Source organism: Leptosomus discolor, chromosome Z (assembly GCF_034619465.1).
Source record: "Leptosomus discolor isolate bLepDis1 chromosome Z, bLepDis1.hap2, whole genome shotgun sequence".
In the NCBI taxonomy this organism is placed as follows: Eukaryota; Metazoa; Chordata; class Aves; order Leptosomiformes; family Leptosomidae; genus Leptosomus; species Leptosomus discolor.
Window position 1 is genome coordinate 82,528,685 of NC_141419.1, and position 135,507 is coordinate 82,664,191.

Here is a 135,507-nt window from a genome sequence, read left to right on the forward strand (position 1 = left end):
ATACACAGCTTCTCTAACCTCTGCTGTAAGTCCTGGCAGAGACTGTGTGGCCTTCCTGACCCTGCATTGACAGGAAACTGCTGGCTATGCCTCTCCTGTCTCCACCTCTGCCCCATACAGCTCCAAAGAAGAAAGGTTAAAAACTCCTCAATGGTTCCCTTCCCTTCAGCTACTGGGAACATCACTCTACCGAGCATCTTCACACCTCTGTCTTAGGAACTAAAGGCAGATGATTATCATGGAGTGGGGGAGTGCAATGCCCTGGAAGGGAGACAATCCTCCAAGCTGCACAGACCCTAAGTGCTAATGCCATGTCCTCCCTTACACAATACAAGATGTTTGCAAAAAACCTCAAGAGGCTTTAGAAATACAAGGACAAGTCACTTGCACTGATCTGGGTCTGAAATAAGCACAGAAGGCCTTTGTCCCAAGGAGTGGTAGACCAGGAAACAAACTACACAGGCACTGGTCTCCTATTGCCATACAGGTTCCTTTGCTGCTCCCCTCATGTCCCAAAGAGCAGCCTTTCTTTTTCTCCATTCTGCCTAGTTTGGCTCCTTACCGTCTGCTCGGGCTCTAACATCTCTTTGTCCGTGGCCACTGGCAGAGCCACCTGAGAAGCTGGCATCTGCCTCCGTCAGCAGGAAGAGAGAGGCTTGCTCACCTGCCCCATGCCCACTGGGGACCTTCTCGCTGGAGACCGAGTCTTTGGCAGAACACAAAGCCTGGCTGTCCCCAAAAGTATGATTCAAACAGAAGCCCTCACAGCTCCGGTTCAGGCCGTGGACAAAGGGCATGGGTGGAAGACTCTGGCTGCGGCGAGCTCTTTCTTCAAGGAAGGCTGGGCAATCCCGCTGTGTCTCAGGGATAGGGGAGAACTCCAAGGAGGAATCGCCACTGGACCGGAGTGGTGGGGAGGTGCCATTCTTTTTACGGCCTTTAGCCAGTTCAGCAAAAGATGTCACTCGCTTTGGGGGAGAACTCTGGATGGGTATTGCTGGACTTTCGCTCAGCTTGACTGGACAGCTCACCATGCGCTCCAAGGAGCCCAGCCTGCTACTGGGGCTCCTGTCCAGGTTCTGATCATAGCTTCTGGAGCGCTGCCGGCTTGTGTTGAGGTTAGGTGGTGACACATTCACATAGACCTGACCCTCAATCATGTTCTGGGTGGATTCCCCCTTTGCCTCCTCTTCACTGCACTCCGCATTGCTTTCTTCTTGTCTCAGGTCAGGCCTTCTAAACAGATAGTATTCAGTGGGCTGGGCTGGGCTACCTTTGGTATGGTCTTCCGAGCAGCTAGTTATGGAAGATCCTGCCGGGCTGGGGGATGACTGGGAAGACAAGTCACACGTGACTAACTTATAATAATTCTGAGTAGCCACAACAAGCCGTGCTTGGCTCTGGAAGCAGGCAGTGAGGTCTGAGCTCTCTGAAGTGCAAGGCTCACAGTGGAGGTGGTAAGAGTTGCAGTTGGCATCAAGGACAGGTGAGGAGGAGTGCTGACACCCACAAACCTTCCCTGAACTCTCTGGGTGATGCGACTCACAAGACATCTTGGATTCTGTGGGTGATGAATGCAAATCCAGGTAAAAAGCTCCTGTGTCTGAGTGGCTGCAGAAGGAAGAGTCACAGGACAGGTTGGCTGAATTCAGGTTAGATCGAGAATGACTATTCATTTTGTTGTAGAGAGCACTGAAGTTCACCAGCACCCCATCAGAGCTGTTGCAGGAGGAGTCACTGATGTAGCCCATCTGTTGGTCAATTACTTCAGACTGACTTGATGAACTGTAGCAGCGACAGTGCTGGAGCTCCGAGCTGGAACAGCTGCATGTTCGGCTGTGCAGGGCATCTTGATTCCTCAATGATTCACCTGTGTTCTGGTTCCACTCCTGGTCACCACCATCGAAGGAGAAGCTGGAGGAGCTCCCATGATGGCAACTGCATTCATCCAGCTCCATGCGTTCTGAGGCCTGGTGGCACCTATTCGCATTGTTCCTCTTCTGAACATCATCACTGCTGATTTTGTCCTCTTGTCCATCTACCACACCAGATCGGCTGGCCATGTTCCAGGATTTCACAATGTGGTTGGAGTCGTGGAGGTGGAAAGGGGGCAAGGCCAGCTCATGCAGATGAAAGGGGGGTTTGCCAGCCACGAGTGAGTTGTGAAGGTGGAAAGATTTTTGACCCAAGTCATCCCCAAAGATGCTGAGGTCTTCACCCTCACTCAGCAAGAAAGGGTTGTGTCGCTTACTGACACTAGGGACAATCAATTCCCTTGCTTTGCCTTCTTTGCTGTCTGAAGCCTCTGCTGAGGTTTCGGAGGTCTGGAGAAAGCTGCTGTACACCAAGGAGTCAGTCTGTGAAAGGTCTCTGTCTGGAAGGGCAGATGTCCGTGTAATGCTGAGCTCTGGCTGGCAGAAGGGGTTGGTCCTTTTGCTCACGGAGCAGCACTGCCTATCAGGGACCTGGCAATGCACCAGGGGAATGTGATGGACAATCAGCGTCTCACCAGTCAGTTTAGGTGGACTATCCATGGTGAGGAATGGTCTTCAGGACATCAGTTAAGCTGGTGCTACCCATGGACAGGTAGGGCTGCACATGAGAGGCAGGGAGGACACTTCTCATGAGGGAAATCAAATACCTAGAGAGAGATAAAACACAAAGGAAGTCACCTCTCAGGAAAGGCAGTGACTATTTAAAGGATCCTTGGTTTGACTGAAGACTTCATGTGCTGACAAGGATCAAACAGACTGGTCCTTGTCAGCACAAGTACCTGAGCACAAGATCACAAGTTGTCCTTCTTCAGGGAAAGCATCAAAATGTGAGACAAACATGTTCCCCTCCCTGCAGACTCCTGGAACAACACTTGTGCTTCCACACAAGTGCTGAGCCCTCTCAAACTTATCTGAAGTAACTGATATCACTCAAGTGGCCAAAGGATTGCACAGGCTTTGGGCCAAATGAAGATCTCACTGCACATGGCACTGTACGCTGTACACTGGATTAAATGTCTTTGCCTCCCTTTAGGCACTTTGAACTTTCCTTTAAGAAGTAAGCACTGATCTGCACTGCTAGGCCTTGCAACGTTAGAAATACCCAAGTCTAGGCAGAGACTGGAAAGCAGGAACAGACTGGAACGGGAAAGCAGCAACAACCATGCCTCTCCAAAATCTGGGAGGCCCCATGAGGTCCTGAGCCCTTTTAATGGTGCCAGGGAAGCACGCCAAAATATGCAACTACTTGAGCACACAAGGGCCTCTCATGTGAAAAGGAGTGGATAACTTCAGTGGAGCCACGGGGAGCCACTGGCGGTGGTTAAATAGCTGACATACAGCACATTGCCTTCTACTGACCTTGTGCTGATAGTTAAGCCTCAGCTCAAACTCGTTCCTCTTGTGGTCCTGGGTGCCTGGTTCACAGTTCTCTGATGCTCCACCACATTATCTGTGGCGCTTATCTGCTTCTCTCATTACCTGCTGCACTTCACAACAGTACAACTGCCACAGCCCACAGTCCCAGGAGCCGTACAGGCAGGGCACAAAGATCCCCACTCCCTCAGTGTTCAATAAATAGCAGGTTCTTGCATAGCTAGAGGAAGTTGTTCACCAGCATTTTATGTGGGTGAGCAGAGAATATATTCATTCCTCCTTCCCCATCTAACACAGAGGTCCAGCCTGCAAGCACCTCCAGGACAGTCTGGATGGGGTTTCCCGTCTTGCCTTCCTTTCTAACGTCCAAGAAGCCAATGCAGAAAAATGCATGGGAAGGCAGCTAAGGCAGAAAGGAGAGGGAGAAACCTAACTACAATGATCCAGGATGATTTTGAGGGATTAAAAAATTACCTAGTGCTCTCACAGATCCACCAATTGTTCTGAAACCAAACACCCTTGGTCAGTGACCCACATCCCATGTATCATCCAGGCATCCTCAGTGCTCACAGCACTCTGACACCACACACTGTGATCCTGCTTTGGACTTCAGGACACCCAGTCTGCTGCCACCACTGACCTTCAGACTCCAGAAAGTGACAGTCACAGTATCTGTCTTTGCCTACCTTACACCAGCACTTGTGAGCATGGGATGATAATGGATTTGGAGCAGAGTGGCAAAGGCACATGGGAGCTCAGAGGGGAAACTGAGAAATGAAGTTAGATAAGCAAAGTTAGAACAACAATGTAAGCAATGAGACAGATGTACAAAAAGATCAGGAACTTCAGTTCTTTCAGTTTCATGGCATAAGAATAGCAATTAAAATATTCTAAAAAAAAGATCAAAAGAAGTACTTTCCTCCCACGCATAGTAATGCTTCTCACAGACACAGGATGATGCTGGCAGGAAAAAATATACAAAGATGGAAGTGGACCTGATGTGTACAGTGAACACCCAATGATGTAAAAGTTAATGCTAACACCACTGTTGGCGACCAGAAAAGCCTTCTGGCAGACTCTAGCAGAGATCATCATGAGACCTACATGAGGGGCATGCTCACCCTTAGGTCTGCTTCTGCTGGGATGTTTCACCCGGGATTAGGCTCTGAAGTAGGACCTTTTGGACCATACCCAGCCGGACCATTGTGCGACCCTAAACTCTCCCCCACCTATGACTATAGGGGGTGTTCCTAATGTCCGTATCACTCTTCACTCCTCTTTCAGTTAACTCCTCTGTCTTACAAGCCTCTGGCTCCTTTCCCACAGCCGCTGCTGCAGAAGCTGAAAGGAATGAGTCTGTCGTCAGCCCAGTTCCTGGGGGGAGATTTTTACATCAGGGATTCCCAAGAGCATGTTGTCCAAGAACCACTGTGGGCAACAGCAGCTCCTGACTCTGTGCCTAAGCACACGCACACACATGCTGAAAGTGCTGTTCATCAGCTGGGGCAGTGTTCATGCCCCGTTTTGGACCTTATGCACCACTGATGGTAGAAGTAGCAGCAGGAGCCCCTGTTTATCCTGTTTGTGTCCCCCCGATCCCCAGCATTATGGGAAAAAAGCTGGTCCCCATAATGCTTATCTGCTCATGCAGGCCTCCACCGCCCTTGTTACTGCCTTTGTAGCTGATTGTAATGCTTAGGTCATGTCCATCCATAAGGCTTTGCTGTATTTTTAGTGTTGACACAATGCAACAACTTGAAAAGCATAATTTTGAGGATACAGGCTGTGATGATGGCACGCTTTGCTGCTGAAGCACCGAGTCTCCGCTGCCTCTAGGAAATGGCTGCTTGAAGCTGGTTGTCAGCAGCAGCTCCAATCTGCTGACATGCTGAGCAACACACACTTCATGTCGGTCCAGAAGCTGCTGTGGGAGGACAAGGCTTGCACGGCACACTTTGATATTTGACAGTAAAATGTCAAGAGAGCTGACATGCAGCCATTTCCCAGCTGTCTTTCTGGAGCTCTGGCTGCATCATGCAACTCTGCCCAGATATTTGGGTTCAGTGGCAGCACAGGCTCCCTGGGTGGACTGTGATTCACTGGCTGTCACAGATGCTGCAGCAGACGGATGCTCATTCTGCGTGTACCCACAGCCTGATCCCAGCACAAGGCTGGCCCAATGTCACAGGTGGCATGCAGCCAGCTCCTGCTGGGAGCCATTCTGACAGCCTCCCTAGGGATATAAACGACTTTTTTTGTGCCCCAGATACCCCTCCTTTCTCACTTGGGACACCTCTCCTGGCTTCCTCCTGGCTTAGGAATGCAGGGAGGTTGACAATGGCACTGCCAGCACAGGGATTATTCAATTCCCAGCACCAGAGCATCCTCTCTGACTGTACCATTACTTGATTTTCCCTCCCTGATTCTGGAAGACTGTAGAAGGATCATTTCTCTTCCTATTCAGGGTCTGGTAGGCTGGGATTGACACTGGGGCACAAAATCCAGCACACAGATTCTGCTGGCTTTGATCAGCTCTTTGTAAAGCCCTCACACCCCTTTGCAAGGGGAAGTTTCCAAATGTGGATAGGCAGTCTGTACCTGGACACTTTTTGACAAATCAGTTCATTCTTCTTATCTATCATTTGCAATAGCACAAGCCCATAGTGTGCTGAATCCTGCTCAATCCTACACATAAAACAGCAAACACAGCATCCAGCAATGATCCCTGCCCAGAAAAGCGTGTCATGACCATGCAAGGCCGGGAGGAACACAGATAGCACTGTGACTCTAGACACGTCAGTACAACAGCTATTTTATTTGCATATGTCAAAATTCTTTGCGTTCTCCATACTGACACCATCTACTGCTACACGGGACATATGTGCTGTTTATTCAATCAGCTCTTTCTTGAGATGCTAAGGGTTACCCGGAGAAGGTGAGAGTCAGACCTTTCATTACCTGTGGATGCTTCATTCTCATCAAGATAATACAGAAGGATGGCTTTCTGTGAGACACCTATGGTAGAGTGTGGAATATACCCCCATGTATATATATGCATGACAAAAACTCCTTAGCTGCAGCAAAGCTCCAGGTATGTAGAAAGAGGTGAGCAGCAAAGGACAACCTGAGAGCTGCCTGCCAAGCCACATCTGTGCTTTAGAAAGCAGGCGGTACGCTGCAGATAGCAGGGGCATGCAGCACCTTGTAGAGCTGAGCCCTGCAGGCTCTGCACATCATGCCTTGTAAGTCCTTGCTGAGCACTACAGAGAGGCCCCCAAATCCCTCCTCTGTTGTACCCTCAAAGACGGAGGTCATTGTGCTAGTTTAAGGAAGGTCTGTGCAGCTCCATGGTTTTTGGACTACAACCTCCTGCCTCTGCAACACTGCTGGGAAGATGCAGAAGCCATTACAGCTGGCTCCAAACTGGCCTGCAAGGCTCTGCTTCAATTAGAGGGGGCTGGTGCAAACATCAGCCTTGCCTCCGAGTGCTGATGTGTTAGGTGTGGTGGTCACATCACTCCACGCATACCTTGCTACCTGTTACTGCCCTGGCTACACTTTTGGAGTACTGTCACTGGTTGCTTAATACCCTGCTCTGCTTGGCAGTCAGCTGCACACGAGCACATGGGGCAATGGGGTTCAGCACACAGCAACACAAGTTTCCTCATAAAATGTAAGGCAATACTGGGGAGGCATGCAGAGATTTAAGAAATAAGTGTGATTTGAATCCAGAAAGATTGCACACAGAACATGGAGCATGAAAAGGCAGGGGCAAGACCATCAGAGCTGTCAGCTGGGGGCGATGCTGGCTTTTTGGATACTGGCTTTTCTGAACAATTACTGTTTCTACAATTGTCAGTCACTTCGTCTGTGGAATTGAATGACCAATGGAAACCTTTAACTGTAAGGGTTATTGCTGCGTCTTTCTGAGTGGCTATGGTTTCACTGTCATCATCGTCATCATCTTCCTCAGATGGCCCAAGATCCATCACGTCGCTCAAGGGTGAAATATGGAAAAACAGTGTTAAAAGCTGGGCATTTAGTTTCATAGATGAACCAGCAAAAACCCCTTTTGTATTGGATCTGCTTGTTCTTTGAGGGCTGCTCCACGTGAACCCCTGACTTGCACAGAGCATTTGCATTAACACGCCTGAAGTAACCACACAGCTCTACAAAACAAGAATGAGCAGAAATGCTGCAAAAAGCAATGGTTTCTGTGAGCTTGCAGACAGGGTCACAATACAGACATCTCCTTTTTGCTCCACTGGAAGAGATATATTCAGTTTACTCACTGTAAATCTACCTCCAGGCAAAAGGGCTGGGAGATTAATTCAAACTGAAAGCCACTCTTCAGACAGTGCGGGGGATCTCAGGGCTCACTGGTTCCAGCACCATTTTCCAGGATCAAATTAATGTAGTTCATCCTGCCCCAGTTTTATCACTCCAAAAGCTGCCAGAAAATTCCAAATGCTTTGAAAAAAAAACTTATCAGGAAAATTCCAGGAAGCTGGAGGACATTCAGGGAGCAGCATCAGTGAAAAGGATGGGGCGAGGGGCACAGGGTGAGCGGCCTGGGGCTGAGTCTGAACCATCAGGGTGACTAAGAAGAGGCTGGAGATGAGGAAGCCTGTAAGTTGTTGTAGGGTGGGACTAGTTAGTGGCATTTGTTTGGACATCTCGCCAGCTAATACATCTCTGCCAAATTCATGCCTTCATTAAATGCTTTAGTAAATCATTCAGCACATTTAACAAAAGAAAAGGTGTAAAAGGAAATACTAGTTCTTTGACTCATCCTAAACCTCCAGCTCTCCTCCCCTGCCTCTGGGAAGAGGAAGCATAGCAAGGGTGGTCTGCCTGGTCCCAGGGTGAGTATTCAAGCACTCAGTGTTTAAAGGGGGCTGAAACAAGATACAAAGACTAAATACTTCCTAAATATTTGTGTCAGCTCTGGATGGTTCCTCTTGTGGTGCTGAGCAAACAGCGATCCCTCAAAAGACCACTCTCTTTTTCTTTCCACAGTGAGGTGCTGCCTGGGCCAGGGCTTTTTTCAGTGATCTCCAGGACAGCCTGACTAAGCCCATGATTAATGTATCATTATATCCCAGAACTATACAGGATTATGATGTGTTCAAAATGGAAACTGCAGCACGTGATGATCAATCACAGCCCTTGCACTCATGGCAGCAAGGAGCTGCACAGGTCAGGGATGAGGGGCTTGCCAGCAGAGATGAGAGGGTGCGTGAGACGAAAATAAGCAATAGGTAGTATGTGTATTCCTGCCGATGACACAACTGGCATGAAGCAGGTACTGCCTCCCAGTCAGAAGAAAAGAAGCTCCAGCTGCTTTGGGCATTTTGAGTTACACAAGACATCAGAAATAACTCTAGCAGCAGAGCTATAGCAGCTAACACAGGGGCCGGACAGTGACTGAACCAATTTCTTCCATTTCTATGCTCTCTTGCTCCGTGACTCATCATTTGGCATGTGGCACTTGGCAGCAGCCACTTATAGGCCATGACTCATGAGCATCCAGTGAGGTGATCTGGGCTGGAACCTGTTCCTCCTTCTCCCCACCGTCTGTCCTCTGCCCCAGCCCCCACCATGTATGCTGCTAATTACTATATGCAAATCTGAGAGGAGAAAAAGACTATGATGTTTCTAGCTGCTAATATCACACCAAAATTGCTGCTGAATTAAACTGCAAACACAGTAAATCCTTCCTTATCACAGACACTCTAATAGCAGCAGCAGCAGAAGGAGGGATTATGCTCTATAGCACCTTTCTGCCTGAGCACTCTGAAAACATACTGAAGATCTTACAAGAGCAGAAATTACTCAATTCCTTTCTGAAACATGGATCTGCCTGGGTGATGGAGCCCGGCTGTTACAGGGTTCCCAGAGCACTCAAGAACTCATGTTGAAAGAAAAAAAACCCTATAAGCAAATGAAATTACTGGGCAGAACCAGCAGATGAAGATGGAGAGCTTAACTCCTCCTTAACTGCACAACTTTGTCCAGGGCCTAGCTGCAAAGCAGGGCTGTCATCTGGCTGCCTCGTGAACATGCTCCTTTCATGGACCTGCCCAACTGAGGACCCTAGGAACTAGAGGCTGCAGTTGAGTAGTGACAAAAACACAGCCAGCAGTTGTGGGTGAACCAGAGTCAAAGCCAGCAGAAGCGCAAACTGAAGGTTTTCCCACCATCTTCTATGTCTGGGAGCTGTGAGCTCAAAACTCTCCACCATAACAGCCACAGGAGAGCAGGGAATAAAGTGTCCTGCTGAGCGAGTCAGGCATCAAACTCAGCACAGCTTGCTGAATCAAAGCTGGCTCCCTGACCTGTGCCTGCAGGCATACAAGATGGCAAAGCTGCTCACAAAGTCTGTGACATGCCTACAGGTAACAGTGAATGAGCAGATGTTCTTGCTCAGGTGTGCGTGGCAGGGGTGAAGGCTCCCAAGGTGACAGGAAGAGGTGGAGAGGGCACAGATGCTTCATATGGGTGGAGACATTCTCAACAGTACTGGAGATTTCATGGGTTGCTGGGCATCTGTAGCACCCCTAGCATTACTACACTTTGGAAAGATCTTTCAATGAGAGGTCACAAATCACTTCTACTAGGCCCCGAGGACTTTCCTCCCTAACATTTATTGTAATTTGGTTTCAGACAACTTGGTGTTGCCCAGGCCATGGCAAAGGAGAGGCTCTGCTTATCTAAGGCTTTTGGGGGGATAATTTCAGAAGCAAGTTTCATCCGCACAAAGAAAAAGAACATGAGGACAGCTCCACCTCAAGTAGGCCTAGATCCCCTGTCACCGTCATGACTTGGGGAAAAGAGAAGAGCTAGGCCCTGAAAGGGACAAAGAAGGTCTGTCTTTACAGTAAATAAGATCTCACTGTGCAGTACAGGTCAGCACATTCATACAGACTCCAGCCATCACATGGCTGCATATCTTCACTTGTGCTTCCCCTCTGTCCAGATTGAAACAGGCCTTGTATTTCTGTCCAAACTATGTGTTGCAGGAATCACAGCTGCAAAACAATCCTGAACTCTCCCTGCAAGACAAACACATCAGTGATCACTTGAGAAAGCCCAACAAGTAAGGAGGTTGTAGTGAGGTGGGTGTTGGTCTCTTCTCCCAATTAACTAGTGACAGGACAAGAGGAGATGGCCTCCAGTTGCACCAGGGGAGGTTCAGGCTGGATATTAGGAAACATTTCTTTACTGAAAGGGTGGTCAAACATTGGAACAGGGAAGTGGTGGAGTCACCATCCCTGCAGATGTGCATATGTAGCACTTTGGGACACGGTTTAGTGGGCATGGTGGTGTTAGGTCAACAGTTGGACCTGATGATCTTAGAGGTCTGTTCCAACCCAATGATTCTATGATTCTATGCAATAAGGAACTCAGTCTTAAGATAACTCAGTTAAAGAGGCTGTAAAATCATGTATACTGTCTGTTCAGCCCAGAGCTCCACATATGTAGGAATCACTCACCAGGAAGTGAAAACCAAATATTTCTTGGATGGCAGATTACAGATATACAACCTCATGTAGCAATACAGCAAAAGCACAACAGGCACCAAAGGTAGCTATGGGAGAGTTAAGCATAGCCACAGCAGGCCCAAGTTCTTGAAATAACTGAAGTATCGCCCCACAAGCCACCATAAATAAAGCAGCTAGAGATGTCCAAAAACCCCAGCAGGATTATTTTCAGACTTGAACACAGCGGTGGTGAAATGATTTGCTGCCAGGACTAGGTAGCCATTTCCAGTGAGCAGGAGAAGAAATGCAGATATGGCATTACCTAACAGTGATGGGCATCAGTTCTGTCAGACAGCCAGAATGCCTGCATCTGCAGAGCTGTATTATTTTTAAATTATGCAATCCTACATGGAATTTAACACACACTGTGTGCAACCAAATCAGGAGCTCCAAAATCAAGCACAAACAGAAAACATCCCAGCAGCAGCCTGGTTTTATTAGATGTTCCTCTTCACACTGCACATCTAAATGGTTTTTCAAACAGCAGCTATATCCAACAGCTGACTCCCGCTAAGACCACAGGAAGCTTTAATCCTTCCTAGCTCTAGGTAGGTCTGCCAAGACCAGAAGCAATAACTGGATACACAGAAAGAAATTTTCTGTCTCTCCAAAGCAGGGATATGCAATAAACAATTCAATGGTCTGGAGGCCGGCAGCACCCTGATTTGGGAATGATAGCATGCCAAAAAGGCTGAGTAACAGCCCAACAAAGGCAGCATCTGATGAGACTAGTGCATCAAATTTATCCTGCCCTCTGAAGGACATCAGGACCACACATACTTTTGCTGCTGATACCCAACTGTTTTTAGACCCAGGCTGGATTTTGTAGTGTCTTGAAGGCACCTAGTGGAAAAGACCCAGTGGACACAGGTTTGAAATGGGAATTAGTCTGATGACTGTTAAGACTCTGCAATTCTTGACACTTTTTTGTCCAGGTCTCTGAACAAACAAGTGCTCTGTAATCAAGTGCAAATGCTGTCTAAATCATATTTCAGCCAAATTCAGGGTGGGCAAAAAACCAGACAGAATGATTCCCAAGATGACGGACAAGAAGGTTCTGAACTGGGAACAAATCCTTGGACCATAGAAATACTGTGCAAGACTAGAAAACAATCTTTGCGCTCCACAGCAGGTCTTGATGTGACCTCCCTGGCCAAAACAAGTCAAGAATGTCAAAAAGCAAGAATGCTTTTCTCAAGAAAGACAATGATCAAGGGCAACTGTTCCCACTAGCTCAGAAACAGAGGAAGGAGAAAGATGTGATGGACAGATGGACATATTTAATCTTCATAGATCAACCGCTACAGGGAAGTTTTGATTTCAGCACAGGTACATAGACCTCTGTGGACTGAATCATAGTGGTGAAGCCCTGTCCTCCACCTTTGCCATCAGAGTACAGATGTTCTGAATGAGGTGTAAAAACCCCAAAGTGGGCAAATGAGTGACTGGCTGCTCCATTCTCCCGCTGCAGTCACAGGCAGCTTCCTCCCTATAGGAACAGTTTACATCTAGAAACAGGTTTTATAGCCCACCTGTATAAAGTTAGGAATGTATACAATCATAGTGCTATATATCGTTGACATCCCTCACAGTGTCCTGTCTTTTTTCTGAATTCTTGCACTTTTAGGGCTTGTAACTTCCTGAACCAGTGACTTCCACAGTAAATTACAGGCCACAGTAGCAGTTATCTGTCAGTCCTTTTGAACATATGGGCATTTAACTTCATTGCTTGTCCTTGGGCTAGGGCAGGAAGAGTGTTGTATTTTGTACTACATTTGCCACCTCTCTGACTAGTCCAAAGCTTTTAATTCTGCTCACATACAACAGTATTCCCAGATCCTTGGTCCAGTCACCAAGCTCTCTTTAAGTGTCCTCCTGATGTGTGGGTGTGTTTCTATGTTTACACGGCCAGCAGCAAGGCAGAACTCAAGAGGAACTCAATGAAACCACAGCATCAATTTATGTAACAGAATATTTTCCATGCGACAGAACTAACAAAAGGCAAGCCAGAACCTTAATAAAATACTTATGAAGCAGACCAGGCGCTCCTAATGATTACACATACTTTTCTTCTGAGAGGAGAAACTTATCCCTTGCAGGGGCTGGAAACCCAAACCAAACTCAGCTTGTAAAGCCCTATTCGGGACAGTCTATTTTAGGATATCGCTCCACAAGGCAGCTCATGTGCTAATTACGCTTGGAATGACTGGGCTCAACAGAGCATTAAGGGTCTAGCTAAATCTGATAACCCTGGATTAACCAAGGTCTTCTGCTGAGGGAAGTCTTGCTGGGCTGCAGAGGATACATAGACTTATTCACTAGGAGAAAAAAGGAGGGCAAACAGGGATGATCCATGGCTCTGTACTGGAAGAGCAGGTCAGAGTCTTGGGGGACACACCAAGTGTGCTGCAGGGATGACCACTCTGCTTTTAATCACTTCAGTGGTGTTCAAGAGGGATGAGGAGACACTTTAAGACTGTAGGCTCCCAGACCTTCCCAGCTAGGGCATGCTTACATTCGGACACCTCCTTTCTTGAAGCTGTTGCATCCTTTCTGTACCAGGTGTCTCAGAGAAGAGAACAAGGACCTGCAACAGGTGGTGAGGAAGAATTTGCTTCTCCTAAGCCCTTCCACTGAGATGGACCTCAACTCAATCAGGAGTTTTCAAAACGCTGCAACTTCTGAACACATACTATAATTATACTGGGTAGTCTTATTCACAAAAATACCATGCCTTTTGGGAATATTTCTGGGCTTTGAAGTTTGACAGCAAGATTCATGGACTAATTAATCACAGTATGTAAAAACTATTCCTATTATCAGTTTCAAATAATCCTCCTTAATTTCCTGGAATACTTCCATGTTACAAGCAGGGTAACTCATAAATCATTATTATCTTTCTCTAGGCCGTTCATTATTTCACTTCACAAACCCTACAGTTTCCCATTTAACACAAATAATTCCCATTTCTTCAGCTTCTCCACTTCGGAGAGTTTTCCAGAACTTTGTGCATTTTCCTAAGCAGTTTCTCAATTCCCTCCAACTCTGCAGTCACGCTTCTGAGATGGGGTGACTAATTGCAGAGTTTCCCAGTCAACAGTGGTATGTCCTCTGCTATCTGTATCAACATTAGAAGACTCTCTACCATAATTTTCCATTCCAATTCCTATGCACCTTAACATTCACATGTAGCTGATCACCAAGGAAAGTCCCTTATAACCAGGGTGACATCCAGTTACTTTTTGCAGTTCAATGACATCAGTTTAATGAGTTGGAATCAATTTAACAAATTTAATCAGTTTAATGATTTGAAACCTGACAGAGTGTACTTTTGTGACTTCTGTTACACACATTTACATAACTTGGCACCAAGCTCAAAAAATCAAGGTTTACAAGACAACTAGCCTAGAAGAAACCAGGGGATTTTTCTTACATATGCTATCCTCTCTCTGAGGAAAGGAGTTTCTTTTCTCTGTTTGTGGAGTATGGTTTTTTGAGGCTTTCCTCCCTCAAGTTGTACAAGTTCTTCGTGTAGGCCTGTGGGGAGAGGTATCCCATGTCCCCATGCAAATTTTCTTTGTGGCCCCCCAAGAAATAAGAGGGTTCTCAATGTCTGACTAATGTCTGGGCTGAAGGGTATTTTCCCTGGAGAATTTGATTCATTAAATCTGTCTGGTGTCTTGCCTCCAAGAAAGAAGATTCCCCTTTTGTTTTGATGGGCAGGCCAAGAGGTTGTTGTGGTTTTACTTTTCAACCTCAACTCATGCCAAGGGGAAAGCAGACAACCAGGCAGTAGACCAAAATACTGGCTGTCGAACATGCTCTGGTATAGAGGGCAATCACCCCTCAGTGCATCCCGAACAAATATAAACCATTGCTTCAGTGTGGGGTGTTTCTCCACCCTGCAGTACCAAATCATGTCAGCAGCACAAAGCCTGGGAGAGGTCAGGGTTACAGAGATGAAGCCATTCTTTGGGGTCTCTGAAGCTTGTACAAAGTCACCAACGGAAGCACAGATAATAGAAACGCCAATGGATCAACAGCTTCTATCAGTGTCTCAACAAGATGTGGCCAAACATAAATGAATGACACGTGACTAGCGCCCTGCCAGCTTTGTGCATTAACCACCCTCATGCCACCTCCTATCAGTGCTGGGACACATCTGTTTCCGTCCCTTCCTCCTCTCCTGCTCTGTTATTGTGCCATGAACTGGCCAGCCCTACTGCAGTAAGGTCTAGAAGACCTCTAGGGATGTCTGAGGTCCCCCTGTGCTCCATGCAGCCTCACCTTTTCCCTGACACAGTCCTCCTACAAAAACAGCCAGTCTAAGAGGAAATAGGGAAGGGAAGCACATGGGAACAAAAAGGCTGTCAGGCTTACTGTAATAAGAAGCAGTCACCACCTTCAGAGTGCTTTATAAATACAATAATTATAAATAGCAAGTGCCTGTAGAAATGAAAATGAGGCATATGACAAAGATCTGAAGGCCAGAGGAGACATCTGGGTAAGGAAGATGGTCTCCTCAACAGCCATTTCAAGCACTATGACCTGCAGCTGGAGGATAAATTTCAGCAGTAGGTTGTTAGATGACACAAACTGTGGACGAGAGAGAACAGCTTGCCGCCAGTAGAAAATGGCTAAATGCAGATGCATGCTGAAATCCTCTTGGTGTTCTTCTGCAGGGTCAAGCTACAATCACTGTTCACAGTAAGTCACATTCAGGCAAGAAATCCCTTAAAAATCACTACAACAATTCACGTCATACAAAGTGGTGAAGGAGAGGTCAACCAGAGTAAGCCAAACCTCAGGATAGATGTGTCACTCCTGGTATTGATCATTAGAATGAATTAGGCAAAACCAAGGAAGATATGCTGCAGAGGCCAACAATATCTTGGGACCAGACACATGAATTTTTTATACCTCCCACTGGATCTTCTCATATGTGGGCTTATGACTCTGCCACCTGAGTTATGGGAAAAGGTCTGAGGGTGGGACTACAGGCAAAAAAAGCAGTGTAAGCAGACGTGGAACCAGCCTCACTACCAAGAACAGAAAACTGCACTAGCACCCAGACGGGTCATTCTCCCTGCTACATGAGCTTACACAGAAGACACACAACAATGCAGCATGAGGCACACATCCCTCCTCTTTGCCATGGGAATCCAAGAGAGGAACCAAAAGAAGGTGGCCTACTGAACAATTCAGGTGAATTGGACCTATTAGGCAAAAGGAGGCTAAGTAAGCATGCACTTGGTCCTGCACCAATGCAGGCAGAGCAGAACGGAGAAGAGACTGCCCGCTGAAAGCATTTAGATCACACTTTTCCAAAAGCAATGGCAGCTGGTGCCAGTTTACAAAGAATGAGGTGCAGATCTGTAGTTAAACTGATGAGATTTATCTAGCTATGTAGGGACCAAGGACTCCCTGCTTTCTTGGAGTAACACCTGAAAAGCCCATTTCCTGAGGGTCAGAAGGAGCTAAGAGAGATTATCTAACTGTTGCTGAACTGAGTCTGTGTTAGCCAGCACTCAGGGGCACAGATTTTCCCCAGGGCTGACTGCATCACAGTTAAGCACCTCATCAGCTCAAACCTCACGTCAGAACTTGAGTTCTCCTGAAAACTCATTTTCCTGTGAGTGTATGTAGGGTTTTTTTCTGGCACTGGTATGCAGTAAGGCTCCCAAGCATTTGCCAGAGCCATAGATGCTCAGGCGAGTCTCTTGCACATCTGGGAACCAACGGGAAGGCAGACTCTCCCAGTCCTGTACCCATCCCTTGCCCATGTGTCTCACCCTTCTCCAAGAACAGATCACAGTTTAGTTTGAGGTAACAGCGGGTCTGAGGGAAGTATCAGGTGCAAATCTGCTGTGTATTTGCCAAGGTCTTCCCTACAGGTTCTAATTTTTTTTTTCCTGTAGTTCCCAGAGCAGAAAATCCCCTCTTGCCAGAAGGAACTGCTAGCTGTCATCACTCTTAAGAGATCTCTGCCACTGGCCCAAAAAGCACAACAGGGCAGTGACACTTGTTCTCTACTTCCAAAGAGCATTTTGTGCTGGTGCAGAGAGAGGTAGTTTGGTGGTAGTGCCAGCTTCCCATTACCTGCCAAATGTCGGTACAAAGCATTGCTGCCATCACTCAAATACTTACTATACAATTATTGATCACTCAAAGGCACTGCCAGCTGCACAAAGACCAACACACAGTTGCTCCCCCAAGAGTTCAAACTCAGACTGTAAGCCAGAGACAAAGTTGCCATCATCTACATCATGGCCACTTGCCTACATTACAGCTCTGTCTTCTATCTCCCTCCCATTTACAAGTTAACAACTGCAGTGGTTTGTTGGGTTTTTTTTTTTCCCTATCTGCTCATGTAAGCACCAGCAGCCTTGCCTGGTAAGAAATGTTTGCATCCATCTGATGGATAGAAAAAAACATTGTCTACATGACCCTGAGTCTGCAACACAACTGCAGCAGGGAGAGGAATAGTTTGTGGACAAGCTTGCTCTTGCGCTCATCTTACCAGGTATGTCCCTGCTTTGACCCACTTCTTTCAAAAAATGAACATTAAAATAATTTTCATCAAGAGAGGAAACTGGAGCAGAATCGGGGACTAGAGCCATTTTGACAGCCCGTTTCTTTGTCTTTGGAGACTAAACAACTTTCAGATGAGTGCCAGGGCACGCAGGGAACCTGCTCAGTAGATAACACTACAAATCCCTGCTAAGACTAGTTACTAACACTGCTGTCATTGATCACTGCTATGGATTTCACCCCCTGCCAGCCAAGCTCCCTCAGCTCCTTCAAGCCTTATCCTGCAGCCTTTCTCATAGCTCTGGAAGTGGGTGAACTTCTGGATCTCTTTGGACTTACAGACTGGACTGCCAGAAGCACTTTATTCACATCAGAACTCTTCCTATGAAGCAGCACAGGTAGAAGACAAGTAAGCTTTGCCATTACCAGTTGGATTTCGGTGGCTTCCACAATCTTCTCATCCAGTACTGTCCTGTGATTCCGCAGCTGACAAGGCCACACCTCCACCTCTGATCCTCCACCACTCCACCCGCTCCCCCAGATATCCGCATCTCTCACTTTTGGTTTGTTTTTCTTGGGTTTAACCATTAGAACAGTGTCTACTGAGACAAGTTATGGCTCAGCATCTATGATATTAAAGTGGCTTTGGACTGACTATCTCAGGCTGACCCAGTTTATATTAAACAGAACAGTAAAAAGCAAACAGCTCTGTAATGAAACCTTTTTAATTTTTAAAGAGCAGATCTCTGGCATATCAGGGAAAAGAGTTACAAAGCCAACAAGAACAAAGAGCTTGGAGAAGCACTGCAGAAGACTTCAAATGTACATCATAATAAAAAAAAAAAATCTGGAAGGCAAGAAAACTAAAAGAGCAGTGCTCCTGAGCAACCTGAATGAATAACCACACCAAGAAGGATATTAGAGGTAAATAAAAAGCATCTTTGGTGCTGTTTTAGCAAGAACATTGAAGCTGAGGCAACTGCAGGTTAGAGAATACAGAGGAAAGAAGGTGCATAAAAGGAAATGAGCTTTTGAAGTGGCAACGAATTCAACAAGATGGTTGCACTCAAGTCAGAGGGACAAAGTGTTCTTGATCCCAGAACAATGAAAGAATAGTTGCATGATCGCAGCTGGCAACAGGGCTTTTGATAAATATACCTGTGAGGAAAGAGGGGAAGGAGGGGAAGCTGTGTGGCTGGCGAATTATATAGGTAAAGTCTGTACCTGTTTCAAAAGAGGAAGGAAAGTCATCCACATTAGATCTATCAACCTGCCCTTAATACTACGTAATGCTTTCAGAAAACATTGGAAAAGATTATTTGGACTGGGAAATAAATGAAAGATGGGGTAAAACACAACATGGAGTTATTAAAGGTGGATTACTGTCTGGCTATCAGGTATAATATCAGAGTGAGATCTTGGCTCACCAGAAGCATCAGACTGGAAGAGAGTGAAGATCTCGGGGACAGAGAATTTGTTTTTTGCCATCACAGCCTCATCCACACAAGAGGAGGTAATGGAGCTGTGGGCAGGCCATTCCTGACTCCATGGCATCTTCTTCTGGGCCACCTGCACCTTCTGCAATGCAGGTCCAGGTCCCTTGGATCTAGAGATCCAGCTGCACTGGATCTCCAGCATTCTGCATCAATACAGTGAGGAAGGCACATGGCAGAGCAATTTTATCTTCTTCCTATGAATCATTTTGATCAGCTACAGTCACCAGAGGCTTCTGCCCATCTTTTAAGCATCTCAAGACAGAGATTATCTGTGCACTCTCACTGCTTAACAGATGCTCTTCTAAGAGTGGCACCTACTACTTAGGCACAGCCTGTATATCCTCGAGAGTGTTCCCATTCCACACAGTGAAGGAGGCTGCATCACCCTCTTTTTATTCCTTTAGGCAAGCACTGTACACACAAACTATACACAATTTTTCTTCCATACCCCGATACAAGTATGTGTATTCTGCATAGACGTCCTGTTGCCCGTCCTGTCCTCCAGCCCACTATGCACCTACATACACACACATGCTATTGTTACCCTTCACCAAGCTCCTGCAGGAGCCTGTTTTCCATCAGCACCACAAATGCAGTCTGGTACACACATACAGAAGCATGTCCTGCTCCCTAGTCCCATGAGGCTGAATGGAGAGACCTGGACACACAGAGAGGGTTCCCAGGTCCCAGGGCAAGATAGGGATGAGAAAGAGCTGCAGTTCAGGAAGCCCTGTGGTGCTTTCAGAACCTTGTCACAGAGCTGCAAGCAGAATGCACTCTGCTCCATGGTTTTCCTGGAAGTCCTCTCCTTCCCACCTGGCACCCTGCACTGAAACCTTGGGTTTATCTTCTTCACCAGGTGTAAAAGCCGGAGAGCCTTGCCACTCCACAGGGATGGAGAGGGAGCAACCAACTGAGAAATTGCATCAGCAAAATGGTTCCTTCAGAAAACTGCTGCAGAAAAGGCTGTGCTGAGGGTGGCTCCCACCTCCACAAACCCCTTGGGGCTGCACACAGCACTGACCATCTTGGGGAACACAGTGAGAGGCTGGAGGATGATAGTACAAACAATACATTTATATTCCCTGACAATGATAACCCTGAATTTCCTACTCTGTACCTTCTACCTCTGGTCTCTGACCCACAAGCCACTGTTCCTCCAGCTCTGCGATGCTCCTTGCATGTTCCTTTTCTATTCCATGGTTCCTCTATAACTCTGCCAAACATTTTCCATTTTATCTACATTTTTGCTAACATCCTGCTGCTCCTGATGGGCCTAAAGATGCATTATCTGAATTATTCTTGGGTCAATAGCAAACTGCAGAAAGTCTTTTGTGAATACGTTACGTCTGCAAAGCTCGCTCTTTAGCAGCACTGGTATACAAGGCTGTAGGTGTCTGAAGGTAAAAAAGCAGATCTCTACCTCCCCCATATTCCATACACCTTTACAACACCCATCAATCCAGACCCTGTATGATCTGTTCCTCAACAGCCAATACTAACGTAACTCCCATTAACACTACATTCCCCCCAAATTGCAGTGCTCAAATTGCAATGCTCCCCCCCATGCTCAGCATCTTCCATAGCCCCAAAAGATTGCGCCTGCTATTTGATTATCCCCTTTTGTTACTACATTTCCATGTGTACATTCCCCTACAGCCATGTCACGTTATCACATATATCAAAATCTCATTCTTTTATACCTTTGCCTTATTGTTCTCACTGACTGTCATCCTGAACGTCACCTCTCCAGCATCTATACCTCTATCCCACACACACGCTTCTCTTTGTTCAAGCCCTTTCCCCTTTGCGATTGCAGAGGCAATTTTATGGAAGGATTTGTGCAGAGGGTGGGGGAGGGAAGAAGAAGGAAGGCGGGCAGGGAAAAGAGGGATTTGGCTATAACAAGACCATGTAATTAAGCTCTAGTAACTGGTACCCAGCCTGGACCCCTCTTTTCAGTAATTAAAAGTAGTAATTCCTCCATTCCTAGATAACCTTTCTTATCCGATCAGTGCAAAGAGGCAGGGAGAAACCATCCATATACACAGCCAGCACAGACACGCCCTGGGCAACACAAAGGACTCCAGCCTGCACTGAGCCCATGCATCTCTCAGCAGAAGAGAAGGATTTTACCTGCCATGATATTTTATCGTAATGCCTTCTGTGCAATTGATTTACCAGTAGTTGGGGGGGGGGGGGGGGGGGGGGTAGTGGAGAAAAAAAAGAAAAAAGAAGAAAAAAGGGGGAGAAAAAAGAAAAAAAAAATTTAAAAGGCACAAAAAAGCCAAAAGCCACACTGACAGCAGCCTTTCCTCTGTCTGTGTCCTTTGTTTCTGGCTTTTCATGGAAGCGCTATCTGTCAACACAGCTTTTGAGCTGCACAGCAGCATCACCACCAGGGATGCACAGAGAGCATGGTAGCTGGCGGGACCAAAACAATCCGTGTGGGCTCGGCTGTCATGGCAGGCACAATGGAGAGCTGTGCAACGGCATTGTCGGGGCGAAGCACGGCTCGCCTCTGCACAGCCAGCCCCGGACATGACAACCTCTATTTCATAGCTACAATGGACAAACACACATTCTGCGCAGCAACACCAGCCTCCTCGCTCTCTTACATCCATTACAGTCACAGCAGCTCCAAAGCAACACAGCCTCTGAAAAGACAAAGCAATCCTAAAATCCATCAGCTTCATCGGGTAGCTGGCAATCTCTACAAAAACAAACCAGCCACTCTGCAGCACCACGAACGGCCTGAAAACCATCAGTATGACTAACGCCCACCCCGATCATTTCTCCATCTCACCTTTCCACAGATCGTCCGTTCCCTGTCTCCTCTCACTGAACACGCTCTGCTCTGCTGAGCAATCAGATTCCAGCAGGCTCTGGGCTCTCTCACCAGGATGCTGTGGGAAACACAGAGTAAAATTTTTTTTAAAATTTTTTTTTTTCACAGCTGCATCCCTGGCAATGCAGAGGGTCTGCGCAATCACATCTCCAATGCTCCTGCTGCTGCTGCTGCTGCTGCTGTGACGTTGCTGCGTGTGAAGGACCAAGCATGCCCACAGCACCACCGCCCTGGCTTGCAATCAGTCCCTGTGGGACCTCAGACAAGGCAGGGGATGGGAGGGAGCAGAGAAGGAAAGGAGGGGAGATAAGTCTAGCTGGAAGATGGAGGATTGATTCTTAGAGGAACTGAGAAATCGGGAAGGTAGCATAAGGAGAAATGAAAAGACTAAATCTTATGCCATAAAATAGAGCTGCAGCAACTTACACTGTGATGAGCTTGGGTTTCAGACGCTGTGTGATGCAAGCTGCCTGATCTCTTCTCCTGGCTTCACAAAGGAAAGTAAAAGAACTGGAGTGCTATGTTCCTACTGCTCATAATGGCAGCCAGAGCCCTTGGAGGTAAAATGCTAGTCTGCAAAGCAACACACAGGAGGAGGAGGAGGAGGATGGGAGGACTTACTACTGAGAGACCAGGAAGACTACAAGAAGCTTCTTGAAGCTTCTTTTACATTTCTGTAGTGCATTGTCCTGAAGAGCTTCACCAACAGTATCTACACAGCATCCTTGAAATGCAGCCACCTCCAGAGGGAGATGCAATGACCAGCACTTCCCCTGGTGCTGAAGACACCTGGCAGGGGCAGGTTGTCTGCAGTCCCTGCTGTCACAGGAAATCTCAAATCAAGATCCCAGCAACTATGAACTACAGCTTGTGACTGAAGTGCTGCCCATAACCTGGGCTAAATCCCAGCATCTCTGCAACGCAATCCACAGCAGATCTTCCTTCCTGAAACAAGGGATCACCACCTGCAAAAGCCCAGGTTCTCTCGCTATCCTGGGGTCATGTGAAAGGATTTTTCTAAAGACCCCATTTCACCATAGGCAGCTGCAACCTGTTCCATAAGCGAGTCAGTGCAGTTCCTCAAGCAAGTCAGTGCAGTTCCTCACAGGGCACAGGTAGTTTCGCCAAGGGAATTGTGGGGCTTGCTTTTGTTTTTCTGCCATGGTCGAGGCATGACCACATACCCCAGAAACTCAGCTGTGCTCCAGGCTGTGCCAGAAGAGATGTTTCTAGCACTGGGGCAGCTGCCCTGACACAACCGTCCTGGACGGAGGACTCACATTGCACTTTGCCATCCAGCCCAGCTCCGGCAGCCACCACCCTGCGCTGAGCTAAGCAGAGATCACAAAATGGAGCATCCACATTGGATAAAGCAACCCCTATGAACCTAAACCAAACCCCATCTCTTAAAGCACATCCCCACTCCATGGGGAGTGGGTTAGACAGAGAAGAGGTAAAAACGTCACACAGACACACTGTTCAAAGAAGTGAAGAACCATCACATGCCTGAGTGCTTTTTGCTCCATGCCATGATGCACTCAAAGCAGCAACCAAATAAAATAAATACAACAGCCTGGACTATACAATATTTTGCAGAAGCTTCTGCATCTGGAGAAGCTAACATAAAAAGCTACACCAGAAAAATATTAGACTCACTACTGGAAGCGGCTGCCAATTATCTTGGATCTCAGACCACTAGAAATCTTTTAAATACCTCTTCAGGTAACATTCAAATCAGATTTCTGACTGAAAACCCTGTGACTAGTGGGTGGCTCCCACCAAGGGCTCCAGAGGCAGAAGTCCAGGACTGCCCCAGTGCAGAGAGATCCTTACAGTGAGATAAGAAAAGGGGCTTTGGCCTGGCTGTGGGCTGAGCAGCCCATTTGCAATACACTGGAGCCAGCACCACAGACATGGCTCTGCTACTCACCTCCGAAACCCTGGGAATGATCCCTCAGCCCGTCCCAAACCTCAGGCTCTGCAGGTTCTTCCCAAGGGGACGATGCATCTGCCCCGTCTGTGGTACTTCACGGACCCCAGCCCATTGCTTTCCTTTCCTTGGGTGCACAGGACCCATACCACTACCCGGTCCCGTTCAAGCAGCAGGGACAAGCCACAGGGAGGACCCAGGAGCGAGGAATGCACTTCCACGCCCGGCCATTACAGCAAGCAGAAAGCTAGTCCTGCCAGGCTCTGCTCCACCCAAGCTGCAGTAAATGAGACTATTTACTGAACTCCCATTAGCGTGCAGCCCCTGGACCCCCGTACGGCCAGTCCCATTGTATTGTCAGCGTTAATTAAGGCAGGCTCAAGCAGACGTCTTTGGCCCGTTCAGCTGGGACAGTCAGGGAGCAGCAGCGAGGAAGGAGACAGAGAGCCTCAGCTGTGGAGCTCTGCACAGAACAAGGAGCGTTTGTTACCCAGGAGACGTGTTCCCACAGCAGAGCAGAGAATGGAAACTATTTCTGTGCCCTCCCCAGTCCTCCATGAGCATTGCCAATGCTGACGCCAGGAGGTATAAATGCTGGCAGGCTGAGCCCTCGCCTACATCCCTGTCCCTGCCACAGGACACTGGCATTAACCAATTCACTGACAGCAACGCCTGCCTTGTGCAGCAGACACGCACACTGGAGCAGATGGAGTCAGGGCTGTTTTGTTAAAAATCAGAGCGAGCAGTTCAGCAGACAAGGGTCTCCCTGAGAAACGCTCCAGTTTACATATCTGTTCCCAACATAAACATACGTATCCTCCTCCCCAGAACATGTTCAGCACGTTCCCCCCACCCTAAGCTCATATGGCCTTGCACCTCTGCGGCAAGCACTCTTTTGCTGCATCTCCCTCCCAGGACCTGCCCTGCTCAGCCACAGCAGTAAAAACTGATGGGCTGTCCCAAAGCTTCATAGGTAGTAAGAGTTTACAGGCGCTAATGAGGAAGAAGAAAGCTCTTTCTTTGAGACTGTCTTCTAGGAGATGACTTCTCTTTGATCACAGAGATGAGTTGGTGCAAGAAGGGGAGCATGACTGACTCTGCAGTCTCATGCAAGGAGGGGAGCAGAGTACTGCAGGATGGTGACTATGCTCCTTAGAGCAGCAAGGTAAGGGAGACGGAGGGGCTAGAACATGCCTGCTTCTACAGTAACAGGGGTCTCCATCCTGCCTGGCCTGGAGCTGTAGGGATAGGTGCTTCCCACACACCCCAGCACTGCAGGGTGCAGTCTGGCCGGAGAAAATTGCTTATCAAGCAACGTCAGCCTCATTACTCACAGGCAGCCCAGGTGTCAGGCAGGGTTTTTGCCATCTCACCTCCTTCCTATTTGCTCCAAGGGTGTGAGAACTTAATGCACAACACGTTCTCCCACCCGTGAATTCCAATAAGGAGGCGCACCCCATACCCAGTGCCAGGCTGCAGTGCAGCTCACCACATTGGCGGAGCCCCCTGTGCTGCACTCACACTGGACACGGGCCATGTGCGTACCTGAAATGCTTGCTGACAACAACCAGGAGACAAGCAGATCATCTAGGTGGAAAAAAGCCCAGCACATTTCTGTCTTGGCCTTAGGCTCTTTCCTTCACATACCATGAATTGGCTGCTAAGGTCAGCACACCCCCACATACAAGAGGGGAGAAACCTTTCCACTTTTGCTGCAATTGTACAGCAAAATTGCCCACCAGCAGCCCAAGCCTCCCATCTATTTGCTGCAAATTTGCTCCAGTGATCCGTGAACTGGAAACAGCTCAGTCCCAGATTCCAGCCAGCTGCCTGGGCTGTAGCTCTGACACCAGGCACGGAACAGGAACAGGTCTCTAAACACTCCTCACCATCATGTGTGATGCACAGCCTGCCCACCCTCGCGACAGCCAGACAGCCCAGGGCTTCCGCTTCTCCACTGCAGCTGATGGCTATAACCCAGCATGGGGAGCTGCCTGCTGCATCCTCCTAAGGGACGGATATTTTGACCTAGCCCTCGTTACCTTCAGCGCGTCCATGCCTCTCGAGCAAATAGAAAGCTTTATGAGCACCAGCAAGCTCATCACCACAGTGGACAATCTGTGCCTTGCTATATGTGGGCGAAACAGCACAAACAAGCCTAGGCTACAGCTTCTGGCTCATTGTGATCCCAGCTGCAGTACAGCCACTGGAGGGATGGACACCGTTGCTCTTTCCCATGTGGCGGACCACTCAGGAGCAAGCTGGGAGCAGCTCAGTGCCTTACCACCTCACTCATTCATTGCTTGTGGCAGAAATCTGAATCCCCAAGACTTGGCAAACCCATCCATCACCACTGAGGCCATTTCAGCACTACCAGAGACAGGGATGTTGGTGAGAGCTGAAGAGCATGGTCCTGCTCAACTGGAGCAAAGGGGACTGGAACACAGAGTCCAACAGGAAAACAGGAGATGCCGAAAACTTTACAAAAATCCTCAGAAAGGAAAACCAAAATAATTCCCCATCTCTGCAAGCCCTGCCCTTGTAGGTCAAACAACATCTCTCTCAAACACACAGAGATCAATACTGGCTTGATCATTACCAACATGTGCTTGACAACTTTTCTATTTGGTGGGAACAAATATAGGAGCTCTTGAATGAGGGGTCAAATATCCAAGCAGATTGGTAAAAGCACAGGTTGGTACAGTGGCATTGCCTGCCCTCAGTCCTCACATGTCCCGAGGGGGTTACTAACAAATCCCCCTCCACTGAGCCTGCCTTCTGAGAGGATCTGAGGACAGAGGCACAGGAGTCTGTGGGGTCATGCCAGCCACAGACGTTCTCAACAGCAGGATTCACCAGCCCCCCATGATGATCCTGCCCTAGCCCAGAGCAGAAGTACTGATTTCTTCAGGACTAGCAACCCAAAGCAGGGGTCATGCCTCTAAATAAGCAAATGGCTTGAGAAGAGAAAGTTGTTGCTGTTTTTTCCAAAGATTTGGACATTTCTTGTTGTTTGCTAACCATTTTCTAACAGAATTAATTCCCCAAATTAATTCTGCTGATGTTTAAGAACATTGTCTAAATTTCCAGCTTATCTTTATCCAGGCACAGCTCACCCCTATTTGCTCATGTTCCAAAAATGAGCTTTAACGTCAGTGTTTATCCAGACTGTGTTTAAAGTTATATCTTCTGAGTTCTTTAATCACTTCACATTAGGTAGGCTCTTCATTTCTTTGATCATACCAGTACCCCTTCTCTGGACCTGACCCAGTTTGCATACAGCCTTCAGAACGTGACTTGAAATGTACTGTCTTCCAAGCAGGGTCTCACCATGCTTTAACACACTAAAATGTCCCCATCTCTGCTACAAATATTTTGTCCATCATGTAATGTTGGATGACATTTATCTTTTTCATAGCTTCATCATGCTATCTGCTCGCAGTTACCCTGCATGTCACTGATAGACCCTGGGTTTTCCCCTGTCTCTCTCACTTTCCCCAATGAGCTCCCAGCTGGAACTGAACTTTTTGCTTATTTCTCATGCACATAGCCCTGCAATTTTGAACTATCCAATTCCCATTCGTATTGTTCCTTAAGGACATCCAAGCTCTTCCTGTTGCATAACCCTGAATTGCCTCTGATGACACTTCCTAGCTTTGTGTCTTTAGAAAACATCACTAGTAAAATCTTACTTTTAATGCTTAGAGCATTATTTGACATATTGAATAGCTTCCATTTTGAGGCTACTCTCTACTAACAACTTCCCTTCAGACCAGCAGTTCCTCTTTCAACATTCCTGTTATCTTCCTCTAGTCTTTTTGCTGCTTCTAAGTTATCAAAGGGTATTATGGATGGAAGAAGTCCACATTGGTTCAAGGGAAAGCAGGGCAAGCACTTGAGAGATCCATTTCAGCTTACTAAACAGAAAGAATATAACAGACTTAGCAAATCCCCTCGGAAAAAAATATTAGGATGTGACACATGCTTGTCCTGCACCCCCTTCTCTCTAGGTGACCACCTGCCACCACTTTTGGAAAAATTATCATACCAGGCAAGGTGATTCCTTCATCCCAATCACTACCTTGATTTCCACCTTTCTGCATTAAGGTCAAGTCCTTTCAGTTGCTAGCAGCTGATGCCTCACTGCCCAGGAACAGAGGCTTTCACAAGCTCCATAAAAAGTCACAACTACCAGATAGGGCTAGTGCTGGCAAGGCTCCCCACGGGTTTGGGCTGGGTTCCACATACCTCTACAATGCTGAGACATCTATGGGAAAAACAAACCCGGCCCACAACCAGCTGTCTATCTCCAGTCCCTTCCAGCCCAGGATTTCAGTATGTTCATACTTTTTTCCTAGGAAAATGCTGCTATTGTTTCACATGCAGGAGACTGGGGCAACAAGGAGAAGGAGAAGTGAATCACTTGGAAGGCTGTGGGAAAGGGAGAACTGATCCTACAGCCATAGTGCCCATCTTTTAGCCCTAGTACTAGTACTTAGGACTTAGCAAGAGCACAAAGAAATAGCTGAACACTTTAGGCAGAGGGAAATCAGGACAGAAACAACAGAGAGCTCCTGAATCATGCTTGAAGTCTCAGCTTTAATCTGATAAACCAAGCTCATAAAGCTGCACAGAAAACCTTGAATCAAAGCAACGCCTGGACATAAATGATCCAGCCTGAGATTTCAGAGTGTTTGCAGCAGCAGCTCAGCTCTAAGGGCAACCTTGTTTCTTCAAGCACTCACTCAAATATTGATGATACACTGAGTGGGAACATAAACTCTTTCACCTGTCAAAGCCTTGGCAAAAGGAGCAGAAAGGGTATTGTTACAAAAAAGATATGCCTTCTAATCTGGCAATCAATTGCTCTGAGCCGCCCATGGTAACAGCGGGTATTAAGGTGTTAAAGGCTTCACTCCTATTAAAATTAGTTTTCAAAGCAGAATCAATGATGCCTCTACAGCACAATTTACCTAAACTAATAGTTTCACCATAACTTAATAGTTCCCCACTGCCATGAGGAAAGCTTTATGTTGCCACATTACCTACTATATGTTGACAGCCGCAGTTCTGCTATATTCACCCATTTGTATTCTGACCTCAAATAAAAATTATGTATTTCCAACTAAGCAGCTGAAAAGCTGCAGGGCTGAGCTGAATCTGCAGCCCTGAAACGGCTGTCTACATACTAAGCACAACAACAGATAGCCGTGTACACAGCATGCACTGCTCAAGGAGGGTGACTGCTTATGGTTCCCATGATGTACACCAAAGTGACATTCCCTTTCCACTCCAGGGACATCGCCTGTCTGACTCAAAGTAAGGGTGACTGCACTGCAAACAAGCCTCAGCTCCCAGAGACTGCAATGGAAGGGATGTCGCAAGAAGGAGGCAAGCAGAGGAGAAGAAAAACATCACTGCTGGACACACAAGAGGCCACATCCAAGAATGGAAAATGCCTCTTGCCCTTTTGCTTCAGTACTGAGTCATAAATATTCCAGTTTTCCAAGGCAACAGCAAGCATGAAAACTGCTCTGGATTTCAAGCAGAAAACCCACACTCACTTCTCTCTGCGCATGCCAAAGCACTTCCCTGCCATCAGAGCAACAGCAAAAGTCAAGCAGTGAGATCTGTCAACTCACCACAAAATGAGTTCCCAGCAGACCTCCCAGTTCTCAAACACCCCCACCTTTGCAACAAAGCCCAGGGAGCACATAATCACCTTCTGGTTTATTAGAGACACATAATATTAATTATACTAGTTTATATTGGGGGTTTGTTTCCCAAGTTTCTCCATTTACCACCTGAACTGGACACACAGTGCTGCTCTGCAGCGTTACCTGACCCAGCTGGCTATGTTTTATAAAGCAATGTCTAGACAGCTTGTGCTTCTGCAAAGCACTCTAATTAAAAGAGATTATTGAAGGTACACTCAAAACCCACCCACTAACAGCAATGCTACAGCACAACATTGGCAGGCAGAGGACTCCAGCTCCACCCAAGAGGCTGCCTGTGCTCCTGAGCACCCACATCCCAGCAGGCACCTAGAAAAGCTGCAAAGGGGAAAGGGAACAGGCCCACTGAAAACCTCTGCTAAAAAGGCCTCTGTAAAGCAGGCTTGTAACTGAATCCTGGAGAGCCCACCCACCACTTCTACATCTAACTTGCTGGCTCTCAGATGAAGCAGTTGTGTTTTTCACTCTTCATCTGTATTGTCTGCAGTACCGATACTGTTAGCTGAAGGGATACGGTCTATATATAAACAGCAAATTGACGTAAATTATAATTATTACCATGACACCTCACACAGCACAGACTGCACATCCCCACCCATAATCATCATGCATGACCTGCTCATTCAGAAGAGTTCTGTGGTTATCATAGGTCACAGGCTGACCTTGAGTAATAGTGGCATTTTGCTTTGAAGCAGACAAATAGTATGTAAGGCTGTATGAATAGACATGTCACAGGCAAGATGTGGAGCAATCCTTCCTCTCTGCCCAACACTGGCACATGTCTCTTGGACGTGTCCTATATGGACAAACTGGTGGGAGTTCAAAGAAAGCAAGGAAAAACAGAAAAGAGTAAATTACAAAGCAAGCAGGTTAGTTCTATGTAGAGAACGAGGGGGTACATTAAAGCAGATCTGAAATGCATAAAAGGCTGCTGCCAAAAGCAAGTGAATAAGCTGTTCTCCACATCCCTGACAACAGGAATAGACTCCCTGAGAGGCAGCCAGGGAAGTTTAGGTTAACCATCAGGTATAACAAATAAAACTAGCCTTTCATTATTCCACCACAGCAGTCAGGAGATAAGACTGTTTGTCTTAATATTTTGCACGGTCCTGTCTGTCTCAGCAAATTTTTGCCTTACTTATCTAGAGGCATGCATTCCTGCTAGTTTTCACAGGCGCTTATTGGAAATTATTTAATCTTCTGGGTTTGCCTCTGAAGAAATGCACATCTTAGGGTCTTGACCAAGCCAGTGTGCCATGGCATCAGGACATATTGACAGAGGGAAGGGACTGGACTGCTAAGATGCAGAATGCAGCAGATAATGCCCCAGTCACTGGGAGCTTCTAGAGAGATATGAAATAAACACCAGGAATAGCATAGCCCGAGTCCAGTATGCCTGGGTCAGCGAGATATAATTATATGGCTTCTGGAGGTATTATTCTCTCATGATTTCTGTTTGACTCAGAGGAGCAGGAACCCTCCAATGCAGGATTAAAAGCCTACAACAGTTTATTTTGTTTATTCAGGGCTGCAGATTCAGCTCCTGGAAAGACACAGAAAACCTATAGGTACAGCGTAAGAGTGGAAAAACTTCCATGCCAGCAGATCTGGTAGCTAATCCACCTGGCTGTGGAAAACATACTCCATTTTTGTTTCCTAAATGGAATATGGTTAGCACCAGCTTTCAGCCAGTGGATTCATCCTCCTTTCATCCACCAGAGTGACTTTTTGTCATGAATTCAGTCTTGTGATCCTTGACCATAGATGAGAACCCTTCTAAGTTTCTCTCTGGTTGTTATTAACCTCTTCCCATCTAACAGAGCAGGCTGTCCTGGATCATCAGTCAGCTGTACTCAAGGTCTCCATGTCAGGTCAGCCCATGATTAAACAACCTTTTGGCTGTACGTGCTTACTGGTGTTTATGCTGAATTGGCACAAAGAGTCTAATCTGCAGCACCTAGCTGGGGTGCAATGTCTACCTCCTCCAAAAGACATGTTCAACCAACAAGAAGCTATCCTGTATGCAGGCAAGCACACAGAGCCAGAACTTGGGAGTATGTGACTGTCCACTGAGTGCTACAATTTTGCTCACGTTGGAGAGAGACCCACAGGGAAGGAAATTCTATAGGGATGAAGGGGATCTCTGTGTGTGAGGAAATCCTGCCATGTTCATTAAAACAGAAAATAAAAAGTAGCAGAGGCAAAGCCTGGGCACCAGCAACAAGGCAGGCCTTAAAGGTAAAGCGTGTCATAGGAAATGCCTGACAAACACACCAAGCGTAGATGGTGTTGGACAGAGTGAAACAGGGCTCATCCCCATGTGAATCAGGTGAACGAGCTAGGGCACACTGCTCCCTGGGGTTCCCTGCAGAGACATCTCAGAAGTTCAGGAACTGCTGGAAACCGTGTTGTGGGGTTCTGGCACCTCACAGAAGACTATAGAGAAACGTCCAGCAGAGAGGTGCTTAAAGACAAAAAAAAAACAAACATGTGTCCCCATGCATCCCAGACACATTCCAGTCAGGGGAACAAGAGCATGCCAGCGTGGAAAGAGCCCGGAAAGAGCCCTCAGGAGCTCTGTAATGTGCGATGATACACAGAGCCTTGGCTCGGGCCTAATAATAAGCAGCAACAATGATGACTCAGAGAGATCCTTTGTTGGTTGGACATGGGAGAGGATCTCGAAGGAGCAGAGGAATGGAGGAGCAGGAAGCCTCTGATGCAGGATTGATTGTTCAGAGCATGTCCCTGGAAAAAGAGAAACATGCTTTTCATCTCCATGATGTTTTTCCCTCTCTGGACAACTCTGAAGTCTGCTTTCAATACACGTTTAAGAAAGCACTCCATCCTATGCAGAAACCCAGTGTGTACCTCTCAACACACAGCAAGGAAAAGAGAAGACCAGCTAAATGGGGAGACGGGGAGGGGGACTAGCAAGGGCTGAGCATGCAAGGTACAACAGTCCAAGCCAGAAGACGAGTGGCTGCTCTGCTGTCACTTGTTCTCGGTGCAACCGCCAGAGAAAACTCTCGGTCATGATGTTCTAACAGGACCTGCCCTCCATCCCTGGGAACATCTTCCAGAATTAGTAATCCCATATCAGAGGAGGTGAAGCATGGAGCGCCAAACAGCACTTGTGACCTTTTTAGCAATTTTTGCATGCCTACTGCTTTAACAGCAACTTTATGTATCAGCTTAAAATAAATCCAGCCCTCCTGAAAGTAAAGTACTCAGAGATTGCAGAAGCATCTGGCCCTTCCTCTATGAAGCCAGAAACTAGCACAGATGTATCTGGGGATGCAAACATTGAAGCCAAGGAGCTATAAAGGGGGATTAATGCTGTAGCCCTGAACCACAGAATCTGAAAGAGGTGTGTGGTCTTCCCTGACCATGACACTACTGCTTTCAACTCAGAGCACATCAGTAAGCCCAAGCACTGCCCTCAAGTTTGCAGCACGGAGATGTCTGAGATCTTTTCCTCTTCTTCTGTGTGCAAGGCTCCATGTACTAAGTTGTGTAACAGCAGTGGGTGCTGTGCTCCCACAGGGGCTAAATTCTCCTACATCCCGTATTAGACCAGGCAAGAGCGGAGTCACATCATCTATCTGCAGGAGGGAGCATGTCTGTCTTCAGATGGGGCTTCTTTGAGCATGAGCCCTCCAAGAAACATTTCTGTGAGCTTTAGGCTCCATACACTGAGCACAATGACTCAGTGGGGTCTGCAGCTTTCCAGTAGGGTCTCCTGTTCTCCAGCACACAGCAGGAGCTGATGCTGCAGCAACATGAGAGCATCTGAATTGCATACCTAGCATAGGACTTGACCAAGAACAGGCAAAACCCAGCCTGAGTCAACCAAACTGCAGCTTCCAGCTCCTCAGTGGGACGGTGCACCCTGCACTGTCTACATAGCCCAAGGAGCACAGCTCCCCAGCAATCTCTGCAGTCTCCAGTTATAGGCATGGACCACACCATGAAAACAGAGGTATTTTGGAATAACTTTCATGTTTATATGGATATCAATAATGTCCAGAGCTATAGTTGTTAATGCAAGATACAAATTTAATATGGTTTCCACAATTAAACTGATCTCCAGGTACCAGTCCTTGGGATAAACCTAATGCAGAGCCAGAATCTGTACCTCTGCCATTGCTACAGCCCAAGATATTTTAGCAAAGCAGCTAGCTGTGGCCACCGGTAGGGACCTGGCAGCAGGCTAGATTAAAGCTCAGCTTAACCTCTCCTGGAATTTCCTGTACCTCTCATTAGACCTAGCAATAATGCTCAGAACACAGAGGGAAACCTCAGTAGCAAATAACCTAATTAGAAGCAGAAGTCTCACATCCTCCTGGTGACCAGCACATCTGCTGAACCTAAGAGTCAGTGTCTCTGTGGTCAGCAGGGCAGCAGAAAGAGGAAAACACGGGGAGCCCTGCCAGACCCCCTCCTGCTGCCCCCTCCCAAGGGTCCAAGGCTGCTCTCTATGGAAGATTCCCAACACTTTGGCTGAAATAACACCAGCATTTGGGTAGGGCTTGGTGTTATTTTTAACACTTGCTCACATAACTCTTCGGATGAATCCTGGGAAGAGCTGTCACCAAAATAGTATACTGTGGGCACTATTTATACACCCACTGGCAGCACAGCAGGATATGCTAAGGAGGGAAAGCTAGAGGACCCCCTTCCCTCCTCACAGCTCAGCAACTAGGGATATAGGGGAGCCCTAAAACGTGGTCTGTTGTTTGGGCTAGTCCTCAGAAGTAAAACATCGTCTGCAGAAGGCCTGGTATCCTTGTCTGTCTTGTCTGTCAACATGGGAGGGAAGCCCAGGTACAGCAAGCTTGGGGAAGATGGATGACTGTGTGTACAGGGGCAGGCACATCCCAGTTGCTGTGGACTAAAAATGGAACAGTTGTGCCTAAACACCAGCTAAGTCAGAAGAAAATGCTGCTGCCCTCTTATTTTATCTGTCATTAACTACTGCAGGGAAATCCAGCAGAGACAGGGTTTCCTGGTCATCTCTTCTTTTCCCTATACAGCCCCAGTAAAGGTGTGCAGTGGCAGAGGAAGGTGAAACATTAAATGCCTGTGAGGTTCACTGGAAAGAAGGCAGCAGACTAACAAGGCTGACTCTCCTTCATCCCTAGGGACAACAACAGTCTCAGGCTTTTCCATATCAAACCAACTTGCCCTAAGGGACTGAAGGGAAAAAAAAAAAAAATCCTTTCGAGACTATCCAGGGAAAGGAGGCTCTTCCCCAGTTTTATTTTCTGGGGTAAAAATAACTTCTCTAAATCCATTTCCATGCCTATTGAACTTCCTTGATGTTTGTCTTCCATGAGTTTCTTCTCTCTCCCCCTTTCTCCCAAAACACATTCAGACAGCTCTCTACTTTCATGTCTCCTGGAGAAGCAGGTGATATGACCTGCAGAAGAGGCACAGGATGCTGCATGAGAATGGAGAAGACAGTCTCTGGAGCACTAGTACACCATCTTGGAATAGAAAGGCAGCCGGATTTTTTTTCCGGTGTGTAGGTGAAAAGAAAACAGATATATGCATTTTCTTTCCATGTAAGAGGCTACAGCCTGAGCAGCATACTGACTGTTCATCAAAGCTACAGAACAATGCAAAATAAAACCACATACACGCTGCTAGTTGAAGCATGCTCTCCAGGCGGGGGCAGGACAGGCCACGTTACTTTTAGCAGAACAAATGGAAGGGATCAGCTCCTACCTTGCCAGATACAATCTCCCCAGATCGTGGGCTCAGCTCACTGCAGCTGGAAGCTGTGTGCAGCAGCAACGGCATGAGAGCAGCAGGAAGAATACAGAGCCAGCGATAATCCAAAGCAAAACCAGCTTGTCCCCGTGTCAGCTCAGGGATCAGCGAGCCATGCTGTGGGGAGTCTCTGCAGGCAGCTCCTCCGTTGCTGCAGGACGGCGGGCGAGAGGCAACATGACAAGGCACTTCTTCAAGATAGTAGCTGGCTTGGGGATTTCTCCTGCTGCCAGTCACCTGCCTCTCCTCGGGCACAGCGGTGCCAGGGTGCTGGTCTCACTCACAGAGCATGCGAGCAGGAGAGAGAAGCGAGGGCTGCGGGCTGCTGGCAGCGCAAGGGCCAGATTGCTAATGAAAGCCACAGTGTAAATACAGACGCAGTCTGGAGAGGACTACGGCAGAAACGCAGCTCGTGTTACAGAGAGCCATTTACAGCAAGCTCAGAAAGAAGCGAGCTTGACGGGGCTGTGCCGCCTGGCTCCACGGCCTGCCTGCGCAGGCAGGGGGGTGGGAGGGCAGCTGCCTGCAAGGGGAAGATGCGGGGTGGTGAAGTGACCACTAGCGAGGGCACACCCCCCCCAACTCCACACTCTCCAGCAGCTCCTACAACACCATACACAGCACTGCTAGCAGTAAGGCAAACCTATGAAATTTTCCATCCTACGCCCTGCTTGGGATGGCCCCAGTCCCACACCTTCTCTGGTGCACGGTGCTACAGCAGCCTATCACGCCTAGGAGAAAGGCTGATCACAGCATGGCTCCATCCCTCAGCTCATGGTGCAAGATCAGCTCATGGTGCAAGATCAGCTCACGGTGCAAGAGCCATTGTCCGGGCCCTCTCCCCATGCTCAAGGGCTCCACATCTTTGGGACTTACCCTCTCTCTCCAGTTCACTGCCTTTGGCACCTCCTCCTAGGATTCTCATTTCCTTGCCACTTCAGGATAACTTACAATCTGTGTTGTAGCTGGATTTACACCAAATAAGAAAGATGGGGGACAGCGCGGCAAAGAAGTAATGTGTCAAAGGGTTTGGGGGCTTTGTCTCTGTTGTGCCCACAACTGGAACAAGCACTAGAGGGGTTTTGCAGGTTTCAGCCACCAGCCATTGAACGAGCACTGAATACCTCAGCAAGAGGCTGAGAAGGAGCTGTTTCAGGATGCATACCACAGCAAGCATAGCATATTTTCAGTAAGCCCAGTGCTAGACAGTCATATAGCTCATGCCAGTGACCTCTGGGTAAAACTGGTGACAAAGAACAGGGAGTTCGGATAGTTTTGAAGCAAATGAGGTTTGTTCTTTAGAGGCTGGAGGGATCTCCTTTGAAAAAGTATTGCCTAGTGTCAAAAGAAAAAGTGTGAAAACAGTTGACTTAGGCCAATTGCATAAGTGAGTGCTGCTGAAAACATAGCTTCCAATGAGAGCACAGGGACCCCAGAATAATAGGCATACGTCCTGGTGATACCCACTAGAGGCATGAAGCCAGCCAAGCATTAAGCCAACCTGGAATGCTCCCTGTTAATGACAGCAGCCAGATTGTGTTATATCTGTATTGTCTCCTCTCTCCAGCAAACTGCTTGTACAGCCACTACCCATCCATACAACTCGAATGCAAGCTTATTTGAGTTACAACTCCCTGTACCTGCACATGCTGATATCCTTTCCCTGGGCTGACAGTATCTGCAATGAGGAAGGTGCTTTATGCTTCCCCCCACCACAGTGCAGAGATTCTCCATTGCAGGCCAGCCCAGCTGACCTTGGGATGAGGTAATTCTCCAGGCATTAAGATACTCTTGCACAAACGTCAAGGGTTGAGGCTGGGCTGGCCACTAACGAATGACAGATACCCTTTCTTAACCTTTCTCCCCTCCTAAAAGGGAAAAGGAGAGAGAACAAGGGAGAAAGACATTAAGGTTTGGAAAAGAAAACTGAAACAGCTTTAATGGAACAGTAACAATAAAAGAAAAGATAATAATAAGAATAAGGAAATAATGAAGTATATACAATATGTACAAATAGATTCAACACCAATACCGAACCCAAATCCCCCACCCTAATGACGATACGTCACCACCATACTGCAGGGCTGCCACTGGGGCAGTCCCAGGCTGGACTGGGCAGCAGACAGGGACGGGATGCAGGGGCTGGACTCAGGCACTGGATTCAGGGATGCACGGATCAGGATCGACGACAGAAGAACAGACAGAGTCCTCCTCAGATGTTGGCCATCGAAGAAGAGAGCCTGACCCTCGTGATCCCTCAGCTTTACACTGAATATGACGTGTATGAGATGGAACATTCTGTGGGTCAGGTTTGGGTCACCTGTCCAGTTCGCTCCTCCCTGCAGGTGTGACCATTTTCGTGCTTGCGACTATTTTCACTCCCAGCACCCCAACACGGAGTACAAGATTTAGCAGTGACCTTGGTCACTGTAAGAACAAGTAAAGCAGGGGCCTTTCTGCATCCCATTCCTTGGTACTAACTATGAACATCAGGCCTAATCACTGCTGGGAGCAGTTACTGTCTGGAAATACGTGCTGCTGTTTCAGAAAGTGTTGTTAGAAGAGACTCAACTGAAAAGTAAAATCACTAAAACAGAATTAGTTCTGGTTTAGCCCAAACTAAGACAACAAGAAAAAGGGAAAACTTCCTAATGTAACAGCAGTGAATCTGGTACTAGGTGCAGCTCCCCAGGTCTGTCTGAGACGAAGTACAGCCACGAGTTCATCACCAAGTATTCATCAACATTGGCAAGAGGCCTCCAGACAGGGGGCTGCTTCTTGAAGCATCATGCACCTTCATGACTTGTTCCTGCATAGTGAGAAACCAGGACAGACCTCTCCTGGGGTGAAGCGACTACACTGACAGGCTGGTTCACTGCTAAGGAAGACAACACTGAAGCCATTATCTTCTACCAAGTTGCTTCTGCAGACAAACTGGTCTCAGCCAGAGAACAACCAATCACCAGATGATCCCAAAGAGTTTAAAAACCATTCACAACAACCCAGCCTCAAACGAGGCAGTTGAGAGTGTTTAGATCAAGGCTGCAATAAGGTTTACCACACCTGCAGCAACAGCAATCCTGTCAAGGCACAAGTGACAGCCCTGCAGCATCCACAGCCTCCCAGGACCATAAGCATTGACCTTGTCTGGGGAACCCTGTCTACAAGCTTTCTGACCACACCTGGAGAGATGGAGGAAAATGATACCCACAGAAAATGGGGTTGAGCAACCTGTACATGCTGGTCTCCTCCCAGTTTGGGTGCCTCTCTTCCCCACAAGCACTGCTTCATCTCAGTCTGATCTACTGCCCACATTCGTCATTCGCTAGAGGAATCCAGCCACCACAGGAGAGGACAGGCTCAGTCAGCACCACTGGGAGTTTATTTTTCCAGCTCAGCTGCATAAAAGCTCAAGAAGACCACCTCCCTGTTAGGTACCTCAGTGTGTCGTCATCTATTCTGCCCCCCGCCCCCACCACTGTGAAATAAGGATCATTACACTTACCTAGTTGCTGCAGATGTTGTAAAGTTAACTTCATTACAGGATGCTGGCAGTCTGTAAACAGTAACGAGCATTCTGCGAGATTCTTTTTCCGTCCATAAAGAAGAGACTCCTTGTGGGTTTCCCAGACATACAAGCTACTGCACGGAGCTTCCTTCACCCTCACCACGGTGGGTATGCTGCAAAAGCAGGGATCCCCATTACACTGAAAAGCAGGAGATTTGTACCCTCTATCAGCTGCATCCAGGCCATCTGCCAGGCAGGAATGCGATGCACCAGCCCAGCCTCAGCCGAGCTGTCAAGGCAGCGGAAGGGTTGGGGCTGAACTGCTCTGGAATCCCAGTAACGCGCGCAAACACCCCGTCAGCCTGCACCAGGAATGACTCCTCCCTGCCCCGGACCAGGCTGAATCACTGGAAATACCAAAACAACGATGAGGTCACGTTCCCATAGCAAGGAACTGGAGCCAGATATAGCTGCACAGAGAAGCGTGCTAAAAAGAGACTCGGTGTACAGGCTGGAGGCTCTGGCAGACAGGCACCCTGGGCATTTGTCTAGTTTAAAAACAGCTTGAGGCTGCCAGGAGGCTTTTTTCTTTCTCTGCAGGGAACTGGACAGAACCTACAGGGCCTTTAAACTCTTTATCCGTCCCACTGAAAGAGGCACAAACATTAGAACTTGTGAGTGTATAGATATGGGTACAAGGAACGAGGCAGAGGTAAAACTATGACTGGATTCTGAGTCCAGTGTTCCCAAAATCTCACTGTGATACTATGCTCAGGCTTAAGCAATTAGGAATCCCCCTGCAGCAAACTGAATGGCAGACAAAAACCGTATGCCCATTACTGTCTGGTTGCTTTTGCTACAGCCTCAGCCAGCTTCCACCAAAAAACCCACAGGTTTGGTACGTTTTCGAAGTGGTGAGTGGCAAATTATGGTGGCCTCTGCTATTGATCCTGAAATGAGTATCTAAGGCACTCCATTATCACCAAATAGACTTTTGTCCTGTTTAGGGCTAAGTCAGAACTCATTCTGTTTTAGTGATTTGACTTTTCAGTTAAGTCTAAGTAACTGCACTTTCTGAAATCAACAGCAGGTTTTCCCAGACAGTGACTACTTCTAGCAGTGATAACGCTTTATGTTCATAATTAGTACCAAGGAATGGAATGCAGAAAGGCCCCTGCTTTTTTTGCTCCTGAAAGCAACCAAGGTCACTGCTAAATCTTGTACTGCGTGTTGGGGTGCCGGGAGTGAAAAGGGTCACAAGCACGTAAAAGGTTGCACCTGCAGGGAGGAGCGAACCGGACAGGGGACCCAAACCTGACCCACGGAGTGTTCCATCTCATACACGTCATATTCAGTATAAAGCTGAGGGATCATGAGGGTCAGGTTCTCTTCCTCGATGGCCAACATCTGAGGAGGACTCTGTCTGTTCTTCTGTCGTCGATCCCGACCCGTGCATCCCTGAATCCAGTGCCTGAGTCCAGCCCCTGCATCCCATCCCTGTCTGCTGCCCAGTCCAGCCTGGGACTGCCCCAGTGGCAGCCCTGCAGTGTGGTGGTGACGTACTGTCATCAGGGTGGGGGAGTTGGGTTTGGTGTTGTTTTTGTATTGCTTTTGTGTATATTTGTATATATTTCATTATTTTATTCTTATTATTATCTTTTCTTTTATTGTTACTGTTCCATTAAAGCTGTTTTAGTTTTGTTTTCCAAACCTTAAAGTCTCTCTCCTTTGTTCTCTCCCCCTTCTCTCTCTGGGAGGGGAGAAAGGTTAATCAAGAGCCTCTGTCATTCGTTAGTGGCCAGCCCAGCCTCAACCCTTGACAACTTTGCAAGGCAGAGAGGTTCCAGCCTTTCTCAGTCCTCAGTGGAGGGAGACTGGAGACATTTTGCTACTTAGACTGTGAAAGAAATTGCAACAGAGGTCTTGGCAAGGATAGAGGAATTCACAATAGAATTTGCAATAGCCTGCTCTTTCCCCTCTCTGTAGGATGAGACATTTGGATGGATAACAGTAACACCCACAGTTATATGAAGAAGAGGCTGTAAGAATCCAGATTTTGTTGCATCAGGACATAAAACAGATTCTAACCAGAAGCCAAGTAGGAGCAAATATAGGACTGGACAGTTAAAACCAGGCATCTCACCTGGCTGGCTGGGCAGTAGTCATTGAGCTGGCACACTCTGCAACCACCTCAACAGTGTCTGGCACACTGAGTTGGTGGGCTATGCCTGCACCAGTCCCTTTCTCCTGGAAGTGCATTCAGATTTATTAATAAAATATGTAAGAAAATCTATGGTGACCTGTGGGTAACTCCCACAGGAGAGCCATTAGACCAGAAGTGCTCAAAACCAAATCAGTTCATTTTCACCCAGCTCTTTCAGCACGTTCTGGTGACAAGAATCACCATATTGGGTCACACCAAGAATTCTTCTGGCCTAGTGCCCTACCCTTGGCATTTTGGCACCGGCATATATATATATATCACAGAGTATGGAGTGATCTCTCCCAAGGCCACACTCTTCCAGCCTGCAACAATCAACAAGGCAATTCTAGAAATGGAGGTTTCACACTGACCATCATGTTTAACAGACCTGAAACAGATCTCTGCCATTGAGATGTCTGGTTCCTTTTGGAATCGATGTGTATTTTCAGCCTTCATGCCATCTCGTAGCAACATGTTCTGCAAATCAACTGTGTTGAAAAAGGACTTCCTTAACCTGCTGCCTAATAAATAATTTCGCTGGGTGTGCTTCCTCTGTACTGTGAGAAACAGCAAAGCTAAGCAAGGTCATTCCTTACTCAACTTCTCCCCACTGTACGCTATTTTATAGGCCTTTACCCTTTCCCACTATCATCTACTTTTCCATGTTTGATCTCACTTCCTACAGAAGCTATCTGAGTCCTTCAATCATCCTCATTCCCCTTTTCTGTATCATGTCCAGGTCATCAGTCTTTTTAAGAGAGGGTAACCAGACTGTATATGGTAGTCAAGATGCAGGAACAACAGGTCTGTATACATAAGTATACAAGAATATTTACCAGCATTTTTTGATTTATTCTTTATTTCCAGTATGAGGTCTGCCTTTTTGTCTACAGCTGAACATTGAGCTGATGTGATTCCAAAGGGCTTCTTGTGGGCAGTGAGAAACTGTTCACAAATCACCATTACATGCATAAAGTTGTGGCATTAATCCCATTTGCTGTTTTCTCATGCTAATAGATTTGCAAGATACTCCTGTAACTCTTCAGGCAGTTTTCAAACCGACTACCCTGACTAACTTAGAATTACCAGAAAATTACAGTCTTTGCTCTATTTTCCAAACCATAGCTAGATGTGTGGCACAGAGATCCCCACGGGACCCAGGCACTGCAGGTACCAGAGCTTTGATGTGTTGCAAAGCATGGCATTTGACAAGGAGTGCTGTAAGCACAGTGACCAAGAATGCGCCGTTGTCCTGGTTTGGGCTAAATCAGAACTAATTCTGTTTTAGTGCTTTAACTTTTCAGTTAAGTCTCCTCTAACTACCAGCACTTTCTGAAACAGCAGCATGTTTTTCCAGACAGTGACTGCTCCCAGCAGTGATAAGGCCTGATGTTTATAGTTCGTACCAAGGAATGGTATGCAGAGAGGCCCTTGCTTATACTTGTTCTTATGGCGACCAAGATCACTGCTAAATCTTGTACTCCGTGTTGGGGTGCCAGGAGTGAAAAGAGTCGTACCTACAGGGAGGACCGAACTGGACAGGTGACCCAAACCTGACCAACAGAGTATTCTATCCCATAGACGTCATATTCAGTATAAAGCTGAGAGATCACGAGGGTCTCGGCCCTTCGCTCTTCTTCGATAGCCGACATCTGAGGAGGACTGATCCGTGCATCCCTGAATCCAGTGCCTGAGTCCAGCTCCTGCATCCCGTCCCTGTCTGCTGCCGAGTCCAGCCTGGGACTGCCTCAGTGCCAGCCCTGCGGTGTGGTGGTGACGTATTGTCATCAGGGTGGGGGAGGAGTGGGGTTCGGTATTGGTTTTGTATATATTTGTACATACTGTATATATTTCATTTTTTCCTTATTCTTATTATTATCTTTTCTTTTATTGTTATTGTTCCATTAAAGCTGTTTTAGTTTTCTTTTCCAAACCATAAAGTCTCTCTCCCTTGTTCTCTCTCCTTTTCCCTTTTGGGAGGGGAGAGGGGTTAGTAGAGAGCGTCTGTCATTCGTTAGTGGCCGGCCCAGCCTCAAACCGTGACAGCCGTCTCAATGGGATATCCCACCACAGTCTGATGCAAGGAGCTGTGGAGCTCTAATGCTCGCGGTTTGCTTCTGCTGACACAGGGCCACACACAGGTAGACACCTCTACCAAATACTCCACAGGCTTTGCCAGGTACAGTCTCAAGGCTACATATACACTAGGGCAACTATTGCAGCAGTAGGATGGCTGCACTCCATGTCCCATTGCTGGGATGAGAATAGCAGCACACCAAATTTGCACTCACACACCACTATCTGAACCAGTGTCTCGCCCTGGCACTTGTGGAGGATCCTGGTGCAGTTTGAACCAGCTGTTTTGAAATCAGCCATGTTCTTCTTGTGAAGGACAGGAACAAGTTCCCCAAGAGACATGACCACCGTAGTGCATAGTTTTCTGCAAAGCAATTGAATTAGCAGAGAGGTTGAAAGCATCCTAAGGCAGTGTCCTCCAACAGCAGCCTTTACAGGTTGTGCCAGGCAGATACTGGGGTCAGCAGAACGTTTGTGACAGCAGCCTGTTGCAGAGCTATCCATGGGGAGACTGTTCAGACAAGAGCAGTCCTGAGAAGGACACTGTGACCGGTTTCCCCTGCTCCTGAGCCCTGTCAATGTGGTTAGCACAACTAACCCTGTTCGATGAGGCAACCAGCCATTCTGTGTGACCAAGCAGGTCAGGTATTCCTTCCCTTCCACTCATTATCAAGCCCTGAAGGTCCTGTGCACCAAGTAGACAAACCAAACAGATTTCCTCTTCCCCTCCCTACCAGCCTCACGATTTCTGGGTGCCAGGACCTCTTAAGAAAACAAAGCTTTAATTGTAAGTATGATTTAACGATGCCATCATTTTGCCAAGGATCCCTAAAAGAACCTGTCAGTGCTGGCTGATGGAGACACACACTCCCATCCACAGCTCCACTAAAGATTCAGTCAGAAGTGCAGAGTCCAGGGTAAGGCTTAAGGGCTACAAAGTTGCTCAGCAAATACCCACCCCAGGCACAACAGATGTGAATTGTGGAAACCAGTATTCCCAGTCCAGGCAAGCGCACACAAGAATAGGAAGAGGAGGGGGAGAAACTGTGGGCTTCAGATGAGCAGCAGATATCACAATAAAAACCCCAGCCAGGCTTCACCAGAATCAGAGGAACAGAGACCTATAGCCAACAGACCTCAGAAAACAGGCTGCTGTGTGCAGGGCTTCGGTGAATAACTGGGAATTCGGTGTTCAGTGGAAGGCAGATTACATAAGGCCAAGCAGAATGGGGGTAACCAGCCTCCCTGAACATCTGGGAGGCATGCAGCAAGCAGAAGAACTCCTCCCAGACACGTTTACCCTGAAGCACTCCAAGTTGAACTGGCAAACCAGTGGTATCTGATGCCTGTCCCCGCTTCAGCAGAGCTTACCACAAGAAAGACAGTCAGGCAAGTACAACTACACACAGTATCTTCATTTCATTTATTCAGAGCTCAAAGGTACTGTTGACACACAGCAGCTTGATGGCATGGGGAAAGCTGAAAGAGGGACTTCATTTATCCCTCGTGTTTCATGCAAATATTGCCTGCAATCCTAGCAGAAAGACAGAAAGGAGGTTTCAGTGAACCATAACCCCTATGTAATACCCTGATCCAGGATATTACACATTCTCCAGCTCACATAAAAAGAGAACAGATGTATTCCTGCACATTGCCCATCTGACACTGCCCAGTCAACATCTCCACCAAGCCATCCCAAAGGCAACGCAACCAAGACACTGAGTAGAGAAAACTCAGGATACCAGGCATCCTGCACAGGAAAAAAAGTATCAGACAGCATCTGCTGCCACAGCAAAAACTGAACAAGAAGCAAAACTGCAGGCAGAATACTGGCTAACCATAAACCAGGCTTGCACCTTTTGAATATTCTATGTTCCCCTACCCACAGCCTGAAGGTTTTTGAGAGATGATTGCAAGGAGTTAAGGAAGCCTCTGAAGCAGCTGCTCTAGGTGTTGTTATCTAAGCCCAAAGGATGGAAACCCACTGCTGCCAGTGAAAGGTCACCAGACTGGAACCTGGCCCAGTAGCTTCTGTGAAGCACATGGACCAGGAGACATTCAGACTACAATTTTTCAACATAAGAGTACAAATTAGTTTTCTAAATACAGACCTGTACTCTACATGGAATGAATGGCTGATGGAGGTTAGCACTCTGTGATACAAAAGGCTTCGGTTTAAAATTCAGGACAGCTACTGACTCCCTGAGTCACATTGGTCTGCATATTTCAGGCCTCAGCTCCCTGCTGAATGAGAAGATACTGATCCTCCCTGCCTCTGAGGGAAGGAAGAATGCAATAAAGCTTAAAAACCCCCCAGGATCCCTGCCATAAATCCCAAAGTTTGGGAGGCAAATGGCGTTGTTCATTTTGTATAAAAGCCAGGATTCTTTTATTAAGTGCCTAATACGCATGTGGAAGCAGGATGCAGCCAGTAACAAAAACATTGGCCTTCCCTTGAGACACAATGCTCAGATCAGACGGCGCTTTGTTTGTATCATGAAGCATGGGGCTGGAGATGGCACCTATAGGGCTGCCCCAGCTTTGCATTCAGGTCTTGGAATAACCACTCTCTCAATGCAAACAGGCAATTCAGCAGCACAGCCCTCACCAGGGCACAGACAGCTCCCCCAAAGCCAGGCACGATGCTTCCAGAGAACCTACGAAAAGCCAGTGGCTGGATCGTATGTTTTCCTAATTCAGAGGAAGCCTGGCCCAGCTCCGATTTCCCGCAACGTCTCTTGGTGTCAGGAGGGGTGGGGGTTGGAAAAGGCCAGATCCATTTATAGCTGAAAAGTCTGGCAGAGAGCTCGGCGTTGTGCGGAAAAGCAGGGAGCTGACAGCTCAGTACACCCAGCTCCACCCAGCAGGAGAGGCAGGCTGGGGAAAGAGATGGGGGGGGTATGAAAACCACTTCCCTTCAAGCTGGGATCGACAGGAGAGATGTTGCTCCTCCACAGCGTCAGGAGGAGAAAAACACTCTCTACTTCTGAGTGAATTATAAAAAGTAGGGCAGCGAAAGACTAGCTCTGGAAAAACTGAAGAACAGCTGAGCTGCAGCTATGGCCAGAAACACTTTCAGGTCAAGCCCAGGCTGCAGGGCTCCATGCCCCTCCTCTGAGCTCTGCATCATGTCAACACCTGCAGTGAACCCCCTACCACTGGGACAGAGCTAAAGGTGTCTCCCAGAGAGGGAGATGGGATGGAACTCGCCTTTGCTAGGAGGAATGGCAGCTCTCACTCCAGCATATTTACATCAGCCAACACGTAAGTTGATGTAGTAGAAAGCTCTTGCCAGCACTCACGGAAAAATGTTGCCCCTGAGGACAAGACACCAGTTTAAAGCATCAACATGCACAGACTTATGATGACCTCAGCTTCTCCGCACGTTATCAGGCATGAGACAGAGAGAGACGAGAGATATTTGTTTAGCTAACACAATTCAGCTAACAATTCTGCATATTCACAGTAAAGTTAGGAAAAATAACCACTAGGGATCACAGAGATGATGAGGCTGTAAGAAAAGCAAATGCAGTCTAGACAAGGCAGTGAAATATCAGTGCTATTGTACAGGCACTGATGACAGGAGCATCATGCAAAAAAAATTCTGGTCACCCGCATTTAAAAATGATAAACTCAAATGAACAGGTGCAGAAAGGGCCCAGGAGAAAGAGAAAACCTATCAAACAAGAAGAAACTTAAGAGCCTAGCTTGTTTAGCCTAGCCAAACGTAGGCAGAAAGCGGATAGGATTGCTCTCTAAATATATCACAGGAGACAAACAAAACTGCTGAAGCAAAAGGATAATGCTGGCACAACAACAAGAGAATAAATGCACTATGAATACATGTAGATTGAAAATGGGGGGGGGGGGGCTGAACACGACACACAGAAATCAACTATCAGAACAGGAAGCTTTCCAGCTAGAATGGTTGGTTTTAGGATGAGTTTTTATCAGTGGTCTGACAAGGTTACAGAACACAGAGCCTCTGCCCCCAGATATCCCATAGATGTGCCCACAGAACTCCTGTTTTTGTTCCCAGCTGGTAATTAGCATGGGTCATTATTCAGACAGCTCCTTTCTTAGAACAGACTTTGTTGAGGATCACCCCAGTTGGAGAACCTAGGGCAAGCATGCAGTGCACCTTTGCATTCCATAAGACCTGCTCCTCCCATTCTGTAAAAGCTGCCCATGAGTAATAACTTCCAGGTTAGAAGAGTTGTGTGGATGCACACCGATAAAGTGAAAGCCACTGCAGGAATGCAGGTGTTGCTGTTAGCCATTTAAAACACCCTCCAGGGGCCTCTGCCCAAAAGAACCTGATGAGAGGGGGTTTTTACAAGGGCATGTAGTGATAGGACAAGGGCTAATGGCTTTGAACTGAAAGAAGGTAGATTAGATGTGAGGGTGGCTCTGGAAGAGAGGCTGTGGCTGCCCCCTCCCTGGCAGTGCTCAAGGCCAGATTGGATGGGGCTTTAAGCAACCTGGTCTGGTGGAAAGTGTCCCTGCCCATGGCAGGGGGCTTGGAACTACATGATCTTCAAGGTCTGTTCCAACCCAAACCATTCTCTGATTCTATGCCCCTCACTATTAGTGTCAGAGGTTGCTCTGTGTCACCTTGTCAGATTCAGGGGAGAGAGGTGATGCTCTAAGCCGTCCTCTGCTACAGTATAAGAACAGTAACAATATCAGCACTGGTTATCATCAAAGCATTATCATTCCTGATCCTGAAACTGCTGCCCAGTATTTAGGTCCTGCAGGACACACAGTGTTCAAACCATGAACTTTTATATTACAGAATAATGAGAAAAAGGGGCTGGGAGGGGGAAACCAAAACCACATTCCATGGGTTCATTTTTGATACATCTATCAAATAAAATACTAAATTATCATCCTCAGACAGATGACATGAGGTCTGACACCCTTGCCCCACAGTACCACACATATGAGAAACACCCACCCCCCCACCCCCCCAGCAGGGCTGCCTGCTCAGGTCATGGACAAGCCCCCCCACTCCCACCCCCACCGCCTCCCCCACCGCTTACCATCCTCCCACTCTGCAGGAGAAACACTGTCATCTCAGATCCATCCTCCCACAGACTGTCCTCCCGCCTTAGGAGGTCCAGGACCAACACACAAATCTGGTTATTAACTCCTTTATTCAGTCAGCAGACTGGCAAGAAGTTGGTCATCTCAATATTTTTATTTTTTTAAAAAAAATTATTGTACAAAATCAGGAGTGATGTAGGACAGACATCACTGCCAGCTGACATGTTTCAAATGCTGATGTTGTCAAACCACTGAAATATTTGTATATCTGGTGCAAGTTCACCAACAGCTCTATTATCCCCTGCATGTGCTATGCAGCATTTGCAAATCCCCTTCAGCCAGAAGGTGAGTACTTTGCACGTAAACCATATGAGAAGAGTGACGCTGTCTCAGAGTTGCCTTGCTCTGTCAGCAAAAGCTCTGCCTCTGCTGCTCTGCATTACATCCTGCTGTATTACATGCTAGGAACAGCTTTGATAGAACCCTCAGTCCACAGATCCACCTGGGTATCATGAGGATGCCTGCTTACCTGCAAAAATTCTCCTTTTTCCTCTAGCCCCAGGGATGCTGACTGTGAAAGACGTAATCCTTACCAGAAAGCCATGATTGTCTCTGCAAAGTGAATGGTAAATCAGAGGGCTGTGACAAGCATTATCACAGCAGTTTCCTCAGTCAGGGTGCAGGCTCTCACTTTATTTAGGTATCTCCTTGCAGGGGAGATCACCGGATCAGAATTTGCTCCTTCCCTAGCAAGCAGCTCCTGGCTGCTGAAGTCTGGATCCAGTCCCAGCTCTAGTTTTGCTGTGGTTGTGCTGAAATTTAATACCACGGTTTGCAACCAGCCTCACAAAGCAGCAGGTGCAATAGACAGGTTTTTTTCTGTGCCAAGTTAAACCCAGGGAGATGAAACCTTCTATTAGAGCTTAAACAATCTTACACAGTAACTGCTGAAACTGGGACCACAGGGAGCAGGGTGTTATACGCAGACCGAATGAAATGGGGCCATGGCTGGCATGTTTCCATCATACATTGCCTCCACCAGTAGCTCAGAGACTCAAGGCAGAGAAATCCCAATAAATAGCAGCTGGTTACTGTGCAAAAAAATCCAATTCAAAACAAGGAAGGAGTCTAAATTTGCATAAAGAAGTGGGAAAAAAAAAAACACAAAAAAACAACAGCCAATGCCTCTTACTGCTCTGCACAAAAAAGCTCTATTTAGACAGCTCAGCAGCGCTGGCAGGACAGATTCTCAGGCTGTCACACTGGCCTTCCACCCAGTAACTCTGCTGATTATGGAGCTGGTGTAACAAAAGCGATCAGATCCCAGTCCCCCAGGATCACCATGTCTTTGGCTGTGTCTGTGCATCTTGGGTCCCTCTGCTGGCAGACAGACTGATGGGATTCTCAGCTCTCTGCAACTCGTGATTGACAGGTAAACTGCTCCCATATAAAATATTATCCATCACAGAGAAACTCTGCAGAGGCTCCTGAGCCCTCACAAAGTTCCTCCAAAACTTGACCACACCACTCATCAGGGAGGGTGAAGGAGCCACCAGGTCGTGCTTCATCCCTTACACTGAGCAACAGCACTCGTGGAGTAAAGGGCAGGACACCCTGCACGAGCCATGAAATAGCATCTCTGCCTCTGACACTGCTTGTGTGATCTCCATCAAGTCAGGTGTGTATGCCTCAGTCTGTTATGGTGGGAGAGACACCTGGTGCTGGTAACTCAGATGGGCCCTAACCATGACAAGGGCTTCTCAGGGCCGGATTTTACAGCTTGATCGATATGGGAGTCTCAGCTTCTTCCACCCTTTTATTTTAAGTCTAAATGAAATGGCTGGTGCCCAGGTACAAAACCTGAGAGGGCTCTAAGGACAATGATCTTTTACAAGAGCGGATTTGCAATGCAGATAAAACAGGGCAGGCAGATGAATGTCAAGTCCTTGTCCCTTGACCAACTAAGGGTTTCTCTGAGCTTGCAGCACTTCCTGACTGCAGATGCGGGAAGAGGGTGGTGTTTGGGCACTAGCCATCTCTTGAGAAAGTGGATTAACGGTTAGTTTGGAAGGAGATTGTTTCCAACTCACGCCTTCCAAAGTGCCTGTGTACAGTCAAAAGGCTATGAAATTACACATATTACAAAGATCAGGGATTCGAGGGTTGTGTGGCTCGACCTAAGGCACATCTGGGGTCAATACTGTCACCCCACGCCCGAAGTGGATTCATGGCGGAAACAAAGGCACATGAATGAGAAAGACATCACCAATTCAGCCTTTTCCTCAGCCTGGATTTCTCTTTGCTCTGAGGTACGGAGTTAAAGGGAGAAAAAAAAAAAAATAGCGTTATGAACGATCTCAGGGAGCAGAGATGCCTCCTGCAACGTGTTCTCTCTTGTCCCAGGAAGGTCCTCTGGGATACCCTACAACAGCTCTAATCACCCTGCCTGCCTTCCCTGGCAGCAGCGCATGACTTTGGAAGAGAAGCTGCAGTCAGAGGGTGCATGTGGGTGAAAGGAAAGGCCCATGTCCTTGATTTGGTAGCCAGGAGGGCAGAGCTCTGGCCAGCCACTGGCTGGGTGCTTTGCAGGGAGAACAGCCTCCTCTCCTGACAGCTCTTTACTTTGGTTTGCTTTGTTGGTTTTTTTGGTGTTTTGTTTTGTTTACAGTCCTTTGTGTTTATGTTTGTCACTATTTGGTGAAAATGTTCCCGTTGTGGCAAAAGGTGATTTTGGCCGCATGTTTCTCCCAGACATAATGAGTGCTCCAAAGCCATGCTGATGGGAGAAGGCATAGCCGGAGCGGCGGGTGCTGGTCCGACGCAGGTGTCTCTTGGGTGAGGGTGGAGGTGGCCGCTTTTTGGCTTCTTTGATCTTGAGCAGGACCTGAAATCAGAAAATAAGAAGGGAAAATTGGGAAGCGCATCAAGATTCTCAAGCATAGTGAAAGAGGAGCAAAGGATGAGAAACAGAAGCAGGGGTCTAGAGCCAAAAATGATTGACAAAACAGGGGATGGCAGGCGGGGTTGCGGAGCAGGACCTGAACTGGCAGCACAGGATGGCAGCCTGGTAAAAGGAGAAGGCAATCTTTTTCTAAAAGGCGTTAAGGGGAGTGTCATCTGTAAGACATGGGAGGGGATGATTTCAGTGTATTGTTCCTCACAGCTCAGTGGTGCCTCAGTTGGTGTATTACTGCAGCTCTTTTAGGCACTTCAGTCAAATAAACCAAAATGTGAAAGCCATCTGAACAATAATCAAAAATCCATAAAACAAAGAAGGAAACATTTAAAAATTGGCTTAATTAAGCTAGAAAATAGACTGCTGAAAGGGATCTCCAATATGTAAAAACTTTTTATAATGAGAATGGTGATCAATAGGTTGAATAGGTGATCAACTGGCAGAAAGGAAAGAAATAATGCACTTCATTTGCAGGTAGTGGGCTCTCTGTTCCCACGTGGCCACCAAGATCATCTGCAGACACACATCTTTTCAGAAAGGGGTGGTCATAGAATCATAGAGTTGTTTAGGTTGGAAAAGACCTTTAAGATCATCAAGTCCGACCATTATCCTAGCACTGCCAAGTCCGCTACTAAACCATGTCCCTAAGCACCACATCTACACACTTTTTAAATACTTCCAGGGATGGTGACTCAACCACTTCCCTGGGCAGCCTGTTTCAATGCTTGACAACCCTTTCTGTGAAGGAATTTTTCCTAACATCCAATGTAAACTTCTCCTGGTGCAACTTGAGGCCATTTGCTCTTATCCTATCACTTGTTGCTTGGGAGAAGAGACTGACATCGAACTTGCTACAGCCTCCTTGCAGGTAGTCATAAAGACTGATAAGGTCTCCCTCAGCCTCCTCTTCTTCAGACTAAACAACCCCAGTTCCCTCAGCTGCTCCTTATAAGACCTGCTCTCCAGACCCTTCACCAGCTTCATTGCTCTTCTTTGGACACACTGAACATCTGGGGGCCAAAACTGCACACAGCATTCGAGGTGCGGCCTCACCAGTGCCAAGTACACAGAGATAATCACCTCCCTACTCCTGCTGGCCACACCACTTCTGATACAGGCCAGGATGCTGTTGGCCTTCTTGGCCACCTAGGCACACTGCTGGCTCATGTCCAGCCGGCTGTCAACCAGCACCCCCAGGTCCTTTTCTGCCAGGCAGCTTTCCAGCCACTTGTCCCCAAATCTGTAGCGCTGCCTGGGGCTGTTGTGACCCAAGTGCAGGACCCGGCACTTGGCCTTGTTAATCCTCATAGCATTGGCCTCGGTCCATCTGTAAGAGTTGGTCCGAAAAACAGCGTTGTCTCAACCTTGTCATCAGGGGTACGGACAATAAGGTACCCTGAAAGTTAGGCTAACATCTTGACATCTGTCTGCAACAGCCTGCCTGAGACGCAGTTGCCGATCCTGGGAATGGAAAGCCAGGCTTGTAAGGTCATTATGCCCTGGGCAGAGCAAGGACGAGAGCTGAGCAACTGGTTCATCTGGCAGGAAACAGCAAAAGGATAAGAGTGCTGGTATGTGCTTCTCCCTTCTAGAAACGTTGAGAGGGGAAATAACAGCTGAAAGAGGGAGCCTTGCTGAGGCCAGATGGCTCTGTTTTGGGTAAAAAGTGCCGTGCCATTCTCCGGTACCAGGGATGAGTCCAAGGCAGCAGTTCTGCTGAACCCCCTCCTTACTTCTCTGAGAATCAAAAACTATCATCTCATGATGCTATGCCCTAGACAGCCTCCACATCACCCACAAGTCCTTCTCTGTTCACAAACAACTGGTCCAGCGGGATGCCTTCCCTAGCTGGCTCCACCACCAGCTGTATCAGGAAGTTCTCTACCACACACTGCAGGAACCGCCTGGACTATTTTGTCTCCACTGTGTTGTATTTCCAGTAGACATGTGGTAAGTTCAAATCCCCCACAAGAATAAGGGCTAGTGATTATGATTCTCCCAGCTGCTTATAGAACATTTCATCTGCCTCTTCATCCTGATTGGGTGGTCTATAACGGACTCCCACCATTATATCTGCCTTGTTGTCCTTCCTCCTGATTCTTACCCATAAACACTCAACCTCATTAAGCTCTAGACAGCCAAAACACTCCCTAACATAGAGGGCTACCCCACTGCCTGTCCTTCCTTGCCTGTCCCTTCTGAAGAGTTTAGAGACAACCATTTCAGCACTCCAGTTGTGCGACATCCCATCATGTTTCCTTGATGGCAACTATATCATAGTTTTCCCACTGCACAATGGCTTCCAGCTTCTTCTGTTTGTTGCCTATGCTGTGTTCATTGGTGTAGATGCACTTCAGTTGGGCTGTTGATCCTGCCACCTTTTGGGGGGAAGAAGCCCTAATTCCTACAAGACCGTTCGCAGGCACTTCTGTGGTTTCTATCACACCAATAACCCTTGCGTCCTTGCTGCCACATAGATCTCCATCTCCTAACTCCACTGAGATGGCAGACCAAAGGACCTTGCTAGCTAGCACACTGTCCCTCAGATGTTGGTGTGCTGCCCCCAGGCTTAACTCTAGTGGGCCTGGTTTTATCAAATGCTCCCTTCAAATCTAGTTTAAAGTTCTTTCAATGAGCCCTGCTAACTCCCTGCTTTGGGACAGGTGTACCCTGTCTGTCTCCAGCAACCATGATGAAAACCAACCCATGATCGAAGTTCTGCCAAAGTCCTGTCAAAGGCAGGAGGCCCGTACCGAGTGGCAGCGGCTCGGCAGAATCCCCAGCCACTGGATCCCTGTCATTCCTGCTTGGGACAGTGGCAGCTGTGGGTACTTGACCTCTCTAAGCATCAGGTCTGTGTTTAAGCTCCTCTCACACTGCCAGCTGGGGATGTCTGCACCACAGGAGACCCAAACACGCCTCTTCTATGACAATTCACTTCCCAGACGAGGTAGAAAAGTAAAGTGATTTTGCACAAGAGAGAGGTGCTCAACCCAAGCACTGAGGCTGGGATTCTGGGCCACAGCTGTGTTGGACTTCTACTCAACGGAAGGGTAAATTTGGTCTATTTTTACACACCTGAACTGCCTGTAACTGTGTCCTGAGGACCTTACTTCCTAGCAGACTTCCTTAGCACCCACCTACCCCCTCTGCAAGGGCTGAGAATTCCCCTTCACTCGTTCTGCAACAGTCCTGCATCACCTGGGGCGCTTCGCAGACATCCCGGGGAACGGCCGAGGCAGCCCCCGAGGGGCAGTGAGGAGCAGCCCTTGGGGCTGTGCTCGGAGGCGCTCCCTCCTCGCAGCTCGGTGCAGGAGGAGGCAGGCAGCACCAGGTGGCAGCAGCATTTAGCAGATGCTCCTGTTGGGAAGCCAGCCCGAGGAGCTGTGTTTATGCCGGTGCTCCTGAGGGGTCCATGGGCTGCAGTGAGCTGTGTGCTCCCTGCCCACTCCATCTCTCCCGGCCTCTCCTTGCCTTATCTTCATATTCCTGGGGATGGGAGGGCAGCTGGTTTCCGAAGGGACGTATAACCCTTGGCTACAAATGAAGTAAATTCTGAAGTAAAAAAATCCCCAACAAACATGTATGCCTGGGTGGACAGTGAAGGGCTGTGGTCTGCCAGGCTAAAAACTGTGTGGCAGCAGGGCAGGAGGAACACGCCACTCCTTTGCCACTGAGCCGCAGCACTTAAACCCCGCAGCTAAAAATAGTGCATCTTCCTTGCTCCAGTGCAATCTAATCCACATCTAAATAATCTCAGCCCTGGTCCCAGCTGCAGATGTTTTGAACTGTGCCAAAACGTGAATTCAGTCCTCCTTCTCAAGGGACTAGGGGACAGGCATATGGCAGCACTTGTACCTACAGGGACATACACTTTGAGCAATGTCAAGCCCATGCAATGTGGCTCCATAGTAAGCTTAGGTGGTAGTAAGCGGGATTTCTAGTTTAATAAGGTATCTCCTTACTTTATCACTGGGAGTTGGCCTTAACTGAGTCTTCAGGAATCGAAAGGCAACTACAGGCAGCACACAGAGGGTGATGCTGAGGAAAATTGCTAGCCACACATTTGGTTGGCTGAGGGTGTTTCGAGCCGTACCTGAAAAACAAAAGCGTGATTAAAAACAGCAGCACCTCTTACCATCATTCACCTGAACTTTTCACTCTGTGATTCCAAAACACTTGGCTAACAGATGAAAACATAAAGCAGACACCATCTCCAACAGTGAAATCAACTTGCTGTGGAGAGGACAGCAATAGCATCATCCCCAAGACGAGCAAAGAAAAACGCAATGTCCAAACACAAATGCAGCAACAACTCGGGGAGACAAGGATATCAAAGTGAATGCCTCATCTCTTTATAGACAGTGAAATCACCTCAAAACATTGATATGAATGTTCAGGAGACCTTCTTCAGCAGCAGTCAAGCCCTCTCACCTTTTGTCAGGACTTGAGTGCAAAAAAAAAGGAATACTGTTTTCTTACTTTTCAGCACCATTTCCTGAAGCATATGGAGTTCTAGCTCTGACTGCTCAGCAGATGATAGGGTCACAGCCCTTTACAAGAGGAGCATGGGTTGCTCTGGGCATCTGCACAGAGAGCGTAGCCTCTGTGTGGTGCTGGTGTGGCACTGCCACCTTTGAAATCAAAATGCTCACTTCTGGCTTATACAAAACTGCAGGAGTGTAAGGTAGAATAAACAGTCTGCAAAACCCTCATTACAGGGCTTGATGCTGTTGTCGGCAGTAAGGTTGCTGAATGTTTTCTGTTCAGTTGGTCAAATTCTGCTGTAATACAACTCCACCAAAATTAAAGTAAACCAGTTGTCTGAGTTCAGATTAGAACACTTTCCTTAAAAATGAGACTGAGACCTTATTAAGCCACCTCAGCACCATGATTAATTTGACCTACCTAGTACCAACAGAGCAGCAGACAGAGATATCTCTGGCACATGAGTTACCACCTGTCTTTGGAAACTGAATAGACACTCTATCTTCTCTCATTCAGTATTTTTGACACTAAAAGCCACCTTACAGTGGATGTGACCATCTGCTTGGAACATATGTTGCAACAACCGACCTGCATCTCAGATATTTCTAAAATGGCCAAGTACCTTGGTATTGCAGTGAAGATGGGCAGAACAAGTCTTGGTTTAATAATTCATCAGAAATAAAGGCATTGATGAACACACCAATCTGAGACTTGAAACAAAAAGTGTTGGGATTTCGGAAATGGAGTTTCATAACAATGCTGTGTCAATATTGGTTATGGATGAACAGAGCTATTAAAAACATCTGAATTACTTTGATAAGCTTTCATCTTGCTCCTGGTCGAAGTCTCAGGAGACGGACTCATTTTTATGTTAACCTTCACTTTTTGTGTGTGTTCAGAAATTCGTTATGTAGAGTAATTCCAAAGACCTGGTCATCACTGGGATGTTTTTTGTTGGGAATTTGCCGTTTAACCTGTCTGAAGGCTCAACACAGTCATATGGCATTTTCCTCATGTCTAACTGGATGTTGTACTTCCATGCTTTTCTATACCAATATGATAACTTATTTACGAAAGAACATGCATACTTCTACAAACAAAATGCTCCTAGGTATCTGTAAGAATTGGACACCTGGAAACAAAATATAAAAGAGGAGCAGAAAGCATTCCAACAGGTTCAGCTGTTTTATTTAAAGGACCATTCCTATGGCTGCATGTGAATGTGCATTCTTATACAAGGAAGTGAACGTGACACAGGTTCACCTGGATGGATGGGATTCAAAGCAAGCATTCCCAGCAGCGCTCAGAAATACCTTGGCATTTCTTGTAGAAAAGGCAATCAATATATTCTGTTACTACCTCTAGAGAGTCAATAACTAGTACTAGAAATACTCAACAGATTTAAGCACTGCAGTACACCAATTTTGGGTGCAATCCAGGTTTATCTCAGGGCTTACCAATGAAGGGAAAGGAGGCTGTGAAGATCAGGTACATGCCATCACTATACATGGTGAAGGTGATAGCAAAGTAAACAGAAAGGCTGCCCCAGATGAAGAACTGGTTCACAACTGTCCAGTAAGAGGTGTCCAAGCCAATCTGAAAGAACGGAGCAATACAGCTATTGTCAGTGCCTTCATTATTTAGCAGATCTATGCTGAACACAGCTTGTCCTCTGCTTTGTACACCTGGCCCTGAGAATGTTATTCATTCGAGTCTCAAGAAATACCAAGCCACAGATCATAGGACTCTGGGAGACCATTCAAGGCAAGCGTTACTATGTTTGCAGTGTTGTCGCCCTCTTCTCAAAGCATTCATCAGTGGCCAGTACCAGAGGCAGTTGACTAAGTTCAAATGAGCCGTGCTTATGTCCCCACCCTCAAGCTGTGATCTAGCATTGAAAGTTAGGAGAAGGAGCCTACAAGACCTAGGACAGCAGAAACCATTATCTAGGGAGGTGTGATTGATTGGTTTTATTTTAAGACATTTCCGTCATCTTGCTAGTATCACATGAATTTTGTACCGCACAAGTCTTAGCTATTTCTTCTAGCAAGTGCAGGCCTAGCAGCTGCATCATGTATGGGGCCAGGCTCCAGGGACAGCCCTGTAATGGAGACCCTATATATAACTGCCCGGTATCAGACAGTCCTGTGCTTCAAACCCTCCGTAAAACTGTAATGAGCCTTTCTCTATTCCTAGCTTTAACTGTTTTGTCTGCTGTGACTGCAAACTTCTCAAGGCAAAGACTGTTTTCCTGTCACCCTGATGTCTCATGACATACAGATCTGTTGTTCTGTTGAACTGAGGACAGTAATCTGGTGTCAAGAGACTTTTTTTTTTTTACAAGAACGCAAGATGCAGCAGAAAATTCAATGCTATCAAGATTCCAAGTGGCCCTCCAGATGCTGCCTTCATAAAACAAAAACTCATTCCTAAAAATATCGCCTGGGATGCCTTACCTGTACAGACACCACGATTAATAAGCAGGTCTGGGCCATCAGTGCAAAGGACTGGTAGTCAGCAATGGCCTTCCCATCACTTCTCATTGTATTGTACATGGCCCCATAGGGGATGAAGAAGAGAATGAGGGAACTGTAAATCCCTTGCAACATGCATGTGACAAACACCATTTTGTTAAAATAGAGGTTTTGCTGTCCAGGCACATACAGCTGAGGAAACAGAATGCTCCAACGATCATCCACATCCTGAAAGTAGAGAGGAGACAGTCAGATTTGCTGGCACCAACCAACCAAGCACACAAGACCACTTAGGGTTGTCATGTCCCTGTGACACGCATTTCCATGAGAAAAGGCTTAGCACACAAATCACTCAGTTGTGCTGACTAGCATGCCACATCCCAAGGTCACCTAGACATATTTTCCATGTTGAATTTCACCTTTCTTGTGCTGAGAAAACTGACAGGAGCTACCAAAAAACAAACAAAAAAAGAAGATACACTTCATCTTAAGCAGACTGTGTGGTCTGATCTCCAGAGAGTTGCCCTGAAGCTAAGGGGTAGAAAATACCTCCCCTGGGTCCACACACCAGCAAGGCTGTCTGACTTGGATCCCTTAAGTGTCCAGAGCTGAACACTGTGAACCACTGCAGAGTAGCAAACTCCTATTTATTTAACTTGTAAAAGGCATATAGGAACAGCTTTATTGCTTCAATGTCTTGCCAAATAATAACAATTAGGTACAAAAGTATACGTGAATTACTGCAAAAAGACTTTCACTAGAAAGGCTGAACCTGGAAAACCTGGCTTCAGCGTTCTAGTTCCTTAATTGTTGTGTGTGGTCATTAAAAGGTCACTTGTCAGGCTTCAGGAACACAGTCAGTAGAGATGCGCCTGCTTCAGAGAGTGTTGCAGTGGCAGCTTTTACTGTAGTCAACAGCCTAACCCAAAAGTCTCATCACACAATGAAACCCACAGGCCAGATCAGGATAATATACCTTCTGCTTCCTTCTGCATCCTTTTCTTTGTGCTCTCAGGTCTCACTGGCAGGAAACTGTTTCAGGGGCTACCACAATAGCTGGCCAAAAAGTCATCTACTTTTTTTTTCATGGAAGCAGCTCAAAGCACTTGAAGATAAAACCCCTATAAAAAAATCAAAGGGGTGATAGAAACAGTACCTGATCAAAGAGGCTCATTCCTAGCACCGGGAGGGAGGTATACACCAAATTGTAAAGCGTAATGAACCACTCATCGTAGACAGTCTAAAAAAAAAAACCAACAAAACCAAAACAGAGCATGAAGCAAAAGGTTGCCTTTTTCCATCTCTTTGAAAGTGTACACAATTAAATGCTGGAATATTTTTGTTCGAGACGCCAGGTGGGAGCAACACTCTGCAGCAGGAAGCCAGTAGGTAGGGTGGGCAGCAGCCACCCTGCCTGCACCCCAACACCCTCAGCCCTAGGGCTGCAAGGCTGACACTTGCACGCTGCTGCTATCTGCACTTCCCAGGGGCTGGATTGGGTTGGAGATTGGTTTGTTTTAAACTGACAGCAGATTTTTTGCTATAGATTTGTTCCTCTTACAAGCTACTGAAGTGTAGCTAGGGGTTAAACTATTTGCTTCAAATGTGCTGACAGGGCAAGCATAGGTCTTACACAGATCTGCACGAAACTGGTAATCTGAAAACCTCTGTGTAATCTGTAACATTGTTTGATGGCTGTAGTCACTTTGAACACTTCCAAAAATCCCACGAGGGACCTACATGCTCCATAATGAACCTAAATGTCTTCAGGCATCTGTCCTCTACCAGCAGCACAATGAAAGCAGCAATATCTGTTTATATTCACACAGCTGAAGAAGATAGACCTGTGTGCCGTTCAGTGAGGTGGAGGGAATAGTTTAGTCTATTTCTTTTTAAAATGTTTCCAGATATTTTACTTGAAAATGCTAGACACATGAGAAAGCAGAAGATGGACCTACCTGAGCTGAGAAGCCAGAGAAGAAGCCATACCAGAAATGCACTAATGTGAAGGCAAAATTCTTGTAGAAGAAGTATTTGAGGAACTTGCACATGCGGATGTAGGACCACCGGCCATGGACCAAGAGCAGGCGCTGGAGGTAACGGAACTGTGCAAAGGAGAAGTCACTGGACAAGACCGCCTGCATCCCCTCCTGGCCACTGATACCAACCCCGATGTGGGCAGCTGCAACAAGAAGGTTATTGATCACGTCACTACACTGAGGGTTTTTATCATCACATTTTTTAAATGAGCTCCCTGCACTAGGACATTGTGTTAATTCCCTCCTAGACATCATAAAATGTTGTATGTAAAGTTATTTTTTAAAAAAATAAGTATTTTTGGCACTAATTCTTTTAGCAGCATTATGATTTTGACTGTGTTGATACATTTCCAGTAACTGGATTTTTATTGTTTGAATGAAATTACACCCTCAGTGACAATTCATGTTTTCTTTCTGAACATTTTCCAACAGCATAAGTGCTATTGTTCATAACAGCTGCTGTTATGAAAAAAAACTTTAGTCTATATCGACATATAACTTATATTTACATGCACGCATGTCCTTCCAGCAGCCTTAAAACATCGCTCCAGATAAGTAAAATCTTCAAACCCCTTATAGATTTCTCAGACATAGTGCTACAAGGCAGACTGTAGCCTTTTTACATTTCCTGGCTTTATTAGTTCAATCAAATAATTAGATAGAAGAGTCACGTCTTTTTTAATAGTAACTTGGGTTTATTAAACATGGACGTAAGTTTAATGTGACAGCTAATTATACAGCTTTTACTAATGAGAACAATCTTGATGGCTGGAGGTTGGTTAGATTCAGAGGTTTCCACAGAACAGTGAATTGATAAAATCCCAAAGTCCCAACCCTCTCATGTGGGGAGTGGGTTAGTTTCTAATTATTATGTACACTTTAACTTTCCTTATCCTTCCTTTGCTGACTACTTGACTTATCTCCTTTTGAAGCTCCCTACTTAGACTTTTCTTTCTTAATTAAAAGGCTCCAGTTAATCGATTCTTGCAAATTAACACAAGGAAGATTAGGAATAGACCCTTTGAATAATCTTAATTTAATTATACCTAGTTGGGGCATTTTTTTCATAAATTCACTAAGGTAATGCAGCATCAAATGATGCTCAAGGACAAAGGGACCTAGAAGCCTGTGATTTATAACTGAAGGGATATAATTGACAAATGGCCCTATCACATGGATATGTTAAAAAAAAAATCATATATTATACAGGCTATTTACAGGTGTGAAGATTTTCCTTCTGCATTGCAGATAGGCCCTCTCTGAAACAAACATTTTTGTTCTTTGTATTGTCCTTGTGGTGGTGGCCATGCAGACATGCAGGTGGGCATATCACAGCCCCGGTGGGCTTTTGTCTATTCTAAGGTAGAAACAGAGAAATAGGCAGTAAGTGCAACCTTAGATTCCTGCAATCCTGGTGGTGGGAGCACAGCAAAGGGACCTCCTGTGTGTCCTGGAAGGCAGGAGATATAAGTATCTTATAGTGACAGTGCTCTGTAGAAACCTGCCAAAACTCGGGACAGAGCCACTTGGTGCCACAGAGAGGGTGGTGCAGAAGAAGCTCAGATGTGTGTTGCTGCTGCTAGGCCACCTCAGACAGCTAGCGCGGTAGAAGGTCAGTTTGCTAGAGCATGTTGGCTGTTGGCCATCACTCACTTTTGATCATGCTGACATCGTTGGCACCATCTCCAATTGCCAGGGTCACAGCCTTCTTGTACTTCTTCACCAGCTCCACTACCTGTGCTTTCTGCAGCGGAGTCACCCGGCAGCAGATCACCACTTTGCACAGGCAGGCGGTTCTCACCAGCTCCAGCTCCAGATTCCCTTCCAGCGCATAAGCCTGAAAATAATCAGAATCATTCAGGTTGGAAAAGACCTTTGAGATCATCAAGTCCAACCATCAACCCTACTCTACCAAGTACACCCCTAAACCATATCTCAAAGCACCACCCCTAAACGACCTTTAAACACATTAAGGGATGGTGACTCAACCACCTATTCCAATGCCTGACAACCCTTTCAGTGAAAAAATGTTTCCAAATGTCAAGCCTAAACCTACCCTGGTGCAGCTTGAGTCCATTCCCTCTTGTTCTATCATTAGTTACCTGTGAGAAGAGACCAGCACCTACCTCTCTACAATGTCCTCTCAGGTAGTCGTAGAGAGCAATAAGGTCTCCCTCAGCCTCCTCTTCTCTAGACTAAACACCCCCAGTTCCCTCAGCCGCTCCTCATCAGACCTGTTCTCCAGACCCTTCACCAGCTTCGTTGCCCTTCTCTGGACATGTTCCAGCACCTCAATGTCCTTCTTGCAGTGAGGGGCCCAAAACTGCACACAGCATTCGAGGTGCGGCCTCACTAGTGCTGAGTACAGGGGCACGATCACCTCCCTGCTCCTGCTGGCCACACACTTCTGATACAGTCCAGGATGCTGTTGGCCTTCTTGGCCACCTGGGCACACTGCTGGCTCACGTTCAGCCGGCTGTCGACCAGCACCCCCAGGTCCTTTTCCACTGGGCAGCTTTCCAGCCACTCATCCCCAAGCCTGTAGCGCTGCCTGGGGCTGTTGTGACCCAAGTGCAGGACCCAGCACTTGGTCTTGTTGGAGGAGTGAAGGGGATATTCAAGTCAGACTAGCAGCAACTCGTGGCCTGACAAAGAGAATGCAGCAGGAAGGAAATGAGAACTGAGCTAGGTCTTCTGTTTGGTGGAAGGAAAATATGAGATACTCTAAGTGAATCCATCCATTCAGTCACAGGGAGCATCCACACCCACAACATCATGCCACACTGTGTACACCTATGAGCTTGCACCTTGCATACGCCACAGCTGGATTTGCACAACAGCTGCTCTGGCTGGTGTAACCTGGCAGTGCAGCAGAAGTGTCAAAAAACAGAAGCCCTAAATTAATGAAGCTGCTGCTGGGCCTGAGACAACCTTGTGCATCTCCATGCAAGAGAGTCTCTGCTCGTCCCTCTTGGTTTATTTTTTAAGCTCTGGGAGACTTTTGGTATAAATAGAAGAGATTTCAATTTGGACGTACTTAATTTAAAAAAAAAAAAAAACAAAAACACGTGGAAAAAGCTATGCTCAGGTGGGCAAGACAAAGCAAAACACAACACCAGGGAGAAGCCAAGTTTCCTCTGAGTGCTGATCTTTTAAATCAGTCAGCTGTGTTATTTCTATTTGGAAGCACAGAGATAATTGGATGTCAGGCCATCCCTCCAGCTCTGCCCAAGGAGGAGGGAGCAGTGTTAGCTTTTCATATTTCTTTCAGATCATGCCTTTTGGCACTGTTCTTTGGTGTCTTTTCTCAGTAGACACACATGGAAGGAATCTACAGGGCTCTTTCCTCCTCAGAGCCATTACAGCAGGCCCACTGCCCTTTCTGCATAAGGAGACAGTCTTTAGGCCAGATACCCTTTCTTCTTGAAACAGAGAGCTATGAGTCACCAGTGCGCCCACTTCTCTCCCATCAGTGACAGGCAGGCTTGCTCAACAGGAGAAATCTTTTCAGGGTTTAGCTTGAGTACCATCCAGCTAGTGCAGATGACTTAGAGATGCCTTTTGCCACAACATCCTCGCTGCACAGCTCTAGCAAAATTTTATCACATAGTGTATTAATGGTACTGCACACAAATCAAGTAGTATGATGATGCCATTACAGATGCTGATGTGCTTCTGTTCACTTGCTTAGTTTAAGCAAGACCACATGTGTGCGTAGCCCCAGTGCTGCCATCCCACCATTCTGCACGTAGGGACATGGCACTGAACAGATGCTATGTTTGGGTGGGACAGTATCAGCACTGTTACCATTGTTCAAGCTCTAGGTTCATAGAAATTAAGGGTCTAGAGCACAAGTCTTACGAGAAACAGCTGAGGGAACTGGGGTTGTTTAGTCTGGAGAAGAGGAGGCTGAGGGGAGACCTTATGGCTCTCTACAACTACCTAAAAGGAGGTTGTAGTGAGGTGGGTGTTGGTCTCTTCTCCCAAGTAACTAGCGATAGGACAAGAGGAAATGGCCTCAAGTTGCCAGCCCTCAAGGGGAGGTTTAGATTGGATATTAGGAAACATTTCTTTACTGAAAGAGTGGTCAAGCATTGGAACAGGCTGTCCAAGGAGACAGTGGAGTCAACATCCCTGGAGGTGTTCAAAAAACATATAGATGTGGCACTTTGGGACACGGTTTAGTGGGCATGGTGGTGTTAGGTTGATGTTTGGACTTGATGATCTTAGGGTTTTTTTCCAGCCTTAAGGATTCTATAATTCTATGATGCTCTAAAATAAATAAATAACATACAGTTTTATCCACACCGTCCTTGTGGTCCACGCACAGGAGAAAGCCATGGCCTTGGTGAGACTGGCTGTGTCCACTCTGCTGCAAGCTATGTGGGCTGGTTGCTCCCACACAGCCCAGATTTGAATTTCTTTGTGTGGGACATATCTCCTTGCCAGAGTGTGGGTGAGTGTGTGGTTTTCCAGGAATAAAAAGAAAGCTTTGTCACCACTGCCAGTGGTGCTTCGATAACACAGTACTTGCGATCTGTCCTGCAGGCTGAAGGGATGAAGTAGGAACAGGCAGGGGCTCATGGCCGTCTGGGATGTCAGAGGATTCGCCCATGCAAATGCACTGAACTTGATAAAGCCCATGTCTGTTTTGCAGCGGGAAGGGGATCTAAAGGGGATTAAGGGGATTAAGGGCCTTGAGTCAAAGAGGGAACAAGTGTAAAAAAGGGGGGGGGCGTACTTGGCAACGTAAGACACTGCCTGAAAGTGGCCCCTCTAGGCCAGGATCCATATACACGGCACACAAGCCAAAAATGGAACAAGATGAGATTTTTTTAATAGTAATTTGCCAGGCTGGTATAGAGCTGGGAGTTAAATATGCTGGACTGCCATCAAGAGAGGTAGCAACCACAGGGAACAGAAGCATCTTGTCTCTGAAAGGCAGTGCCTCCTGGCTCTTTCCGTGTTTACCTACTTGCTTCCCCTGCAATCTGGGAAAATAAAATACAACAGATCAATAAACCTGATCTAGACTAAGCTTTCCTCCAAGACAGGTTGAAATGTATCTAAATTTCTCTAACCTCTTCTGAAAGATTTTCAAGGATGCAAAAACTATTCCAGTACTATTCTCACCAGGAAGACACAAAACTCACCCAAAACTCTTTTGTCAATTTAATTTCATTACTTTGTTTACCTGTTATTATTTGAAGAGTATTACCAACACCGATTAGTGTTCTCCAGGCTCAGAAATCCTCTCTCAGTTTTATCCTGTGCTTTCCAGATCATGCATGACTACTCTTACAGTTTTCTTTGTACTGTCTCTAGTTGGTCTACATTTTCTCAAATAAAATGGCCCAAATATGTGGAATTATTTCAGCTAAGACTTTACTGATGCCAAATGAAGCAGGAGGCTTTCCTCACAAGTCTTGCAGATGATGCTTTTACATAATATCTCTGATTTTTTTATGTGTGGTTGATTATGTGAAAGTGGAGAACAAGGCATTTGTTCTCACTTTATTGCATTATCCATTTTTCCAAAATATTTCTCCCATTTGTTAAAATTGTTTTAAAATCTAATCTTGAACCCCATCATGCCTGCAGTTTCTCTCAGCCTGGTGTTATCTGCTCTCTTTTTAAGCAGTTAATGCAAACAGTGAATATCAAGTAGATGTGGGATAGCCCCCTGCGGATGCCACTTAACTGTTGTCTTAGATCGACAGCAAGCCCTTAAGAGCCATACTTTCCAAGCAGTCTTGCATCTGTTACTTAACAATTTCATCTAGATTGCATCACTTCAGTTCGCTTGGAAGAACATCATGAGAGAGAGCACCAAACAATTTATTAGTTAATTTATAAGATATATATCCCATTTGTTAAATATTTCTGTTTTCAGATATATTTAGCAGAATATGTTCTTGGCATGCTTGAAACCCATGTCTGACACAGTCTTAACTTCTTGCTGCATCCGTAAGCTGCCTGATGATTTTTCTAGTATCTTTCTGGAAAAGAAAACTAATCCAGCTACTCTACCCCTCTTGTTTGCCTAACATCAGAGCCAACTCTTCTCTGTCACAGTCTTCTGAAAACTTGCCTATCACCTTTGATGTCTCAGATAACCACTGAACCAAATCTTCAATTATGAAAAAAAAATCCAGTCCTTTAGAGCTAATTTTTAAAAACATTTTCAAACATCATGTCCCTATTGTTTTCAGAGAACTTAGCCCTAACATGACTCTGAACTTTCCTTACCAGGCTGTGGCCAGTGATAACCAGGCCGTACACCCCATTTGCTTGCTCATCAGGTATAATTTTTGGGTTTTTTGAAGATTTTTCAAACTGAATGTTGATTTCATCACTGTCCAGAAAGGAGTCTGGCTTCATCTTTTTCCTTGCGTTCCTAAAAAATATCCAGAACAGTAACAAAAAGCTTGTAAAGATATATATGTGTTATTAAATCAACTTTATGAAAATAAAAGATTGATGCTTCCCTTTGACAACTTAGTTCAATTTTCCCTGTATCCCTACAACGACATGCATAGTTTAGCTGCTGCTGTTTGTTCAGATCATCCACATGCTTCTCAGACTCTAACAAGTGTGTGCTAAACTTGTGCTGATTTAGAGTCAAACAAATAATCTGAGTGTCATGAAGGACAGCATCCCAAAGAGAACCCCAATTTTCTGTGCATATTGTCTGGCAACCACCTGTGTCAAGAGAAAAGGACTGAAAAGCTTTCCCATTTTCCACTTATACCTAAGAACTTGTGTCTACTGAGGAGGCTAAGGATGAAGGTAGATTTCCAGGTAACTCTAGAAAAGGATCATATCCAGACAAAGGACCCCAATGTGGATGAATGGCAATAGCAGTAGAGCAACGGCACGGCTCAAGCCTGGAGCCAAAGGCTTTGTGGCTCCAGATCACTTGCAAAATACCAGCTGATATTGGCTTCCTGAGTCTGCTTTCTTACACACTTATATAGATTTGACTTCTTGGATCAAGAAGCTTCAGAGTTTATCCTCAGAGGATGTTTCTACATTGTGTTTAGCTGCTGGATCTTCAGGAAGCCAGCTAGCCCTTACCTGAATGCACTAAGTAAGGCCTACAGGAAGAAAAGGTGGAATAATACAAAACGCAACTACTGTCAGTGCACAGCAATGAAGCTGTATATTTCAGCCATTTACCTCAGCTCATTAAGTACGTCATCAGATGTGCTGCCTTCAATAATGAAAACATCGTCCATGTCATCATTCAGCAAGTTGCAGGAGTAACCAATATTCATTGCTGTCTCTGGGAAAGATAAACCAGGAAGATGACTCATCTTAGCAGCCCCAAACTCATCCACCATCTCTGTGGCCTTTTTACACACATGACAGAAGGTCTCTTTCTCACTCAAAAGAGCTCTGAGTATTTCAGAGTCAACAGTTTAAGAGAGCCAGGAGAGTCACCTTGATGGACCTAGCAGGAAAATCTCCCCTAATTTGTCTTCACAAGGCCACAGAAAAAAATACCTCTACCAAAATGAAAAAGCTTAAAACACCCTTTGGCCAACATACGTGGAGCAACACAAAACATTTTATGTCAATTCCAAAAATTTTTTCAGGATTTTTAACTTTCCCTTCCCCTGTTCCAAGAAAAGCCACAAACCATAGTTCTGAAAAAGAATATCAAGACATCTTGTTCAGAAAATTCTGGAAAAAAAAAGTATTTTGGTATTTCATAAGCAAAACTATTACATTTGAAATATGACAAAATAAAATGTTTCATTTTTCTCAACAATTCTCTCCTCATTTCTTAGACGAAACAATTTGCAAACACTTTTGGCCACCCTAAAACACCATTGTTTCAGTGAAGTCACTATTTCTCTGAAAGAATTCATGGGAGTCTATTTACCATTCTTTCCAACTTAACGCTTTCTCCAAAAGCCTACTTTTCCTCTATTTCTATTCTGCATCATTAATGCCAGGACTAAACTCAAACAGACCCAACATCCACTTCAGCATTAAAGTTCCTGGAAAGCAGGACAAGATTTTTTTCTGCCTTCTTCACCAGGATGGTCAACTGTGCTAAAGTGACACCTTTTCCCAGTCTATGACAGTGACTGGGACTACGGGGTGCTCTCCAAAGGGTTACCTCTTCAAAGGCAAAGGATGCTGCCTTCACATTGCTTCCAGCCTCCGGACAGGAATTAAGAACAGGCACTAGCTACAGTTACCTGGTCTAATTCCAGATAACTGGAGTTTTGCCTAACTGGCAATGAAGCAAAGCCTTGTAAATTTGTCATCTGGGCAGATTTCAAATGAGAAAGCATGAAAATATGGATCTTAGCAGAACCATCCCACCAGCGGGAGAGAAGAGAAATATCCGAAGCTGTAGGCCCTTTACCTTGCTTGTCTCCAGTGAGAACCCATATCTTAATGTTGGCTTTGGCAAGAGTTTCAATTGTCTGTGGGACTCCATCTTGCAACTTGTCCTCAATCGCTGTGGCACCTAGCAGCTTAACAGAAAACAGCAGGGAACTGGTAAGTCTTCCCATTGCTAGCAAAGGAGAAAGCGTTAGACCTCCAGGTGATTACTCAAGAAAACACAAATGAAATCCAAGAATAAGCTTGATTTGTATTCTTCTTCAACAAATTTACTGTACAGAGTACAGCCCTGATCCTACGAATGTTCTAGTGCCTAATCACCCAGGCTCAGATGAATCATGAACATGCATGAAATTACTTGCCAACATGTTTGCAGACCTACAGGTCTGTGTTCTTCCACGTGTCCACAACAGATAGAGCTTTAACTGAGAGACAGACAACTGTGGATCCGTGTCCCCAAACCTCCATATCTATCTGCTAGTACAGAGCTTACTCCCAGGTATATTGAACTGCAGCTGTCATATGGCTGCTAAACATCTTCTCCAGCCCATAACAGACCTGTCCCCAAACCCTGCTCCACAGTGTCACACAACTAAACCACAGACTTCTCTGGACCCCTTATTTTAAAGTTATTGCTTTTTCTGCATTTTGGAGATACTTGGTGGCTTTAACCTATCGTCAAAGTGACCTGAAGGTTGCACTGCTAGCTGAGGTTTAGACAGTATCTGCTACCACCTACCTCCTGCTGTTGGGAGACTAAATTCAGAGGTCGGCTTTAAGCCCAAGATCCCTTTTGTCTTTCTGGGGTGTTCATCATTCACCAGCTATGAGTGCTATCAATGCAGATAACAGCTCTGAGAGAACTTCTCTATAGGGTCCTCAAAACCACACGATCCACATTTTATAGCATTAGTCTCTGGTCCAGCTAACAAGAGCTTAAATGCTTGTAGCATACATAGTGACCTCTTGGGAGCACCTGCTCATCCTTGGCAGCCTGAGTCTGAGCTGGAAGCCCAAAGACGGTCACTGATGTCAAATGTGCCCAGGAAGAGAGAACAAGGGTTGCATTCCTCACAGCCATTGTCTTTCTGGAGCTGCAGAAAGGCATGATACTATTGTTGTCAGGGCTTTCCCTGTCTGCCCATGACCTGGTGTAAGAGCAGCTGGAGGGACAGTTGTGATGCCTTCCTGACAGTGAATCTTCCTGAGTTTTTAGGTCAAACAATGATAAATGGCATTTTCACTACTATTCTCTGAATCTAACCATGTTCCATCTGCTTGTGTCCTTACATCCTTACTCCCCCTAAAGGCCCCTTGCAGGAGCCTGCCACACACAGGGGCTTCTGCTCTTGCCCTCAACAAGACTATGATACCTGTCAGTCCTCTACACCTCCACAAGGCCCATCTGCTTCCTTGCTGACTCTGGCTCTCACCCATTCTCTGTCACAAGCCAGACTTTTCTACACCCACTCTCTGTTCTTCCCACAGCACCTTTGGGAAATGGTTACCCCTGTACAGAGAACAGAGAAGGGTCTGGTTTAAACAGTGTTTTCTTCTGAGCCACACTTCTTCCTGCTGTGAGCCCATGACCTTTTCTCTACTCAGTCCACAATCTTCATAACCCTTTCTTGCAAAGCAGCTGGCCCCTTAACCTCCTAAGCCTCTGTGTCTTTCTGCTTTGAACATGACCCACAGAACATTTGCACAATGTATTCTCAGGACTGGAGGACCAGCATTTTCCACGACTATGTTGAGACCCAGAAGGGCAGTAGGTTCTGTCCATTGACTATGGACCTTCCAGAGGTCAGCAGCTCCTCAGCTCACACTTGCTTCTTCTCAGGCCCTGCTGGCATCCTGAGCGAACAGCTAATGGAAGGAGCTATGGGGCAGCTGCCAGGATTTCTGAGATTTCAGGAAAGCACTACTGTGAGCACAAAAGCTGAATTGCTTCCCCTCAGATCCCACACATCCTTTTCATTCATTATTCACAGCTGTAAAACACAGGCAGACCCCCTAGGGCATTCAAAAATCTGTAACACCGCTCAGAGAGAGAAGAATGACTTGAAGATCACAGTTTAGCCCTATTTCAAATTGACAGAAACACATTCACGGACACCATCTCCCCATCCTGCCCAGGGCTGAAGAACAAAGAAGACGCTCTCTGAAATGGAGGGGCACTGGGGATTATTCTCTGCCTGCCATTTCAAAGACAGGAAAATATATAGATCAGATGTTTGCACATACAAGGGGTAGCTATGAAATATTTGTGTCCACATTATCTCCCTCAGGCTCTGATATGTCACTCCATCATGAGAAAGCTACTCTGACACCCACGTGAGTTAAAATAAAACCATTCCCCTGCACTGGTGGCTGACACTCAGTTACAGGCTCCTGATGGAGGTGCCAGTGAAAACCCAGAGCTGCCATATTCTTAACAGCTCCTGTCACAAAGCCCACTGAGCTGTTTGGAGAGCAATGTTTACTGAAGTCATACTGAGCTGTTTATTGACAAACCACCATCCTCACTGCCTCCCCCAGAGCTTGGCCCAGATTCCCTGAAACACCAACCATTAGATCTTTTTCAATCTCTTCATATAACTCCGACAGTTTATCTTCCCGTCCTTCCAAGGCAGTGCTTGCTTCATGGTGACGCCTGATCCAGTCCTGAAAGTAGTCTTCGTCCAAGTTTTTATAGGCTACCACAAGTGTCCTCAGACCTTCACCAGCAAACTCCTGTGAGACAGTGGTGTGGCAGAATAGGTGAAAGAATTGTCTGCTCACCTGAGCTTACAAAGGACCCTCAGAAAGCAAACAGCTATCTGTAAAAGCTTCTTGCCTAAAATCTGCAGAGGAAAGGTGAAAAAATCACACCTTAGACCACAAACCTTGGGCACCTTTTAACAACTAGTTCCAAATCATTTCATCATTGCTATCCATGGTCCATACAAAGAACAAATTCAAAAGGTGTTTCCTACTTTCTGGCTCTAAAGCTTTACTTTACCAGGCAGTTTTTTCCCAGGCTCATATTTCTCTACAAAAAGCTCAGGACAGTGAGACCTAAATAAACACTGAACACAGCCTTGAATTTTGGACCTGAGCTCAACATTTTTAGCGTACAAATGCTGGCTGAAATGCATACCATGAGCACAGCCAGTCGCGATATCTCAGCAAGTCCTTGTCACTGTGCTTTCTGCAGACATATGATTGATGGTATGGATCTCAGTGTTAGGTGGAATAACAGAGATCCATTTGTGAAAACTGAGGTGTTCCTGCAGGCTTGAAGTGCATCAGGAACAGGCCACACCCACAGCAACTTTCTCTGGCTCCCTGAGCCAGTGAGCAAAGATGTTTTTGCTTTTGCACAACCCTTCTGGAAAAACTTCCTGTTGTCCTGCACCAGCAGGGTCTGGCATCACAGGGAGGACTAAATATCGGCCAAAACATCCCCTTATGTGAGTAACCACCTTCCAGTGCACACCTCAAGGCCAGGTTAGATGAGGCCTTGAGCAACCTAGTCTAGTGGAGAGGTGCCCCTGCCCATGGCAGGGAGGTTGGATTAGATGATCTCTAGGGTCCCTTCCAACCTAAGCCATTCTGTGATTCTATGAAAGGTCACGAATTTGAGTGATGCATTTTCCTTGCTGCCCAGTCAACATGCCTCTTTACGATCTGGAAGAAGGGGAGGTGAGCAAGAGTATGTCCCAGCGCCTGCCTGGTGCTTTCTGATTGAGACCTCTCTGATCACAATGACTGCAGATATTGATTGTATTCAAGAAGGTAAACAGCTCTGTGGCCCTTTACTGATCACCTGAGTTACTCTGATCCAGGCATGCTTGCATGCATCAAGTGCACATGCTGTAGAGTAACAGCAGACTTGGACAGAATTTAGTTGCTGAAACACAGATGAATTGTGCAATTTCAGGTGTTTCACCAATCCTGCCTGGCTTCCAGCTCCTACTTCAGAGAAATACAGGTCTTCTGAATGTTCTGCATTGTATTTGCCATCCGTATCCAGATGTCCTGGAGCAGTTCAAATGGCACCTGGTGCCCATGCTTAGGCAACTGATTTGAGGCCTAAGGCTTTACAAATTGGTTTCCCTCTCCATTCCCTAATTAAAAAAATCAGTGCTTAGGTGGTGTTTCTGAAATATGTTTTTTGTCTCAGTACAAAGTACATTTCCATACCTGGAGAAAAGGAAATGACCAAATGCAGAGATGTTGTGCAGAAGCAAACACTTACATTCAGGTGTTCTGTGGTCTCTTCTTTGAGAGAGTCGCAGGATGAATGAAGCAGTTCATAAAGAATGGTGTCAGCCCCCTTGCAGTACAAAGTCAAGTCACCTTCTGGACTCCGCACTACAGGGAAGAGGAAAAGATATGCTACAGGTCCCAGACTGAGGCACTTGGGATTCACAGCACTACTGTCACAACAAAGAAAGGTTTTTAGAGGTGTCTGAACTCCACCAAGTTTTGGCAAACTCTCAGGAATCAAGACAAGCTTTGCTTGGAAAAGAAGATAATACAACTGCTCTCCACCTTAGCCGTAGCAGCCCAGGCAACTGTACCTGGAATGAATTGGTCTGAGCAGGTGTTCTGTTGGACTATGTGGTTCCTACAGGCAGCACTTCAGGCAGGACATCTCCATTCAAAAGTCAAAAATAATTTGTTCTTAGGGAACTGGTCCTGCTGCTCTTACCACTCCTACCAGTACTACCACTCTCTTGCTACAGCTAAGATCTTCCAATTCCAGAAATATCTGAGAATGTTGGAGGATTATGAAAGTCTGCGTGAGGCTTCTTGAATCATTCCTCCATTTTCCTATTGGGAAAGTGGGCTTCTCTACTTGTCCTTACTTTCTCTTTTCCCACTTTGTCAGATTCCACTGATAATTTTAAAGCCAATTAGAAGAAAGGCTTTTTCTGCGCTGTCACGAGGGAAGTATAAGATATGTAAAAAACTTTTTAAAAAAACTTAGTGTCTTCAGGAGGCTGCTCCGTCATCGTGGTCCAGACATTAAGATGATCTCCCACTGGCCTAAGTTAAGTATTTATCTAGCAATGTTGCTGTGTAATTGAAAAGTCAAGGCAGCTCATCTCAAGCGCTCAGAAGTAAATGTTATTTTGAAAGCATTGCAAAGGAGATCTCCTAGGAAAAAGCAGAACGAGGGCCAACTTGAGAGCCTAAAAAGTCAAGAAGGAAAGAAGGGAGCAAAGGGAACATACCAATAACAGACATTCGCTTTCGAACATTGTTGAAATCAAGAATAGCCAGGAGTTTGTAGATTTTTGTTTCTCCCATTTCCACAACGGTGATGGTCTCTGGTGTGCGAGCCCGGAACACAAATCCAAAGTTTCTGGCAGCAGTGACGAGGGCTCCCTCATCAGGAGATTGGGCCTGATACACCAAATTACCTGACATGCAAGAAAAAAAGTAATGTGGCTTCTGCCTTGTTTCTGAGGCAAAACAAATACAAAATCAAAGACTTTATATAGCAGTTAACCCTTTGCTTTTCTGTGTATCCCCAGAGGTACAGCACTAAAAAGCACCTTGTGTCCACACATCTCCATCAAGTCACATCAACGCATCCTCCAGGCCAGTGCAAAAGGCCTCCTGGACTCTTTTGGGGTCTCTTATCACTCGCTTTGGAGTCCAACAGATTTCACTGAGAGCACAACTTCCTTGGGTTTAACCCCTTCTAGTTACATCTGCATGTGTTTTGCTCATCAGTATTTTCGCCTTAGTGGTTCTAGCCTTTAAAGCACTACTTCATTCTGTCTGGGATTTGGGGAGACTGACCCAGTACCTGTGGAAACACTGGATGTGTGGAGCTAATGAATTCCAGTGGACAGGTGCTCTATGCTCTTTGCTTTATGGGACTTGGTGCAGAGTAGAGAAATAGTGGGGCAAGCCATCTGCCACCTCAGGGAAGCTGTGGCACCTTCAATTTCCGCACTCCAGTGATGTGGTGTTTGCAGCAGTGTCAGCTCCACCACAGGAACACACAGGGAGTGGAGGCCCTGGTCCTTTCTCTTCCCATGTGGCATCTCCAAAGACATTGATTTATGTGTAGCCATATACTACAGAAAATCACCAGGGAGCCAAAAGGACCAATAACAGCTTCTGTGGAGAGAAGACATACTGTGGTGCAGGGTGAACACAACCACTTAGTTTGGTGCTTTCAACAGTCCTCACCTTCCTTCTTCTCTTCTGGCATCACTGTGTGACAAAGTGAGAGCAGCCGGAAGAACCTGTGTGTCGGGGCATCACCCAGCTTCACAGCTTCAACCAGGCTATGGTCGTAGAAGGCAAACTTTGGGTCGGCTAACTGGTTGTATGAGAAATCAACCTTTTCTGTGTTCTGCAAAAATATGGCTCGGTGTTATTTGTGGAGCTCTCATATGCCTGTACACCAATACCTACCCATCATAGCCCCCCCTCTCTTCCTTACATTTACGAAGGGCCCTCTCCTGCAGGGCTGTTCACAACAGAGATTCATGAGTCTAAGTGGGAGGTCATGAAAGCTGCCGAATCATGGGAGAGGACATGCACTTGAGATGTCTTTCAGAGCAGCACTCAGGCTGAGAACATGATTAGCTAAAGATACCATTCTGTACAACAGCAAATGCTCCTTACGGGATCTCTGCCAAAGGTTTCTATAGCAAAGAAATGCCTGCCTTCAACACATGCCTGCTTGGAGGCATCATGCTCCCAACGTCAATAGCTGTCTGTGATAGGGGAATGTGGAAGCACAATTTAAAACAGTTCAAAAGGCTGTGTTCTCCACCCTATTCTTCCAAAGCAAGAAAAAATCCTGATATGGAAAAAAGATGACAGACAAGTGATGTAAAGGTTCAACTCAACAGGCACTGCCCATTTCGTCTGAAAACAAGGAGCCCCAGGCAGAGAGGAATGTACTGGACAAATGGCCAGAAGCCCACAGAACGATGTGTCATGGAGGAATGCACTGCCAAGCCTGCCTGGGACAATTCCGACTCCCGCCCCATCCCCTATGAGCTCAGATTTTCCAGGATGGGAGTCATCCTTTTGACCTCTGCAAGCTGACATTTAGGACTTACTGCATGAGCACAGACCCACCACACACACACATTCATCTGCGCAACAAAGTCCAGGCACTGCAACACCGTGGATGTGTGGGCAACAGGACTCTGCTCCGGCAAGTATCATGGGCAGGAGGAGCTGCCGGGCAGCCAGCTGGCGGGAGACCAGCATGCCTCCCCAAGCAAGTCAGCCATTTGCATTTTGCTGCCCGAGCAAGGGCAGTCTGGAGGCACAGCACTCGGCACAAATAGCTGATTTCAGTGGGTAATTTAAGTTTTAAATGGCCTGGAAATGAATCATTGGAACGAGGAGGGGATTTCCATCATCATCTTGCCATTTGTTACTTGGGCCACTGCATACAGTTTTCAGACACTTTAGAAGTCCAAGACATGTGGGTTTGTACCAGCAAGCAGAGGCTAGAGAGAAATGCAGAAGTCACCCATTTTCACACTTTCCAATGTCCGGACATTAGGGGAGTTTGACAGTGACCTTGCTATTGATATGAACTGAACTTACTGATTCCCCATCAAAGCTTTAATTAACTGTCAAGGATAATAAAATTCACCAATGTCCAAGTTTCCAACAAACATCAATGGCCAAGTATTCGAGAGGAGCTGCTCATGCACTAGGATGTCATGTGAAGCTGAGACCAGCAGGCACTCAGGCTACCCAACCTGCAGGTTTAAATTAGGCTTACTGGAAGGGAACGCAGCTCTGGCAATCGTCTGACATCCACAAGAACGCACATCCCTGTTGTCAGAGTCAAGAGCATATGCCTCAATGGGTTGGGCCCACTAACACTTAGGCAGGCAGGCTCACTGAAAGCACAGAGACTGATAGCACTTGAGCACTTACCTCATTTATTTCTGTCCTTTGCCCAGACATATCATACACATCGCCTGCAAGCAAGAAAGACCGAGGTTATCGACACAAACTCCAGGTAAGTGCAGTCTCTGAGCTTCTCTACCACAAAAACTAGTTAAAGTGGTTTGATGCTGGTGTCTAATTAAAAATTTTCAGTAAGCATAAATATCTTGACATGGGCACTGGAGACTGATGATTCATGTCAATCAGTTCCTATGTTAATCTGTGTCAAAATCCAGAGACTGACAGATGCTTGAAACACAAAGAAGTTACCATAAAAATGACTGACATTTGGGTAAAGAAGAGTTGGCTCAAGCTGAACCCAGAAAGGAGGTAGTGCTGGGTAGAAAATGAAGGTGCTTTCAGGGGATGACTTTTCCTGTACCTTCCCTTTGGAATGTAAGACAAAATCCAGCTCCTGGATTGTATTGGGTTTGCAACAGTCCTTGGACAACCATAGAGAGGGAGTTGTCAAAGCCCACCCTTCCCACATCTAGACACCCAGGCTGCTCTATTCCTTTTCCCTGAAATCATGATCTGGTCGCAGAAATGGAAGACATCACCTCCAGGAAACAATACTGAAATTTCTTTTGCCTGAAGAAAAATTTCACTTAGAAGGTCTGGGCTGTGGCCTGTCCAGCCCAATGCAACATTTCATCGAAATAAGATTGAAATACAGTGAATTACATGAATGATAGATCCATGCCTGCACCAGCAACCTCAACTGTGGCCAAATTGTAGGTACTAGCACTCCCTCACAAAAGCCCTGAAGGTTTAGAAGAAAGTCAGAAGTCATCTCTCCTGAGAACTGCACATCAGTTGATCCCCTGGGAACTGTAACCAAGAGGCTTTTGGACACCTCCTTCCCCCTTCCCCATGGGAAGCTTAAGCCTCCAGAACACCTTCCCTGGTGATTCATCCTTTCTGGCACAGCTTTCCCAAATGAGCCTGAGCAACAAATCCAAAGAAGTACGTTCCTAGGAAGAAGCTAAGCATTTAGAAAACTGTAGACAATAAAGTGTCCATCCTCTTTTCAATATTTCCCATGCATTTCTTGAACTCAGACCCTATATCTATGTAAATGTTGACATCCACTTTGGAAAAGTCAACTAAGGACACATGAATGAACAGACTGAATATTTTTCAAACTGTTTAGCAGCGCTAACGTTGGCTGTATGGCAGCACTGTTTGAGATATGGTGGTCTCCAAATATACACAAAATAAGATTTATAGGAAGAAATAACTTCTTTTATTAGGCCAGAGGTGATTATTGAGAAAAAAATACAATTTTTCTGTCACACTAGTCCATCAGCAGGTCTGACACAGACAAAACAATCATCAACCTATGAATAAGCAATGACTAATTTCTCTGGGGGAATCTAATGATGTTAATCAATTAGTCAGTTTGTGATGGTTACCACCTCTTGAGCAGTAGGAGGAAAACTGCCTGGGGCCATTCAACGAATGAGCCTTTTAAGTCAATGACTGTTAGGATCTAGCAAAACTAACAATTTTTGTTTCCCATTTTTTCCAACCACCTACAAACTCTTCTCTCTTCTAGTAGGTGAAGTATGTCAGGGCTAAAGACAAATGATCAGGCTGTTGACTAGGTGCCGACCAAAGGTTCAGCTGCCTGAACAGGATGTGGAAAACTGCTGCTCGTGACATGAGAAATTGCTGAATGTGAGAGATGATAGCGCGAGAAGCTGACAAAATTTGCAGATAATCCTGTGAGGGATGCCCGATTTCATAAGTGGTTAAGAGGGAGCTCGTTATGTGAGTTACGTGTTACATTTTGCAGTGTAAGTAATACCTGGGTAACCATATTAATAATACCATAAAAGGCTGAGATTACCTATGTAGTGATATCAGGGGAAAAAAAAAATTGAGTACAGAGGTAATAAAACTGAGAACAATGAGGAAAAAAATAATAAGGTGCAGATTCTTTAGTAGGGATGATACTGGAGCAGAAAAAGAGAGGTAAACAGATGGCAAAAAGGGGAAATGAGGGACAGGAAAATTATACTAAGATATGCAAATGATGTAGTCAGGGCTGCCTAGGCATCCCTGATAGGCAGCCCTGCACTTAATCACTGCAGCTTCTTACAAGACACTCTCTTCCATTTAGTCTCTGTGGACCAAGAAGCATACAATGGAATAAAACTTGGAGAATGAGACAAATAAACTTACCGTAGGATTTGCCGTTGATGGAGCACTTGTTGAAACACATGATGTTCTGAGTGAGAGTTCCTGTTTTGTCTGAGAAGATGTACTTGATTTGACCCAGCTCTTCATTGAGTGTGGTGGTACGGGCCTGAGCTGGGGTGTCATTCAGCGGATAATACATTTTGCGGTCCCAGTCAATGTAGAAACTGTTACCCAAGCGTATAATCTCTACACTGGTGAAAGAGAAAGAGAAGGTGATGGAATATTCATTAGTTTAAGGGACAAGATCTTTATCTTTATGACCACCATTAGTAACAGCAATTAGAAGACAACTTCAAAGGTAATGACAGGGTTTACTCATCAGGTTGCCCTTAAATGGCCTTGTAGTAAGCAATGTTGAAGCAAGTCCCACTGAAACAATCTGTTAGGCTTTAGTAAATTCCTTTCCTTTATTCATAAGACACCTTATAAATGTATTTGAAATATTTCAGAAGTTTTCAGACTGAAAAGTGAGGCAGGAGCAGTGAGTTTCACTTGGTGCAGTTTTGGGAGTGGTGCTCAGATAGGGGCAATTTCCAGCAGGGCTCTGGGCTGGCCTGAGCCCAGTGCCGGGGGATGAGCACAGCCACGGCTCAAACAACCTATAGCTCCACAACAAGAAAATCACTGTGTAACTCAATACAAGCAAGGAGCTGCGTCAGCTCGCAGATGACACAAATTTCCACTTTGCTGCTGGTGTGACATACTGGACAGGAACGGCATTAATTCTTCATATTCACCAACACAAAAGAGAGTCTCAGTAGCAAAACTGTTGGAACAGTTAAGTGCAATGATAACTATACAGGCCTACTCAGTCTACACCACAGCCTCAAGGTTTTGAGAGCATCACAGATGCGTTGCCCACTCTTCACCACTGCTTGCTTATCTGCAACAACCAACATAGCACTACATTCTCTGGGAAGTGGCGACATCTGCCCTGCTCATATTGCAGCAGGTACTATGGATCCTCAACCTGATTACACCTACTTACCTGACAATCCACTCCTCATATGAACACTACAGCCACCTCAAAGAACATGACATTCACTTTGTTTGATGGGCAGTACAAGCCGGAGAGAACAAGACGCTAACCGTAGCAGGATTCCAGCCTTACTCCTGCAGCATCCTACACCTACACCTCCCCTTTAACTGCAAAATCATCCTCCCCCTTTCCACAGCTTACTGCTGTCCCTGCTCCAACCCCAACAAAGACCTCTGAAGGCAGCAGAAATAGGAAAAGTGTCGCTGTGGTTGTGTATGGCCATCCACAACGGGGTTGCATTTATGTCAAGGGAAAATGCTGTTCCCAGCTAAGGCAGAAGCTAAACCTCTCCTAAGATGAAACATGAAAGGGGAGGTTCTGGCACGTACCTGACATAGAGTGAAATTGGCACCACCGTGTTTAGAATGATCACGTATGACCAGAACATGAGGAAGCCAGAGTAGGAGGCAGAGTTGACGCCTTCTGCCCAGGGCAGATAGACCTGGAAGTAGTAGCCCTTGTCGTACTCCCATATGCCATTGCCAATGGCTAGGATAAGACACATCAGTGCTAAAAATGCAAAGATCTGAAAAGAAAAAAATCACCCCAAAATATTTCATTTTAGAAACAAGGAACTTATTATGTCCAAGTTAATCAGAAGACCCTAATGAGATTTGGTTTGACAGGCTGAATCAGAGGAAAAAGTTCCTATGGGTGAAGGAGGAAAACCAACAAAGTTATGACACTTTTACCTCAAGGACAAAATTATACAGTGCAGAGTCTGACAATTTGGAATCACAAGACCTCAAATAGCTGGGGATTTAAGTCCCAAGCAGACACCTAAACCAGGGTGCTCATGGGCAGCTGGCTGCTGAACATCAGATCTCATCAGAGATTAGTTGAGATGTGGGTCCTTATATGTGCATCTGGTTGTGCACTTGGGAATAGAAACCTGGAGGACTTTACCTGTCCATTTGCTGGATATATCATAGTTTTCCTTACCATTTCTGAAAAACTGCTAAAGATAATTTGTGACACAGAAAATCCAGCACTGTGCAGGTTAGAATTCAGCACTGGATATCATTCTGATGGTTAAAGGAGAGTTAATTACTGACTCAGAACTAATAGTTGCCTTGGTACCTGCCGTTGCAATCTGATTGCATTTCCTTTGAGCAAACAGAAAGCAACACTAACCAGTGATGCGTATCTTTGGACTTTAGAGAAGCCTGTTTCCTGAAGCTTGAAGGAGCAACCAGGAAAAAAATTTCAAAGGGGGACTTGCTCAGGAACACTGGTCAACAGACACAAAAACATTACATATGTCATAAAGCATTTTTGATTAAAAGAAGACAAGAACATAGCAATACAATTATTTGGAAGAGCATATAAAAAGAAGAGGAAGAAGGGAAGTTAACAGAAACTAATATAAACTGCAAGGTTTATAAACTACAGAACTGTGAATATGTGAGAGTCATATAAAATATCAAGAAAAGAAAATGGTAAACTGATAAACAGGTGTGGAAAACGCAGACATGTTCAACAGACAGTCCTCCAAGAACAAAGGAGGAAGCAGAGGGAAGTATCTATCCCATATGATACAGCAGACAAAAAAGACAGATTATGTGCTGTGACAAGGAACAACACATGTATCTATCTGCTAATAAGAAGCATTTTCAATCCCATGAGTCCAGGTTAATTTAAATATGAAAGCTTAGACAGACTAGCTGATAAATTCTCTTAACCAGTAAGGTTAATTTTTAACAATGCTTTGAAAACTAGGGAGCTCCAACATGCCGAAAATCTGTTAGCATAATTCCAATATTTGAAAGGTAGAAACGGTGATCATGGGAAAGATAAACTGAAGTTAGTTTGACATCCTTCCTGGACAAACAATAAAAAAAACAGTTCTGTTGATATAAGCTTCTCCAAACATTTGACTTAAAACAACCAATGTCCTAATAAAAATGTGAAGATATGGAATCAACAGGCTGCACAACAGAGCAATTAGAAATCATCTTTTGCAAGTATAATCAATAGGGAGGAAATATCAGTAAGCTGGGCCATTATGTATAAGGCCACCCATTAACAATACCGTTAAAACAATAATCAACCTTTTTAAAAAACAATAATTGAGGTACGAACATAGAAACATTGCTGGTAAAGCTGATACTTGTATTGCTGAGATAATCTGTGAGAGGAAGAAGGATACTTTTACAGAGCAATTTGAATCACTTGGTGAAAAGTTCACATCCAACCAACTTGAGTTTTAATACTAAGAAGCTGCTAAAATGGGACTACAGTAAGTAAAGCTGCTGCGCTGAGTTTCAGGGGACACATTTCCCACATCAGTAGCAGCTTTTCTATTTAATTGTGGGAGGCCCAATAAATTACTCCACTTGTAAAATGGAGACAATATTTCTTGCTGGTAAGGAATGTGGTACAGTGTTTTTAAACCTCTGTGACTAGGAGTAAAAACAGACTTCAATTTGTGCTGCTGTAAACATCAGGACTTAAGGATGTATGAAAGGCATGACCCATGGACAGATAATGTCCTTTATTAAACCAACAGGCATGAATAGAGAAAATAGATAAGCCTGTCTATAGATGTTTCTCTTGGTCAAGATCTTGTCTGTAGTAAAAGAAATTAATTAGAAGAGCCATCTGGCTCTTCTATCTTATCACTGTACCCTGAACGATCCCTCACTGCCCCACAGGTTAAACATTGTCAGCTTGCAGAATATCACAGTCCACATAGGAAATTCAATGTGTGATTCAGCAACAGAAATACACATGGGACAAGACAGCAGCTGAACTCACAGCAGCTCTTGTCTATGACTTTTTCTTTATGTACATTTTGCTTTATGTGCGTTTTGCATGTCAACGCTCTGGTCCCTAACACCTCAACTGGTGTGCGGTATTGGTGCTTACACAAAGTTCACTAACGTGCTGTTTGCTTTGAGACAAATGCAAAAGACTGAGCAGTTAACAGTGTCCCTGGAGATAAATTTCTGTGCAGAGAAACAACTGTGTGCAGGGCATTGTAATCATAGCCATGGCTCTGCAAGAGAAGGATGTGAAAAAAAACAGTCAAGGCTTGTGCATGCCTATGGGGCTTCCCAGCACGAACATCCTCCCTCCCTGGGTCCTGCCCATGTGATGCCCATGAAAGATCCTCTGCAGGACTGAGTAGGATTTTTGTAAAGAGGAGGTGACTTTTGCCAAACATTTCTTGATAGACGGTGAACTAAAACTGTCTCGGTTTCTTTTTTGATACTTTGAGCTCTGCTCTGGGATTTGAAGCTATAAGTTGTTTAAGAGATGAAGGTGTCAGCCCTGTTTCTCTGAAAACATGCTCCCCCAAGTCTGCTAAAAAGCAATTTTTGGAGGAGAAAACTTTCCTGGAGCTGGCAGGTGCGTTCCTGGCAGAGGAACATTCCCTTCTCTCTCAGATCCCCAAGAAACACTTCCAAACGTGAACAAAACAGCTGTGATTGCCATCTGGAAAGGTTCATTCCTGATTAACCCTTGTTGGGACAGATCAGGGCAACATTTAACCAGGACTCCTGTGGCAAGTTCTGCTGAAACACTGCTTTGTGCCTGGACTTTTATGGACAGTTAAAATAGCTTTGTCAGTGTTAACATGGAACAAGTGTCATTGTACTTAAAATAAGCTATTTATAGCAAGCTGTGGCTCCTTTGTATTTCCAAACTCAAGAGCACAATATACTGCCTCCTTTTATGATCATGCTTTGTAACCTTTAACCACTCAGTGAGCTGGAAGGACCTGATACCACATCCGCTTGGGTGTGGAAAGAGCCTGGTGCTTAGGGTAGGACAGAGCTTTACTTAGACACCAAAATGTTAGGTGTCTTAAAAACATGTAAAGGAGAAAAACACACCCTTGGCTTCACCAGTGCCCAAGAACCCAGGCAGAGGCTGATGCAATCGACTGCAACTTGCTCAGTTTTTTAAAACGGAGCCAGGAGGTATTCATCTTGTTTGTGTTCATGAAGAGAAGCCAAACAGACTGAAAGCTCGGGGTGGGACCCTTGGCTTGCAAAAGGAGATTTGGCAAACTGTAATCGAATGCTAAATTCCGGGTTCCCTATTCAGTTTTTCTCTGCTCCATTTCTGTGCCCTGTGGATCCTCCCACAGCCCTACCCCATGGCCCATCCTCCTCTCCAGCTAGAGCATAGCAGAACACCTAAGAGTATTTAAAGTTTTTCAAATGCTTGGAAAAATTTAAATGCAAGAGGTCCAAAACTTGTTTGGTTTTAATGTCCTTGTAAGTGTAAGGGAAGAAAACACTGAGGGAAACAAGCTGATGATGGTAATCAAGATTTTCACTTGGTGGAGACTGGTGTAAGGTTAGTAAAGTCAAGGGCATGTCCTTACTGTACGGAGAGCAAGGACTCAAGAGGGCTTGAAGATGACCCTGGAGTGGCTCTCTGTGCTCTGGCACTGCTTTACAGCAAATACACACATGCAGATGTTCAGAACACGGCTTCACAGCTCTGTGAATTGGGCTAACCTCTGCTGCTTTGGTATAATTTCAGTCTCACAGGGGCACAGCTGTCTCCGTTCACTAACATATCCCATCCCCGGGTCCATCTAAAAACCTTTTGGGATCCTGAGAAAAAAAGCAGGACAACAGGGGCTGGGATGAAGTGGCAAGGTTGGAGAGTAGTGCCATCCTGGAGGTGTTTGTGCTATAAGCCCCAGTGCTGAGGAGGCTTGAAGTCACGGAGGGCAGGGACAGCTCAGGATAGCCTTGCTGTGATGGCCAGACTGCTATCGGATACCTGTTCCAGGGCTTGCTCAAGTGCCTGGGGATGAATCCTGGCACCAGCCTGGCTGTCAGGTTGGGCTGCAGAGCAAGGGCAAGAGGGAAGAAGAGGGCAGAGTGGCCACCAGAATTTCCAGGTGTCCTAAACTGAAGGTCATGCAGCATGCATGAAAAGGCATAACAAACTTACACCCAAAGGAAAATACAAGCCTGAAACTGAAGAGGTTTTCTTCAAGCAACATTGAGTAAAGCAGTGTCAGAGTGTATGTCTTTCTTCCCCAAGTGGCTTTGAACTCAAGCAGTAAAATCACTATCTATGCCTGGAAGTATTTGCCATTTGTTAAAACCACTGACAAGCTTAACCCTCAAATCAGGTCTGTTTTCCAATTTGAGGAGAGTGCCTGCTATATAAGATTAGTGTTCTCAAATTTCCCAGCTGCTAAAACCACCAAGTTTTATGAGTTCCAAGTATTAATGAGACCATGTCTAGTATTTTACCCTAATGTGTTAAGTCAGAAGCTGGCATCATGTAAATTAACAAACTCAATTACTAAGTCCTGTGCGGATATCACCAGAGGTGCCAAGGAATCAGGAGGAAGAGGGAGAACTGATAATGTTTTTTTAAATAGAAATTGACAAAATTACTAGGGAAAAAAGGCATTTGTAGGCTTCAAAGTGATTCTTACAAAAAATGCAGAGCAAGGGAGAGCAGAGCAAATGAAAAGCTCAGAAGAAATGTCCTTAATGCTGTCAATGTAATGGCCTTGCTTTGCAAGACAGGCTGGCAGAGGCACTGCAGAAATCAGGCTGCTAATAAATTAATATACAATTATTCTTTTTATCATTAGTGACTTCTGATATTCCCTCATTTGAGTGGACAAAGAGGTGGAGCATCTGGAAGTGATGAGTACATCTGAAGAGATGAAGACACATTAATGAGGCTTACCACCAACACAAGGACATTCATGAGCCGATCAATGCTTGTCCGTTTAAAAGTTGTTTTTCCACTGTTCTGCATTAGTTTAGTGTCTGGCCCTGGAGATGAAACACATTCACGAACTTTAGTAATAAAGCATAGCCATTCTGAAGCTGGTTCCCTCTGAGGCCCCACTGTGCTTCACAGCATAAATACCCATCACAGATTTCTTGAAGACAGGTACATACAGTTTACAGTGCTGGTGGGAAACTTCGTCAGAAAATGGTTAAGTCATTTCCTTAGATTGTATGGAGAGAGGCACATAAAGCCATCATGTGGATTTTGACCCTGCTCTCTCCTTTCAGCAGTCAATCCTCCCTTTCAGGTTTAATTACTTTTCACAGAATACCTGATACTGCTGTGCTATTGGTGACACATTATACCTCATCTCACATGTCTACAGCAGTATAGAAACAACAGAAGGTCTATGTTCATAAAAAGCATAGATCTAATGGTCTATGATAACACTATTGACAACCCTGATATCTCAATATCAATTAAAAATCACTTAGGAATGATGTGAAATTTTTAATCAAACACCATTAAGAGTCAAAAATTTTGAACAAGCCTTGTGAGAAAAAGATTCCAATTGGCCCAGTGTGGGCCAGTAAAGGCAGATTTAATTCAGCTTTAATTCTTAAACAGATTTAATTCTTATATTCTTTCTAATTGACTGATCAAGATTTCTCTCATACTATGCTGCATGCATTTCTGAAATAAAAGGCTACTTCTGCTTACTAAAGCACTTAATCAAGACGGAATTTGATGTTGTAATGTAGCAATTGCAATCCGGCTTTCTCTTATAGCCCACTATAAAAAATCTCAGATTAAAATCTGCTGTAATATGCATAATTTCTAGCCCAGAGTTAAGCAAAGGGATCTTATGGATTGTTTCGCTTTTGTTGTTGTACCTGGTAGAAATGTAGTTTCCAAAGAGGAAAATACTTGGTTCCTTTGTGCATTCTGGGTGCAATGTACTTTCATGCTAGTGCTGATGTGCTCTGCAATTCACATGTCAATTCTTCTACTTACCAGCATAAATAACGAGACCAAAGCACCACTCTGTGTTCCTAATGGTACAGCCCCTCAGCAACATCTTCTCATTGTCCAGGGCATACTTCTCTCCTTGAAGAGTAAGAGTTCCTGTGAACTTATCCAGTTTGTTATTTGGTGCCTCACATTTGACTTCACCTGTGAAAGGAAGGTAAAAATGAAACTGAAATCTTGGCCCAGAAAGATGTCAGTCAATACTGTATTCTCAGCTGTTCCCCAAACAGGGAACATTTCACACTGTAGCTGAGTCCACTCCTGACCCTGTCATTCCCATCCTGTATTCCATGTTTACTGGTGTTTTGGGATAGTGCTCCTTCCCTGTATTCATGTCACAGTCCAATGAATCACAATGAACTTGGATTTATCTTGTCCTTTGAACATGGCATTTTTTTACTGGTAGAGTACAAAACAAAGTTTCCACAGCTTTTATGTGGGAGAGAAGAAATGTTGAACCAGCAACATACTTTTAATCCTTTCACAGCAAGTTCATAGTGGTAGGATATCACTGGATAACTTTAGCTAAAAGTGCTGAGCTAAAAGTGCTGACCTTACATAATTCCTATTCCATTTTCTTTAAAACTGCAGAAGCCCAAGTGAGAAAAATCATAGCCTAAAGGCTGCAAAAGAGTAATTAAGTGAGGTGTCTTTGTTCACTGTTTTTTAATTTCATCTGTTCTATAACTTAAGTCCCAGTGGCGCAGGAAAAAAGATACTGCTACCTTCTTTGGCCTTGCAGCTGACACTGTAAGTGGTTGGAGAGACTGTTTCTATTTCCACACTTTATACTTATTTATTGTAATAAAACGTGTTCACACAAAGCTGTGAACACAGATACTTTGGTATAAAAATGGTTGTTTAAATCAACATGTTTAACCTGACATTTAAAGATTCAAAGGAGAGCCCTGCGGATGTATTGAAAAGAACTGGAAAATATAAATATGCCTTATTGAAAGGGAATCCAAGAGTTCAGTCTGTTCAACTAATCAGCAGGAACATTAAAGTTATTTTGATTGCAGGCTGCAAATATCTACATAAGGACTAAAATTTGCAGAGAATACAACTCTTCGAGCTGTTCTCAGACAAAACACACCAGGCTCAAGAGACTGCAAGCAAAATCCAGAGAAGTCCAGAAGAAAAGCACAACTTTAAGTATTGCGGTTGTCTCCCACTGCATATTTTAAAATCAAGAGCAGGTGTTCTTTTCATAGAAAAGTAGCTTTCTAGGGCAGGCAAATCACCAGACTTGAAAGAAGAAGTGAATAGGAAATTGTGACGTATGTGACACCAGAGGTCGTTCAGAAGCCATACTAACAACTATGCTGATTTTCTATTTTATCATCTAGTTAATCCAAGAACAATCAGACCTGTACTCCACCATTTCTAAAAGTACAGTAAGCAGACCTATCTCACTGCAGCCCTTGCAACCCCTTGACAAGCACAAAGAAAACAGAGGCTTTGCAGTGCAACCTGAAACATAGCACAACAAGACTTTGTTGAATGAAACCCAGGGCATGTTGGCCCACTAGGAAGACCATGCCAGCTGTGGGACAATGCTTATATGAGTACCTTGCACATCAACATCCGCATCTGCTTTCCAGTAGAGTGGGTGGGTCTGGGTTACTGATATGCTGATTTTGAGATCAAAAGAAATTCATCCAAATCAGACTGTTCACAAAAAAGTGAGAAGCTCTAAAGATTCACCCAATATACCTGCACTGACCCCAGTAACTCTGCAGCTGAAGATACCTCAGTAAGGCACCATGACTCCTGTCTCCTCCCTTTAACAGCAAGACAATACCTGAATGTATTTCACCCAAAAGAGTTAAATAGCGCCATGTCTACATGAGATAAATAGTAGGTAACTGAAAAGTGTTGTTTCTGTTCTCATCTCCCAGTTCCACAAGTTTTGCAAGTGTCTTCCTTATCTGAACCATCGTGATGTCAACAAACATCATAACTCACATTAAACATTCCACTGAGTGCCTGTATTAGCTGCTCAACCCTTTCCTCTCTTCCTGCCTTAAGAAGTAATTAGATAAAGAGTTACATAAATATTTAAATACTTCTACAGAGGTCTGCTGGGGAAATGCAAGGTTGGGTCTGATTCCAAGCACTCTTCCCAGCACTCTGCCAAATATAAATCATCCTGGGAAACATTTTATTCATTTCAAGCATTGCGAAGAGGCCACTTTTATTTACAATATAACTAAAATAGAGATTTAAAGCATAAATAAATATTTGATTCTAAAAAGTTTTAATTTTCAAAAACATTTTGAAACATATTTTTAATTATGCATTTTCAAGAATGCAGTATCTTTAAATAAGCATTACAAAGAAAATACTTGAAAAATTATTTAAGATTAAGATTTTGCTTATAAATTGATACACACTGCAGCCTCTTCAGGAAGGCATACCACTCTGACTATTAACATAATGAATCTAACTGCACCTGTACAAACTTATTTCTCAAGGCCTAAAACACTCAGAACCTCAGTCATCACTTCAGAGAATTCCTGATGTACTGAGCTGAAACTCAGCTGAGACCACACACGTTATTTCATAAGATCTTGATGTAGAAAGCAAAAAAAAAGCCCATGCCTTTGGATGACTCTACCAGAGACAGTCCCAGCTATGCTAACTCTCTGCCACGTCGCCAGCATTTGTCCTGGAATCATTTAGTTATTTCAAAGATAATTTAAAAAAATATATTTTTCATCTTTATCTAAAAATATTTCCTGAGAGCCTGCAGTCATTGAGACATTCCAAAGACAGCAGCAGTCACTCCACCCCTTCCCATACTGACTCTCCCCATAATCCTGCCCTCGTACCTAAGCCAGCAGGGCACTGTGGAGCGTGACTAACACCACTTGGTCTGTTCCCCCATCCTCTCTCTGCAGACGGATGATGTGTGAGCATAGAGTATTCTGGTTTTAACAGGTCTGGCTCCTTCCTGTGTATGTGCTGCTATATATTCCCTGGTATTCAGTGACAGGATGTGTGGGAATGGTTCAAAGCTATGCCAGGGGAAGTTTAGGCTGGACATTAGGCGGTATTTCTTTACCAGAGGGTGATCAAACACTGGAACAGGCTCACTACAGAGCTGGTCGATGCCCCAGGCCTGCCAGTGTTTAAAAGGCATTTGGACACTGTCCTTAATAACATGCCTGAACTTCTGGTCAGTGCTGAATTGTTCAGACAGTTGGACTAGATGATCATTGTAGGTCCCTTCCAACTGAAATAATCTAATTTATTCTATTCTATATTTGATATACAAAACAGTGCTAGGAAAGGACACTTTGCCCATTAACCACATCCACACTGCTTGTCTTTAAATATCTTAAAAAGCAGCGTTTATTGTGGCATCAAGCTGGCAGGGCAAGGCTTCAGGCTGGGAAGTAGTCACTTGTGTCTGGAGAGAGTTAGTCCTCAGGTCTCCATGGTGTCTGGAGAGAGCTGCTGCTCAGCAGCTAAACATAATCGATGCATCAGCATTGCTGCATCAGTGTAAAGGTGCAATGTGAAAATATTTTGAGATCAGCACTAAGCATGCAGTTCGGGGAGAACAGTTTCCATTGTGCAATTAGACAGACTCTTGAATTGAAGTTCAAGGTGGGCACTCTCAACATGGGCAGACAGATGCTAAAGAAAAGTGTGCAGCCAGAAGGGGGATTCCCACCAATGCAGTTTCAGGTTGTAGCCACGCACGGCAGCAAGACCTGCAAGTGGAGGGGGATCTCTTCATGCACGCTGTTTATATATGTTGTACAGACTGCAATGCACCCATTCTGTTTTCCTACTGCTGCATGCAGAGGACTCCTAGCAGGGAGGAAGGGACAGCTTGGAAGGAAGACTCCCAGACACTCTCTGGACTCCAGTGTTTGGGCAAATCCTCTGAAAGTGAATTTTCCGCGTAGACTCACCATTGAACTCTGTCAGTTTCTGAAGATCTTCTCCAAGCTCCGCAGTGACTGTCAGTGCCTGCTTCACCTTCAGATTTGTTTCACTGGAACAAATCACACAAGACAAAATTGTGAACTGAAAGCTCACCCTGAAAGTCACTTCTGTTCTTGAGGACAGTCTTCTTCCTTAGGCATCTGATGTACCATGCCATCACAGGCCTTTTTTACCTGACCAAAGGGTACAGCTGTCTCTTTCAGTTGCAAAGACAAGCAAGCCAGAGGTATTCTGGATGTGGTACCAAAGAGTGTGAGGTGGCTCTGTCTTCTCATTTTCACTGCAAGACCAGGCATCTCAGCTCCCTGAGCAGCTCACTGTCTCCTGCCACTCATACCACACCAAACCCTGAGGTATCTGAGCATATAGGAGAGCTCTGGATCTTCTCCCATGTTATTCTGCTCCTGAAGAATATTCAAGTCCTGGGATTAGCTAGCTGGGGAATTTGAAATGCAATGTCAAAGAAACACTGCGTTTGTTCAGGGTCTCCTGGTGCTCTCATGGAACTACCAGCTCATTTTCAGCAGAAATCAGATGGGGAAAATCCAGAGGACCATCTGTAGGGTATTGGGGGAGACATGGTTTCTTGATCTCTTTGGTCTTGCTTAGTCCTTCAAGATGGTGCTAGCTCCAGGCAATGCAGAAAAGGTAATGCAAATTGCATCATAAAGATGAGGACAGATCAAATTTATTCCACTTAATACAAATTAGTTACAGTCCTCTGACTTGTGGTCAGCTGTGCCCTGGAGTGAGCAACATTTGGAAGCCTTTGCAGTGTGCATGCATTAATATTATGGTATAGCAATCCAAAGGAGATTACTGGAGTTGTTCATTGTGATTATCTCACCCAGATAATCTGGCTAAAATAAAAGACAAGGGATACACAGGAAACAGAAAGATACTGCCAGTGACCTGGGATAGTAGAAGAACACATTTCAAACTAACTCAGTGTTAGAACTGTCACTAAAAATGAGAAGTTCCCCTCCCCACATGACATTTGCACTAAACCAGACAGAAGTATCCACCAGAAGAGGTTATTTTCAAGATACCTACTCAAATTTTATTCTATGTATTAGGAAATTCTTGCTACAAAAGCTATTGCAGGTAAGGTTGCAGAACTCAGGGTCACCAGAGGAGATTTGGCCTTGCACTGGCAGCAGTGATTGCACCCGAGAGTCAGGCTCACTCACCCATCCAGCTCAGCGGTCTCGATGTATGTAAGGCTGTGCGGCTCGCTGCTCGACAGTAACAGTAGGTCAGCCTGAACATCGACAGACAGACTTGGCATGAGTTCACACGGTCAGAGGGTATGGCGCCACAATGCTACTTGTGGTTTCTGCATGCTGCAGGTCTCTGAGGCAGTTACCATCACTACTGGCTCATCTGCTTATGCATGATAAGAGAAGTTACAGAGACTAACTGTGAGCAGGATGGATAGAAACTCTACTCACCGTCACGAAGTTGTTGTTTTCTAGTTTTATTATATCCCCAACTTGGACATTCATCCATTTTTCATCCTTTAACCTGAAAGAAAACTTGTAGTAAGTAGGCACATAAAGCACATAAAGCAAACACCACTTGGGAAAGCAGGATACTTGGCTCTGCTTCTGAAGCCAGACTATAGGTTCCATCAGGACTCGGGCTGTTGATAAGATGGACCAGGGTCTGCTATGACGTGGCCCGATCCCTATTAAGCTAGGGGACCACCACAATACAAAAAAAGCAGTACCAGTGGTTGGGGTGAGCCATACAGGGTTGAGACCAATCTCCACAATAGCAGCACAGTCCATGTGTACTGTCCTCTCTGGACTGACTACTCCCTTCCTTCTCCTGAAGGGCCACATTGTCACAGAAACCATCTCTCTCCTTTGCATAACAGACTTCCCAAACACCTAGGAAAATTGCCAGTTGTGTTAGCTTTTTTTGAGTGGTATTGAGAACCAGAGCAACAGATCTGGTTGTGTGTGGGCCTGGCTGTCAGGAAGGTCAAAGCAGGTGCTTTGGCTGTGCATGTGCCCAGCTAAGGCTGTGTCTGCAGTGCCTTCAGAGCACTAAGCAAGATGTGTATGCAGACATCCAGTTAAACTGCATGCATTAACAGAACCAAGTCACGGTAGCTGCATATGAAAAACCTAGAAGTGAGAAATATCAAGATCTATATCAAAACACGACTGCATATTCAAGCTTGAGTTCATCTCAGCCTTTGAAAGTCGGCTGAAGCTGGGCAATCTATGGTTTCCAGCTTTTGAACAAAGGCAAAATACCAGAAAATTTCTGTTTCAATGTATGTTTTCTAGACACAGTGACTAATACACAGTAAACTAAGAAACTAATTTACTTAGCAGAACGCACAAAAAGTATGTTCCTATTCTTTAGTTTCCAATTATATTTTAAACTGTTTGATCATCTGTTGGAGTTTACACGACATACTGCTATCTACAGTATGGAAAAAAAAAGTCACAGAGACTTCACAGCTGTCTACAGCTGTGTCCTATGCACAGTTGGACTCCATGGAGCTGCAAGTAAACAGCACATCTGTCTGCCACAAAAGCCAAAACCTCTGCTATTTTTTTTTTTCTGCAGGAAAGAACAGTGCTAGCAGTACAATGTCCAAACCACACAGCTGAAATATTTTGAGTACATCTAAGTCAGAAGTGCTACACACTCAAAGTATTATAACATGCATGAGGAGGGTATTCCTGCTTCTTAATTTAAAATAACTTGTTGATAATGCCTAGTTTTGCTTATTGCAGAAATAAATGCTATGAACATATATGGACATAGGAAGATAGCCTTGCTTGTCACTTCTAGGGTAAGGAGTAAAATAATACAATACTCCTGAAGTACCACTTATTTAAACACACATATATATCCAGGAACAGAAAGAGTTTACTTTTTGGCAGTGCAAGGTCACAGCCGTAATATCCACATTGATTGTGGTACTGTGCCTTGGGTTCATTGATCAGACATATATTCCAGGACTGCACGGTGAACTAATGGTGTGAAAGACAGTTCAGTTTTAAATTGTTTAGTGACCCTTGGGAATCACACTGAAAAAAAATTATTTAAAAAATGCTCTTCCCAGTCAAAATTATAGCAAAAGAAAAAGGACTTACATGCCATTGATCAAGACCTGGACTGGGCGGTTGTTGACGTGTTTGTCGCTTTTGTGTCGATTCTGAAAATTTGATCAGTACATTAAAAGGCATTTCCAGGAAAACAAGCACACAAGCACTGTAGGTAGTTCATTAACAGTTTAGGTTTTCACCTAGCTAGCTGAATAGGTCAGGCACATTAGAGTCATAAATAAGTCATAGTTGAGCCCATGTTTACACCAGTATCATATAGCGAAACTGGACTGTGAAGAACAACAGGCAACACAGGGCTTGCTGTTGGAGGGAAGAAGGAGGATAGAGCCCTATATGTCACTTAGCACAGTCCTGACTCAACCGGTGTTGGTCCTGCCCATCATAGTTTTGTAAGCTCAGCACCCAGAGAAATTAATTCTCCTGCTCTGATAGGGAAAGTGGCCATGGATGTTCTGGCATTGCCCCCTGTGAGAGCACCTCATCTCCTCTCACCTGCCTGCTTGGAAAGTTGCACCGAGTCTCCACGGAGCATCAAAATTATTTAATAATGAGAGAAAATCAGATGTTAAACTCATCTCTAACGTCACCCTGTGAAGCCAATGGGACTTTGATTATTAGCTCTGATGGTAGCAAACTTCTGCCAAAGCTGTGCGTCACACACAGGTTGTATGCTTACTTCCTACTAAATGGTTTTTCTGCCTACACTGCAGCTAGATGGCAGAGGATGAGTTCTCCAAAGTGGAAGGCTAAGAATAGACTTCTGTGCATGTGTCCAGACCCATCTATCAGTGACCACATTTTCAGGCATGCTGAGCAGTTTCAGAGAAAGTCAATGGAGCTGCTGGGCTGCTCAGCAATTGGAAATTCTAACTCCTTTTTAGGTAAAGAACCACAGATTTGGGGATCTAATCTCAGACCCCATCTTGGCCACAGACCAGTTCTCCAAATGCCTGCCACTGGCTGTGTTTATTTTAAGTGGTTTGCTTTAGTCATTGTGATGAATAATGACAGGCAAACTCCAAAGAACAGGTCAGCAATACAGGTCTTACAAAATCATCGATGGCATCCTTGACTCCCGATACAGCCAGCACCAGCACCAGTGGCACCACCGTTGTAAACCAGGCCAGTGAGGAAATCTGAGGAATCAACTGTAGGAAGAAAAGATCTGAGTTTAGAAATTTCCTGCCAGTTCAGAAAACAGATGGAAACAAAACACTGTTTTCCATGGAAGTTGCAGATAGCATTTTTCTATGATATCTGAATACAGAATAAAGACAGAAATGCAGCTCTATCACTTATATGCGATCTCACAAAGGTGGGACAGCCAGGGATGCCACGCTTTGCTTACAAAACAAGCTGTAATTTAGGATATGAACATGGAGTTGTCAGGAAGTGCAGTGGGTTGCTTTTTCTTGTTATGATTGCAAAGTCCCCAGTGGATACTTCTGGAGGCACAGACATGGGCAAGCCTGCTGTGAGGGACCCAGAGCTATCTGAGCACGGCCTCCTGTGCAGAGCCTCCAAATGCTTCTATTTTTTGTTTCAGTAACTTTTCCCATTTTGCTGAAGTAACCTTCATCTCAATAAACAACACACAGCTGTTGTCAGGACTGATCTTGCTCTTCCGAGATCAACAGAGCCATTTTGGTTTCCCACATCTTTAATAGTGAGAGAACCCAATAGTTGAAGGTAGCTCTGTCATGCCTTCAGTCATGTAGAGACGTGTGTCTTACCTCAGCATAGTTCTCCCCTTCTTCTAGAAGAACAGCACTAATGATGGGTACCAGGGTAGTGATACCAGCACCACTGTGTCCATCAGATTGGATTTGGGCAGGGTCAGCTCCACATGCATTGTGAAATTGAGAGTTATGCCGCTAAAGCAGCTGCTTAAGGGTGGAAAGCGGCTCCTTGAGGTTGCTCCTTCCACTGCACTGTCATAACCCAGATCCTACAGTCATCACCAAATCCAGCCATGATGTTTAGAGGCAAGCACAGCCCTGCTCAGCTGTGGAGCTGCAGGGACACTAACTGCTACCTTCTCACCTCACTGGGAATGTGCATGTCCTCCTGGGCTGTGCCAAAGGAGCAGGGAGGCAGAGTCCCCACAACCTACTCACGACATCCACCCCTAATGCAGGAAGAGATATTCCCAGTGCTACAGAGATGGAGTGAGTGGGCAGAAGAGTGAAAAAAAATAAATGGAGGAATACGTGAATAAAAAAGAGTAATGCCACCCTCTTTAGCCTACCTTGATGCAGGCAGCAAAAAAGGCTGAGTGCTTTTATATACAGTTCTCCTAGAGGGTTCAGCAAAAGACACAGCAGAATAATTTAAGGGAAATAGTTTAAAATACTACGAATTTGACAGACAAACAACTAGAGCGCAGTACAACAACACAGGCACAGTGCCGTCAGCTTAGATGAAAAGGCCCTTTCACTATTTTCTTGAAAAATATACATGGGCTGAAATTTCCCAGATTCATTGCTTGTAAATAAGCGAAGATGACTGTATGTGGTTTGCTACAGGCTTAACAAAATTTTGTCTCCACTTTTTTAAGCTGAAACTGAAAAAAGGCATTTGTAAAAGGTAGTTTTGCAAACTTGTGTGCACTGAAATGGTCAAAATTAAAATATCATACTTGAAACATGATTAAAATTATGGTCTTTTTTTGATAACATGTATTCCAGTGTGACTCAGCAACAACAGAGTACACTGCATTTATCCATATTCTAGCCAAGTGCAAAGTGGCAGAAATCCTGATACAAAATTCTGTGGTCCTTTCAGCTTGCAGACAGAGCAGTATTACCAACAGCGATGGGCAAAGTGCAATGGAATGACATAATGAGCCAGGGTTCAACGGTGTTGCCAGTGTCTGACATACTCCATATTAGACACCTTCCTCACCCCGCCAAGCAGGGTGCAGCAATATCCAGCTGTATGCAGACTAGCTCCAGCCTTGAGCCTTCCTGATGTCAAGTCCTTCCTTCCCAGGGAAACAGCGCAGTTACAAATTTGTTCTTCTTACTGTTTCCTTTGACACAGCCAATGGAATTTGCCTTTAAACCTATGGGTAAGAGACAACTTCCTTTTGTACTACAGGAGGAATAAGTAATGCAACTCTGACAACAGCCATGACCACTCAGATGTAGACACAAATAAGTAGTAGGACAGGGCATGGAAAAGGCACACAGTTTGTTGAAAACTTTAATTAAATTTTTTTCTTCATTTAGTTCAAACCCTCATATCCAAAGGTAAGAAAGGAAATTGCTTTTTTTCTGCCCTACTTTCTATCTACTTTAAGGTTTTGCTAGGACGCTAATTCATAACACGGATATAGCTTGCACTTTATTACAACTATCAATACATAGGCTTGGCTTTGATAACAGACAACGCAATCTGCTAGAAACAGCACAGTGAATTCATACCTGCAAAATCAGCAAGAACAGAAAGTAAGCATTGGCTATTCGTTGAAACTGTTCAAACAGGTTGAGAGGCAGGAAAGTGAAGAAGTTGTATTTCGATGTTTTAATTGAATTGTTCTGCAGGGAAAAAAGGAAAACAAATAGAATTGGTAAAACAGGAAACAAAACTACAGCACAACCCATTTCAACGGTGTTTTTACTTGCTTATATTTAGCAATAGCATTGTTTCCAACAGCAGCTCAAAAAACATTTCCTTTTCCCCCACACAATCATGCCGAGCCTGGATAAACAGACAGAATTCCGCTTGGAACTGGTGAAAACATGATGCTCAGTTTACACCAGTGCAACTGCAGGTAGATTCAGGTATGTGCAGTCTCTCGCAGAGATACATCTTCCCTTTATTAATAGTCTTTGTACTTACACAATGCACAAATAGAATTAAAAACTGTAACCAGAACACAACAATTTTTCTGGTAGTGTCTACAAAGCAGTGTTAAAAAATGCACACTAGGGCAAGTATCTGTAACTTGTCTGAGACTTTGAAGCATCATTTGTCTGGACAGCCCCACAGGAGCTATAGGTCCTCACAGGAGCAGAACACGACATTGTTATTTTCAGCTCATTCAGCAGCCTCTCAACTCAGCGACTTGGAGACGTGCCTTGTTTCTATTCCACAAAGATCACTTGAATGCGATGTTGTGCAAACAGCCACTAATACAAGAACTCACCATTTCATAAGCAAGTTGCAGTTTTGTTCCCTATTTCCAGTTTCCTTTTCTAATTGTAGACAGCCCCTCCAGCCACAAGCGATAGCTGCTCCTTTATCTGTCTTCTTCAAAGCAGAGAAAGACCCAAGCTCAAGATTACAGAACTTGGTATTTTCTCCCCGAAAGGCAGAGCACTCTGGTCCAGTTCTTGCCACCTGATAGACAGGCTCAATCCATCATACTAAGCCCACAAGCTTGGGCTGTCCCTTTAGTTTTTAGGTGTGCTAGACTTTCTTTTCAAGCACTCATCCAGGCTTAGTCCTGGAAGCATGTATGCTGTCTCTTGCCAGCACATCTCAAATTTCTCCCCTACAAGATCTCCAGAAGATGCCTATTAACCCCCTCCCAGGGAACCTAAGGTGTGACAGCACAAGTAGGCAGACATTACACAGTGCACCTTCATTCAGTAATAGATTTGCTCATTCAATGAAAGAGAAAATGGTGACTGTAGTTTCGTAAGAGCCTTTAAATATTGCTAAGCTGGTGGGAGGACAGGAGCTACTAAGTGTGAATCGCAGGCCACTTCCAATCCATGCATTAATCCAGGATTTCAACATCTAAATTGACACACATCAGCATGTTTCCATCATTAAACCAATTATTTAAGATTACCACCATAAGGTGTGTATGGGGAAGCTATTCCATTTTAGGCAGTTACTGGATTTCACTATGCCCAGACACAAAGCAACATTCTTCAGCATTAACTTCATATTTTATCCCTTGTACAAGCCAATGAATAAATGTCTAAAAGAGCAGAGATGGAAACACCCTTCATGGAAGAGCTATCCAAATCCTCCCATTGACTGCACTCCAGCAAGAAAAGATGTTAATCAGTGAACATCATATAAACAATATTGCCTTTCTCTTGGCATCATGTAGCCATCTCTGGGTGTGGTTAACTCTGCCTATAATCTAAATGTCATGACACATAGCTAAATTTGGTTTATATCAAAACTCTTCAGCATGAGATATATGCAGCACACAGGCTCCACGGACACTACTAAACCAGAAGCAATGGAGTAGCAGCATCCTCTGCAAACCCTACATACAGAGAAGAAAAATGCTTAACAAGTCTGTGTCCACCACACACAGTGTCTGGCAGATTTTTTTAGTAAAAACTGGATCTAAAGATGCTCCCTGACCACTAATCTGAAGAAAAATATCACGGTCACATACTTAAAAAAAGAGAAGACCGTAGCTGCAGGAAAAAGTAAGTACAGAGGGCCTGACCTTTGTGCGTCAACAGATTTCATAGGGTCACATAAAACATGGGAAAAACTGCTCAGTTAACACTCACATAAAGTTTATAGATCTTTGCCTGCAAAAATCTCAGAGGGGAATAAGAAAACAATGGGAGTGGTTTATTTCAATTCCTGCCTTCTATTTCGGTCCATTAATTATGTCAGGAAAACCACTGAATGAACCAGAGCTATTCATTTTGTTTCTTATTGCCATTAGGTGTGATAAAACCCTAGACATAACAGCTTCCAAATGTTTAACTGCAGGAATCTGGACATCCAATATTTTCTCCACAGTAGTTCAGGAGCTTGATGCTGTTTGACACACAACCATGCCGAGTCCCATGTCTTTTGGGACACTGGGACACTACAGACCTCAGGGTAAGGACAGGGAGTATTATAGTGGATCTTCTCATTATTCTAGAATTTACAATTAAAACTAAGCACCAGAAAAAAAAACAAACAACCCAAAAAAATCCCCACCACATCCTCATAATCACTATGAAAATTTCTAATTCAACAAGTAACTTGTTCATGGTCCTCAGGGGATAGAATATCAATATTAAGTAATATAAACAGACTAGGGAAAAACTCAGTCTTTCCAATTCAAAGCTCTGCATTCCCACACTATGGATACAGTTGAAGCTCTGTGTAAGACATCATTCGTATTTTCATGCAACACTCGAGGAGTGCATGCTTCGACAGCTCAGGCTCATGGTTGACTACAAGGAAATCTCAGCTGGCCTTTGCTCTTGATCTTACCCTACTCCATGATGTTTAACACCATCACACCCTGTCCCTCCTTTAGAGCTGTACCAGGACTTGCCTCTGGGGTGGGAGGTGTACTACAGGAACCTGCAGACCACAGTGTGTTAAACAGTCCATCATTTTATAAGCAATGCCTCTAACATATCACATATCATCTGCCTTATCCCTCCCATGCTCTGCCTTCAGTGAGGGAGACTCCCATATGGGAAAAGTGATGGAAAGGATGTATCTTTAAAGCAGCAATTAGATACTAAGAGGCCTTACAGGAACTTCTGGATCACCTATAGATCCATAAAAAGCAAACATTGAAGAAAAACATGTCCATGGACCAAGCACAAAGGTGGCAAACGGGAGCTTTACGCTTACTCCCAGATCTGCCTAGATATCTGGTTGACTGTGGGCAGGCCCTGCATGCGCCTGTGCCCCAAACAAATAGGCTCAAGCGTGGTTACCCACCGTCAGCCTCAAGCTCTCCAGATGCGAAGCTTGACACAAGAGCAACATTGTCTGTGGGTGAGGGATTATTCTCATCTGCTTTTTTCAGGGGCTAGATTCACACCTCCTGGAGGTGTGACTCCACCAAAATGCTGTCCCTAAGAATAGTGCTTGTCGCGCCACAGTTACACAAGTCCAGATCTGGTGGATGAGCTGTTCCTTTGGGGGTGTTTTCAGAAGCCCGCCTGTGACGTCCGACTGCAGGCAAACACTCAGCAGATGGCTCCTACCTTTGTTCGCTGAGCAAACAAATCATCTCCTTGCCATAAAAGCCACTGGAAATAAGAGACGCTGCTGCTTCTATGGCTAGATGACAGGAGCTAAAGGGTGATACCCAGAAAAGGCAGGGTATGGCAGGGTATTTGCCACCTGAATTTACACCCCTGGCTCAGTGACATATTAGTTTCTAGCAGCTGGACAATCTGGCCCAAAACAAATCTTGACAAAACCTTGGTGATCCCGCAGGAAGGTGTGCCGCAACACCTGGCAATTTCACTGGTACCTGTGTAGCACAAGGTACAGAGGGATGAAGCAGCTGAGAGGCAGAAACAGCTTTCCCAGGTGCCTTGATAAAGCCTTGCACGGAGGCAGTGGGAGAGCAATTCAATGGCACTTTAGCTGCAGCAGTGCAATTTGAAAGCATGCAGGTGCCATACGCAGAAATGTGACCATAGGGCTGTGAATGTGCTCAAGGACATATTTAATAAAATCATGCAACAGGGCATGTGGTGCCATGGAGACTTTGTTTCCATAGGGAGTACAGAATTGTCAGGCCAGATCTGTTTTAAGCCTACCAAGTTCACTGCCTTATTCCTGATGGTGCGCAGGAGTCCCAACTCAACAGGAGAGTGAGAAAGGCCAACAGGATCCTGATGGGGTTCATCTGGTCCCTGTAAAGATCTCATCCTGACTCCTAGATGTAAAAGACTGGCCATAGACCAGAAATAAAAAGGTCTGTATCCAATCCACAATCCTCTTTCTTTTTTCTTTTTTTTTTCTCTTTTTTTTCCCCTTTTTTTCTTTTTCTTTTTTTTTTTTTTCTAATTTTTAAGAACTTTGTGAATTTCTTACATACGTAACTCCTTGACCCCTTCTTGGCAGCAATAATGAAGTGAGCTCCAGGATCCCATCACACTATGGCTATTCCAGGAATATCTCTAGGAAAACGTGGTCATTGGTTGTGTTTTCCTATGCTGTTCCTTCTGCCTAGTGTCATCCTGTTACAGAACCATCTCTGTGGTGAGTGTCCTCATCATGGTGAAGCAGAGGAGGACATAGAGGCAGACAGAGGTGGCATGGCTTGATGACCTCTCCATGAGGTTTAAGCTAAGATGAAGAGTGGAGGACTTGATCCAAAAGATTCTATGGACTTCACTGCAGCTCACGTATGGCACAGCTCAACACTTCTGTGCTTGTCAGGGCCCTAATATGCCTTAAGAGCCTTGGCCTCACTGGCGTCTCCATCCACAACCCCTGTCCAGGGCTCAGGAGCTCACTTAAGCCCAGTCATGGGCCTTCAATCTTTGCCTGAGCTACATTGTAGGAGTACCAGTCTCCAGTCTGACATCTGTCCTAGTTTCCCAGATGGACCTATCCAGTGCAGCCTCCTGGATGGGCCTTGGACCTATGATATAGTCTTATCTTTAGCCCTGTCTCCTGCTGCTCCTGACTGGGCTCTGTAGATGGACCATGGACCTGGTTCATCACCTCACCTTGTCCAGGATGGTAAGGATTGGCCCCATTACTAGCATCCTGCCCTGTCCCATGCAACCGGATGCTGCAGGACTGCACCCTGGTCAGTGAGGGTATTACCTGTGCTGGGGTCACCCTCAGCTCCCAGCTCATTGCCTCTTGTAGGGCAGCCCTGCTCTGGCTGCTCCCTGACAATGTCTCAGCTGGTCTTTAGATGAATCCAGCTAACACCTTCCTAAATGCAGAAGGAGCAGTGAAGGTCACTGCTGCAGCTATTCCTTCAGGGGCTACTCAGATCACTTTTCCCATAATTAGACAACACTCCCTTCAGCCTTGAGTGTGATGAACACAGAGAAACATTTGCAGGTTGAGGCGTGAAGAGAGGGCAGCCATTGCCACCATCCTGGCCTGACCACACTGACAAGTTCGTTAAGGATAACCCACCAGGCATGCTTCTCAGATTGAAGCACATGAGTGGAGGAGGTGGAGCAGGGTCTGAGCCCACTACCAGAGCTCCTTGCTCTCTGATCAAATTTCAAAGAGATAACCTAGCTCCTGATCCAGCTCCAGGACAATGTATGTTTGCCATAGGAAGTTACATACACACCTCCTATTTCACTAGAGAATTCGTCAGGTACCAGGGAGAACAAAAGCAGAGTCTAAGCAGACCCCTTGCTGCTGGTCCTGCAGAAAGGATGCTGTTTTGACCCTAGATCCTGATTCAAGATGAACTTTGTCATTGACCCATGGGCCCTGTATTTCCCCTCCTATTGTCTGAAAGCCAATTTCAAAGTTGTTTTCGCAGCCCTTTGTGTTGTCCCAGTGCAGCTGTGCTAAATTCCAATGTGAAAGAGAAGAAATAAAAGAGCATTTGGATCAGAGCAAACATTAAATGGTGTTCAGAAGAGACTTTCTTCTCCAGTGTGTTGACAGACAGAGAGCCCATGGTGGTGGACCCACATGGGTCAGTCCCCTCTGCAGCTGTGCCGGGGACAGTGCAGCCAGATTGAATTGCCTAGACAAAAACCTTGATTAAAGCCCTTAAATCTTGCTGGACCACATCTGGTACCCTGCTTTTCTCTTCATTTCAGTCTTTACACGGGCAAATCTCTTCGTGAAGTCAGGAAGGATCTTCCTGTCTGCCGTGTGAATCAACATGGGATTAGGATTTGACTTTTCATTTTTAGTGACCTGTATTGAGTCCATTTTTGAGCTGCACTAAGTGCCTTTGCATGCCACTTATTCACACTTGGTTTCTGAGTCATTCCTAACTAATTTTGTGAGCTGGTAGGTAGTACCTACCTTCACACTCAGCCCTTCCAGTTAACTGAACAGCACTTTGTTTTAAAGTTCATTTTATTTTTCTAAGCTACTGTGTTCTTGCTGTGCAGGATAAGGCCAAGGATGTCTGGGGTTGCACCAGCCTGAGAGCTCTTGTTTCAGCTTCAGTCTTCATGTTAAATCCAAATAAATCCTGACCTACCCAAGCACTGCCACTGCTTGGAGCTTCTGCCCTTAACCATGGGCAACTCCTATTATTTAATTACAGCAAAAATCATGGGAAGATATGTAAGACACTTCTCAGATAAGAGACACTTCCCTTGTCCCCCTCTAAGTCTGTACTGCCTCTGTTCACACAGATGGAGACCACCCCAAACTTCCAGCCAACCATGTGACATCTCATACGCCCATGAGCCGCATTCAGTTCTTCCTCTGAAACTGCCCCTCAGCTTCACCAAGAAGCCTCTGTGTTAAGGGGATTTCCACTATGTCCAGCTCCTATCCGCCTTTACCCTCATCCTACCCTACCAGTCCAGTCTCCCGCTCTGTCCAACCCTCCTGTCCAGCCGGTGCTCAGCTAAAGGGGCTCTGTGTCTGTAGCAGCGGGGCAGGGCCGCACTGCAGCTTGGCCTCTCCTGTGTTTTCTGATGAGCTCCGGAAAAGAATTTGCCCTCAAAAGTCACCTGCGAGTCCAGGTGTGATGGATCTGGACATGCCCTTGCATGCATTGGCAGACACAACTTTCCACGTGCAGCATCAGGATCCTGCAAAGCTTGTTTGAGCGTATTTGGGAGTCTTGCTTCATACCAGGAGGGCCAGCTTTCAGCAGCTGTCAGAGCGGATGTCAGACTCTGCACACAATAGAGTTTTCAAGTCTTTCTCAGCTCTTCTCTTCTCACTTTACAGATATCATGCACCCTTTGCACTTTACAGATATCATGCACCCTTTGCACCGGGAAGGGACAATAACCATCAACTATTCAAGGGCAACACACCCACCTCTGATTGTACTTTCCCACTTCCCTGTTCTCACTGAGACTGAAGGCGGACAAAGCAATTCTGTACCTTTGATCTATGCCTACATAATAGAAACTTTCTTTTAGTGAAAGGCTCAAACCTTCACACCAGCTGTGACAGACAGTCCGGCCACAGCAGTAAGGCAATATACACTACTCTTCTGTTTGCATTTTCCTTTCTTTTCTTTACTGGCTTTTCTCAGCAACTGCCTCACCCTAAAGAAACATTTACTGCCTCACTTAGCTTTGTTACAAGAACCTGTTCTATAGGTTTTATGGCTAACATGGCCTTGAGTTACAAAGTAAACCTCACTCCTGTGGCTTTCACTGTCTGAAATACTCCTTAAGCTTTGTTATATTGCTGGGTTTCCTTCCAGTTTCTGACCAGTGTCCCTTTTATCTGGCTGGAATAGCTGTTGGTGCAACCTTCCTTGTGCCTCGAGAGAAAACAAGACTCCTGTGCAGGAGGACGAGGACTAATGGTCCTTGCTGTGAGACAGAGAGCTGGAGGACTGTTGCTCTCCTCCTGGCTTTATAAAGAAGACTCAAATCAGCATGTGGCTGCCCATGTGTGCCGATTCTTAAGTCCCACAATGAAGCACAGACCGTCCAAATGCTTCTGTTGTTTGCTTGTGCACAGGTCAAATTAAATACATGAGGGTGGGAAGACATATTGAGGGAGGATTGTGGCTACAGGAGACAGAAGTTACACCAGCCAGAAAACGTCAGCATGCTGAGAGACAACTAAGCCTAATAGCTGCTGCGCCTGAGCACCTCAAGGCAGGCTCCAGTGTTTGGACAGTCTTGGTCCCCCTGGACCACATCCTAGTGCTTAGCAGTGCAACATCACCATGTTCAGACAAATCTGAAAAAAATGAGGAAGGGGCCCAGATTTGACCCTTGCAGTGGAAGATCTAACTCTCCAAGAGTGAAAGACCTTTGGACTGGAAGAGCTAACTTTCAGGATCATCATGCATATGTTGATGGGAGGGTACTAGGAGACTATATCTCTTTTTGGCATCTCCAGATACGCTGAGCAATCTATTGCACAGGATCTGAAGTAATTTATGAGCAAGGTTAGTCCTTTTCATACACCATGGTAATGCAGGTTTAATAAATTGAAATAAGCAGCGCAGGACATGATATGCAGCCCCATACAATTAGGGCAGTGCTTATATCACCACTTAAAGTCTTTTAGTGCCTCACTACCCGCTCAAGGCTTGACTTTTTCTAGACAGTTTTCTAGATTTCCTAAGCTTCAGTCTACACTGGACTCCAGAAATCATGAGCCACAGCTGACAGAAATGAGGGGTAGGATTACTGAAACTCACTGTCAAGTTTTAACTGACTATATTGGGCTGGCTTTTTGGCTGCCTCCACTTTTACACCTAACCAATAGACTCTCATGGAAACCCTTCAGAGCTCTCCTTAATTTTGGTTAATTGCAAATCCTTGGGCATGTAAGCAATCATCTGGGAAGCAGTGACATGTAAAGGCAGCCTTATGGATGGCTTTTCACAGAAATAGGCTCAGAACCAGAAGAGTTGCATGTTGTCTCTACCGTGACATCACTGTATATCTCCCTCCTGCCTCTCAGCCCCACTGCTTCACAGAGTCTATTTTGCAATCATTCAATGAAAGATCACAAGTCTGTACATAGTGGCAATACCCACCCCGCTGGGTTCTGTGCAAATCAAATGCCCTTTCCCAGTCTCAAATCACCAGGCTTGAAAGTTCATGCTGCATAGTCCTTCACATATATTAACTACAATGCATTTCTTATTCAGGACATGTGCAGCAGCTCTGTACCTAGGAAGTGTCTAACCTGTGTTGGTTAGTTCAGGGATGAAAGGTGACCACTGAAAACCATCCAGTTCATGTTGCCAACAGATCAGGTACATCAAGATCTGTAGTGAAAGCTGTTGGCAAGTCAGAATTTCTATCTCACGAGAAATTACAGTGTTCTGAAATGTTGAGTTCTTCCAGTTCTTACTGAGAAAATATTGCTATGTTCCTAAACCAAAACATGATTCAAAGGAGCTCCTGAGTAAAACCGAAGGATGGATTTCATCACTGGAATTCGGATATGCAGAGGACAAAAATTCACAAAATTCATTTCAATACCAGTTGGCAGCTGCAAACACTTTGAAAGAATGCAGCTTCAGGATCACCTCAAGGAGGAGATGACCCTGTAGCCAGGCTGTACAGGTCTAGCAACTGAGCTAGCCCTCCTTTGGAAATCAAGTTGCCAGAGGGGCTCACTGGCACTGTAGCCTGGCAGACCTGGGTCACAGCCAGCCCATGTCAAGGTGCTCCTTGGAGTCACAGATTTCATGGCACAACATGAACCTAAGTAGGCTATTAAGGAGCTGGAAATAAAGCTGGCAAGAAGCCACAAAGGCCAGATTCAAAACCTTTCTGCAAGAGAGGACTTCACCTCAAGAGCTGAGGAACTGACACATTTCCTTTCATGTTTTACTTTAAATGGATAAACGTTTCCAACAGAAAACTCCTCCCAGGTTCTGTTATTGAAAGGCCTTGGAACCTGATCCTGCAAACACTTTGACTCACAAATAATTTTCTGGAAGTGTGTAAAGTCACTGCGTCGTTCTCTTCCAGCATTTGATCTCCTTCAACTGCCCTTTGGCAGGGCTGACTCCAAAGGCAGAACTCTCAATGGTTGGCTCAGCAACGAACCATCTCTGATGGTTCATCTGGCACATGTTTGCCTTGTCTGGAAAGTCATAGCTAGCATGCAGTCACATCACCGCCTTGAAACAACATTCAAGAAATGAAGCAGATGCAGCTACATCTGTGACTACATCTGCCTGAAACAACATATACTGGTTACTTACAGCATATTCAAACTGCAGATTAAAATCCCGGTTGTTTGCTTGAAGTTGTCTCTCTTCCTCTGTAAAGAAAAGGAAACACATCAAACATGCTTGAAGGTAAGTAGAGTCAATACAGATATGAATGAAACATCAGAAAATGCAAGCAGAGCTGCTAAAAGGCAATGTCACTGGGGTTCTGTGCTCTGGGCTAACCATCCCATGTCAGGAAACTGAAGAGGCTGGTTTCCCTGATAGAGCAGCACTGCAGACTGGTACCATAGCACTCTAAGCCCATATGCCAAGCCTCCTCTACCCACAACCCACTGCAAAGCCAGCACTGATTTTACAGGTTGTTCAGCTTCTCCTGGGTAAGAATTACCACTTAACTAGGTGTGCTCTCTATTCCTGCCCTGCTCCATCTCTTCTCCCTGGAATCTCTGAAGCTATTGCCATCAGCCTACTGTTACTGCCCTTCCTCCAGTACAAGTGCATTTCCTAGCACCATCCCACAGATGGGACATCACCACCGTAGCTATCATGAAATCAAAAACTACTGGAAGGGATTTCAAAAGGTCATCAAATCAAAAAGACCTCAAGACTGGGTCATGTCTGTGACTCACAATAAATGTTCCAGAAAACTACAGTGATGGCTATTCTTCAGACTGCCTATTCCAGGACTGCAGCACCCTTCCCTTGAAGGATTTTCCCCCCCATTATCTAATATAAAACTCATTACTTCAATTTAAGGAAATTGTATCTTCTCCTGGGATGGTCAAAGGTGCTTTTCTGCTCCCCCTCAGTTCCTTGTGCTACTTGCCAAGGATGCAGAGCACAGACAAGTTCATTACATACTGAAGGTTGTTATGCCTTACTGTAGTTTTCTCTTCCCAAGGGTAAGCAACACCAGTTTCTTCAGTCACTGCTTATGGGTCAATCTGTCAGAAGTAATATCACTCTTGCTGCTCTCCAGTGGGCTTCCCAGCTATTTTGGCTCATTCTGGATGCACAGTGATGAAAAATGGCCATAGTTTGCAGCTGAGACCTTACTAAAGCTGACTGGAGCACCAGGATCACTCTACCTATCTTGTAGACAACGCATATTTGACATGGGAATTCACCTAGAAGTAATTTAAAATATCCTTATGCACCACCAGCATGTGGTTGATGGCTTTCCAGAATACGATCCATTTTGGCAGATCCTTTCTGGCAGAGCCAATGCCTCATCAGGCAATGCAAATCTTTCATTAGTCCTTGCTGAACCGCATCCAAATTTTTTCAGACTATTTCTCCAACTAGTCAATTCTAATCCTTTATTTCAGTGTGCTTGCAGCTCCAGCCAGCATGGTGCCGTTCGCAGATTTACTGTGTTCTTTATTCTGCCGGCTGAGATGTAGAAGAAAATACTGAATACCAGACTCAGGATAAATCTCTGATGAATCTCTCAAGTTTCATAATCAGTCATTGATAACTATTGTAAGTGTATCTTTTTTTCTGAGAAGTCTGGCACTCACTTTATGGTGATTTTATCTTGAGTATGTATCTCCAGTTTACTCATAAAAATGTCATAAATGACAGTCAAGATATATGACAGCTATGTAAGGCTTTTTCACTAGCCCTCTGGCTACCACTAATACACAATTAATTTTCGTTTGATGCTGGTTTTCAGGACTGCTGACTGTTAATCATCTCTTCCCTACAAACACACTCCTAGTTACTTTGAAGTGGTTTGTAGACTGTTTTAACCTTCACCCAAGAAGCGACACCAATATATCCGTAATTGCTCAGCTTTTCTTTTTCCCCTGTTTCAAGACAGATGCTATGCTTGTTCTCTTCCCAGTCTTCTGAACTTTGCCTATCTGAGCACCAGAAACTCTCAAAGGCAGCACTGCTCCAAGCCATGTTCTACCTTACCTAGCCGACCCATTCTCGCTCTATTCCAGCCTCAAACCTCTCCTGTTTCTGGCAACTATCATGTTAGATGTCTAAAAGAAAAGCAAAGAAACAAACAAAACAAAACAAAAAACCAGAACCAGAGTTCTTAGCATTGCTTGCCAGGCTTTTTTTACTGAATAGCAGACATAAACCATCTTTGATCTCCCTTTTACTAGAAGGGTTACAGAACCCCAGAGAACCCAACTCTTACAGAACGATTTTTATCGCCCTTTATGTCCTCAATATCTTGTTCTTGCTTTGAGCCTTTGCCACAGTTTGTGCTGGATAAAACAAGCTGCTTTGTACCTTCTAGGGGCATCCTTCCTCTGCCTGAAGCGAACGAGGATCTTGTGATGTCGCCATTTTACTCACCCTTCTGAGCCTTTCACTGAAAGATGGTGACTTATACCTATGCCCTTAGTATCAATTATTTAAGTGAACGGCAGCTCTGCTTAATTCTCCTGTCACCCCAAATTTCCTTCCCATGAGATCTCAGTTACTAGTTCTTCATATTTACTGAATATTTCCTTTTTGAAGTCCGTTTTAAACCATTGCTATTGTCACTTTTTCCTAGGTATCATACCATTATTTCATAATCATTCCCATTTACACTCCCTCCTGCTTTCACAGGACCAGTCATCTCCTCCTTGTCAGAGAGAATCAGTTCTGGAACAGCCCCCTCTCTAACTCCAAAAAATTACACACCTCTGCAGCAAAACACTGTGCCAGCTGAACAGGTCATGTTCCCCTACACTCCTCTCCAAATCTGCTTCTGCATAGCTAGAATTCCTAATTTACCACCATGCCCTGTCTCTCAGAGAACTATATATATTTTTTTTTTCCACAAAAGCCTGCTCTTCTTGATTTGTTATGCCTGTGTTCTTTACCCTTGTAGCATTACTCAGAAATCTGTGATTTGTTAATGTCTTTCTTCACGCTGGATCTCAGAGCACACGAGCATACCAGGAAAACTTCTCTTACCCTTCTAGAATAAGCTTTAATCTTTTCTATTAATATTCCAGCCTCATGAGTTATCCTAGCACGTGTCTATTACAACTATTAAATGATGTGTCAAAACATCTAGTTCTTCCTGTTTATTCGCTTTTGCGGTAGCAAGCGTCTAAGCTATTCAGTGCATTGAACTGCTATCCTTCCTCCTTTTCCTCCAATAACCCTATAAATAACACAGCATCTGTAATTTTTAAGGCCTTTTTGAGATCACTATTTTTTTTTTGGCTGTCTGTGGGCTGTTTTCATCAAGCCCTCTAATTACTAGTATAAAGCTATGTTAGCAGGTAAATGTGCTTTTCTCTTTCTTCAGGCACATCTAGCTGTGTCAGGCATTTTCTAATCAGCTCCCATTTGCCCCAGCTGGGTGATTCAGACCAACCACAGAGGCTTCATTCAAGACCTTCAAAGTGCTTAATCCTTCACTGCTTTCCTTGGACACATTTTTCTCCTCTTTCACAATGGGGAGAACAATGTACAGAGAGATCAGAGTAACTTGCCTGGTGTCCCAGAGAAAAACAGAAGCAGAGCTCAGGAGGTCCAGGCTTGTAGGTCTTCAACTATTGTGTTATGTGCCCCTTGAGGAATTTTCCTGAGAGCAACCAGTATTATCAAAGCAGACGAAAGATAAAGCTATTTGTTAAAAGCAGAACTTCCCAATACTCGCACGTTTCCTCCCATACAGTAAGTGCTACTCTTTTCCACTCCCCGGGGGCTCCAGGTCTAGTCCTGGAATAAATGCCATAGAAAAGATAAATGGCTTTAATATAAATAGGAACAGATGACAAAGCTTGAAAACCTATCAGGCTACCGAGTCATGCTTGCAGAGCCCATGCTGGTCCTAGGAAGGGGAAATGTCAGGCAGAAGCAGAGCTGTTTGCACGCACCACACACTTATGTGGAGCAGTGCAACAAAGCCAAAGACCTCCCGCAACCCTGAAATGAGAGGCTGAACACCCAGGGACAACATTGCCTGTGCTGCTGAATTCAAGGATCTCAAATGCTCCTAGAAAGAAACCACTCATCTATCTTCTCCAGCGAGGAAAGGAGCCTGGCTTCTCACCACGGTGAGAGATGCACTCTTCAAGAGGAATGGCTTTTATATAAGACACTCAAATAGCCACAAACAGCTTAGGGGTAGCACACAAATATGAAGCAGTGGGATGCAAAACAGAACAGCAAATGAAACTCAAGGCTTTGCCCTCCTGAGCCTGACCATGTGGTACCTAAAGGCAGGTTTTATAGGACAACCCATTTCTTAAGGCCCTAGATAGCTATGAACATGGTTCAAAACTGAATGGGAAGTCTCTGGCCTGCCATAGCTATCCATCCCCCTCAGAAGCAGTGTCTCTAAAGGCTAAAATATGAGGCTAATTTCTAGTGGTAAGATTTTCATTTTCCTTGCTGGATAACAGCCAATACCTTTGGCTAAAGCAAAAACAGCCACAGTGAATTGCAAAGGGTGCCTCATCCAACAACATCAGCAAGCAGAACTTTCTGTCCTATTCTGGCTTCACCAAAGGAGAACCACCACTGACCGCATGCACAGGGCAACTCTGCCTCAGTGGTTTCATTTTTATGAACAGGGGACCATGAGGTCCTACTGGTGTGCCTTCTAAACCAGCAGTTCTCAACTATCATATACCAGACAATTCTTACTTTTTTCTGGAACTATTTGGACAGAAATGGAGCTTGGATGATCACAATAAACAAAAAGTTAGGGAAAGTCAAGCATTACACCAGCTTTGCCTGGAAACAACAGCTCAGGCTATTTTGGCTGCAGATCCAAGCATGCATGTCTTATCATGCCCTGTTGATTCTGAAAGCATGGAGGAAAAAGGGAGGGGAAACCTGAAGAGCTATCGGATGAGAAGTTTTTAATTTCTTGAAACTTTTTTATATCTCTAAGCAACTCAAACTTTCTGCTTCTGCAACCTGCAGTCACAAATAACTGGAAAGAAGGAATGGAATTTGTGCTCCAAGTCATCATTTCACTGCCATTGAAAATTATTTTAAATTATTCATCAGTGGAAACTCAGTGTACATAAATATGGCTTAGTGCCCAGTTCTTGGTATAACCACTGAGACCAAGTCACTGGGAAAGTGGCTGTTTTCTCAGGCAGACAGATTTAGGAGCTAGACCACAGAGTAACATCTGTATTAAATAAAATTAAACTCATGCCAAAAATCAGCTATAAATGTAACTGGCCAGCCCACCAGCCTTCTCTTTTTAGGACTCCTGCACGGAAAACTCCTGCAAAAGGTTAGATTCAAGATCTGGTCAGACAGCCTGGAAATTTGTTTCTGGTTTATGCTAAGGAGCGTGTGCCAAGAGCAATGCTTTCAACAGGCTGTTGGAAAAGTTTTGTAGATAATGGGTCTTGTGGCTCCAAGAAACAGAAGGTTAAGGGCTGCCTGGTTTTGCCAAGTCTTATACAAACTAGGGCCTGATAGATACCTCATGCATGAAACAAACACAGCCCCGTTAGGGGAGTGCCAGTGTAACTAAGCCTGACAACAGAACAGAGACAACGTAAATGCTGTAAAAATAATGATCTCTACTCCACCCTTTAAACAAGTGACCTCAAGAGCACAAATGCTGGCCTGGACCAGCTGCAGAGAGTAGCATCCAGGAGCTGGGCTCACCTCCCCACCTCCCCTTGCAGAGTGGCTTTTAGCAAAGCTATTAACCTTACCAATACCAAATTGTGAAAGCTGTAACATGGTTATTCTGCTCCCAAGGGCACATACCTGGCCTTCCCGAGACTCTAATTCAGGTCTGTCCTGCAACAGGCTATAGGCAGTCTCCAAAGACCTCCACCAGTCACAGTATATTTTTTGTTTCAAATCTCCTTACGTGTCTCCTTCCACCTCCTCCTGTCCCATCTCCCTCCTACTTTTGTTGACCCTACTTTTGTGCACCTCATTGTCACTGTGTGACCCAGCTTTTGGTATCACCTCTCGGCCATGGCACAAGTGCCACCTCGCATCTAGCACCCAGGTGATCACCCATCTCTTCACAGGCAGTGAAATCCTAGCCATTTATGGTATTTGCTGGACTGTTATTCTGTGTGCCCAAGTAACTGACACCTGCCATGGTGCGCTGGTACCTCTGTCCTGTCCCCAAAAAATTAGAATTAGTGTCTATTGAAAGGCAACTCCATGGGAGAGAGCAAGTCATTGTATACTGTATCAAACAATTAAAATCACTGCTTCTAGGGAGGTTATTATACAAGTTAATAGCTAAAATTTCCTTTCATCTGAAAGCAATAATTTCCCCTTTTTTGCAGCCATGAGAGATGAAGCTCCTTGATTTTCAGGTGCTGTACCTCAGCAGAGTCCCTACCATTGGGTTAAAGAGAACAGGATTTTACATTCACAATACAGCAGTGCCTTGCTGGGATCAGAGCTGTACCAAGTGAACTCTACCCAAAACCAAAGCCAGGGATCTTTATCCAACAAGCTCAACATTTATTATAGGACAGAGGATACGTGGGTGTAGGGAACAGCCATACAACAGGCCTGAGGCTCACACTGGTTAAATATCTACATTTCACAGCCAGTGTGGGACACAGACAAAAGCCGAACCCTCCTTATCTGAGTGTCAACCTAACGCTGTAACATGCCTGGTGCCTGCATGCCTGCTGCTCTGCAGCACGAAACCAAAGCCCATCCCTGCCCTGAATGGCAGCCAGGGCCTGGCAGGGTGCAGTGAGCGTGGCTCGGGCAGGAGGAGCAGCAAGAACCCTGTGGGATGGAAATGGGGAAGGGGAAGGTCACAGCCAAGCCCTGCTCAAAGCAGGAACACGCTCAGCTGCCTAGTAAACAAACATGGTTTTTATTATTGACTCAAAGGAGGGGCTCTCCAGGGCTCCATGTTACAAAACCACACATTTTCAATGTGTAGATGCTCCCTCTTCAATGGAGCCTCTCTGGCTGCTGTGGCTGGAGAGGATTTATGCTGGCAACCACATGCATTTTCATCTCTGAAATGGACTACTGAGTGTGAGTGATTTAATTTAAAAAAACCTGTGGCAAGATCATTCAGAGACACCACCATAAATGGGTTTAGACCTATTCCCTCCTGTCTGTTCCTCCATTATTAAATAGAGATCTTCTTTATTATGTCTTTTTGCCTCGAAAGAATAAGAATCTTCCTTCCTCCCAAAGAAATTAAATGCAAGAAATACACTTTTTTGTGGTTATGGATTGTGTCTTTGGTGCCTGGTACTGAGCTTAGCGTCCTGCTAGCAATAAACAAACTCTACATGGCAACTGAAATTTCACACACAGGTAAAACATTTCATATGTCCTGGTATTAATGCAAAATTTTTTTTTTTCTGGCATCACTAACAGAGGGACTACTTAGGATATGTACTGACATATCTCCATTTTCATACAGCAGATGCAAGGTCTGAAATCAATTATCTTGAGGGTGAACTGGAATTATTTCTGCCTCAGGTCCAGTAAATTTTTAATACGAAGATAATGTTCAGTATTAGATCTTGCCCTTTTCTAAAAGCAGCATTTGATATTATCACCACAAGGAAAGAGAAAACAAGAAAAGAGAGCTCCAAGAGGATGCTTCAGATTTGCCCAGCATGTACAACACTCCTGGTCTAACAGCGGTCTTGGGACACAGGCCTGGAAGAAGGGCTAGATAACCTTAAAAGCTTAACCCTTTTAGGTTATTCTGAGAAGGGACAGGGGCTGCCTTGTCTCTCCCTTTCTCTGTCTCCTGTAATAATACCAGGTCTGATTTTCCTTCACTTCCTCCTCTTGGCGACATCTCACCCACCTGCCTTGGCTCTGGGCAAGGGGTGGGGACTCACCACATCTCACAAATGTCTTGTAGCAGATTATTTCTCAAGAAGCAACTGCATCTTCTCATGTTTGTGTTCGGTCCATTTCAGAATGAAAGTATGGATTTTTCAAATATATTAGCCATAGAAATGGTCTCTTCTTCATTTTGGAAACTTTAATTTAAATTTTTTTTCAAATTTGGTTTGGAATTTCACATCACTTTGTATCCTGGTTTTTGTAATAGTAGTTCACAATATTCTGACCGATATCAGCATGCCAAATAAAGCAGCTGAAATATAGTAATTTGTTTTTATTAAAATTAATCTGAAGGAAACAGTATCTCCTAGACATACTGGTAATGCCACAGCTTGACACAATTACATATGCTGTTAATAACAGCGATACACAGTGATAGGAAGTGATGCAAAAATCGTAAAAATAAATACAGCTCTGAAACGAACTTTGAGAAGTTTTTCAATTCACAGTTATTTCTCTCATGGGAAATTATGTAAAAATAAATACTTTTTCCATACTTCAATGGCTGTGGTAGTAAGACATTTCCTATCAGATCTGAGTAGGAGTTCCAGAAGGCAGACGAGCTTTATGTTTGTAGAGCCAGTCTTGGGCTGCCTTCTCCATAGGGAGCTGCTACCCCTGCCAAGCTCTGCCTGGAGTCAGGCTGCTCAAATCCAGCTGCCCTGGCCAGCAGGCTGTCCCTAGCAGCTAGAAGGAAAACCCAATGGAGCTTTCCGAAAGCCCTGGGTCAGTTTAGATATTTCTTTTCATCTCACAGTGCCCCTAGGCTGGGCTTATGGAGGCAAAGCTGCAGCAATGACTGCTCTTGTCATCAACAAGAAGCAGACACCTTCAGATAAGGTTATTTGGGTAGATGAGTTTTCCCTGTTCCGTATTTCTGATTGTTTCATGGATAGTACTTGACCATCCCCATTCTTGAAGTACAAAGTTCCAGTGTTGAGTTAAGCTTTCATGGGATCAAGCCAGTGAGCGGAGATATTCCACACTTATCAACCATCACCAAGGCATAATCCTTATTTCTTCCCACACACTCTGTGAACCGAAAGTATCCCCATTCCTCTGTTTCATCAATGTTCATTGTAAGTTAAACCTCAGTCTAAAAGATCTCACGCATCTTCTCCATAGAAACACCACTGCTGCTTATCTAAGAGATGTACTTCCTCACTTCAGGCTAATGCCTGAGGTAATCCATTCCTTCCCCATGAAAGTCGTAGCACGAGCATGGCTCTTCAGTAAGGTTAACTGTCATCCAGCTTTGTTTCTGGAATAGAAATTTGATCTTCCCATAAGCAGTACTGTTCCTCCAAGGTGCGTGTATGGGATGTTCCCTGCGGAAGAGCCTTGCTTGCTCTCAGCAGCACAGTCCTGCAGACTTCTCCAAATAGAAAGGCTTATAAACTCTTGGATTAAAATAGCACTTCAGCCCTGGCATTTACTCCAGTGAAATGTTTGCAAGGAGCAATCATAACACTTTCAGCTTTTGGGCTGCAAGGCAAAAGAATTAAAAATTAAAGGGGAGCTAAAAATGCTCTTTTAGCTTCCTGTTATGGAAGCTCCTCATTCCCTGATCACCCCAGCTTCCCTTATCCTTCTCTGAACTTCCTGTAGTTTGAATTAATTGATTTTGAACTGGTGGTCAAAAATGCATAAAATGTGAAAATAAATGAACTTTCCCCATACAGTACGATTTTCCTGTCTGGGAAGATCTGAATTTCTTAGGCACTTGGTTGAAGCAGGGGCTGAACACTTCTCTGCCAAAGCCCAGATACAGGGCCAGGCAAAACACAAAATTTTCCTAATATAGCAACATAATCTTTTTGATAATCAGAACAGCTACTGCTTTACAAGTGAGGATGCCCTAGGCTGATGACAGCTCACAGACAAGCCTGTGCTCCCTCATCTCCAAAGCCAAGATGGAGAAAAAGACCCCAGGCTGGCAGAGATCATTCCCTGGGAGCAATCACCACCTCCTCTCCTGGGATGCAAACGGATGCCCCCCTCTTAACACCAGGGCTCACTGTCTGCCCTGTGCCAGGAAGGGGAAACAGCAGCACAATTGCAAAAATAAACCCTTGGGAAACAGCTATTCAGTCTCCTGAGCTCAAAGAGGTTGGGAAAACAATAATTTTATGTCAAAATACAAGTAGGTCACTAATCTCTGTGTTCATTAAATACAAGGAGGAACACCCTGGAAAGGAAAGGTTAGAGACTTTTCCTTTTCACGTTTGTGGACCTGGATCCCTGACCACAGATCGCACCCTGGGCCTGGAGGTGAAGTGATAAAACACACGACTTGGTTTAGTGGCTCCTGCTGCAAAGCCTGACGAAGATGCACACTAAGAGGCTGTAGGAAGCTGGCCCACTTTAAGGACATGCTTGTAGCCCTCCTGCTAGACTTCTTCCAGCGTTCATCTTGGCAGGGATTTCTGCTGCAAAGTCTGGTGGGGATTGTGTTGCAGAGCATGGCTGCTCCCTATCTCCACACCCGTTTGTTTGGGTGCCACGTGGAGCTGACAGGGAGGGAATTATGTAGGCTCTGGTTTCTTCTCCAGAGTTAGTGTTCCCCTCAGCAGCTTTTGGGGTACAGGGTGCATCTCTGTACTTTGCTCTTCTTCCTACCTCCTATTGAAGGGAATATACGAGCCATTGCCATCGACATATTTCATCATCAAAAGACTGCATCAGACCTTCACACTAACTTGCTTCTAGCACATTTTATAAACTGCTTGAGAGGGCACTGTGAATTGCTCATCCACCCACTCACCCAAAAGGTCCTTGTAGAAAAAACACCAAAACTCGACTTCCCCAAGGCAGTCATGCGCCATGACAGAGCACAAACTTTGCAGCCTGTTCTGTGGCAGATATGCCCCTGTTCACAGGCCCACAGTCTGCAGCACTCCTCCAGGTAGTACAAAATGCAGGAAAAGTAAAGAAAGTGCGTCTTCCCCGGCTTGCTCTGCAGGTGTAAGACATGCTCCCAAACACGATCTCAAGGGCTCACGTGTGTGCTGTATTTACATTCCTTAGTTTGTCACCCGTGACAATGGCATTAGCAGACCGCACTCACCTTTCAGTTTCTTCTTTCCAAATTTTAATCCAAATAGAGACATCCCAAAACTTTATTTTAGTCCAACTCCATGGAACTTCTGCAAGAGAGAAGAGAAGGTGATTCACAATGGGCATTTCTAGTCCCACAGCACGACATGATGCAGCACAGACATGTAATTCTGGCCCATAAAATAGGAGAATCAAACTCCTAGGTGCTGTGGCCAACAGCTACAGTTCAGCACATAGTGTGTTTTAAAATGCAAAACCATCTCAGGTTTGCAAGTTGCATTCATCACTGAGGGCTACCTTACCTTGGACATTTTGATCTGCTCATCTCCTGAGACGGAACAAAGAACGGGCCGGTGGAGGAGAGACTGAAAAAGACATTGCTACTGACTTGGCCCTATATGAAAAGGAGAAATACATGCACAGGGCTTGTACTTAAGGTACAGAGGAACTGTGTGACTGCCCAGAGCAAGACCAGCCTCCCTGAAAAGGAGGAAGCAGAGGGAAACACTGGTTTCCTGTACATCTGCCTGTGCTCAAGAAGTGCTGGCTCACACTGTTGTCCGTCTGCTGGTCACCCTCCATGTTTGGGGTGGACTAGCCTGTACAGCTCTCCCCCACTGGCTGTAAGCTTCCTGGCACAGAAACCTAAAACCAGGCACCAGAAATGCATTTAAGGCACTGAATATATCCTGATATGCAGAAGAACTGAACATCAAACAAAATCACATCAAAACCTGTCAGTAACGAAACTTTCAGTGTTCCAAGCATCAGAGAATTTATTTAAAGGACTTAATGGTGATGCTGGTGCTGACAGCCTGCAAAGATCTGTGAGCATGGGAAAAGCCACCCTGCCTGGCATGCCTAGCTGTCCAGGAGCCCAAATCAACAGGAACATTGTACCAGTTGCTTGACTGGCCAGTGGAGCCAAACCGAGACATTTTAGGGAGTCATAATCTATCTAGAACAAGTTTTCTAGGTGAAGTTTCTGAACTTTATCCTGTGCTATCTGTGCAGAGAAAAGGTGTTTAAGGCAACAAGTACAACAAATATATCATATTTTGGAAACATACAAATGTGAATACAGTCCGTGCCACTGCCCAGATGCAAGCCTGATACATCATCATCGGACCATGTCTGGTGCAAGCTTGGGCTTCACATCTTTTCAGAGAATGAAGGTAAGTTTTAAACTCTGCAATCATTGCGTAGGACAAACATTTCTGTGCAGATTTCTATTCCAGATGCTAAAGCAAAGCTATATTTAGCAGCTGCAATTCAATGAGCCTGAGATAAGGCAAACAGCAGCAGGTAAATTTCAGCCAGCCATCTAAGTGCTGCACACCTTGACCATGGCTCAGCCCCGGCATGGTGCTCCCTGCCACTCACCATGGTGTTCAGGAACCTCACTGTGGCCACTGTGCTTGAGTGTGATCCTTTTTCTATTCACTCATGTACATCCAACTGTTTCTGCTCACCAGAACAAATGCCCAGGAAACACATCTCCCCAAAATTTCCTCTGTCCATGGAGCTAAACCACTAAAAGTTACAATATTCAATGTCACAACCTAAAGCTTCCTCAACCCTGCTGACCAACCTTACTTTCCATTCCTAAGTGATCTCAGTCTATCATTTTCAACATATTTCTTCCATGTTTTAGAACTACTATTATGTCTTACAAAAACCTCCTAACTAGGACTGAGAGCTCCCATAAGATGGTGGCAGGAGCAAGACACACTACCCACACACCCAGAGGTAATGACCTCAGATTTCCTAGAGCACTGGAAGCCACAGGTCTGATAACGACTGTCCACTGGCAGCACAAGAAGGCAAAAGGTTGGCTGGTTGTGATTATCATATGGCTATACTGCTGAATTCTGGGTTTTGCTGTATTTGCCAAACATTTTAAAAAACTATCCACAGCTATCAAACCTCTCCCAGCTGTGTACTCAACTGACAAGGCATATAATTTCAGCAGAAGGGAAAAAAAGGATGTTTATATTTGTGGGGGAACAGAGAAGAGAGGGTGGTTATAAGCCTTTTTCAGAAGTAATAACATGAAACAAACAATAGAGTTAAAATCCGCATCTCACAAACAAAAACCTGAAACTTCCTTCATCCCTGACACATGGCTTTTGTTAATTACTGTGATTCTTTAATCACTGGTTTCTGGCATGACCGCAGTATGACAAAACGGCAAAAATACACTATTTTGGCATGGAAAGCATCTTTAATTCCTTCAGCTTCTCAGTGCATTTGGTTAGTATTACATTCATTGAACATCTTCACTCAGCAGCAAATTTAAGTCACTATCACGGCCAGCACAAATATCCTTACAGGCTCCCCATTCCTGTAAAACCTTGTCTTTTAGAGCAGATGTGGGTGACAACTTTGCCACATCCTTTTGTATCAATTACGTCTCCAGTACACCATTTCCATCACATGGATTTAACATAGCTGCTTACTTAGTTGAAGCCCAGGTGTTACAAATCCTTCCTAAGCTGACCTGATCCTTTATGCAGAGCTAGCTCAGTTCCTGGCTTGTCCAAACCACAATGCCATTTCAGAATGTGTCAGTATTCAATGGGCACACACACGATGGCATTAGGGGCTTGACACACCCTGTCACACTGAGATGTACCCTTTATTTTCATAATATTGCAAATATCTTCCTTTGCTGCTTTGTTATTGACTCAGACATCTAATCCTCATACTGCTTTACCTAGCAAGCTACTCTCACAGTGGCTATAGCCTTGGTGTGTGCCTGCCTGCTCACACCCCTGTTTGTGCCAGTACAGCTTCACATTTACAGGTGTCTGTTTTCAGTCTGAGACTCCGTTGACCATCAGCTGCAAGTGTGAAAACAAAAATAAGCAAATGATGATGGAGTTGTCCTTTTTGGTGGTGATCCAGATACTGCTCCTGTTTGTGTTAGCCATCACAACTTCTACAGACAGATGTGGTCTCTTGGCTGACCTTAACTCTGCCTGCCTTTCAGTTCCAGGCCTTTTTCTTGGGGTAGAAAGCATCCTACTCTCAATCCTACCCAAAGGGTCCAACATTACACCTGTATCTATCAACAAACTCCCTCAGGGTATTTTTTATTCCCAGATTCCACTTGTAACAAAAATTCACGTCCCTGCAGTTTTCTTTATAGATCTCTCTATTTTTTTAAACCTGAGATCAGTTTCCCTTCCAAAATTGCAACAACAGGTCTTCAGCCTCATATCACTCATATGCACATCTATGGTTTTAATTTCCCTTTGGGCTTTCTGGAAAAAAATTCTCTCTCTCATGTTTCATTTTCATGTGGCATGAAGTACTTCTCAAATTTTGGTAAGACACTTTCACAACCTCCTATTCCTCAATTGATTGAAAACCAACAAAACACATGAAAATTTTCTGTAGTTAGAAAAAAGGCAACTTCCTGTTTGCCTTCATTTTCCTTGGCACCAGCTATTTTCAGAGACAAAGTGAAGCACTGCTTCAATCTCCCCAAGTTGCCTTCCAGAGTCTGTGTCAGCTCTTCTGCACTTTTTTGTGGTTGTTGCATTTTCCAGTCAATTATTTCATTGGGGTTTTTTTGTTTCTGTTTACTCCAGGTACCCTGCACTGTTCAATAATCAATGGTGGCTCACAGTATTTGAATAACTATGCAGGTCCAACTCCTCTGCTTAACAGCACACGAGTTACTTCCCCATGTTTCCAAAGCCCATGGCAAAAATTATTTTAATATAAAATTCCCATTTTATGGGGATTTGGGGGTAAAAACTACAAATAAATTATCCCATCTCACTGTAGGAGGCTACTGTACCTACAGTGCTCTACAAAGTGTCTAACTACAGTTTACACTTCTGCAAAGACAGCCCACCTGCTTTATGGCTACTAGCAGTTTAATCATGAGCTCTGAGCACTTTAATATCCACGGTGAGATGCTACTTTTGTGGCTCTTTAATTGGGAAGGGATGCTTTTTTGCACACCAAGCTCCGCCTTATTTGAGAGAGACGAGGGCCAGATCTGGCTTGAGAACACAACTGCAAAGCTCCTCTTGCATGAGGGGCAGGTTACAACGAGCTACAGCATGTGAAATTTGCAAGGGCTACAGCCTAATCCAAAAACACTCACTAAGGACTGTGCTGCAAAGTAGAGGTGGAGGGAGGTACTTCCCACCATCGCAGTGATAAGTGTCAAAACGAGAAGAGGCATGGCACAACTCGGATGAATGGAGAGCAGATGGTGCAGATGGAAAACATGACTAGTTTCTTGGTCCCATGTCTCTGGACGTAGCTACACGATACATCAGATTCAATGATTAATACAAATTAGAAAGTACTTGATGCTTCTGCTCCCATCACCTTGTCCTCCGACTCTGTGCAATGATCCATGTTAAATACAATAACTTTGGAAGGGCTGTTTTAATCCAGAACATGGGGAGTAGCTCAGTACAGACCGAAATTCCTGCCCAAGCAGTGGTTGTGGCAGATCTCAGGGGGCAGTGAGTTGTGCTGTAATACTGGATGCAAGTATCCAGAGTGCAGGAGAACTAGGCAGGAGAATAAGATTTCTTCAATCAGTTTTGCCACCAAGCATAGTGTGGTATGTATACACCCTAAAAGGCTTAAACAGGCCTGTCCAGGTAAAAAATCAGAAAGCATACCATGCCTTCACTCACCAGCTTTCCATGTCAGTCAGTTTTTTCACATAAACAAGATTTATAAGTTATTTTTTTTTGTCATCTATGTTCAGATGATGTAACAATCACAAATACGCACAGGTCTCAGAACTTTCTTTTTTTTTCAGGTTAAAATACCAAATATCCAAACAATAGCTCAGTATATGAGAAAGTAGGTCCCAAGCATTGGGTCATGACAGGCAAGGTTCAAGAGTGCCTGTGCTACCTAGTGCTCTTGGTGGAGTAATGCTGTTAAATACTACAAGATGAACCAAGTCTAAGTCCCTAAATTTTGAAAACATATCACTTTAAACAGGATTTGGAGGCACAACTGGGAAAATATTAAGGGTTTAAAATACATTAGGTCCTTCAACTCCATTTTCTTCATGTCTTAGTTGCACACCTCCTAAGGGGGTGCAGATGTCAGGCACTAAAGCAGGAGAGTCACATGCACCCCAGGTATTCTAGAGAAGGACATCACAGCAATGTTTGTTAATGCTCTGGCAAGAGTAATGCAAAGGCCTGATATGTGTGGCATGGACTGACCTTGTAACGTGCCATGCAAAGGCATGTTTGCAAAGGAACCCCTCTAAACTTGTGGGGTACTTTTTTTAGTCAAATTGCTCAATTTTTTGTTCCAAAGACTATGGTGCATTTGTTTTCCCCTATCAAAAGCAAACAAAAATTTCAGCCATTAGAAATAATTAGTATTAATCATCTTTTAACACTGAAATACATTAGCGTTTGTGTTTCTCCACCTCTCCTTACATCCTCTTGTGTTTGAACACATCAAGAGCAAAACACAGAGTAGCATGTGTTGTACCACTCCCTGCTTTGCAAGTGGGAAACAGAAAGTGTAGGATGGACAACTGAAAAGTGTGGTTTTAATCCCAGAATAACACTCCTTTGGAGCTGAAATCAGATTTGCCTGAATTCAATCTGGAATAAGGTTAAGAAGCTATAAATGGTCACTCTTGCCATCAGAGTTTACAAAAGGAGCAGTGACTCTGGTGTAAATCACCAGATCAGTGCAAAGAGTTTGAAAGTATCCCTGAAACTTCCCCAGCTTTTAAATACCTGGAGAGGTATCCTGGCTGAGGTGAGCTGGCCCTCCAGCTATTTTTTGGTGCTGTTCCAAGCTGTACATACGGAAACCCATGAAACTGCGCTCCTACCCCCTACACTCTAATGTGCCAAAGCAATTAGCTGTAATTGCTGGGAAACAGACTCGGTCTGTTATCTGCCACGTTTTAAAGTAATGATCCAATATCCTCCATCTGTCTTCATTAAAACACTCTTTAAACTGACACCAGAATGGCAGTCAAAAATTTGCATTCAGCTCCTTCGGCTAAGCTAGTTGCAATGCTCAAGTTACCGACCAACAGCTGAGGCAGAGCGGGTCCCCAAACAGAAATACAGTCTGCAGTCTGCTCCCTCCGAAACAATGCGAACAATAGCAGCTTACCCGGGTGGCTGCTGCTGCTTGAAATCATGCACAGCTCAGCTCACTCCACCCAGAAGTCTATCAGCTCGCTCGCAGAAAAAGCTCAAGCCCAAGCACTTTGATTAAGCTTTGCAAATCTCTCGGGTCTGAAAAAAAAAAAGCAAGTTTTCTGCCCCCGAAAACTGAGAGAGAAAACAAGCAAGCGGAAGGAAAGCTTTAAATCTTACCCTTGCAGGCTCGTAAAAGTCACAGCAACAAAGTTGCTGCCCTCCATAGCACTCCGGTACACTCCTCTCTTCTCATTTACACGCAGCTTTGTCCCCTCCCAAGACCAACAACTTCGCTTGTAGTCGCAGCGCCAGGACTTTCATCTAAGAAAGCAAAGCTTCTTTGCTCTGTGAGATAGGCATCGCGTGCTTGTCTCTGAGCCCCTTAAAATCCACTGTGGTCCCGCTCTGCCATGCAATATCCTGGTAACTAAACTTACTCCAAGTTCCCACTTCTTACTTCAGTCACTGGGCTTGGCTCCTTGCCAAATTCTTACTTTTTTTTTTTTTTTTCCTCTTTTCTTTTTAAATTCTGTTTCCTGTAGATAGGAAGAGTGTAGTAGCTGCCTTTAAAATAAAATGCTTCAGCACAACAAGCTGCAAAGCTGTGAAAGGGCAAAGCAGCAAAGCAGAACACCTAGGCTTGAGGCACCCCACTTAGTTCCAGAGGCAACTGCTGCTCACCTTACCTACCTCCTGCTGACGCGGAAGCTTTCAAAAGGGAACCAAGAGAGCAAAAGAGTCCAACATATCAAATTGCTTCACAAAAGGATGAACTGGGGAAGGCATCCATTTCCCAATGGCAGCCCCTCTTTCTGCGTCTGTAATGCTGGAGTTGGTCAGGACTCCTCAAACCCAGAGACACTGTCCTACAAGCTGATGCCAAGGCTCCACCTCACTCACTTTCCAATAGTTGCGAGTAGCAAAAACTCTGCAGAGAAAAACCTTGTAGAGCACAATTGCATAACTCAACCACACAGCTTCCTCCAGCCAGCCGGAGGATCGCTTCGGACCCGACACACCAGAGCTTGCTCATCCCTGAGAGCGTGATCTCCCCTTGGCCTCTGGGACTCCTGCCTGGCCTCACCACTGTCCAGGGGGTCCTCCTCACCAAAACCCCTCAGCACTCTCATGAGCCTCCAAACCTTCCTACTCGTTCTCCCACCTTTGATAAACCAAACATTCACTTTTTTTTTCCAAATTGCAGAACCCTTCACAATACAGTGCCCTCCTATATGCCAGTCCCCTGGCATTTGACCTACCAGGTACACTACAAGACTAAAACTGGGCTAACTACAGCTTTAATCCACCTCCTGCTTCCCTATACCTGTGAATTGCAGTTATTCTGAGATCCTAATATTCTTTCCCTAAGTTGTGTCGACAGTAATGGCTGCCAGGAATGAGCCAATTTATTGCAGACAGGGAGAGAAAGTTTAATATAAAAGATTTCTATATGTATTTATCTCTGGTTTTTTCCTTCTTCTTTTGTGTTTTCCCACTGGATTCATGTAAACACTGTTAGAATTCATTTCAAACCTTCCCACAAACACTTGAACACATCAATCAGCTGATTAATTATAGTAACATGAGGGTCAAGGCTTTGCCAAAGAGATTTTCTAGAAGGCAAAACTTCTGAAGTTCTGTGAAGAGAAAAGCTGTGGAGGACCCTGGATGCTACAACAGCAGTGCTCCAGCCATCATGAAGGTTGAAGTACAGAGTGGCAATGAAGGGGACCCCATAGCACCCTAAGCAACTTCTGAAGTAAGAACAAGAGCCTGTGCCCCTTTGTGATGACTCCAGGGTCATTCTTCCAAGTTACGCCTGTTTAAGAGAACGCTCATTGAATTGGCTTCCTAATTCCAACACAAGGTATCTGTACAAACAGCCAATGTGGGATGTGTAGGACTAATCTCCTCAAGACCCAGGTCATTTTCAGATTATTTTGAACTAAAGAACATTTAATTTTAGAAGGAATTTCCCCTGCACTAGCCTTTTCTCATGTTCTTACCACCCACACCCCAGCTCACCAGCAACAGCCACAAGTATCACGTTTTTTCCTGCAACCAAAAGTAAACAGATCTGGATTAATTTTGGTCCTTCTACATATTCGGAGAACCCCTTATTCTTGCTTCATTCTGGAGTTTTCCTTTTCTTCCTTAGAACTTTCTTCTGTTTCCCCATCCCCCATCCCCATCCCCCTGCCCCCCGCACTGTAATATGTTACCTAATGACAATTCATTCCACAGTACTACCACTTTATACTTGCTTGTTACCAATCTGGCCTTGGCCACAGCCATTTATTCCTTCTCAGAGTTAGGTTAATCGCCTATCTTTGACATAAGAGTTGACCCAACCATAAAATCAACTGGCTTTAGGTCTTGTTTAGACTTTTAACATAGTTAAAAATTGGGTAGGCTGTTTTGTTAATGATTTTTCTTACTGAAATCCACCTCACATACATTGGCAAAGACTTTTTCCCTCAGCTATGCTTTCCCCATGGACTTCAGTGAACCTGTTCATGTAGGGAAGCTCAGCACACGCAGAAGCACTCAGAAGAGCAGGAGTGACTCAGTGTTATGAACTCAGCTCTGAGGTCTCTTGTCCTTGCCTTACACTTTTGTCCCTGGGTAGCATCTGCCCAATAATCACACCATCCGCATCCTCCTTTGCAAATATCTAAACACACCAGGGAGGTCTGAAGCCTGCAGTGTCAGTTGTCTAAATTTCAGTGCCTGCCTAAAGGGTGCACATGTATTCTGTACTTGAGCTCCCACTGCAGCCAGCACGGTTTGGGCAGAGATTTGGCTGACCAGCTGCAGCAAGGCAGCGCTGAGAGAGGGAAGAAGCAGTTCAGTCTGTTGCCTTTCCAGTAAATGAGTTGTTCTCTTGCCCAGGGAGCTACCTCCATACCATAGTGCTTCAGCTTCGAATCCTCCACTTTCGCAACTGCCCGCTAGTCACAGACAGCTAGCTTCGAGTGGGATGAATTTAAATTCATGCCATTAAGACCTTCTTCTAGGACTGTATCTGGGAGAGTGACCTCCAGTCATTCAGCTTGTGCTGCACTTCAACTAGGATCAAGGTGCAAAACTGGACACTTACTGACATTGGTGTTCAAGTGTTGCCCTGAGCCCACGCTCCAGATCAGATTCACTCTCCCTCCAAAAAGCAAAGCTGAGAGAGCAGAGGACCTTCTCTGGCGCACACAGGGCCCAAACACGCCTGATGACCTAGTGAGGCTTTGAGGCTTTGAACGGCTTAATATGCCCTCAAATGACTGCAGAAAACAACTAGAGTATGGGAGAGAAACAGGAGAGAAACACACCTTGCAGCATCCCACAGCGTAGACTTAAACCAAGTGCCAATCCTTGTGAGAAGCCCTCCCTATGTCAATGCTGTTTTTAAAATTACTGTCAACCTAGACACTTTCCCAGCTACCCTGTACAGTTTGAAAGGAACACTGTCAATCTTTGCATTCTCTTACCGTCTTATAACTGCAGCCTGCAGCTGCTGAACTGCAAGGTTTGAAGTTTGACCTGCTCCACCACAGCTGGTATCTCTCACTGCAGAGAAATGGCTGTGGCCCATTGAGCCAAGCTGGGCTCCCTGCACACCTAGAACTCGTGAAATGTCCAAGGATCATTTCCACCCAAACAACCTCACCTCCAGCTCCCAAAACAACACAAGCACATTGCTCATACTAACCATGGGAGCCACAACTGCAGAAAAGCCTTTCTACATGGTGCTGAAGAGTTTCCTCACGAACTCCTAAGGGTCAGCCTTAGATGACTAAACCTCCACCCACAGCCTATGCTTTCCTCATCCCAACTTTCTTCCCCTTTCCTGACTAGTCCTGCCCAACGAGGAGCTCCTTGTGTGGGGGAAGGATAAGAAGCATACTTCAGTTTGGGGACCACTGACACATCTGTTGTTATGAGCACCTTCAATGGTTACAGGGGGTCCGATGTGCATCTTGTCCCACCCTCCCTTGCTATGAGAGACTTGACGCATCCTCCTGCTGTCAAAAGTCAGTGTAGGATGCCTAAGAAATACAGGACTGAAACGAACAAATTGTGACATTCATGCCCACCCCTTGAATAACCAAGAGCTGTTTAAAAAATATAGTGTAGGAGGAACATCCAATTTGCAGGTTGCTGTAGTCCAGGAAATACCAGCGCAATCATAAAGTGAATAATGAAAGACCAAAGGTCCCAAAATACACTGTATCACAGATTTGGAGGGATTAAGCGTATTGGCAGTGTCCTTGCTCCGTGTGGAGGATGTGGTGGGTGAAACTGTCCAAGAGGCAGCAGAAAGCACACCACGATGCTGCAGAGGAAGGGAAAAAGAAATCCTGCATGTTCCTGTTATCAAGACCAGACTGTGGGAGGAAAATGAAATGGACACAGGAAGGCAATGTCACAAAGTGACCAGTTGCTCTAGAGGTGTCTTTGCCCATTGGGAGCTACTCAGCCAAATCCATTTAACTGTTCCTCCAAGGAACTGATCAACTGGTACAAATCCACTGTAACTCAATTTGAATGGATGCTCTGGATTCCTACCCGTGTGCATCCATCTTCCTGGGTGTGATCTGAACTGAAGTGTGCAGCTTCAGCACTGCAAATTCATACAGAAATATTCCCATACCCCACCGGTTACTCCAGCAGCTGGCAGCCATCACAGTGCTGTAAGGTACATGCCAAATGGAAATGGTCAGAAAATAGTTTCAGTGGGTGTGTGAAGAATAACGTGACTCATACTGATCAGGATTCAGTGGAGTGCCACTTACCTGCAGCAGGGAAGGAAGCGTGCATAGCTAGAAATGCCCTTTCTCCATCAGAGCCCCTTGCCCCATACTCCAAGCCCTTAACAAACAATGATCAGCTGGGGAAAATCATAAGAAATCCACAAAGCTGCAGCCTCTTGCCTTTAAAAAGAAAGCAGCAACTTGCTTTGGTGACTATTGATCTCATCTTACTGGCACAAACACCTGCAAACCTGATACCTTTGATGTTTTAAAACAGAAATTAAAATAGTCTCTCTCAATCATCCCCTTTGCGACCCACAGGAGATGGAGCCCAGCCAAAAATCTTTTGGTCAAAGAACTTTCATCTGGGTTCAGCTGCTCAGATTACACTGAAGGGGAGATAAAGCTGAGTTCAGTTCTGCAGGGTCGAGGCCCAAGCTCATCATATCTCTGAGGTCTGGTTCCCACCAGAATGCGCATTTTGTGTTTACGAACTCCCTTCTGGGCAAAAACTTCATTCTTCTGGGCACGTTGCAAGGGCACGAGGGGAAGTCTCCCAGGTACCTGAAATGTTTACTGTGATGAGAAATTAGGTGATTTGGTGGACACAGAAATCAGTGGGAGCTGACAGAGATCCACCTGTCTCAGGATTACGTTCTCAGAGTATAAATCTGTGTCTCTTCATTTGCCTATGACACTGCACGTGCCCAGCTGCACGGGGAAAGCACAGGGATTAATCAGCCATGGCAGCAAACCCCAGATGTGTCCACGCTACTTTTAGCACCTATTTCCTAATAATCATCAGTGAACAAAGTGGAATCCTGGGGGGGGGGGGGGGGGGGGGAATGCTTGGGAGGGCTCGTTAAAAGATAATATGCCTACGTGAACAGAAAAATCAATAGCTGAGGGCAAAGCAACAGCCCAGTTTGTTAGTGCCCTTTGTGACATGGGTATTACACAAGACCTCCTGCTGTTATTCGCAAGGCAGTAGCTGCCACAAACACATATGCTGCATCTGGTGACACTTCAAACACTGTCACATGCACAATCCTCAGATACACATCAAAAAACCCAGCTCAGACCACTGAGGAATTAGGACACCCCTCAGAGGGACACTGTGATTTACACACAGAGGAAATCCAGCCCATGCAGAGCCAACAAAATGCCTCAGCCTTTTACAGACTCTTCCCACGAACTGTACATATGGGAAAATGTCACTTTTGGCATGGTATAGCATCATGGAAAGGGCCATATAATGGCTGTACAGTGTTTAATCTCCTGTAGCCTGTCAGAGATGCTCTAGTCCAGGTTGTGCTTAGCCTGTGTACTCTCTCCACAAACTCCACCGCCACAGGAGAACAAGCACTAGTGCCTAACAGATGTGCTAGGAGAGCTCAGCAGGCAGAGGAGGACAGGGCTGCAGTGGATCTGCTCTTCAGTTTTCCAGATGGTAATCACAGGGGACGCTGAGGAGCAGTGTCCACCACACTGGATGGGCTGTTTCATACTGTGGCAGTGTAGCCCTGGCTCCCATTGCCGCTTCCACAGTTTTCTGCACTAAGTGTGTGTGGAGAGGATGGAAGAGGCCTGGATCTGCAGGGAGCAGATCACTTCTGCCTTCCCTACAGCATCACCCAAGAGATCTGGAATTTATTTCTTTAAGCCCCTCATCGTTTGCATTATATATTGCTCTGACAGTCAATTATCCTTCACATGAAAAACTCAGTGGCATTCTGAGAGGGTCCCTTTAAATATCATGTCACATCCATTATGCTCACAAACACTTTAACCATAATACCAGATTAAATACACCATGTGCATGTATATCTGTACTGTCTCTTCTCCAGGTTACAATCACATCTATCCTGCCAGAAAAAAATATGGAGGCAACCTGCTGACTTCCATGAAATTCTCTGTAGTATCAATGATCTTTTGTATATTTTTTATAGTGGTATGTTTTGCATTAGGTCCTTATTATATTATTATAGCTTTTGTTGGCTAGGTGGTGATAAGATGTCCTACTTCAGAGAGGTCAGGGGGAGCTCAGGGGTAACTGACTGATGTTCTTTTCAGGGATATGCAGCAGCACCAGCATTCCATAGAGGCGTGGTCCCAAAAGGAGCATGTGGGCTTATATTGTTCTAGCCCTGATGACTGGAACTGGGTAACTTCTTCATCTGTCATAACTCAAGTTCTGTGAGCTCTGAGAAGAATAAGGAAAACTCTGCCCAGTGGCAAAGGGGCATGGTCAGAACTGAGTCAGAAAAAAAAATACCCATCTTGTAAAACAAGGCCCAGGGAGCCTAATGTAACAAGAAGAGACAATTTGGCTCCCCTCTGAAACATCAAATTTTAGCTAATTAACCAAAGATCTAAAGTGTCTGTGCTAATACAACCTAGCATAAAAACATTGATTTCCCTGGAGACTTCCCCAAGGAAACTGCATGACATTTTTATCAACAGTTTGCACTTCAATTGCAGCATCAGCTTGGCAGTAAATAAGCTGTATATAACCATGGCTTCACCAGCACGGCCAGAGCACAGGCATGACAGTTTCTGGCACTGGTAGCCTTTGCTTTTACTCAGGGCAAGTTTATTTGCTTTTAGATTGTTCTTCGATCTCTTCTCCAGGTGTTTAACAGAAATGTACATTCCTCTGCACTTACACAACTGAGAACAAAGACCTGTATTATTCTCATCTCCATGCACAAGGACAGTTGACGTTTACACAGTGAATTCCCGTTAACTCAGATGGAAGTTGTGCACGTGAATCCCTCTGCAGCCATGTGAAAGAAAGGAATAACCTGATGGGTGCACAGGGCCTTCAGGATGTGATGGCAGAGTTAAGGAGGGCATGTTCTTCTCCCAGCAATTTAGGAGAACCTGGAGGGGGAGAAGGCAGCCTCAGCTAAGTCAGTGAGAAATGCACACAGCCATAAGGATGCTGGGGGTTATAGCTCTTATTTCAGGTTAATTGTTGCCATTTCTTCTGTCAGGGTGTGATGCAGTATCAAAGAAGATCCCTTTAAAATCAAGGAGATACACGGAAAGAGAGGCAGGTATTTCAATTAAACACCCTGTTCCCAGCATTACAATTTGTCATACCATGCTTGGTTTTCATGTGCTGCTTGCAGGGTAAAATTAGTTGTGGGGCTCATAAGAAGAGACAGCTTTTGCTATTTCTGATACAGCGATCATGGTTTTACCAGTGTATTTCCAGAACGCAATGACACACAGCCTGAAGCTAGGAATGTGCTAATGAAGGCACACAACAGAAAACTTAATCAAAGACTCTGAGAGACTAAAGGGAATTAGTAAAGTTTCAGCAGAAACGTGCAGCACCAAATGCCTAGTCAGGAGGAAAAAAGAAAGGAATTTTCTTAACAAGGAAGTAAAAAAAACCATGGCCTTATAGCTTGGTGTGGCACAGAAGGAAAAGCTCAACCTGTTTTTGGTGCCTCCTCCCCCCAAGGAGATAGATAATCTTCAGATAATGATAGGACATCTCAACTTAAAATAATAGAGGTAGAAGCTACATGAGCCTTAGAGAGCCAATGAGAAAATGTACTCTTAAGCATAACCTTCAGGATGTGTTTTGTTATTTTAGCTTTTTTTTTTTTTTTTTTTTTTTTTTTTTTGTGCTGTGTTCCGTTATTTCCACATCTGCATTTTTAACTCTCTTATAGCCTTGAATCTTGGCAAGCCACAAAGCGCTCCTCATCTGAGATCTGGATGCTCAAACGTAGGGCTCTGCAATGCTCTGCCTATTGGCTGGCTCCACGTTAGGCTACTGGTACCCCAAGTGTACGGCTGCCCATGTGACTGCTTAGGCTAGTTTGGCAGCTGATATTTGCAGGGCTTGAGTGAAGAAGAAATGGCTTCCAGGGACTCTTAGTATCTCGTCAAGTTCCCTGGAATGAAGCAAAGTACTAGAAAACACATGTAATCCCTAAAGGCCTTTGCAACAGTGGCATAATCAGAACAGAACAAATGCCTTGTGTCAGTAAATGAAAGTCGTAATTTGTCTTAGAAAAAGCAAGATTGGATCAGCTTTGGGAGCAAGCGTGGTACAGAGATGTAAACAGCTCAGACAAAGGTCTGAGTGTTTCTTTGGATGCCATCTGCTGAACAGGTTGTGACTGCCCAGAAAAACATGGGTATGAATTTTTTCCTACAGTCAAATCGCTATTTTGGCCATAGGAGAAAATGTAGCATAAAACACAAAGGGGTTCAGTAAAGACAGTGTCCCAAGTAAGTTTGTGGAGTATATTTGGGAAGAGCATATTTACACTACCCCAGGAAAAGTGCTGAGAATAAATTTTGTTTGTAAACCAAATAAAGAAGAGTACATGTTAGCCTGGCCAGCCCACTTGCAGCTCAGCTTTGCAGCAAGGGTTGACCAGAAGGGAAACCGTGGTGAAAATCCAGAGAATGATGACCTCTAACAAGCAGCCAGAGCCCAAAGCTGGTGACCAGCTGTGGCTGGGAAACCTCTCTGGCATGTGGTCTGTGCATAGCATAGAGATACCTTGAGATTCCTGAAAATCTTCATGACATGAGGCAATCATGCCAGCAAGGCATGAAATTTTAATAGACCGAAGCTTGCATTGCTTCATTGATCAATACCTGGTGTGAAAGACAATTTTTGAACGAATGATTTCTTGGAAGCTGGTTTCAGTCTGCAGCTCATCTTCCAAGTGTCCTACAATTTTGGTCAGCTTTGTCTATTTTGGTTTACGTTTCTAGACTTCTGTTTGTTAATGAAATGAGAAGGGGCCTCCCTGCAGGCTCCTACAGTACTTGGAGGAGAAGACTCAAAGGAAGAAGGAAGGCACTGATGGATCTGTGAGGGCCAGGTACCAGGAACAAAAGTATCCACATGGGAAAAAAAAAAAGAAAATTTAGGATGAAGTGAAAACAGCCCTAGAGTCAGACCCAAACTGAAAGACAAACTCACATATAACGGTAGTGAAAAGCACTGGAAACCAGTCAGTTTAATGTGCTTACAGGTAGATGCCTGTACTTGCTAAGAGTGAAGCATGGGTGCAGCTGGGAAGTCTAACACAGGCAGCTGAGGCGTTGGCTGGTCTTGCAGCAGATAGAGCTGAACAGGATGTTAATCAGAGTAGTTATGGTTTACAGCCCCAGAAATAAACATACATCCATTTCAGTTTATGCTCAGACAGTTCCTAAAATTACAACAACTCAGGAGGCGATACGCATCAGTTTGGATGCCTTTGTTACAAGGGAGCAGCCTTCAGGAGACATGGAAGGTGGTTACCGCTCCAGCCATCCCACCCTGGTGAAGAGCCAGAGTCCTTGGAGAGAAACACTCTGAGATAGAAACCGTTTCCCCAGAGTTTACAAGGACATCACACCCAGTGTGGAGGGGCCTCAAAGAGAATAGCAGTGAGAGCAATGCTAATAGGGATGCAAGACAGCACTCTGTTGCAACCGAGCATAAATTAGGCAAAACCATTGTCCTCACTCCCCTCACAGCTGTATCAATATCTTTTGTGCTGTTGTAGAGCCAAAGCTGTAGATTTAGGATGGAAAAGTAACTAAATCTTGTTTGTCCAAGAAGTGAAACAGCAGGTGGGGAAAGCTTTGGCAATATTCCCAACGACAAATTGCGCACAACAGCTCTTATCAAAAGACGGGAAAGAAAGTAAAGGTCTTAACATTAAACTAGTAGGTAAGCCAGATTGCCACTGAAATTGCAACCCAGAGTAGCTGCAAGTCCCAGTAAACTCAGGATCACATGAACAATGGAGTCAGAAGGAAGCAAGGGATGAAATAATAACACTGAGTAACCAAGGCAGGCAGGGAGTTACACTGGTGCCTGGAGTGAGTCAGAGAAAGGGAAAAGGAGTGCTCTTCATCTACGGATCATAGTTATCAGCCCTGTCTACAGAGCATGCAACTAGCTTTGACCTTGGATCCACCGTAGTGTTGCCCAGCCCTCAGTCTAAGCATCTCACACTGCTGTCTGTCACTGGAGCATATGGTGGAAAGCAAAGTCTTTAAGCGACTGTGATCTACCTACTTTCCTCCTTTCAATGCTCCTGCTTGGGGTATGACATTGGAAGCACTGGTAAAACCACAAAATTCAACCTTTGAGATGTGAAAATCAGTTTTAAATATGTATAAGTGTATTTAAATACACACATAGGTACAGACAGTAGAGCAGAACTCATCTCTTTGAGCTTTCCTGCTGTATGAGTCTTGGGGACTTTTCATCTTCTATATCAGTTCACACATGCACAAGAACCTAATTCTGCTCCTCCTGGAGCCAATGCTGAGCACATGCAAACCTTTATGGGTCCTAGACTGGACCCATGAGTGTAAGGGATGGGACAGCTATCCGGACCAAACACTGCCACTCCGAGTGCACGGAAGGTGGGTCACCGGCAAGCACAGAATAGCCCCTCTAATGCAGACAAGCAACTGACTGGTCTTACCCTGGGGATCTGTCTTGTCTGATGGCGACAAACCATTCCCAGTGAAATTGGAACCAGGTTTCCTGGATGACTTGAAGAGAGTCATACTGCCAGCAAACAGTATGATTTGCTTTGATAGCAGCAAATTAGCCTACTTCACTCTCCCCGTCATTCCAGTTTCGGGTATTTTTGGTTAAGCCTGGAATAGTGACTTTCAATCATGCTAAACTATGTGTAGGTCATGAATAAGCTAACAGCTGGAACCAAAGCTAAAGCACAGTAAGTCACACATTTGACTAAATAGAGATCCACAGAGAGTTTTTATTGCTAAGAAAAATAAGCCACTCGCTTGAAAGGAAGTAAACAGTTACTTCTGTAATGTGAACTGTGGTGTTACTTTCCTCTGATGGTTTGCAACCAAGCTAACACTGAGAGATAAAGAGAGTGCCTCTGTCACCGATACTA

At 45.2% G+C, this 135,507-nt stretch overlaps 2 protein-coding genes across 2 annotated transcripts in view; both read right to left on the bottom strand.

The window, feature by feature from the left end:
* Positions 1-2,534, bottom strand: part of RUSC2 (RUN and SH3 domain containing 2) — a 17,083-nt gene extending 14,549 nt beyond the window's left edge. The window contains exon 1 of the mRNA XM_009954940.2: positions 563-2,534. Coding sequence (XP_009953242.2) covers positions 563-2,534 — 1,972 coding nt within the window. The remainder of the gene's footprint in view (positions 1-562) is intronic.
* Positions 2,535-50,722: 48,188 nt separating this feature from the next.
* Positions 50,723-108,784, bottom strand: LOC104352333 (phospholipid-transporting ATPase ID). Its single transcript, XM_086480178.1, is given in 28 exon segments — positions 50,723-50,944; positions 54,982-55,112; positions 56,962-57,100; positions 57,961-58,206; positions 59,135-59,218; positions 59,937-60,160; positions 61,671-61,854; positions 66,267-66,414; positions 67,197-67,302; positions 68,398-68,509; positions 70,947-71,111; positions 72,619-72,734; positions 73,601-73,789; positions 74,571-74,736; positions 76,293-76,336; positions 78,492-78,700; positions 79,878-80,074; positions 85,222-85,310; positions 86,284-86,442; positions 90,225-90,307; positions 91,449-91,519; positions 91,710-91,782; positions 93,375-93,436; positions 94,397-94,495; positions 96,773-96,886; positions 106,882-106,940; positions 107,728-107,770; positions 108,767-108,784. Coding segments are annotated over 28 exon segments (3,552 nt in total).
* Between the last annotated feature and the right edge of the window lie 26,723 nt (positions 108,785-135,507).